Genomic DNA, 144,179 nt, shown 5'->3' on the forward strand with positions numbered 1-144,179 from the left:
TTGGAAAACTGCCTAGGTCGAGCTCTTCATCTCATCTGTGGTTAGTGCTTGTCTCTGCCATCTCAGCGGTCTCTCTCTCTACCAAGTTATCGATGAGATTGATTAGATTGGGTAGATCCACTCCTCTAGTGGTGTCTGTCCTTGTTGCATCTAGCTTCTTTGTTGTGTCTTCCGCTTGGTCCTATGCTTGGGGTTTCGATCACTCGACTATGTCTCAGGGTCTTCTCCTACTAGTGGGTTCATTCTATGGTTATGTCTGAGTATGTTCCTTGTTAATTACAAACAATCCTCGATTTACAATTACTGTGTGTGTGTGTGTGTGTGTGTGCTCTCTTTCATGAATGTGCGCAATCAGGCTTTCAGCTTTTCTTAGGTGTACTTCAAGTGCGAGAAAACAGTACGAGTGCAAAGGTAAAGGGACTCTACAACTCTCGCACTCTCGTTTATACAAATTTGACCTAATAGGTTGTACGTTCAGTTTCTAGCCCATTCTCACTGATCCTAAGGTCTATGCTGTGTCGTTCAGCTCAATAGAGATCTATTTGGGGATCTATGACTCAGTCTGGTGCTACTGGCGGCTTGGACTGCTAACTAGCCAGCCATAGTCGCTTCTAAGTCTGTCGTGTTTCACTGATTTTCATGTTTCTCATGCCAAAAATGTGTTTTAAGTGTTTATATAGCCTTCAGGGGTTCGCATAGTAGTGGTTTGGGTCAGTCAAGGTCTTTAGGTTAAAATTTTAGAAAAATCAAAATTTGGCCCAACAGGTCTTGAATTGCAGGGGCCAAATGTCTGATTCGGACCATTCGAATGAGAAAGGGCCAAATGCAATTGGTCCAAATGTCAAATTCGGATCATACAAATGTGGTTGTCCAAGGGCCAAATGGCCGAATGGCCAAACGGCCGAGGGCCGAGTCAAGTGGACCGAATGCCAAGTTGGTCCAAATGGTCCATTCGGTCATGTCAACTTGTCCAAGTGGGTTTGGGCCAAGTCGTGAATGTTAGTGGGCTGAATGGCTGATGAACACACGAGGACCGAGGACCGATTCTAGGGTTTGACCCAAAATCGCCAACACTCGGACGGTCTGAATGCAGTGCGATTTTAACAGATACAACGAAGAATCAATCCAATCGCACGATTTTGGTCACTACATCTAGCACGCACCTCCAGATCAAAACTATGGATAGAGAGGAAGAGTTGTATATACCTGCAATACGCAAAAAACTCATGGGTGAAGCGATCGATCCAATGCGAGCAATAGGTTTCTCTCTCTCTCTCTCTCTCTCTCTCTCTCTCTCTCTCTCTCTCTCTCTCTCTCTCTCTCTCTCTCTCTCTCTCTCTCTCTCTCTCTCTCTCTCTCTCTCTCTCTCTCTCTCTCTCTCTTTCAATGCTACAGTTGCAAATGGGCTCTCCCTTGGCCTCTTGGGTTATAAACCCTTCCCAGCTAAGGCTTGACCTCTCCAGTCACTCTCTTAGTGATATAAATCCATTCAAGCACTCTTTTTTCCCCTTTTTTCCTTGATTTGTGCCCTGTTTGGGCCTATTTTATAGCAGCAACCCTAAAGCTTTCCACTTTGATTCTCGATCCTACCTACTCTAAATGCAACAAAAATCAAAAGTAAAGTATTGAAATGATTTCTCCTACTTGCCTAATCATCAAAAATACAAAATACTTACTTGCTTCAAGGATTAAAAACCCAAAACCTCCTATAATCTATCTCAAGCTCTAGTTCGGGGATGAACCCTTACTTCGATGCTTGAGTGAAATGTGCAAACACTCAAGCTTGAATTCGTTGGTCCTAGAAATGGAACCAAAATGTAAAGGGAGGTCACCGCTCAACCACTAAGACCCATGGACTGCTTATTCTTTTAAGCATTTCAAGCAAGCACCTATGGCTCTCTCTCACCTAGCCAACGCACCTTCTATCCTACCGGAGTGTAATGAGCTTACCTCAATGCTCGAATGAGTTGCCTCCTCCCTCAAGCACACCGATAGCTCCATGATTTGTGATGCAAGCTCAAGCATCCTCAAACCTCCATCTCCAAGCTCCATCCTCCATAGTCGCATGTGAGACAAGAGAAGAGAAGAGAAGAGAAGAAGACAAGAGGAGAAGATGGAGAGATTCACCTCCAAGATTCCTTATCCTCACACACTCCCTCCCTCTCTCAAGGACACACAAGAAAGCAAAGAGAAGAGAAGAAGATGAGTCCACTTTTTCCACACACCAAAGAATGAGCTTCTCTATTCACTTTTTGGCTTTTATACATAACCCTAAATCCCTTTCTGGCAGGCATCCCTTGTTTACGTGACTGACCATTGTGGCAAGGTCCTCTTTTCCATTTCCTTCTATTTGCCTTATTTCTTTACCTATGCCCACCTACCTTTTACAATTTTGAACAAGAGGAAGCATCGCGCTCTTCTACAACAGTTTTAGGGGTGCATTGGATTTAAAAATGTGCTTTTGCCTTTAACTTGATTTTTGAGGCTGCCCTTGCACTTCCAACCATTTTCCTTCTTGCTTCTTCCGTTGTGTCTGATTTCCTTCTGGGTCACCTCTTTTAGGTCCCGACTTGCGCTTTTCCATTTTTTTCGCTTTCTTCTTGTGCCAAGGTTAACATCAGTGTGGCAAGAAGGCATTACCATGCAAGTAGATATACAAGCTAAAAAATATCTTGGATGCCCCAAGCCTGCCGCTTATAAGGCTAGATTGGTAGCTAAGGGTTTCAAGTAGGAATATGGTGTTGGCTTTGATGATTAGTTGGTATTAGCCGATCTTCCATGCAAAGACAAAACACATTAAGGTGTATTACCACTATATCATAAAGGTCATTGAGGCTAGGTCTTTTGACCTTGTCAAGATCTCAATTGACCAAAATCCTGCAAATGCTCACGAAAAGTCTCTCAATGGAGAGTTTTGCCTTCCTTAGGAAGTTGATGTGGGCGTTGGATGAGATGACATCTTCCCTCATCCTGTTGTACTTATGCACATTTATACTTTGTCACTTTTTTCTTATTCTCTCCTCACTAGGGGCACATTCACCTATAAGTGGGAGGTGGTTGGAGGTAAAGGCACATATGCCTAACCGCCCATATATTACTACATTGACAATAGCTGCACACATGTATACTACATGTGGTGGGCACCCATCATTATCACTTCATTATTTATTCTTTCAATGACATTTGAATAAAGGGAAGGCTGGTCACACATTGTGATTGTTGGATTTCCCACATCTTGTGTGTCTTTCTCTCTTGCTATTGCTCCTTCCACCATAGCTCTTGCTTTTGCTCGTGTGCTTCTACTCTAGGCTCACTCCCGTCACACAAGGATAAGAGGGAACCGCTCAATGTGTATCCTCCTAGACCCAAAGAAAACTTACCCAAGCTACTAGGAACAAATACTATAGCTTCTCAAGTTGCAAAAAAAAAAAAACATCCAAAAGGAAGAGGAGACTTAGGGTAAAGAGCATCAACAAAGAGGTGGCACCAAGTTAAGACGGGTTCCAAAGCATTGTTGCATGCTCAAGGGTTTTACATAGGAAATCCTTGGATTTGGTTGTCAAAACCGTTTGCATAGCCACCTTCCTTGACCATAGCCCAAGTCCCATAAACAACAAAGAGAAAGAGAAAGAGAAAGAGACCCAAACACAAATCTAGGTCAAGGACCAAGATATTTAAGGATACAAAAATAGGCAAGTCAATCAACAATAACTAAAAATCTAGTCCTTGTGATACTTGAGCCCAAGACTTTGGAAAAGCAACTGTCTGAGGTAGTTGCTCTATAGGAGGAACATATGGTGTTTACGAAGCCGTCAACCCAAGAGGAGGAAACAAAGTAGCCACATCCACGTGATATTGCTCAAGCCAAAAAGAAATTCTAAGGAAGGACATGATAGAGCCCTCAATTATTGACAAGCAATTGCCAAAGATAGTTGTTGATCCATTCAAACATTTTAAGTCTCCTACGAACAAAGAACCTTTATCACCTAAGGAGAAATTGAAAATCCAACAATAGCCTAGTACAACTACTCAATCCATGGAGAAGGATCCACAAGGGACAATCACGAAAGCATCATCTAGAAATTCCAAGACCAAGATTCCAATTAGTTTGAGGATCGAAGTATATAGTCATCTTTGACTATCATGATTGACCAATCCATTGAACCAAAAGTTATTGCTTCCAATTCTAAAATGCAGCCCACATAGTCATAACCTTTGGCTACCAAGATTGTCACTTCAGCTACTAAGACACAAGCTGCTCATGCTTCTACCTCACAAATGAACATGAGCTTTAGCAAAAAAAGCCCAATAAATTCAAAGATTCACAAGGCATGTCTTTCTCGACCTAAAACCTCGAGCACATTTGAAGCCTAGATGATGTCTCATGGAGAAGATGGGTAAGCCAATACAACAAGAAGATCAATTGGAGGTTGAGCATCAAAAGGAACTAGAGGATACAATGTTATCACTCGCTTGTGCATATGTTCATGATGACATTGGAATTCAAACTACTAACCATGAGAAGCCCTTAAAAAGGCCTTTGACATGGCCAAAGCAAGCACAAATCTATTGGAGTTGCCCAATTGTTGTGGTAGAATTCATGAAGCAAATTACCAAGGTTTAGGAGAAGCATTTCTTAATTCCTATATTCCACACTGGGCATCGCAAGGTAAGCAGGGAGGAGGTTGCATTATTAGCATGAAAAGGAGATGGACATAGTGCATTTGAACAAAAATGGTATTCTAATCGGGGTCTAGCTACAAGATATGGTACTTGTCTCATGGCTATTACTGAGCATAGAAATGATATTTGGACTTCAAAACATGACCGGCATATGTAGCACCCTACATCCTTGAGAGTGCTATGGTTATCCATGGTATTAACGTTTTTAAACTTACCCAACAAGATCCCTTGTGTGACAAAATCCTTTTGGAGGAAAATCTACATGTTGCGAGTCGATTGGGACAAGGTAGTATGATGCTTGATGTCATTAGATATATATTTTGCCGCACTCAAGACCCACAAATTCTTGATTCCTATGCTCCTCTTTAGTATAATCCCAACTTCTTTGACTAGTTCATTATGAGGCTAAGTGACATAGAACCTCATCTTTCCTCTGCTTCTATTATCATGTAAAATGAAACTTCATCGAATGACATAAAGTAGAGTGATGTACAAAAACCTTCAACTAACAAAGACACAATAGCAGAAAGTAGTGCATTTCAAATCATAGATCCTAAGCCCAAAGCTGTTGATGTCCCTATTAACTCAACCCAGTAAGCAGTTAGACCAAGTTGAGCTGACTCAATACCAAAACATTTCAAAGGAGGTTGCACACACTCACCTCCAAATCAGTGCCACACAATACTTGATCCACCTTGCTTGTGTGAAATATTTGCTAGTATGCCAATCTCTAAGCAACATGGTTGTTGATTTGACAATGAAATACGATTCCTCTCAACTAGAATGGCTACTCCAATTTGACTCTATGTGCACTAGTTATGCCAAGTTGTTTGCAAAGATTGATTTGGGCCTTACTGACAATGGGACAATTCACGTTGCTTCCAAATTGGCAATCCACTTGGGATGAGAGTGTTCAACACCTCTATCATAAAAGCCTCTCGGTTCAAGATGAGTATGCTAAGATCCTCCCTCAAAAGAAATTGCAATCATACTAAATTACATCTTCTTATGCTTTTGTAACCAAAATCAAAGACCAATCAATAATCAATCAACTTGAGTAGAATTGCCATTCCTCGAGCCCATCCTTACAAATGTGGCTTTCTCGTCGACTTGAGCTTGCTCATGATGGTAGTTGTCTCATGAAGATGAATGAGCAATGACATACAATTAGTACACTTTAATATGACCCGACTTACTATAACACCACTTTATTGTGGTCTATCATCCTGATTCAAAATTTGGGTGCACCATCACAATTGCAATATCACCCATGGTTTGATAAGATTTTGACTATTAAAGAGGAATTGTGTATAGCTAGTCACTTTGCAAGACCTCCCTTGCTTTTAGCAGTCTAATTACTTACCTTTGTGCATTGGTTACCTAACCAGTTGACTTGGATGCCTTTGTTGAATTGGAGTACAATCCAAATTACTACAATAGGTGGATTCCCAAAGTTGAATAACATTCTATTGTATATAACTAACCCTAATTAACTTATACATTCTTCATTCTTTTGCTCAATGTGTTGCATTAGCAAGAGCTGCAACCCCTTCAAAATTTGAAACGATGTTATATCTTACAAGAGGGAAAGATTAAAGGTAAGAGCTCTAAACTTTTTTTTAAAATGTATGATGGCGAAATACAACAAAATTGTCATCACTTATTTCTATCTTTTTCACTGTATGGTACTTGCAAATCTTCAACAAGTGAATGCAAGAACACGATAGATCCCATTGCAAAGCCTAGTAATGAACATCCAAAACTTGAAGATGACACTAGCACCAAAAACTTTCTCAAAAATCTCAAGTCCTAAAAGCATTAGATGGTAGATCATATGAACATCAAGGTACCAAAATCATTAGAGAGACTTCAACAAGAGACAAAGACATTAGAAAGCCATTGATAATGACATTCTAATTTCTTCAATCATGTTATATCTCAATGATAATATCCAATGGTCATCCACTTTTGGAGGAGAAGTTCAAATTATTCCATCTATGAGCACCCAAGTCTTCATCAATAGATCTTTTTTCTTCTTCAACAATAATTTCAACAACAACAAGGCATTGTACTTTTAATGTCTAGGCTTAGTATTCAATCTTCAATGTGCGCACTTCAATGCACAACTTCACTCTTTCAACCAAATTTACTATTTGTAGTTAGCCTTTAGATCTTTCATAGATCCACTTATTTTTGTAACATTGCATGCCTAGTTGTATGATAATGTGATTATTCACAATAAGATGAAAAGAAAAAGAGAAAGAAAAAAAAGAATGAAAATCAAAGGGAAATTTCAAAGGAAAACAATGATAGAAAAAATGGGAAAATTTATATAAAAACAAAAAAGAAACTAAAAATAATGATGCAATCACTACACCTAGAGATCCTCAAGTTAGATGTGTGGGCTGGCTTTGTCTCTAACCCCCTACTCCTCTCCTATTTCCCCCCACATTTACTTAGGGCACATCAAGTATAGGACATACCTAGGGAGTCTTGGCTTGCCTTAGTTAGGCTTGTCTCCTTGAGTCACTTGCACTCTTTTCCTTTTTCTCTTCATAACCTTATTTTCCCAATGCTAGCAAATCAAACCCACAACAAGACAGAAAAGTCATTGTGCCAAGAAGGGAAGAATTACCTCAACTGCCACATGTAGTTGATCTATAGGAGAACCATGCTCTTCACAAGTTACTTAGCTTAGACTTTAGCTTTCGTCCACCCTACCTTTTCGATTCTCCATAATCTTCTCCAACAACTCCTATCTTCATGAGTTCAAGGTTCCTTGCTACTTTATCAACCATAATCAATAGAAGAACCCATGGATTAGTCTTCTAAGTAAGTATCTGCCTATGTATGCACACACCCTCATGCATAAATCCATAAATACATGCACGAAGAAGGTGCTCCCTTGTGCATTGAGGGAGATCGTATCCATTCTTTTATCATACACTTTTGTCTCCATTTTCTCTCATGCTATATTTTTGTTCATTCAAAATTTTGTTAATAATTGTCTATTGTATGGTGAAGGGAATGCCATTATTTTTATATGTTTTACAAGAACCATGTTGACATTGGTTCAAATGTAAAACCTTGCTAATATGTATTTCCTTAGGTAATCTCCCTTATTGTCTAACATATATCAATTAGACCATGAAAACTATTGTATTTCCCCCATAGTTTTTAAAAAATACATTTTAGGACTTGTTCTTGATTTAGGTATCTATCATGATTGGTTTCTAACATATTAAAGTCTCCTACAGTCCATAACTTGTTTTTATCATGGATATTTCCTACCACATAAACAGAGAGTACATCAAACAAATACTTTTGTTGCCCTAGGGTGAGCCACAACCCATTTATTCATAGAGCCATGGAATATCTTTGAGATTAGGGGATCAATTCTATTACTAATCCCAATGGTAGCACCCCACTCCTATTGGTGTGGTTGGGAAGTGCCAAGACTGTGATTTAGATACAATATTTAGATTTTTGAGTAGTGATTCATTTGTCTTTTATATTCTTATACGCACATGATGTCTAGTAAAGGTAGTGAAGTATTCAACCATTCCTTGTTTTCCTAGCTCCATTGGGATCAGTTAGCCCCTTAATGTTGTAGGATAGTACCTTGAGTGATTTTGTCATGTATAATAGAGATTTTTATTTCTTCTCACTATCTTTGTAATGTTTGAAGGGGTTACTTTCATTTTCCCTAATTTGGAGAGTCACCTTTTGGAGATTTTGGAAAATATTTCATCTTTTTTTAGATAGGTTGTTGGTTGGGGGTCCATCAACTAGTTATTACCAACTAGAAGTTCCTCCTCTCTTTAGCCTTAGACAACTCTCTATAATATGCGTCATGGGCATTTAGGTCTAGATTTGGATTTCCCATTGGCATTGAGTTTCTTTGATAAGAATATCATCATCCTAAGATCTTGAGGCAACTTGTTCACTGTTAGGTTCATAACTACTTTCTCCTATTTCAATCATTATCAAGGAGGTTAGTAAAAGAGGTGCATATCTATCATTAGTCTTACATTTATTAACTTTGTTATTCGGTGATTGTTCTTGTCTTTTCTCTTGATTGTTTGAAAACCATATTCTTTAGGTTTGATAATCTCTTAAGGCAGATCAAGGGCCTTGAGATCCAAGTAGTCTCTAATGAGGTGCCCTACTTTCAAGCATTTATTGAGAATTCATAGCTTTCTAAATTTGATTGCATTCAGAGTTAGTGGTGTTTGAAATATCGGTAATTTTTTGTTCACATCCAACAACAAGCACCTAAGATGCCCCTTTGATTGATATTTGATACATGACTTTGACCTAGTAGTCTATCGAATGGGGAGGCTACTATTCTAAGAAAAGTGTATATATTCAAAGGCAAGTTTGAGAATTCTGCCTAAATTGGGATTTTGGAGGTTTGGTGTCCAATTGATAAGTAGAGTGGGGAGCTCTCCAGCATCCACTTACCATATCTAATGACATTTAACAACATTTGCTCACTTTCAAAGAGGAAAAGTTAGTTATTATAAGGTAAATATTGCACTACATGTATCTTATAGCTTGGTCCTTCCCAATTATTTCAGACACAACTCTTAAGATATTCCATAGGAGGATGAGCTCCATGATAGAGGCTGATGAGAGCCCTTTCTTGATAGGCTTTAGTCGATTCTTTCTTTCCTACTATTTGAATAGATATTGGAATGATAGTACCTAAGATGTCGGTGTTTTCTTAGTAGTTGTCAGACGCTCTATTTGTGGTAGTGAGGGGAGCTAGGTATCAACTTTCACATTTCCCTTTTTATTGGAAGGATAGTACCTAAGTCATCGGTGTTCTCTTAGTAGTTGTCAGACACTCTATTTGTGGTAGTGAGGGGAGCTAGGTATCAACTTTCACCTTTCCCTTTTCAATTGGCTATTTTTCTAATTTAGCAAGAGTCAATTGAGCTCCAACAAGCTACTTGGAGGGGTGAACCCCTTACAGAGTCATGGCAATTTTTGCTTTGCATGCCACCACTTCTTCCGTAGATGATGTTGGTCTCCAATGTTGTGGTAGCGTTGCTTTATTGTTACTGTTGAAGATCAACACATTCTCTCTCTCTCTCTCCCCCCCCCACCCCCCCTCCCCCACCCAACACACACACACACATGCCTCAATGCACATTCCCTGTTGAAGGTTTTTGCATTGGCTTGAAAACATGTTTTCTGGGAAGACGGTTGAACTTTACCTTTCAATAATCCGAAGCCTAGTAAAAATGGGCATAAGATTTCGAGATCAGGGGACTTGGGATTCGGGAGCGGTTAATACAGTTGAAAGGGCCAGTCTGGTGAGCTGGACAAGGCCGCGGGGTCCACTGATTTCAGGTGAGGTACGCCGAAAAATAACACTGCTACCTATGACTATGACAAACCTCTGCATAACAACTAATACCAGTAAATGTTTCTTTTTTCATCTGCGCAAAGGTAAATCTGGACACACTCTCTGATCTGGGGAGAAAGGCTCCTTTTCTCAGAGAGAGGGAGAAGAAAGGGACACGGGACCAGGGTCCCTCTTTTGAGAGAGAGAGAGAGAGAGAGAGAGAGAGGTGGGTGGTGAGTGAAACTTTAGTGTTTTTTTGGGGGGGGCGCGCGCGTCTGAGGCAATCATCAAGAGAGCAGAAGATGATGACAAAGAGAGCAAGGGATAAGACTCAAGAGATGATGGTGGAGAGAGAGGGGACGTGGGTGCCGGTGGGGCTATATGTTACATTGTCGTCCTCTTGGAGTAGGCGGCGCGGCCATCAAACTAGAAACAAAAGAGCTCAATTTTCTCTCTCTCTCTCTCTCTCTCTTACAGACAGTCCTTCGGAGTCCTAAAAGCTTTTGCCTGCACCACGCATGTGGATTTTGCCTTTACCTAGGAGACTATGGGCCACAAGAAATCGTCGTCATCAACAAATACTCACGGGCCACTCATACACCCACACTCACAGAAGAGTGACTAGTACTGCATAGAATTGAAGCCGCTAACCACCTCTTTTGTAGCTTACCTGACCTCTCTCTCTCTCTCTCTCTCTCTCTGTGTCTCGTCTGTCTCTCTCTGTCTCGCAGAGGTGTCCCAAGACAAGGTTCTGTCGCAATCACACTCAGCTCAGCCTGTCCACTCTGCAGCCACCACACTACACTCCCCTGCTCCATCATCTCTCCTATATCGATCTTGCAAATTGTGTGAATACCAATTGGTGGCCCTCGAAGGTCCATCAATATGTGTCCAGTCTAACGCAACCACTTGGATTTGACAACAACCTCGGGATGCCATGTCAAACACCCAAATTGGAGGCACCGACGCATTGAGTTCTTCACTATGTAAGCTCACCAATGTCCAACAGCAGGTCCGTCTGCTAACCAATATTGAGCCTCATCTAGCCCCAATATGCGTCCTGGTTTCCTTCCATTTATGGCTTCAGCACGTTGGCAGAGATGGTTCAGGTGGTCTTCTCTCATTCACCAGTCGTTTAGTGACGGCCTCATGCGCTGCTGGCACACCTGGATTAAAATTTGTGGTGTGGGGCCTTTCTGTCCAAACCGGCAGTTTCCATGCCATTTCCTCAGGTTTTCTACAGTAATGGACATGGATGTGCCCTCTGATCGCTGCCCAACGACATATGCTGACTGAAATTTGGTAAGCATGCCGAAGCTCAATGGTTCTTTCTTCTTTTTTCTACATTTAGACTTTGCCATCTTAATACGTCTTGTCTCCACTCTTGCTCGTAGATTGATTGCACAGGTGGATTCTGTTAGAGACTCGGTAGTAGAAATTAGTAGTTTTATGGTCCTGCAGCATAAATAATCACTATTGCAATATACACTCTTGTGCTCGAAACATCATCCAGTCTTTATTACTTCAGCTGACATTCGGACCTCAGGCCTTTATGGATATCCTTAAAAACATGTCTAGATGCAAATGATATGGTTCATGGATCCTCACCCTGTGTCTGGATGCCATCTCATTTATCACCTTGATCAGTGGCATAGACACCGTCCTGATTTGGGGTTGGACCTACCAGTTCGCCGCAAGATTATCTAGGATCAGATTCTAGATGCTTCCCTCAGTTGAGCATGTACCAACATTGAGCTTTTCATCACATCATTAGACAGATAGAGTATCTCGACCAGTGTATTGCACATAGCCTCCAGTATGCCCCTCTCTGACCTCCATGCATTTTCAAGGTATTGACCATTTGTTGACTCATAACAGCTTTAAAAATAAGTGGTTGCAAAGTATATTCCATAAGTGTCGACGCGGCCATCATCAAGGGAACTGCTGGTAGCAAGTTAAGAAGACATGCTCAGGTCATTAGAGTTTTTGGAGACTTTTAATCAGTGGATGAAAAAGTATTGAATGTTCTGCCTCATTAGGGATAAATTTTCCTTGACTCACTTGCAATGGCTTTTTTTTTGTTGGGTTGTGCTACAGTGGTGCAGTGTCATGTTGGACACAGGCCACCCAGGTGAACTCCCTTTGATGAAAGAGCTGATAGCTATTAAGAGAGCTCGATCCCTCCACGATCCAGCCACAGTACAGTCAACTGTTTCAGGGGCTCCTCATTCTTCACTGGCTTCGAGTAGGAAAGGGAGGCACTTTGCTGGCAGGAATTTAGAACATGAACAGCCTGGGGGGAGGGGTTGTTTGGTTGGTGGTCAAGCTGGGGTGGGTAAAGTGAGAGCCTGGAGGAAAGGATCTACTTCCAAATCCACTTTTCAGTCTGGATTTCTGGATGATAGTGATGGTCAAGGGAGCTGGGATCTTGGAATAGAAGAAAGAGTACATAAGGATGCGAGACAACAACAAGAAGTTTTTGGAGGATTGAGGAAGCAGGTTGCATACACAACATCTCACGGCAAGCTTGAGCTCCAAACAAGGCATGGACGAGAGTTGTACAATGATGGTGTTATGTTGCGACAGTGGAGGAGCTCTGGTAATGCACAAGATGAGACTAGACGGTGTGTTGAGAGGCCCAACCGTGGGGAAAGGCGGAAGAAATGGGCAGATGCCCTTACAAAAGGAAGAGTTTCAGCCCAAAACAAGGAGACCTTAAAAAATCAGTTACATCCCAGAAAAAAAGTTTCAGTAAAAACCCAAGGCAAGAGATCACAAAGCCCAAGTTTCTCTAAACAGAACCCTCAGGTTCTCTCACCACTGGTTTTGAATTCTCCTGAAGACTTCTATTATCAGAGTCATCATCTGCCTTTATTCACATTGGAAGGGCCCATGTCGAATCAGGAGCTCAATCAAGGTTTGAAATTGGGAACCCAAGGGACACTTGGATCACCAAGCATTGCAGTAAGAGCCCGGTCTTCACTGTCTATGAAACCAGGTGCTCCGAGAATCTGGAGATCCTATGATATACCCACTAGTTCTAGTAGTACGAGTCAGAGGTCTGCCTCACAAGGATCAATACCAGGCATTTGGTGGACCCCTTTGAACGATGAGCTAGATGTTTCCGAGCTGCCTACAAAAGGTTGCGGCATTCCTTGCGATTGGTCTACAAGTAAAAAGCAAGGAAAGACCTTGCTTGATTCTGCTGGAAAGAGTCATAGCTGCTCAGACTTGTTAACAAGAAAAGTATTAGCAAGGGATGTATCTAATGGCACTCCAAATAGACCTGCCCCATCATCAAAATTGGGTGAAACTGAAGCCTTACCTCTGCTGTCAGAGCTTTCAGCAGATGGAGGAGAATCATCTATTGAGGAGAGTGAAAGACCATCTAGTGATGCCAATGGCGAGCTTGGTATGGACAATGGGACTGCAAAGAAAGGGCCTAGCAGTGTGGCCTCTGATGTGCGAGACAATGCTGATATCAGTGTGAAAGGCAAAGAGCTGGCTGTGTTTGTTGAAAGACCACGGAATTTAAGCCAAAAATATAGGCCGAAATTCTTTGATGAGCTACGTGGCCAAAATCTTGTGGCTCACGCACTTTCGAATGCTGTCTCAAAAGGCAAGATAGCCCCTGTATATTTATTTCAAGGACCTCGTGGGACAGGGAAAACATCTGCTGCAAGAATATTTGCTGCAGCTTTAAACTGTGCCTCTACTGGTGAAAAGAAACCATGTGGGGTTTGTGGCAAATGTATTGCCCTTGCATCAGGAAAGTGTCCAGATGTTCGCGAAGTTGATGCAGCAAGTCACAATGGAATAGAAAAAGTGAAAGTCCTGTTGGAGAGCTTGTTATCAACAACTTTAGTTTCACGATACAATGTCTTTATTATTGATGAGTGCCACATGCTTACAGATGAGACATGGAATGGTCTTCTGAAACTACTAGAGGAACCACCTGCCAATGCTGTCCTTATTCTTATTACGACAGATCCTGGGAAATTGCCCCGTACTGCAGTCTCCAGATGCCAGAAATTCCATTTTCAGAAATTCAAACATTCTGATATTGTCAGCAGGCTTGAGACTGTAGTGAACTTGGAAAATCTGGATGTAGAACCAGGAGCTCTGGATTTGATAGCATCAAAATCAGATGGATCACTTCGAGATGCTGAGACTATTTTGGACCAACTTACACTTCTGGGACAAAATATCACTTTGAGTACAATTCATGAGCTGGTTTGTGTCCCTTCTTTTCAGTCTCTTGTGTCTTCAAACTACTTTCTGTGTAATGTTTTCTTCTGGTTTTGGAACTTTAACTTTAACTAGAGGTCATGCCTTTGCATATGGCTCCAATAATCACTCTAACCAGGGCAACAGGTTTAATGCTCATTTTCCTTTTCCTTTGTCTACCCTAGCTACTTCATTAAGCTTGAGTGTATAACTAATCTAGACACATGAATGGATCTTGAATTTCTAGTTTTGGCTCACTTCTGCCGTTGTTGAGCATTTTGTCTTAACTAACCATTGTTCCTAGTGGCTCATTTCTCTTTCACCTTGCATCCTGTTAACTTTTTTACCCTTTATGTAAGCCCCATTCAAATAATGGTTTATGAGAGGATGGGAGATAACATTCTCATAACATATTACTGATTATAATGACTTTAATGGCTTCATCCTTTCTGCTCTCCCAGCTCCCCTTTCCCTTGATCTCAAGCTTCCAAAGTCACCATATGTGCATGAGTTTTAGAGTTTGATATCATTCTAATGTTAAAAGCGATGGTCCCCCGAAGTGGAGAATTATCTCATAGGCCATGCAAATTCTCAATCCCCCTAAGTATGAGGAAAGGGACACATGGCTGGTCAATGCCCTAGCAAGGGAAAGATAAGAGAACCAATCTCAAAACACTTCAAGCCAATGTCGCATCTTAAGAATCCTCACAATGAGACAATACTCCACTAGAGAAAGGAAAGCTTCTAATGGTTGGGGGTAAGTTTGCTAATCATCATGTTCTCGTTCACTTCCTTAGTGGAGCTACATATCATTATATCCATCCTTGGATTGTCAAAGCTATGTCTTCCAAAGTAGAGGTTCAGAACACTAGAAATGCTAGGTGCTGCTTTTCAAGGGACAGAATCTCAGATTACTCATATCCTTGGGGAACTATGGATTGAGATAGGGACTATGTGGATCATGAGAACTTTGTCATGGGAGACCTGAGTCATCGTGATGTTGTATTGGGATTATCTTTGCATTGAAAAGTAGATCCAACCATTGATCGGAATCAAAATAAATTTAGGTTTCCTTTAGAAGGTAAAAATGTATCTTTGGGAGTTGAAGGAAACTCTATTCCCATACCATACAAGATTTTTGTATAGCGATGAAAAGCTCGATTTCCATGCACTTGATTTTTGTTCAAGATTTCAACAAAGAGTTTGGAGTTGAAGAGTCCATGAGAGGTATAAACAAGGAGAGAGTAAATTTCATAAAGGGGTATGAAAATTGTTTTGTTGATACTTTACCTAATGAGTTGCCACTAGAGAGACTAAAAGATCATCACATGGACTTCATTCTTGGGAGCTTTCCTCCTTAAAGGCCAAGGTGCCCAACACAACATAATGAGATTATGAAGCGGGTAAACGAGCTTTTAGAAAAGGGCCTGATAAGGCCTCGTTCCTCAACATTTGCACTCTAGTCCTCTTAGTATAAACAAATTATGCATCTTGGTGCGTGTGTTTGGATTACAGGGCCCTCAACAAAATGTACTACCTTATTTGGCCTAGCTGGTCATAAGTGCTATTATCATCGGCAACAACCAAAGAAGGAAAAGAAGTAGCAGCACTGTCTTTGACCAGCACACAATGGCATCTACTATTGACATGTTGAGATATGGCATCACCATTGAGAAGTTCTTTGGCATCGGATTCTCAATATGAGAGGCAAAAATCTAGGTCATCTTGATGCGAGAAGGTGTGTGGAAAGTCATCTCTATTGAAGAACCAAAGCATGTTTGAGGAAGGCCATAGCTCCATCAAGAGTAACCTGAAAAACGTGAGAGTGCTCTTGCCAATATCGGGCTTGTGCTTTTTGACAATCTCCTCTATCATCTGGACCTTACCAAAACAAAAAAAGAGGTATGGGAAAGTCTTCATACATCATTTGGGGGTGACATTTATAACTCAAAATTATTCCGTAAATTACAATTGTTTAGTACTTGTTATAATCTCTCTGAATCTCTCAAACAATATCTTGATCACCTTAGTCTTCTCTTCAATAATTTACTACACGCATTTGTCTAGATGACAATGATAAGAAGTTTCTCCTCAACAACTTGGTGAAAGAAGATAATGTTGGTGAGACTATGATAGCTTTTAAAGTTTCTACAATGGCTTAATGTCTTTTATCTTTGTGTTTTTGGTTGTGATGTTTATGTTTGTGTTCTAGTCATGAAGTGAAAGAATTTGGGTCCTAATGTCCAAAAATCAAATCATCATTAGCGACAACACTTCTTCCAAGGTCTACTATCTTTGGGTTCTACGGTTGCATTCTAGTTTCATCAGGTAGGAAGTGTCTTTTAAGGAGTTGCCTTCAAAGTGGGCTGTTCCCAAGCCATCTACTTCCTTATCTTGCTTGACAGGTGCCTTGTTTTTCGTAAGCAAGTCAGCTCCCCTACTTTGGATGGTCATTTGAGCAAACGATTGCCTTTTTCGACATCTCCCTATCTCCCTCCTTTGCTTGTTCCACATTATTATGTGGCTCCCTTGGTGCCACCCACTCCACCCATTCATCATACTCCATATGATCACCCATTCCACCATTTCCACTACATCTAATAGTTGTTCCACTTGCAGTTTGTAGATCATAGGGCCATTCCCTATTAGTATGAGAAAACCATTCAGGATTCAATCATCATTGAGTTTTTAGAGACATCAGCCAACCCTCATTGCTCGTATCATTTTGTGGGTGATATGATCATATGCCCTATTCTCTTGTGCATAGCTTTCTACGTCTCCTCCTCTTCAGTTTTTCAGAGGTCCTTAGTGTGCTTGAGTGGAGACATGCCATGGAGGAGGAGCTTAATTCCATTGATTGGAATCACCCTCAGGTCTTGGCTGATAGAACTCCACATTAGTAGATTATTGGCACATCATAGATCCTCAAGTTGAAGGTTTGTTGATGGCACATTTGATAGGTACAAAGCCCACTCGGTGGCAAAGGGCATGTCCTGCATCAAGTCCAAGCTTTATGATGGTTCAAAGTTCAAATATGCTACCTCTTACCGGCAGTTGGTCGTGTCCCTTCTGTACCTAGCCAACACTAGGAATAATATCGCTTTTTCTATCAAGATCCTAAGTCAAATTTTTGCTTCTCTTGAACAGGTTCATTAGCAGCTTGCCATGTGTTTGCTTTGATATCTTAGGTGTTCCACTTCTCTTGACATTTGATAGCACTAGGTTATGACTCTTCATGGCTACTCAAATATGGATTGAGCTTGTGATCTCAACTCAAAAGTATTCTAATGGAGCAGTAGTTCGTGGCAACGCTTGGTCATCGCCTCCATCACCTTTTGTCTGGCCGCTATGTCGATATGGATTGCCACACTGGTCTGTTCCTTTTTCGTTATGCTGACTTGAGTTGTTGCATCAACATCATCGACATGACGCTTTGGGCCTGACACATTTCCAGCCTTGTCAACACGATCGAGCCCGTGTCGCTTGGGATCCATCTGTTCGCGTTGACCAACTGTTTGAACACGTCTTCAGGTCGCCCCAATCTACCTTCTTTGCACACGAACAGATTGACCGCCACTCTGTCTCCTTTCCTTTTGCAAGCCCAATTTGATTTAAAAAGGTCCATTATTTATTTCTTGCACCAGCAAGCTTTTGTTCACATACTTTGGCCCTCCTAAGCACAAATTGGACCGAATTCGGGCATTTTGACAATATCCATCCACTTTGGTCTAGATTTCATAAAAGTTTGGGGATTTTCATCAATTTCCCCAAATTCAATACCAAATTGGAGAAATTGCTTGTCGGTCGTTGACAAATTTGGGTCTTTCCACCTAACAGGCCAAATTTTGCTCGAATTTCAGTGCCAAATTTGGGGCTTTCTTGAAAATTAGAAATTTTATCAACATTGTGGCTCAATTCATTGATAGCGCGACATTCAGCATCATTCGGGTAAACATTTCACAAAAATCATTTGAATTTCTATTCAATTTCTCAATAAAATTTGGGGCTTTTTGTCATTCGAGCTCAATTTCACCTAAATTTGCTAAAAAAATTTGGGCTTTTTTGAAATTCATAAGATTTCGTCAATATTGAGGCTTGGCTCAATTTAGCTTGAGGCATAACATTCGACACCAATTGGGTAATTTTACCCAATTTCTTCAAATTCTCTTTAATTTTTGAGTAAAATTTGAGGCTTTTGCCCAATTTCACCTCCAAGCACACTTGAAATTCGGGGATTTTGTATCAATCCTCTTTCGTTGTCTTCCATGTGTTTAAAAATCATATTATTTGGTTGCCAGTCCTATTTTTTTCTGACGCTGAAGATAATCTCTTATTCTCGCGCATTTATAGGGGGAATTTGTGAGAGTGCACAATGGAAAGGAAACATGAACATAGAGATGAAGAAGAGAGAGAGACTTCAAGTAAAGAAGAAAGAAATTTGCATTGAACAAGGAACACAAGAGGAATGCCAATGTCAATGAAGACTATTGATGAAGATTGCTGATGAAGAAGCTCCTCACAATCTTAAGAAACCCCCTCTAACACACTAGGGGCTAGGAAATTGACAATTGCATCACCAAGAGCATCCCTCTCTTAAAGAGATGGAGGATATGAGGGAACCACCGTAGGAGAGGGTGGGGGATGGGAAGGAACCTATGGAATAGATGGTGCACGAGCAGGAATGGGTTTAGCAATAGACAACTGCCTTGGAGGATCCTACATAAGAGAAGGGGAATGGAGCATGTAAAGCTCGCTCTCTTACCAACCTATCATGATAAAGCCCCTGTAGAAGATCCTCAATACTAATGGCCTGCTCAGTGAAGACAACCTGGATACCAAGCCTAGTAAGGCCATAAACTGAGAGTGGAAAGCCCAAGTCCAAAACATAAAGGGCATGTGAAAGGGAGCTTGATTCGTTGTTGGGAAACAAAGGCAAAGCGCCAACCACTAATAGGCATCGATACAATGTCAAGGGCAGAGATGCTGCAACAATTGACCTCGTGGAGTCATATGTCTAGAAGCTTTGGTATCAACTAGCCAAGGCCTCTTTGAAGACAAGGCAACCACTGACGAAGGCTCCTCCAATGCAACAATATGAAGGAACACGAGCTCATGGGTAACCGTTGGAGTAGAGGTAGAAGGCTTGGGTGCTTTAGCTCCATCCTTCCCTCTTAGACGAAGATGAGGGTACTTCTTTCAACATTTCTCCTTTGGATGTGTCCCCTACCCACAATATGGGCATTTAGGCTTCTTTGAGTGAGAATCAAAGCTCGAAGAACTCTCTTGTCGTTCAGTCTTTGACTTTCCTTTCTTCTTCTTTCCCCCTCTCGAACCTACAACAAAGCCTTTGGTGGAGATGGATCCGCTAGCTACCTCTTTGGCGGTGTGCTCATCATGCTCCAAAACAAGTAGGGCAAGCTCCTCCCATAGAAGCTTCTCATGGGTCCTTGATGTTAGAAGATTGGTGTAGAAGACATCAAACCGGGGAGATGGCAATTGAGTCAAAAGAATCATGACCATATCCTGCGAAAAGATCATCCTGCCAAGGGATGCAAGCTTATCTAGCTTATTCTCCAACCTATTGATATGATCCTTCACGGAAGGAGAACCATCAATAGCGAGCATCCGTAATTTCTTCTCAAGAGTAATCAGGTGGGCAAATGTCTTCCAATGGTACAAAGAAGCAAGCTTTGTCCAGACCTCCGCTGCTTTTCGTAAGTTGTGCACATGCACTAGGATAAAATCCTATAAGCTCATAAAGAGGAAAGATCGATGAGCTCTAGAGTTGAGTCGATCCCATAAGGCTGCACAATCCATTGATGGTCCAATGGTGGGATCCTTCATGGAAGGAGAATCATCAACAACGAACATCCCTAATTTCTTCTCAAGAGAGTAATCTGGTGGGCAAATGTCTTTTAACGGTATGAAATAGCAAGTTTTGTCCACATCGAGTCTAGAGTTGAGCCGATCTTATAAGGCCACATGATCCATTGATGATCCAATGGTGGGATCCTCCACTGGATGGGAAATAGTGTGGATAACAAACTCCCAAAGATCAAAGGTATCAAGGATACACTCCACTTTACATGACCAAAGCGAGTAGTTTGAACCATCAAGCAAGTCTTCTTTGGGCAAAGAAGGGAGCACGAGCACATGTGTAGAGAGTGCCATAGATGGCATGTTGAGGCTAGTAGAATGGGCCTTTTGTGAAACATAGAGAGAATGGGGAGGAGAGGGTTCCCAAACGAACAGGCTAGGTGACTTTCGTTCTTCACGATCTGGGTGCTAGTGTTTGCTATAATCTTGCAGCCGTTCGAAGGAGTGTTGGGGATATCCTTATTTGTACCATCAAAGCCATGAAAGTGGTTGTAAAAGGCATCTTCGATATCTTGCATGATATCCATAAAAAATCTGCGTTTTGGCTGTAGATAGCCCCGAAATAGGAGGAAACGGTTATAAGGTCACAAGGAAGTTGATGTAGAGGGTCGAGATGGGCAAAAAATACTTCCCTCTACACAAAGAATGGCATGTTGTTGAGGAGACCTATCTCTTGGCCAAGAAACACTGGTGTTGGCTGCAAAGAATTGTCACCCGATCGAGGAAGCTTGTCACCTCTAGTAGGAGAGGGAGTGGGTATCAAAACGGATACTTGGCACAAAAAAAGGTGATGCCTCCAAGTAAAAAGTTGCGCTTAAATATCAAAATAATGAGACTTTTAGAGAACCTACAATGGCATGTGTATATCCAACATAATATAATTAGAATAAAGAAATACTATACTATATGGATACATAAATTATTCCAGGGTGGAGAATCCATTGGTATTGAAGAATACCCAAAGAGGCCTGGAGCCCATGATGTTTCCAATTTATAAGTCAAATAATGTAAGCAATGTGAATACCTTAATAACATGTATTACACTCGTAACTATACTGTAGATATGCATTTTAAGAGCAACATGAAGCATTTACTCTAATGTCCAATGAACATGCCTTAAATATAGCACCAATATTCTACTCAAAATATAATATTGGGCTTTTTGCTCAAGTAGACTTTGATGGAACTCTTATTTATTCAAGAGTTTCAATTGTGTTGTCTATGCTATCTCCCATCTAGCCACAAACATTACTTCTTTTTTAGATCTACCACTCATTGAACCATCAAAATCACAAATGCAAGACTAGCTTGTTGGGATGTAAAGGTCCTTTATTCACCTCCGTGTATCGTACATGTGTATTATTATGTTGTACATGTGAATGCATCCTTACGTGCCCTAAGTATAAATACATTTTATTCTTTGTGTACCAACACATTTTGTTGGTACACCCAAATCAGATCGTACTCGCTCTGTCGCTCTCACTCACCTGCACACTTCTGTTGCAAATCATCACGCTTCCTCTATCCGTGCACTCACAACAGTTGGTATTAGGGATACAATGGTTCATGCAGGCCACAGGCATTAGTCGCCAGTTGCAAGCTTGACTGTCGAGAAGCTCTCAACCAGGCTGCAGACTGACAGGTGACACGCAGGCAGCCAACGAACAGGTTGTGCAGAGAACCAACGAGCAGAAGACAGGCAGGCAAAATGGGCAACAGGGGTCCAGCGGGGACCAGGTGACAGGAGACGCGGGCTGAAGGTGCACGTGGCGGACCAACGGGACGAGATGGGCGACAGAGGAGGCTGCGCGTGGCGAGGTGATGCGGGCTGCACGGACGTGACGTGACGGGCAGGTCAATGGCTCCCCATTTTTCAAATCAGAATTCCAGCTCATTTTTTACTTCTCCCTTTGGGCGTTCATAGGAGATGGGATGCTCCCTTCTAGACTTCACAGAGAAGGAGCTAGCTGATGCCTTCCATGCACAGGATGGGCAGAAATGCCCGGGAGAGGATGGTCTTTCTAAGGCCTTCTTCACTACCTTCTGGGAGGTGGTGAAGGCCCCCCTACTATTGGCCTTTTAGGAGATTTTCAGCTCAGGACGGATGCTAGGGAGTTTATCGGCAAGTCTTGTCAGTCTCCTCCCCAAAGGGGGAGACCGGTTGGAGTTGTGCTAGTGGAGACTGATCACCTTCCATGCGCAGGATGGGCAAAAATGCCCGGGAGAGGATGGTCTTTCTAAGGCCTTCTTCACTACCTTTTGGGAGGTGGTGAAGGCCCCCCTACTATTGGCCTTTCAGGATACTTTCAGCTTAGGACGGATGCCAGGGAGTTTATCGGCAAGTCTTGTCAGTCTCCTCCCCAAAGGGGGAGACCGGTTGGAGTTGTGCCAATGGAGACTGATCACCTTGTTGTCAGTTGCCTATAAGGCACTAGCCAAGATGATTGGTAGTCGACTCTGCCCTGTGCTTCCAAACATCATTCATGACACCTAGACAACTTTTTTTCATGATAGGAGAATCCTAGACAATGTCTTCACTTTCTTTGAGGGGACCGAGTGGGCTTAGCATAGTGGTCACGGATTGACAGTACTCTTGGATTTGAGAAGGCCTATGACAGGGTTGATTGGGACTTCTTAGAGGGCACCATAAATCAAGGGGAAGGAGGCAGCTACGAAAGTCGCAAGTCCCGCTTTTGTGAGAGGCTCAAAAGTGAGTAGGGAAGAGTAATCCCTACTAACCAGTGGGACATACTGGATAGGGGGAGGAGCGTAAGGCGCCATTCAGATGGTAAACACGCACACCACAACACAGACAGTCACAAAGAATGCATGGTAGGGGTGTGTATGCAATGGACTGAAGGCGCACGGAGTAGTCCCCCAAAAGCAATGAATCCAGTCAAACAAAAGCAAAGACCATTGACAGGAGGTGGTGGGTGGGGGAGGAAGGAGGAGGAGGAAGAGAGGTGGTGGGGGGAGGTGGCGAGGTTGAGCTTCCCCCAGGCATGGATCAGTGGGGTTTCTGCACTTTATAGATTGGCCACTAGCAGGGTTCTCATTGGTGGCAGGAGAGGGGAGGAGTTTTAGCTAGAGAGATTTGTCCGGCAAGGCTGCCCTCTTGCCCCGTATCTTTTCTTACTCTTTGTGGAAGCAATGTCCTACTTCCTTCGCTCACGTGTGAGCAGGCTACGTGGCCTTTAGCTTCCGGTGAGGGAGGAGACTGAGCTGCGAGACTCAGAGTACGCAGATGACACCGCTCTTTATGTAGAGGATGATGAGCTGATGTTAGAGAGAGTGAGACTAGCTTTGGAGGTATTTTACATTGCAAGTGGAGCGAAAATCAACTGGTGAAAATCAGTTGGTTTTCTTACAGATCCAGACTCTAGCACGGAGTGGGATGTCCACTTTGGGTTCAGATGGGTGAGCAGGGGACAGACCGTCCAGTATCTAGGATTCCAGGTGGGACTCGATATCACTCCTTTCCAACAATTTATTTTAGTCTTCGACTCTATTAGGCGGAAGCTGACCGACTGGAGCGCACAATCCGCCTTTCCTTAGCGGACCGAGCCCTGGTGGTCAACCAGGTCCTAGCGACGGCTTGGTACACTGCATCTTGTTGGTGCTTCTCGTCTTGTGTGGTTCAACTTCGCCGCCTAGTGCGGAATTTTCTCGGGGCTGACTCAGACGGTTCTAGGGATTCCTGGACCAAGGTGGCGTGGGCGAACATCATCCGGCATTGGTCTGAGGGAGGACTTGGGATCATTGATTCAAAATTCCAAAGCTTGGCCCTTTTAGGCAAGCTAGTGGTCCGTGGTCTCACACCAAGTGGGCAGACCTAGAAAGTCCTTCTGCAGGAGGGTATCCAAGAGTGCATACTGAGGCTTGGCGGTGGATGGAGACCATCCTTGAGATGGATCTTCACGACTGCCCAAATCACACCACTCGGATCTTCCTTTATCTGCAACTTACTTCGAGTGTGGCAAGGCCTTCGCGAGGCCCTAGTTCAAAGGCCCCTAGGATGTCAGGAAGAGATAGACCACCAACCGGTGGTCTGGAACCCCCAGGTCAGAGATCGGGACGGGATACAAATTGGTGAGCGCCCCCACATCTAGTAGATTGACTGGGAGGCTAGCCCCGCTCGTACTATCAGTGCATGGCGGGAGGTGTACAAGATGGCGGATTAGGAGGTGTTGTAGCGGGCATCAAGTTGTCAGTGAGGAGTTGAGGTGAGGAGGAGGGAGATTGACCTAACGATTCCTCAAGAGTGGCTAGACCCCCCGATTTGAGAGCCGGTGAAGCCTGGTGAGGTGTGGGCTGCTAGATTCTCACCGGCAAGTATCCCCTTACAGGTGGTAGGTAGAGTGGGTGGTGCCCCCTACGGGACTTTCTTCACCGTGCAGGATGGGGGGCGGTTGGTTCTTGACAAAGGGCAGCAAGATGAGGAGATTGTCCTTCCTTGGAGGAGGATTCGTGTGGTTGGACTCAAGGGGAAGACGTGGCGACTCGACCCTTATGTGCCCTGGGAGGAGTTTCGGGAGTGGCGCCTTTGGATATGGGAGAGCAGGCCACTTGATGAGCTAGAGTGGGACCTTGGAGAGTGGCTATGGCCGGCCATTGCGGTTGCCAAGAAGCCATGAGGTTCTTGGAGTACACAGCCAAGATTGGTAGACATGTACTGATGTAGGAGGACATGGATTGGGCGCATTCGCATAGCAGATATTGGGTAGAGCACAGCATTACGGATGCCTTCCATTGGACGTTCTGGCGTTGCATATGGGATAGCTGGAGGCCGAGGAGGGTGTTGTATTTCCTTTGGCTTTTGGCACATGGGGGTGTGGTTGTTGGGAGTTGGTTGGCTCAGATGCAGCAAGATGGAGGTTGCAAGCGCTGCCCACAGCACTTGGAAACTCCAAAGCACTACCTTTGGTCTTGCGAGGCGGCACAGCTCGTGTGGAGAGGAGCTTGCCATATTCTCTGCCGCATGGCACCAGCCTTGGATGTATCTCATGGGGGGCTTTTTGCTTGCAGGCAGTCAGCCAAGGCCGTCACCTTTTGTGTGAGGCCGGGATGGAGGATACGATTTTCCTCACCGAGGCTGGGTCTTCTGCAGTGGGCGGCTTAGAGGCTTTACCGAGCCGCCAAGTATTGGATCCCACAGCAGAGCACTTAGAGGTCTGGGAGATCATAGGGAGTCTTACAGGATGGCACATTGTCAGGTGGTTTTTGGTGGGGAGTGCCTTTCAGTATATGCGACTTTGGCAAAGCTTTGGACCTCCATCATCCACTCCCTCTGCGGCTGTTGGGACCAGGTGCAGGGCAAGTCTTGAGCTCGTTAGGAGCTCCGTCTTCACTTTCCGCTCACTTGGGGCTGCCATGACTTGTTCTTCACAATGCAGGTGGACAGTCCCAGATGGCGATATACCCCTCTTCCATGGCTTCTTGCCCCCATCCCCCTTAGACCCCCTTGAGAGGCTTGTATACATGATGGATTTGTGATTTGCATCAGCTTCAACTAGTCTGTTGAGCACGTACAATTCATTGTAATCAGCCTTCTGAGTAATATAAGTAGCCACATTTTACTTGCAAAAAAAAAAAGAACAACATGCTAAAAATGGCTTACAGGAGCCAATAAATGCTGAAAATAACATGCCTCGATATGTAGACTCGATTCTTGAGAATGTAGATCATTGGGTACGTAGGTCTACACGCTTAAGAAGGCAGCCACATAGGTATGACCCCTCTTTGCTCTATGTGATGCTTACAGATGAGGGTGAGCCTCTTACATATAGAGAGGTCAAGTCATGCAAATTCAGCAGTAAGTGGGAGCTAGCTATGCAGGAAGAGGTTAAATCTCTGTATGCTAATGACACTTGGAATCTTGTGTCGTTGCCCAAAGGAAGAAAGTCTCTTCCAAACAAATGGATTTACAAAGTAAAGGCAGCTGACGGGAAACCCTAGTACAAGGCAAGACTAGTTGCCAAAGGGTATGCATAGAAGGAAGGGATTGACTTCCAAGAGATCTTCTCACCTGTTGTGAAGATGACCACTCTACGTGTGCTTTTTGCTCTCACTGCTATATTGGATTTAGAGCTGTACCAAATGGATGTGAAAACAACTTTTCTACATGGTAAGATTGATGAAGAGATCTACATGAAACAGCGTGAGGGCTTTGTAGGTCTTGGAAAAGAGCAATTGGTGTGTAAACTAAAACGCAGCTTGTATAGGCTGAAGCAAGCACCACAGTAGTGGTACAAAAAGTTAGACACTTTTATGCTCTCTCATGGGTTTACATGCAGCCATGCAGATCATTGTTTGTACATGAAAAAGAATATAGATGGCAACCCCATCATACTTGCTTTGTATGTGGATGATGTGTTGCTAGCTGGGAAAAGAAAGACTAGCTTGGATGCTCTCAAAGATCAGCTGAAATCAGCTTTCTCCATGAAAGATTTGGGGAATGCAGAGCATATATTGGGCATGAGAATTCGCAGGGATAGAACACAGAAATTTCTGTTCTTATCTCAAGAGAAGTACATTGAAAAGGTATTGGACAGATTTAACATGGCTGAAGCTAAAGCCTCTTGGGGTGCCCTTACCTCCATATCTTAAGCTTAGTAAAGCCAATAGCCCACAAGATGGCATGGAAGCCAATGCTATGAAGGGAGTCCTATATGCATCAGCTTGTGGCTCTCTTATGTATACAATGACTGCTACTCGTCCAGACATTGCTCATGCAATGGGAGTTGTCAACACGTTTATGTCAAATCCTAGCAAACCACATTGGGAGGCTGTCAAGTGTATTCTTTGATATCTAAAGGGTACACAAAGAAAGTGTATTTGCTATGGGCAGGGTGCACTTAGTCTACAGGATTATTGTGATGCAAACATGGCAGGTGACTTGGACACTCGCAGGTCCACTAGCGGGTATGTCTTTACAGTTGTTGGTGGGACTGTTTCTTAGTGCTCCAGGTCGCAAAACATCGTAGCACTGAGTACTACTGAAGCTGAATACATATTAGCTACTGAAGTTTTTAAGGAAGCTATATGGTTGAGCAAACTTGCAGAGGATCTCAGCATGCCTATGAGTACTCCAACGTTGGGATGTGATAGCCAAAGTGCTATGTATCTGGCTAAGAATGCCATAAATCATTCACGCACAAAGGATATAGATGTGCGATATCACTTTATCAGATAGATTCTGGAAGATGGTCTAATCACATTGACCAAGATCAAAACACAGGACAACCTTGCAGATGTTCTCACTAAAAGTCATAGCATGACCATTGCATACGACTAGTGGGAGTTGGTTAAAGGTTCACTTCAGACCTTTAAGTAGAAGGTTGTTGGGAATCGGGATGTAAAGGTCCTTTATTCACCTCCGTGTATCGTACATGTGTATTATTATGTTGTACATGTGAATGCACCCTTACGTGCCCTAAGTATAAATATATTTTATTCTTTGTGTACCAACACATTTTCTTGGTACACCCAAATCAGATCGTACTCTCTCTGTCACTCTCAATCACTTGCACACTTCTGCTGCAAATCTTCACGCTTCCTCTATCCGTGCACTCATAATATAGATATGAGTTGTAGAGAGCTCACTCATTTCCCTATAATTATGTTGTAGTCCTAGTTGCTCAATAGGCTAGTTGCAACAAGTGGCTCCATGATTCAAGTGTTATGTGTTGAGATGGCAAGCTCAACACGTGTAGACATTGATGGTGGACTGCCTGGTTAGATAGGTCCACGCATCTACACGTACCATGTTGGTGGTCATTATAAATCTCACATGGCCACTAACTTACTAAATTTGGTTTGTTACACCTTCGTACATCTAGCATAGTTATAGTGCTATCAATTAGTATAGTCAGTTATACCGTGTTTGACTTAGTAGGTCGCTTTTCTTGACATTGTATCTTATCTATACTGTGTGTACATTACATTAAGAGAAGAAGAAAGAAAGAAAAATCCAACAAGAAAATGTTTTGGCCTCCATCTCTCTCTTATGTTCTTGAGTAAGCCTCCTTTCATGTGCATTGTGTGTTTAGCGCAGTAGCTCAAGTAAGCCTCCCTACCATGCAATACGCGATATAGTATCAGAGTGGCACCATTGAGAGAGGTTGGTTTAAAGGCTGAAGGGAAGGAGAAGGAGCAAGGATTCAAACAAGCAAGCAATCGGTAAGAAGCTCTCCCATTCTCTCTCTCATTCCCTTGGATAGTGCTTGTGTAGGTATCGGAAGCAGAGCAAAACAAAAATCTCAGATTGTTGTTAAGATTTGCTATGAGATCCCATCGTATTTTTGGCTATCTAAGACCATTTTGGGCCCTGTTTTAGCTTCATAAGATTGTAGACAATAGTTTCAAGGCATATTGTAATTTTGATTGTGTTGGTTGTTCTCTAGTACAAAGATTGTAGATTTCAAATTTATAAGTTCTGAGGTGTCTTTAAAGAAGAAAAACATAAGGTTTATCAACAAGGTTGTAGGTAGTATGTGTTATTGAGCAGTCACTGAAAAAGACTGTCTCATTTATTGTTGTACACATCTTGTGAAGGGTTATAGAAGTTTTGCTTGATGTTTGGTACTTAGTTGTATCATAATGGTTGAGAACAATGGAAATCCTATTATTGAGAAGCTAGACAAGAATAACTACCCATCATGGAAGTTTCATGTGACAAACTTTCTTATTGTAAAAGGCATTTTCAAGTTTTCTTCAAATTAAAAAAATGAACCAAAGCTAAGTAATCCTACGGCTGCAAAAGAATTAAAGGCATGGAACGAATGAAATGCAAAAGATAAAAATAAAATATATTGGCTATCTTTGATCATTAATAACACTATGTTGGGGTATATCAGAAATGCAAAAAGTTCACATGCAGCTTCAACAACCTTTAAGGATATATTTTCAGTAAATACACAGACACGGAAGATTTAACTGAAGCAAGGGTTGAATATTTTTAAGAAATGGAAGATATTTGTCAACATGTTTTGAAGATGAAAAGTATTGGAGATGCCTTAGCAATTATTGATGCAATGCTTGATATTAATGATTTGGTTTCATCTATTTTGGGTGGCCTTAATAATGAGAAGACCTATAAATCCTTTATTACTTTTGTGTTTGTATGGAAGTTGTTTTCAAAATTCGATAAGTTAGTCTCTCTCATGATTACTAAAGAGATCAATATGCAGGTGAATCATTTGAAAGAATTGGTGAATAGGTCTAAGTTTTTTACTCAACTCGAGGAAGAGGACGTGATAGATCCTCTTCAAGAGGTCGTGGTATAGGTTGTGTTGGTGGTAACAAGCAAAACAAGTTAAATCAACAACTTGGTGATATGTAGATTTTGAAATGCCATGGTAATTCTAAGGTAGAGAGAGCTCTAGAGGAAGAGGTGGATGGTAGAACAACAGAGGTTCTAGCAATTCTAGCATTGTCTACCATTATTGTAGAAGAACAGATCATGCTGCAGCCCATTTTTTGATAAGAAGGATGACATCCGTAGTAGCAAATTGCAACAAGCAAATTATGTGTTGTCTTTAAGATAGAATGATGAAAAAAATGAGCATTTATTTGTCACGTAGCATATGATGAATGCTGTTATGGAAAAGGGGACATGTGATAATACATGGTATATTGATTTGGGTGGATCTAATCATATGACTAGTCATGCTAGTGCTTTGGGTAAATGGCAAATTGACAAAGTCGAGTTTATGTAGAGACAAGTGATAAATCATGTCATCTAATTTTCTATATTGAAAAAGTTTATTTTTCCCTTGCATGATGGTCAGACGAAATGTTTGTCAAATGTTTTACATGTGCCATCCGTACTCAGGATGCAAGTGGTTGAGAGACCAAATAAACACATGGTGTATACATAGATGAACACCAAAAGATAAATGAATAGTTGAACCCCTTGCTTGCGCAAGCCTCTTTCTTATATAGCTTGCTACCAATAAAATAATGCAAGCCAGCCAGTAAAATGCTGGCTGACTGCAGCAAACAGTTCGACTATAGCAAAAATAATAAGATAATAATAAACTGCTGCAGTGAAAATGATGCCCTGCCACGTGGCACTCTACCTGACCTGCCTGCACTGCCTAGTATGACTAAAACTGCTGCGATAAGTTTAGGACCGCATAGATCTGTTCAACCTGATCCAAAAATGCATAAATGTGCCCTAAACTGAATGTGCACTGCCTGTGCTTGCCAGGGGATGACCAAATCTGTAACACACAAAGCCTTGCCACTTGGTCTTCTGTATCTAGTACTAGTGTATATTTCATCAAGGTTATGAAGTGAGAGTAGTATGCTTCTAAGGACAAGTTTTGTTGTTTTGGGTTGAAGATTGATTGACTTGTACATGCCAAGTAGATATCTTCTATGTATGGCTTTCTTATTCTCTTCTCATGTAATCATGGCTTCAAGTGTGCCACTACTTGTGCACTGATCAGCTTAAGCTTGGCAATCATTGCTTGGTTTGCAGTGCTTGTCCTTGCGGCAATAAAATAGTCCTCCATGGGCTGAATTGAAATCTCAACATCTAAGTCCATATCCTTGCCTTTTCTGTTGAACTTAGGAGGCTTAACAACTTTAAGAGAAACTTCTTTTCCTATAGCTCAATAGGGTTGGCAACTTGAGGAGTATCTTGTCAAAAGTGTGTAAAGAAAAATACCCTAACACACAAACATAAACGGAAACCGTACGACAAAGCACAGACTGATAAAAAGAACATAGTTAGGGTTAGAGTTAGAGTAACTCAGAGACAATGAACACAGTGAATAAATGAAATGATATGACTACTAATAATACGATGCTCATGTAGCAAACACACTATGTAGTAAATGAATACTGAACCTCGAACTCTTGTATCTCTAGGATCAGGGCAGGGGTAATGAGCTTGAGAGTGTGTCATACTCCGAACGGATCTCGAATCGCTAATGCAGACAGTAGTGAGGAGAGAGAAAGACTAAAAATAGAGCGTGTAGGAGAGAGAAAGACTAAAAACGCAAGCAAGACAGCCTGCAGGAGAGAGAAAGACTAAAAACTCAAGCAAGACAGCTTGCAGGAGAGAGAAAGACTAAAAACGGAGTCTGCAGGAGAAATATTGAAAACGCAGGCAGGACAGCCTGCAAGAGAGAGAAAGACTGAAAACGTAGGCAGGTGAGCCTGTAGGAGAGAGAAAGACTGTAGCGATTGCAGACAAGAGAGAGAAAACTATCAGGGCGGCAGCTGGAGCCTGCAAACGCAGCAGTTTGCTGGCGTGGCACGCTGTATGACAACAGTGTAGATGAACAGCAGTCAATCGCCAAGCAGAACAACAGCAATCAGCGTGTGGAGGGCTGGAAACAAGCGCCAGACTGTAGGGAACAGTGATGGACAGCAAGGGCTGAGATGTTCTCCGTGACCGGGGTGTGGGCAACAAGCTGGTAACACCTGAAACCTGCAAAAACGAGATTGTGAAAGAGTGAAGGGTTGGCTGCCAATATATAGAAAATTAGGGTTTTAGATCCTCTCCCACTTAACTTTCTCTATCGGCTCCCCGTTTTAGGGTTTTGGCTAAAATAAGCCTAAAATAAGCATGTTTTAGGGCTGTTTAAGTGGCTAAGTGCATTTCTTAGCACAACACCCCCTCTCAGGCCCAAAATAAGGCGAGAAAAGTAGGCCAGCCTAAATTTTGATTTACCCCAAGGCATTCCACCCCAAAATCAACCAGGGCATTGGACAAAAAGTGCACGTCGGCTGCCCAGTGGCCTACCAAGACTACAGAGGCGATGGATATCTTGCCAAGGGAGCCCAAGTGATCAGCCCAAAGAGGTCAGGGCATCGGACCAACGGTGCTCGTCGGCTGCCCAAGGGCGTACCAAGGCCTACAAAGGCAAATGGAATCAACAATGGACTTGTTTATTTATTTATTTTTTCTTTTTCTTTTTTTTTGAAAAGTGTTTTGAAAATACATAAGTAATATAAGGGCAGCGACAGATTAAGTGACAAATAGGAAAAGATAAAGAGAGTTTTAAACCCAAGTTATTCACAAAACTAGCAAGCCAATCCCTCGCACTGACGAGGATAAGTGCCTAAGGATGATAAAGTGAGTGTATGTGCCAATCATGTGTTGAATATGTGAGAGGCAAAAAAAAAACAGTGGGCTTAGCAAGACAAGCAAAGCAAACAAGGGTAGGGAAACTGCCTTTAGAAGAATTGCCATGTGTTATGCTACGAATATGGTGGATCTTAGAGTCGACCACTCCAAAAGACCGAAAAGGGATAAATACGCACATATGCATGCTGACATGAACAGAATGCCAATGCATAGGGTAATGCAAAGGGAGATGCAAGATGCCATGCTCATGTAATATGCTATGCAATGGTGCCACTGGGACAGTGCCCTCTTAGGGGAAGTGTTTACTTGTCTAAGTGCCCTTTTACAATCAGGTCATCTTGATAGTGCGGATGAAGTTACAAATGCCCATAATACAATACAAAAGAATAAGTGAGTATAATGTCTAAAAAACTGTAAGCATCATCACTGTCACGATCAAGAGTAGGAGCCGTCCCCTCTCAAATTGGAAGGTAAAGCAAGAGGGAAGCACCCTCTCCCCGTCAAGTTGAAGAAGTAGGGGAGGGTGTACCCAAGCCGATCCTGGGTAGCAGGTACTGAAGAACTGGCCGGTTGACCGCTGTGGTCAAGATATCAGCAAAATTATCTGATGAAGGCATAAACTCTAGGCAAATAGTGCCTAGCTCAACTTGCTCTCTGGAAAAGTGGAAGTGGACTCCCACATGTTGTGTTCGTGGTGTGATGATCAGATTGCCCGCAAGGGCAATTGCACTCTGGTTGTCGCAGTAGACAACTATGGCAGAGTCACATGGAAAATGGAGCACCGCCAGTAAACTCCTAAGATAGATGGCCTCGGTGGTGCAATTGAAGAGAGCTCGATACTCGGCCTCGGCCATGAAAGCCGCCACCGTCTCTTGCTTATAGCTGGACCAAGAAATGGGAGCTGTGCCCAAGGTAAAGAGGTAGCCGCCATGGGAACACCGGGTGTCAGGATCTCCTACCCAGTGAGAATCAGTGTACCCTTGCAAACATAAACCAGAACCATATGTCAAGCCATAAGAAAAAGTACACAGCAAATAACGTAACACACGAAGACATGCAATCCAATGTGACATCCTAGGTGCTGTGAAATACTGACTGAGTATGCTAACTTTAGCTAAAACTCGCCTAGTGTGAATTAACCAAAGAAGTTTTCCTACAACAGAACGATAGGTGTGTGCATCGAAGGGCTGTTCTAGGATATCCCTCTCTTCAAAACAACATTCCGCCTAACGATCACCTTGTTTGTTTGAGAATCGAACAAACGATAGGCTTTCGCTTCAGAGGAATATCCCACAAAAATAAGGAGATCAGCTTGGAGAGTATGCTTACCTATCTTGTCACCAGGCGTGTGTGTGTACGCACGACACCCGAAGACTCTGAAATGGGAAATAACATGTCGAGAGCCAAAAAATGCCTCATTCGAGGTCTTCTAAGGAAGAGCCGTAGTCGGACACCGGTTGAGGATGTATACCGAAGTGTTAGCAGCCTCGACCCAAAGGCGCTCAGGAAGCTTTGCTGCGAACAGCATAGAGCGTACCATTTCCATGACTGTGGGGTTCCTACGCTCTATGACTCCATTTTGAGAGCGGGAGTTGGTAGAGGTGAACTGGCAAGAAATGCCATGCTTCTATAGAAACTCGAAAAACTCGTGGGAGATAAACTCACCACTGCTATCACTCCTCATGCACCCAACACGACGACCAGTCTGGTTATGAGCCAACAGCATCCAAGCAGAAAAATATGTGAAAGCATCTGACTTATGCTTGAGGAAGTACATCCATATGTATTGAGAATGATCATCCACTATAAAAAAGAAGTACAGCGTGCCGTTTAAAGCAGCAGTGGATGTCGGCCCACAAAGATCAACATGAATCAATCTAAGAGGCTCCTCAGCTCTATGTGTAGACTACTGAGGAAAGGGGGTACGGTATTGCTTCTCGAGCTGACAGGCTTTACAGACATCTCGAGCTAGCTTCAGGCGTGGAAGGCCCTCAACCAGCTCACGGCGTGACAACTCATAAAGTGAGTCATAACCAAGATGCCCTTAGCGAAAATGCCAAAGACGCTCATTTTGCGTAGGCTCCCGAGATGTGGCTAAAGCCTGGAAGCTATGGAACATGGAGCCTTTGGTGGTCGGCTCGGTCAGAAAGTGTGTCATGTGGTATAGGCCATTAGGCTGTGCCTCACCGTGAGCAATCACTAAATCAGTCAGAGAGTCAAGGACCTCGACTGTGGTCGCTGTAAAGAAAACTACTCGCCCCAACCGGCAAAGCTACTGAACAGATAACAAGTTCACCCCAAGCTGAGGGACATGATATACATAGTCCAGCGAAGCCAGATCCGGACCCTTGTCAGTGGCAAAACTGACGCAACCTAGAGCTTGAATCTTGACTGAGGAGTTGTTTCCTACACGGACCCGCCCGGTTGCAGGGGCTCGGGTACGGAAAATGTCCTCTATAGGAGTCATGTGATGTGTAGCTCCACTATCCACAATCCAAATTGGAGCTGAAGTGCTCGGCTGTGACGAGTGGGCCTTTGCAGTAACCTCGTCGGGAGGCAACTCAGAGATGTGGATGAGACTTGTATCTTATGTCTCTATGGAGACAATATGGGCCTTTGCAGACCAGTCAGACAAGCCCTCTAGAGTTGAGAACGTTGTCGACTGAGATGACTGTGTGGTGGCAGTGTGAGTCTGACCTTTAAACTGCCCCTTGCTATCACCCTGCCTTCCCTGCTAGGGGTTGCCTGACTGAGGGGCGGGGGTCTGAGACTTAGGTTTTGGTGCTATGCCTCGTGCCTTTGATCGACACTCATTGTCAAAATGGCTAGCCTTTTGACAATGTTGACAATACCTATTCTTTTTAGGTACATTCTGCCACCCTGGTTTAAGTTGTGACTGGGAGTTTTCTTGAGAATCCCTAGATTGATTTAGTTTTTGAGTTTGATTTTGATTTTGAGTGGAGGTTTGGTTTGGTTTGCCCTTCCCTTGTTGCCCTTTCTGAGAATGAGCAAGAAGAGCCCTCTCTGAAGAGGAATTCATATGAAATTGATCGAACAACCGTGCGTAACACAACGGCTAACACTCAAATTTATAGAATGTAGGCATGGTAGACTTTGAAACTATTCCTTCCACAAAATTGAACTATTTCTTGGGGAGTTTATTTAGGAACAATGTGACCTGATCGTCAGAGGACTTGGGAGTTCCCGTAGTGGAGAATTCAGTGAGCAGACGTCGATACTGAGCCAACTTGATTTTCAGGTCATCCCGGTCAGTGATTTTGAAAAGCTGAAGCTCATGGTCAAGATTAATACGACGGGTCCTATCCCGAGCCGCATAGCGGTCAGTCAAGTGTGCCCATTGCTCAGACGCTAAGTCAAAATGCTGAAGCTGAGAATGAAACTTTGGCAATAAGCCCTGCATCAGCTCGACAATAGCAGAGGCATTCCTAGCTTTCCATGAGCGGATGACCTCGTATGGAACAAATGCGGGATCAGGTTGGGGTTTCAACCCCTGCACTAGATCCCATAGGTTCTGTGAATCAAGGACATGTCTCATCAAATTCGACCAAGTAGTAAAGTTTGACCCGTTAAAACGAGTCTTGTCATTAAATGCATTCTTGGCAGAAGATGAGCCAGAACCATGAGGTGTCGGGTGGGTGGAGTAAGATGATGGTGGGAAAGATGGTGGAGGTGAAAGTGTTTGATAAGAGTAAGAAGGAGGGGGAAGATGTGGGTAGGCAGAAGTAGGCTGTGAGTGTCCAATGAGTGCCGATTGATGCGAAGACACTGGAACATGAATGTTTCCATAAGGTGCCGGTGTAGGTGGAGGCACTGGGACACAGTAGCCTTGGCCAAAGTAAAGATTGGGACACAGCATTTTGATCAGAAGGTCCACTAGGCAATACCATGGAGGCAAACTGTGGAGGCAACTGATCCACACTCGGGAGAGACTGAGTGGAATACCCAGGCTGCAATGATCCCGAAAGTGTGTATGAGATAGGTGGAACATCACCCGGTTGAGAGAAGGATGAGGTCCTAAAGGATGTGTCTATGTTTTCATAACCCCCTGGTGTGATGTGCGCGGTGCGACATGAGGTGTCTGAAATGGAAATGGAAATGGTGTAAATGGAAGTGGTGAAGTAGCGGAAGAATGTGGTGGGATGGGTGGGTTTTGAAAGTGAGGTGTATGAGATGCAGATTCTTTTTGTTCATTTTGATCATTTAAAGACTGAAAATGAAACTGTGAAGATGATACACCATGTAATGAAGTGAAAGGAACACCAAATTCAATCTGATTAGGTGAAGTAGACGGAAAAGAAGGAAGGACAGAAGAAGAGTTACCTGGCTTTTTCTTATAATCCCCACGACGTGTGTTAACATACAAGAATTGGTCGTCTAGAGGACCTTTTCCGTAGTCAACAGACTGGACTCTTTTTTCCACATGATCTCTAGGAGTATATTGCAAAACAGAAGAGGTAAATGAAGAAGGCACAAAAGACGAATCAAAAGTGCCTTGCACCGGAGAGGACGGAAGAGTCTGAAAAAATGGAACATCTTGCTCTCCAAGAGGGGGCCCCATCCCTGATGGAGGTCTTGACAGCCCTGCAACATCATCAGACTTACACGCAACATCTGAAGAGTGAAATCCATGCATACCTTCATTTAGAAGCTTTTCTTGAAGGGCAATCCTTCAGTCGAGCTCCTCAATCTTCTTTTGTCAATAGGCTATGATCATTTTATATTCCTCAGAGGTCAGCTTGCCTATCTTTTCTTCCATGTACTGAGATGTTTCTCCCACCATGTGGGAACTTTGTGGAGCAAGCTGATTGGCCCACTCTCACTCAGTTCTCGGCATAGGCTGATCTGGAGATTGAATCGGTGTTGATGTGTTTGAAGTCATTTGAATCTACTGTTGTTCTTGCTTCTTGCGAAGAGCTTTCAGATCAAAGCCCTAGGTTTCTTAGAGAGTACCAGGCTCTGATACCATGTAAAGAAAAATACCCTAACACAGAAACATAAACAGAAACCGTATGACAAAGCACAGATTGATAAAAAGAACACATTTAGGGCTAGGGTTAGAGTAGCTTAGAGACAATGAACACACTGAATAAATGAAATGATATGACTACTAATAATACAATGCTCATGCAGCAAACACACTATGCAGTGAATGAATACTGAACCTCGAACTCCTGTATCTCTAGGATCAGGGTAGGGATAATGAGCTGGAGAGTGTGTCGTACTTTGAACGGATCCCGAATCGTAGCAAGGCAGCCTCCGGATGTCGAACACTAGCAAACACAGTAGTGAGAAGTTGGATCTGATGCAGACAGCAGTGAGGAGAGAGAAAGACTAAAAACGGAGCCTATAGGAGAGAGAAAGACTAAAAACGGAGCTTGCAGGAGAGAGAGACTGAAAACACAGGTAGGACAGCGTGCAGGAGAGAAAGACTGCAGCGACTGCAGATAGGAGAGAGAAAACTGTTAGGGCGGTAGCTGGAGCTTGCAAACACAACAGTTTGTTGGTGCGGCACGCTGTACGACAGCAGTGTAGATGAACAATAGTCAGTCGCCAGGCAGAAACAGCAGCAATCAGCGTGTGGAGGGCTGGAAACAGGCGCCAGACTTAGGGAACAGTGATGGACAGCAAGGGTTGAGATGTCCTCCGTGATTGGGGTGTGGGCAGCAAGCTGGTAACACCTGAAACCTGCAAAAACGAGATTGTGAAAGAGTGGATGGCTGGCTGCCAATTTATAGAAAATTAGGGTTCTAGATCCTCTCCCACTTAACTTTCTCAATCCGCTCCCCGTTTTAGGGTTTTGGCTAAAATAAGCCTAAAATAAGCATGTTTTGGGGCTGTTTAAGTAGCTAAGTGCATTTCTTAGCACAACAAAGTGGTGCAGTAATGAAAGCATAGAAAAGTGTTGAATTTAACTACTAAACATAAGACAAGAGAAAGAAAACAGAAAAATATTGTAAAAGAAGAGAACTCAAAGATGTGCTTCGGGAAATGGAATCCATGCATTTGTGAGAGTGCGTTGCGGAAGAGGGAATATGAACATAGAGGAAGAGAGAGAGAGAGAGAGAGAGCAGAAAATAAGGAAGAGAAATCTGCACTGGCTGAAATGAATGCTGAATACAAACGGGAAGGCGGAAGGAGACCGATCAGTCCTTGCACGCAGCCCACAGCGTCAGTGAGGGCACCATATCAGGCTGATCATGATGGCAGCACCACCACGGGGGAGAAGGAGTGTCGGAATCTGCAAGAAGACAAGTGATCAAGTGGGGAGGGGGGCTGCCTATAAATAGGCAAAAGGACAAACCCTAACCCTAAACCTAAAATGGGCGCAAACCCTAAAAATGCCCTAAAATGGGCGCCCCACATCAATGACCAAAAAAGTACCCGGGCAGCCAGTGGCTGTCCACTAAAAGAGGCCAAAAAGAAATACACATCCTAAGACAGCCAGTCAAGAGTGACTAGCCTCCCCCATCATAACATACGATAGACGTGTCAGAGCTCCTAATGTCCTCGTCTGACTCAGACTGAGGCTCCCAGGTAGGAGATGACAAGGCATGACAAACATGACTGCTAACACCTCCTCTCAGATCCTAGATGTGGCTGAAGGCCGAAGAAGAAATAGATCTTGGGGTGGCAAGAGGAATGCCAATGTCGATGAAGTCCATCGATGTAGACTGCCGCTGAAGGAGCTCCTCACGATCCTGGGAATGCCCCTCTAAAACACTAGGGGCCAGGGAATCCACAGCCGCATCACCGAGATCGTCCCCCTCTGAAAGGGATGGGGGGTACGAGGGAACCACCGGAGGAGAAGGTGGGGGATGGGAAGGAACCTATGGAATAGAAGGTGCACAAGCGGCAATGGGTGTAGCAATAGACTGTCTCGGAGGACCTTGCATTAAAGAAGGGGAATGGAGCCTGTAAAGCCCGCTCTCCTGCCAACCTATAGATAAGATAGCTCCTGTAAAAGAGTCCTCAATAACAACGGCATGCTTGGTGAAGATCACTTGTGTGCTAAGCCTCGTAAGGCCATAAACTGAGAGGAGGGGAAGGCCCAAATCCGGAACATGTAGGGCCTGTGAAAAGGAGCTCGAAGGTCGGTTGGTAAACAAAGGCAATGTGCCAACACCACTAATAGGCACTGATAAAATGTCACCAACAGTGACTGAATCCTCTGATGGACCTTCTGTAACAAATCACCTCGGGGAGTCATATGACTCCAAGCACCACTGTCCACTAACCAAGGCTGCGCAGAAGACACTGCAGCCACGGAAGAAGGATCCTCCTCTAAAGCATGGATATGAAGGAACACTGACTCATGGGTAACAGCTGGTGTAGAGGTAGAAGAAGGCTCTGATGTAGATCCACTCGTCGCTCCTGGACGAAGGTGAGGGTACTTCTTCCAGCATTTCTCCTCGGGATGTGTCCCTTTCCCACAGTGTGGGCACTTCGGTCTCTCTGAATCTGAGTCAGAGCTTGAAGAACTGTCCTTCTGCTTAGCCTTTGACTTCTTCTCCTTCTTTTGTCCTCCCGAACCTGCAACAAAGGCTCTAGTGGAGTCGGATCCACTAGCACTGACCTCTCTGAGTCGCTCGTCATGCTCCAAGACAAGCGGGGATAGCTCCTCCCATAGAAGCTTCTCACGGGTCCTCGATGTAAGAAGGCTGGTGTAGAAGACATCAAACCGAGGCGATGGCAGCTGAGTCAAAAGAATCATAGCCATGTCTTCAGAAGATATCGTCCGATCAAGGGATGCAAGCTCATCCCTCATATCCTGTAATGTGTTGATGTGGTTCTTCATGGAAGGACTATCATCAATAGCGAACATCGGCAACTTCTTTTCGAGAGATATCCAATGGGCAAACGTCTTCTGTTGATAGAGAGACACGAGCTTTCTCCACAGTCTGCTACAGTCTTCAACTTGTGAACATGAACAAGGACAGAATCCTGCAAACTCAGAAAGAGGAAAGATCTGGCTCTAGAATTGAGCCGATCCCATAAGGCTGCATGATCCATAGATGTCCCATCTGCTGGATCCACCTTAGGCCGGGGAATAGGAATAGAAACAAGCTCCCAAAGATCTGAGTCCAAGATACACTCCACCTTGTAGGACCATAGAGAAAAGTTGGAGCCATCCCACCGGTTCTCTTTGGGCAGTTGAGGAAGTACGGGTACCTGTACAGGGGGTACCAAAGGCTGCATCTTCGGCCCACTGGAAGGGGCTCGCCAAGATACATGAATAGAAGGGGGACCGGAAAGAGGAATAGACTCCGAACGACGGTCCTCGTGATAGAAATCACGTCTCCGTTCAGATGAGTGTCGAGACAAAAGCTCGTCATCTGAGTCATCAAAGCCCGTAAACTGATGAGAAGACATCTTCCAATCTGCAAAACACCGAAGAAAACTTTGCCAATGCTGAATAATGACCAGCAGTATGGTCACCAATCACCAAAACACAGGCTGGGGAGGCCTACAGACACTTGGAGCTGCAAAACGCAAGGTTGTCTGATGAATATCACCAAGACAGAAGCCTCCAGCACCAAAACACAGCCTGGGAATAGGTCGCCAGCAGGAAATGGTTTGTGATGATGTGGCAGTCTCTGGAGGGGGCGCCTGCAGCAAATGCAAGGATGGTGACACATGGCAGTCTCTGGAGGGGGCGCCTGCAGCAAACGCAAGGATGGTGACCTCCTGGAAGGGCCGCCTTGGCTGTTGGAGAAGAGACCAGCAGCAAACACAAAAATTGTGGGTGTTCTCCCATGTAAATCTCAGCTCCGTGTACTCTCCTTTGGCTCTGATACCATGTGAGAGTGCGTTGCGGAAGAGGGAATACGAACAGGGAGGGAGAGAGAGAGAGAGAAAGCAGAAAATAAGGAAGAGAAATCTGCACTGACTGAAATGAATGCTGAATACAAACGGGAAGGCGGAAGGAGACTGATCAGTCCCTGCACGCAGCCCACAGCGTCAGTGAGGGCACCAGAACAGGCTGATAATGATGGCAGCATCACCACGAGGGAGGAGTGTCGGAATCTGCAAGAAGACAAGTGATCAAGTGGGGAGGAAGGACAAACCCTAACCCTAAACCTAAAATGGGCGCAAACCCTAAAAATGCCCTAAAATGGACGCCCCACATCAGTGACCAAAAAAGTGACCGGGCAGCCAGTGGCTGCCCACTAAAAGAGGCCAAAAAGAAATACACATCCTAAGACAGCCAGTCAAGAGTGACTAGCCTTTCCCATCATAACATATGATAGACATGTCAGAGCTCTTAATGTCCTCGTCTGACTTAGATTGAGGCTCACAGGTAGGAGATGACAAGGCATGACAAACATGACTGCTAACAATATCAAACATGAGAATGGCGCTTACAACAATGAGTCACTGGGTGCATGGGCACTGGCATTTGCCTAAAATGGCAGCTGGTCGGCCAAATTTTAATGTTGGCCGACTAGTATAAAATGCCATAAATGTCACACAAAAGTTCACTAAAATAATGCATAATAAAAGGCAATGTGCCCAGCCCTAATAGACATGCATAGACTCACATATGAGCTGACAAACCTGCTAACATATCCTAGTAAGATTTAGATTTCTCACTAGGATTTCATTATGCAACTTAGTTGATCAATTCGAGGCAAGGATTGTGCAATGCTAGAGACAATGCAGAGAATAATAAAGAATCATTTTTATTATAATCCAAATTGGAAATACAAGGAAGACTCAGAGTGTTGTTTTATTCATATAGGAATGAAATATAAATAGTTTAATTGTAGAACTTGCTCATGTGATAGTGTTGAGCTAAAAATGCATTACAAATTGGTTAGCTCTATAAAACAGCCCCAAAACATGTGAATTCACAAAAGTTTCATTAAATGGTGCATGGTTCTAGAGATTTTTTATGTCCCATAAGAAGAACCCTAATTTGGGAGGATCAACATCTATGTTTCTATGGAGGTTTGTGCACGCATCAGCTTCTAGATGGAGGTTGTAGTAGGTCTCCTTGTGGTTGATTCTTGGATTATTGGAGATAACTTCAACAACCTAGACACCCTAAAGGATCAGCAGGGCCGCAGTAGAGAGTTCCAGGGCATGGCCATCATCTCAAACTCCTGCCACAAGATGTCATGAGTCCAATCAACATCATGTGAGTCACTCCTTGTGATAATCAAGTCATCCATATACAAGATGACTGAAACATACCTATCACCTACAACCTTGTAATAAAGTTTGGTGTCATGATCTGAATGATGGAAGCCACAATGTAAGAATAATTGATCAATCCTTTGGTACCAAGCCCTAGGAGCTTGCTTCAAGCCATAGAGGGCCTTCCACAATTTATAGACATGATCCTCCTTCCCGTGCACAAGAAAACCAGGAGGCTATGAAATAGAAATCTCCTCCTTAAGTATGCCATTCAAGAAGGTGGACTTCATGTCCATTAGAAAAACAGGTCAAAGGTGATGGGTTGTGAGAGCCAAAACAACTCCAATAATAGAGATATAAGTTGCAATTGCGTAAATCTTTGTATAATCCAAACCTATAGGCTATGCAAAACCCTGACAACAAACCTGGCTTTATACTTATCCAAGGAGCCATCAACTATATACTTGGTTCTAAAGACCCACTTCATACCAATCACCTTCTGGTTTTGTGGACATGAACCAACTCCCAAGTCTAATTCTGCTTGATTGCATTGAGCTTCTTCTGCATAGCACGGTGCCAAATATCATGTGCAAGAGCCTCCTCAACTATAGTAGGCTCATGATCTTGAAGAATTTGTGGCACAAGAGCGTAGTTCACATAAAGGGAACTATCCCGTTGGGCATGTATCTTTGCTGATCTATGTGGGCCTAAAGGGGTCACATCCTCCTTGAGTTGTCGATACCATTGATGAATGATGATAGGCTCATCTTGTTGTGAGGGAGACCAAGAGGCCTCCGGTACTTGTAATGCACCTGTTTGGAAAAGGAACTCCCCCTCAGTGGGTAAAGGTACATCCCCTCATTAGAAGAAGAGGGCTCTTCCTTAGATGGCTCAATTCCTCTAGAAGCACTAGAGGGGATGGGGAAGGAGTAGAAACACTCTATGAAGAAGGAATAGAAGGAGCCGTCAAGGATGGAAGAGTAGAGATGGGAGGAGGGGATGGAGGGGGAGGAGTCAAAGATAAAGAAGGAGTGCCAATAGATAACTGAGAAGAAAGGGATGGAGCTAATGGGTGGGGGAGGTAGGGGATTAGTCAATGAAGAAGAACCACTTGCATAAGAAGCACCATCAATGGGATCATTAGAGGTTAAATCCTCATCAATGATCACATCCCTACTCACATCAAACCTTCGTGTCAATAGGTTGTAGGGCCCATAGCCCTACGTGGTCATGCTATAATCCATGAAGATAAGCTTCTTTGACTTTGGGTGAAGTTTGTTGTCTTGTTTCTTCTTGTCCACATGGACATAAGCATCACACCCATAAATGCGAAAGTGGGATACAGAAAGGCTTCTTCCCAAAGAAAGCCGTACATGGAGTCATGTCATGTAGTGCGAAATTTGGAGACTTGTTGCGGATATGCACCGTTGTATACCACCTCACCCCAAAGGGAGCAAGATAGATTGTGATGATCCAACATGGATTGATGCCATCCCAAGCATAGTCCGATTGGCGCACTCTGTGAGCACTGAGTTCAAATGGGAATACTCCACCCGATTGTTGTGACCCCCTACAAAACTTACAAAAAACATTAGAGCAAAATTTGTTGCTATGGTCAACTCGTACACCTCAAACCTTGAAAGGCATTTGTGTTTCAACAAACACCTTCCATTCATAGAAGTTGGAGTATGCCTCACTCTTGTACTCCAAGAAGTACGGCCACACATATCTATCAATATCATCAACAATCAATATCAAATACTTGGACTTCCCAAGGGAGGCCATGCCGGGATGCCCATAGGTTCATATAAATTAGTGTGGACTAACTCTAGTGGTGTAGTAGCCCTCCGTGAAGCAACTTGTGGATAAGGTTGCCTATGTTGGTTGCCCTGTTAAGTAGATAGGGCACAAGGTATGAATAGGAGGAAATTTCGGGAGGCCCTCCACTAATTTCTTCCGAGAAGCCTATTGGATGGTGTCAAAGTTTAGGTGCCCATAATAAGCATGCCAAAGGAACCCAAGTTCACAAGGAGTCCGCACAGTAAGGGAAGTGAGCTTATAAAGCCCACCCTCCTAAGTACCTATCCAAAAGGATAGAATCTTTAGAAGAGTTCTCGACAGTCGTAACATCTTGGGTAAAGACCACATGGGTACCTAGGCATGTCAAACCATGGACAAAAAGAAGGTAAAAGCCCAAATCCGAAACCTAAAGGGATATTGGCTGTTGAGGCGTGACGATGTGAAAAAAGGGCAACGGTCACCACTCCATGCATTGGCGCATAAGAGAGTTCACTAATTGGACCCCTAAACCGGGGTGCTTGGTGCCTACCCATGCTCCATCATTTGGGTGGTAAGTGGAGTCTTCCAAGTAAAATGTTCTTGAAGGAAGTAGCGAAATCATAAGCTAGTGGCATAGGGTTCCACCTTTGAGCCTAATTAGGCACCTAGCTCAAAAAACAAAAACAAAAACAAAAGTTTTCACCAATAGTGTTCAAACCCCCTCTGGAATGAAGATCCTTAAGCCAATCCTGATGTAAGTCATATGGGAAGTGGCCCTATTGTCAGCAAGCCGTGGCTTCTCCTCAATGGAGGAAGCAAGAGTAGTATCCTCTACCTAAAATAGACGTATAAAAATAGACTTGATAATAGCGGGGGTAGCCTTCGAGTCCTTTGAACCACTTTTGGCTTCAAATAGGGGTACTTTTGCCAATCTCTCTCCTTTGGATGAGTGCTCTTTTCACAGTGTGGGCACTTGGGCTTAGACTTCTTCTCATCCTTTTTGTCATCTTGTTTCTTGTTGTTATTTTCCTTCTTGTTCCCCTTCTTGTTTCCCCTTCTGTACTTGCAGTAAAAGCTTTAGTGTTTCCCTTCTTGTTTCCCCCTCTTGTACCTATAGGAAAAGCTTTAGTAGAGCCGAATCCACTCACTCCTATCTCTTTAATATGCTCATCATGCTCCAAGATAAGTTTGGCTAGCTCCTCCCAAAGAAGAGTCTCATGTGCTCTCGATGTCAGAAGACCGGTGTAGAAGACATCGTACTTAGAAGATGGTAGTTGGGTTGTGGGTAAGAAGGACCATGGCCATATTCTTTGAAGATATCGTCTATCTGAGCAATGCAAGGTCATCCCTCATGTCCTCTATTTTGTCGATGTGGTCCTTCATGGAAGGAGAGTCATCAACCAAGAGCATGCAAAGTTTCTCTCCAAGGTAATCTGGTGGGAAAATATCTTTTCATGATAGAGAGAAGAAAGCTTTGTCTACACTTCTAAGCACCGCCTTTAACGTGCACACACGCACAAAGATAAGAGTCTTGAAGGCTCATAAAGAGAAAAGATTGGGTTTGAGAATCGAGCCTATCCCAAAGGGCTGCATGATCCATAGATGAGCCAATAGCAGGGTCCTCCATGGGCCAAGGAATAGGGTAGTGACAAAAGCCCAAATATCAAAGGTATCAAGAATGCACTCCACTTTTCAAGACCAAAGGGAGTAGTTTGATTCGTCCAAACGGTCTTCTTTAGGTAGAGAAGGAAGAACAAGCGCCTATACAGAAGGTGCCATCATAGGCATCCTAGGGCTAGAAGGATAGGCCCTATTGGAGACATGAATAGAGGGAGGAGGAGATGGTTGCTCCAATCTAACATCTATGTGATTAGTCAAGAGAGGGTTCCCATTTAGAACAAGGATACAACCTCTGATCTTTGTAATGATCACGCTGTCTCTTAGAGGGAGTGTGAATAGACTCCTCATTTGAGCCATCAAAGCCTTGGAGCTGGTAATATTCCATGTCTCTAGACCTGCAAACAGAGTAAATCTGCTGTGTTTGCTAGTAGAGGAGCCTAAATGGAGAGAATAATTAGCTATGCCTTCAAGAAAACCATTGTAGATGTCCCATCTTTGTCAAAAAGCACTTGTAATACACAAAAAATCTATGTTTTCTGCAGCAAACAGTAGGCTGAAAATTTGTGACTTTAACAGTAGAGTGGACTTCTCGGAAAAGGATTAGTGAGGGCACTGGATCAGGCTGAAAAATGATGACAGCACCAGAGACGAAGATGGAGTATGCAGCCAAAAATCCTCATGAATAACAGAGAAGAATGCTCCAATCCGGATGAACACCTGCAGAGACAGAAAGAGATGATCTACCCCACAAGTGGGCTGGCCAAAACCAGCAGCCAGGGGCCAAAATGTGCAGTCGGCCAGTTAAGAACCAGCTGGCCAACCCCAACAGATGCAAAAATGTTGGTGCTCTCAAAAAAATCGGGTTGCCTTGGGCAGATCACAAATAATTGGCTCCTCTTAACCATGGTTTGCATGGTATGAACACTCCCGACACTCTTTGAAAAAGAAATGCACACAAACTAAGTGCTCTAGAATAGTTAGAGCTCCAATGTCCTTGTCAGACTTTGGCATGGCTCACAATGAGGAGATGACAAACCGACAAAATGTGGCAGGCTAACATATCCCCATTATTATGGTCAATGCACTACTACTTTGCTATTATGGTAGGCATTATTGCTAATCAATTTTTGTAAACTTTGACCTTATTGGTGAGTGCGATCATCCTTAGTGTACCTTTGGTGGGAATATACTTCTTAACATAGTCATTCATGTTGCAACAAATGCTCGGCCACTGTATTGGTCAATGCCTTCTCGAAATGAGATACCTTGTTACTTCAAGTGTTGATGACAGAGGCTAAGGACAAGAACTACGTTATTTTTTGCAAGAATTTTGGGTTCATTACATGGTTTGTGGATGGCATCCGTAAGATACACTTTAGACTATACACATGACACAAAGTACACCCCTCCACTGAAGCATACTCTGAGCACTTTCATTTTGTATTTTATTTTGGGAAAAGTTTACCTGGAGCTAAACAACTTTATTGAAATTCCTTGTTGAGGGTGTTGAATGCAAATTTCACATCAGGATTATCCATGTCTGTGATAATTGGGTCCTCAATTTGTCTGCTCTTTGATATCACTGACCTATCGTGATACCTATAAGCTTTTGAAGTCAAGAATATGCAGTCACCAAAATCTGCAGGCTGAAACCAAGAGGCTAGCTGTACATGACCATGTCCAGAATTTGCAAGCTGATGGCACACAACCAACTTTTCTTAACTAAAAGGAGGATGACACTGCCAATGAGAAGGCTGAACGCAGCTGTTGCAGAAAAATAAAGTCACAGTAGTGGCAAGGAGAAGAAATAGCCAGGGGAAGAAAGGGAACACATGCAAGAGACAGAGGAACTGCATGAAGGTGAAGTCAGACTGTCATGTGAGGCTAAGAGCAAGTTGACTGTCATCCTAGAGCCAAAATGACACTGAAGCAGGCTGATACTAACTAAAAGGAGGATGACACTGCCAATGAGAAGGCTGAACGCAGCTGTTGCAGAAAAATAAAGTCACAGTAGTGGCAAGGAGAAGAAATAGCCAGGGGAAGAAAGGGAACACATGCAAGAGACAGAGGAACTGCATGAAGGTGAAGTCAGACTGTCATGTGAGGCTAAGAGCAAGTTGACTATCATCCTAGAGCCAAAATGACACTGAAGCAGGCTGATACATGGACGCACACGTGCACAGACACATGTGCTTGTGTATATGCCCATACAGATGCGTGTGCACACATCACTGCATTTTGAATCTAAAGTGGGAAGTTTTTCAGTCAGGATTGTTATGGTTCAGTGTTCTCATTATTTCTTTTACCTTGAATTGGTTTGTTTGTAATTCCAATCTGTGCTGTGATCTGTACATGTCTTGCTGTTACTGGATGTGAAGCATGGACATATGATATGTTCTGTGATTGTCTCTAAGTGTCTAATCAGGAACCAGGATAGACCTCTGGTGGTCATTTTGAGACTGTATTTTTTTTCTTCAGGTTGGTTCAGTCTCGGATGAGAAACTTTTAAGCTTATTGGATCTAGCGCTTTGTTCAGATACAGTCAGTACCGTCCGAAGAGCTAGGGAACTTATTGATTCTGGTGTAGATCCTTTGGATTTGATGTCCCAACTTGCCACTCTCATCACAGATATTCTTGCAGGAAGTTGTGAATACATGTCCAAGGGTGAGAAAGGAGGCTTTTTTAGTAGGCATGATCGTAAGTGTCTTTCTGGAAATGCCTTTCCAAAAATTAGCCTTCAAAAGTTGGCCTTAGTTTATGAGTTCTGAAATTTTTTTTCAGGCCATGTTTCTGCTATAAGAAAAGTGCAAATTGTCTTAAATCAATGCTGGTTGTTTAGAATCACATTGTGAGTTTTAGTTTAACATATCGCGGTTGATCCTTTTTCATATTTGTCACAATAGTTTCAGAGGAGGACTTGGAAAGACTGCGATCTGCCTTAAGGATCTTGTCTGAGGCAGAAAAACAGTTGAGGGCAGCTTCCAATGATAGAACGACATGGCTAACTGCTGCGTTACTTCAGTTTGGGCCTGTACGACCACTCAAAATTGTCCTCTCATCTAACAGCACAAGTGTGACTTCAAGCCCAGCTGCGCATATCAGTTTTGTGCAGAGGCAAAGTCGACCCAAAGGGCTGAAAACAAGAAAAGAATCTAGAAAAAGACCCACATGCAAAGGAGTGAATGCCAGTTTTGATAAGGGCTCTATGCCTATGGTGAAAGGGAATAGTAGATTGAAAAAGGCAACCTTTGAAGCGCGGGTATTCCCAGCATTTCCCCAAGATGCTTTCAAGGAGTCTTCTGTTGGCTCCTCTCTTACGGATTCACTTCCATCCAATGAAGGGATTGGAAAATTTGATAATTTTTTAAGTCCAGGCAACTTGGGAAGTATATGGAGTAATGTCTTACAAGCATGCAAGTCAATTCCAGTGAGACAGTTGTTGCGAAGTCATGCAAAACTTCTCTCTGTGTCTTTCTCGGCAGGTATTGGCTCAACCTCAGCATACATGTCCATTTGACTTGAACATAAGTTTTTCGTACGTTACACTTAAAGTGATTGGCTACGGTTGTAGCTATGATTGTGTGTGGTCTATAGTTGTGCATGGTTTCAAAAAGTTGCAAGAAGGATTCGATGAGCCATGGTTGCCTACATGTTTAGATATCTTAGGGTGCTGAATTTCCTTTTCTTTGCTACACAGAAATGATGTGGGCTTTTGATCTTTCAGTTGATGCTATGGTTCATGTGGAGTTTGGAAAGCCAGAGCATAAGTTCAGAGCTGAAAGGTACAGAAAGAGCATAGCGAGTGCTTTCAAAAAAGTGTTAGCCCTCTCTGTGGAAGTGAAGATAAGCCTTGCCTCTCTTCCTGCAGGCGAGGAGGGCATGGTTACTAGATTGTGCCCTTCATCTGATCAGACACCAACAGTGAAAACATTTCCTCAGTCTTCAGATTTTAGCAGAGCAGAGCACGAATTTCAATATGAAAAAGATGACATTGAAGTTGGATCTCTGAGATATTGGAGAAGCCAGAACACTGGAGTTGCTTTGCAAAATTTAGCAGAACTGACTAGCTCTCCTTATAGATATCCTGCAATTCCTATGAATACGGGTTTCTCTAGAACTCCAAACAACAGTTTTGCCGGTGGAGTACAGTCCAGTCTGAATGCCCCGTTTTCTGCTGAGGGAAAGCCAGTTGGTGGGTGGGTCTATGCAGGCAGAAGGGAATCTCCATTGCATGCCTTTGACTCTGAAATATTCAGAGCTTCTAGAGAATTTCAAGCTGCTGCGAGGCAACAAGAAATCATAGAAGACATGGATCTATCAGCTTCTAATTTTAAGCAAACAGCTGATGGGCTCCATGCGGGGAATTATGTGCATGGGAGCAGCCCTAAATCATACAGTGTTGAAGAAGATAATTTGTGAGTATCTAACAGTGTAACATGAAATTAAATCTGTCTGCAATTTGAAACTTTTGCTATTTCTTGCTGATTGGTGGGTGCACTGTTTGCAAACTTATGAACTACCTAGCGGAAACACTCAACATTGTTAGATTTGTAATAAGAAACTTAAAAACTGATTCTTAAAACTTGATGACTTTGGAAATTCTGGCCATTGTATTAAAGATGCATGCTTAGCAACATAGACTGGATGCATTGGTTTCTTTTCTTCAAAGATATCATCTTTTCACTAATAAAGTGAAATTCAAGTACGTAACTATGAGGCATATGAGAAGAAAATGTACAAGAGTACTGTATTTGGTGTGTTTGAATGACATGGTGATTAATACAATCTCTGTTTAAAGTCATTTCTGAAAAGATACAGAAGGAAACAAGAGAAATATGCCCCTGTCTGGCTGCTCTGTCAGGAGAGTCTCTTATACATCAGGAAATGGGGGGATTACAGGGGCTCCCAGTAATGTGACATATCTGGCAGTTGACTATGGTCCTCTATGAAAGAAAGGTGCCACACTCATTTCAAGCATGAGTTCCTAATGGAGAGGCAAAGCAAGCTTCGTGGCAAGACCCAAAAGGTCCCATCTGAAAGAGACCAAGGCATCAGACCAAGGGTGCCACTGACTGCTACTGAGGGCCTACCAAGTTCCAAGGTCAGAGGAAATCTCCTTTTGATTTGCCCAAGAGGTCCTTCCTAGTGAAACCAAACTATACTGAGTGTACCACAAAGGATTACCCGAGGGCTTGCAATGATTGCAAGGGAAATGGAGTGCATATGCATGTAGTCTCTTTTTTCTTTTTGATATTTGACATGGTTAATTAGTTCATATAAATGTGAAACCATAATGCAAGACCACTAGATGAAGATATGACAAGGTCAAGGGTAAATGCTGCAAGGAGTGGGGCAGCTATTTAGTATCCTGGTTTGATCAAGGAAGCTCATGATTCTCCACTTGCTGAGGTAAAAGGGGAACATGCTACATAAATGCATAGGTTTTTTCCTGGAAAGATGCCCATAGTCGTGGGCTTTTATATGTTCAGATGTCCAAATCATAAAAGACAATCCTATGCAAATGGAATGCCTTAAGGAGTGTGCTCATGTAGCAAGGCTTTACTTGGACACTATCCTTGCAAGCATTTGCCCAAGTGTGCTTCAAAAATGGAAGAGTAAATGCATCGGTCTAAAAGGAAAGGGGTATTGATGTTGAAGACAGGAAGACAAGCTGAAACTTGATGCTGAAGGAGGACCTGAAATTGGTGTGTCAAGGATTTGATTTAGAAGTTGAAGCCCATGAGCTAGGATAGCTATGAGGAGACAGAGCTGTAGTAGTAGTATGGAAGTATGCTCTTGGGAGAGGAAAGACAATCTGTTGTGCAGAACCTAGCACTTACCATAGCCTAAGATACACTTTACAAGAGCATGGGTTCTAATACCATGCAATGATACACTAGGGTTTGGAAAGAAAACACATAGTTTGTATGAACGCGAGTAATAGATGAACTCAGACAAGAAGGAAAATGAAGAAGAAAGAGAACAAATCATGAATTCTAAAGGAAAACTCAATGGACCTACAGAATATGTGAGGTGTGGTACAATTGATGCTCAAGGAGTGGAGAGCTGTCCAACTACTACTCTGTCTCATGAGAGTGGGCTGATGTATGGAGGAGAGTGACATACTTCGACGAATCCCAAGTGCACCAAACCACCAAGGATCAATGTCGAAGCAGGAGGAGAATATGTCAGGTGATCTGCAATGGCTGCAGGAGGTTCAAACCACAGTAGTTCCTGATGGGAAAGGATCACTGAAACATAGAAGATGCCAGATAGCAGCGAAACGTAGGTCAGCTATTTTGATGACTCCACATCCAGTTATAGCAGGGCAGTAGTCTGAAACACTGGCGGGAGGCTGTCGTGCATTCATCAAATGCTGTCACAGCAAGTCATAGCATAAAATGCAGCAGCTGTGACCGAAAATGCAAGGTTGGGATGTGCAAGCAGCAAAGAATATGTCACTTCAGCTGTATTGATAATGTTAGCAGAGCAACAAGAAGCTGCCGGGGCAACATTATGTGCTGCTGAGAGGGAAGCACTGGTGCTGATGAAGGCTGGTAGGAACCAGTGATGATGGCAATGATGTGATGAAGGCGAGTGCTAGATGGTAACTGATGAAGAAGTGAGATCATGGGGGATGAATATGGTGATGCTCATGATCTCTTTCAATAGAATCCACTGATCCAGTTGTCCTACCAAAGGTCCAGAAGCTTTTCAGAAGTTAATTTAATTGTGGAATTTATTTTGGGGTTATAAGAGAGCCAAAATAAATAAGTCTTTTACATTGTGTTTCTTGTTTGCAGTTTCTTCTATGTACTCTGATTGATCTGTGGACTGCTTCTGTTTTGTGTATTGAAATCATCATGTGTCTCTTGTTTTTATGTTTTCTTTCTTATAAGTGCCTGCGGTTAAACAGGAGCTTGGAATCACAATGGAAGTATGGAGGTCTTTTGTGCTGGAAGGCACCCAACTATGAAGCAAAAAAGGTAACTCAATAATTTTAACATCAAGAATTACATTGACATTGGTTTGATTTGTGCATTGATTCCAGCTTGCTTGAAACTGAATCTATTGACACGAAGGATCCATTGAGATTCCATTTGGTCCTTTGAGATCAGCATTTAAACAAACTCTCTTTGGTCTCTTTCTGCCAAATCACTATTTGTGAAAAAATGTTTGTGAGAGTACTAATGTACACAAATAGTCTCCCATATGAGTTTTCCAGTTTAGATGCAAGGTCCAATAGTTAGAAGTAACTACTAGCCTCTCTGCCATTTAAGGTAATCTTACCTTCTAGCTACAAGTGGAACAGTCTCCTTATTAGGTTTGGACATTAGTAATCCAATATTATTCTTGTCAATTAACTCCGTCCATATAAAAACAAATAATCCATACATCTAGTGAATAGACATGAAATCTACTCTAATGCATCACCTCACTAATAAAGCTTAAACTTTGAGATACTCCTACCCATAACTAGTAGTCTTATAAACAATATTTATGGCATATATCAAGGAATTATTTGTTGAGATATGCTTGTTTATTTGTCCAAGAGAAATTAGGGGACCTTATATTCTTGTGAGATGCCTAACTCCTTGAGGTTAGGCCCTCACATGGATTTTTCTGTCTTGTATCACAAACATGGCCACAACAATAATAATCCCTTAGGAATACCTCACCATCCTTCGAAAAACAAGCAAACTTACAGAAAAAGAGGATGTCGATTGAAACTTGAGCACATAGACTGATACTAACCATGATCATTATAAGAGTTTTTTTATTTCAGCAAGGAAACCTTGGGTTCACACAAGCCACCCTACCAGGCGGTCTACCGCTTGGAGCTCTTGACTCGAGTGCAAATTGTCTTTCAACAATCAGTCTTCAATTCCCCACAAGACCTTCAGGGTAGGGATAATCCCTTGGCTCATATTTTGCATCCTTAGCCCTCTGCAAGATATGTGTCTTGACATGGCCTTACTGGGGTGTATGCTTTGCCTTTCCAAGGGCTGGGGAGCCTCTTCTCTATGTTGTCCTTTTGGCATTCAACAACATGCATTTTGCAGTAAGAAATTAAGAATCCTAGAACACGTTTACAAACAATCATAAACACAATCCACATATGCTAATATTAAATGAAGCACAAAGGAGAACGCCAAGACAAATAGCTTCACCAGTTGTGATGCTTTCCCCATGTAAGGTTTCCCATCAAGATCCGAGGGTCAATAGTGAGTATTAAGTGCTAGCTTCTCCTCTTACTTCTTGATTTTGTTGTTGGGGGAAGGAGATTCTAAGTCTTACCTTCCAGTTACATCAAGTGCAAGGGTCTTTGCATGAAGTTTGGACCTTGTCTTATCTTCCATATATAGTATGGAGTTTCTTTCTGTTTAAATAGGAACCTTATTAATCAAGTGACTCTCTATCAATTTTATACATCTATTACAAAGATAAAACTTAGGACCTAGATGCACTTTCATGCAGCAAGGCACATCAAGCTAGCCAATCATATACTGACTCAATAATAAACCATAAGCTTTTACTTATTCTCATTAGCCCTTCATAATGAGTATTTTCAGAGATTATTTTCATGGCATATCAATGACTTCACGTGTTCCGAATATTTTATTAGGCTGGCTTAGAGAAATCAAAGGCCTTGTAATAGTCAATATCCTCTTGCTAGATAGAGCCCTTGACCATAACAAGGGCTTGTGCTGTGATTTACAGCTATGCCATCAAGCTTTTCCTTAGCCATCAATCAAGCTCCTTCACCATGGCTCCTCTTTGGCACGAAAAGAGCCTTGAATATTGTAGTAAAGAATGTTGGTGGTACAGTAAGCATGACTCAAAAAGGATGACAATTAATACTACATGTTAGGAACATGACATGAATAGTGAGGACCATTTGTGTAACCTTTGGAAGTTGAGAACTTGAAGTATGGTCTCAATCATAGTTTTTTTCATAGCTGTATGGTTTATGAATCCAATGTTTGCAAATGTTTAAAAATAGGATGTATGAAAAATAACATGCTTGGACCTTTTGGGGTATGATGTTTAACACATGGTCCTCTTTGTGAAACACCTATGTGTTGTCTCTATGTTGGCCAAGGAGTACCCAATCATGATGCAATTAGTTCCTTGACTCTATTGAGTCTTCTGCTTTCAAGATCAGTATGATGGTTTTGGTTGGTTGTCATAAAGCCTTCACAAACATGTATACCATTAAAGGTGCCAAAAACTCAGGTGCATGGGAAAAGTGCTTTCGTACTAGACCATTATGTTCCTATGGTCTCCCATTTTGCAGTTTGCTTATGGTATCTTGTACCACCTTTGCTATCAACAAGAAATCTGATGGGCGTGGCTCAGGGGGGGTGATGGAGGGGTCTCTATATAGGGGCGTGGTAGAGGTTTGATGCATGGGTGTGCTAGGCAACAAGTTTCTAGTGAGGTAATCTGCTTGGAAGAGTCTCCATGTCTCCTTATAGTCGTTCCCCTAGTTTTTTAAGGTATGCTTGTTTTTTGTGTCGTCGTGCCCATGGAAGATAACCTATGCTTTCTTATGGCGTATACACTGCCAAAGTCACCTCTTTTTGAAGGCAACAAGCTTAGGTATCATGACAGTGTAGAAATTACATGGCACAGCAGATAGATTCTGAGCAAGGAGTAGAGAACCCACAACAAATATGAGAAGAACAAAGATTTCTTTAATTTTAAATGAACTGATACAAAGGTGGCTCTATCCATCTGTACACTTTCACTCTGAAGCTTAGATGGCGATCCAGACAGATGATAGGTAAAGAGCTTAAGGGTAGATGGAAGAACTTTGACTGAATGAAAGATAGATTAGTGGTGGCTTTATAGAGGTCTTCCTTTTAGCTCAGGAAGGTAGTTTGGTCCGCATATCCAACCATATGATGAATCTTTCCTAGTCGGCAACTTCACCACCCGCAACTTGATGCATTGTGCCTCAAGTTGCTATCAGCAATAACTATATCTAACCCAAAGGCTAGATGCACAAAGGGCACCTTTTGGCCATTTGATCACATAGATCTCATCTGGCATACAAGTCAAGCCCCGCCCAATGTCCATGCTCACACATGGCTTCTCCTCATACTGGGGGCCTTACAACTTAGAGCACCATGGATCATTGGTGGTACTTACGGGGGTGGAGCATCGAGCATATCTAAGAGACACTTATTGTTGTATCACCGATTTTGTTGTAGACCATTATGTTCCTATGCTCTACCATTTTGCAATTTTTCTATGGTGTCTTGCATAATCTTTGCTATCAACGAGAAATTTGATGGGCATGGCTTAGGGGGGTGACAGAGGGGTCTCTATGCAAGGGCATGGTAGAGGTTTGATGCATGAGTGCACTAGGCGACAAGTTTCTAGTGAGATAATTTGCTTCGAAGAGTCTCTATGTCTCCTTATAGTCGTTTTCCTAGTTTTTCTATATATGCTTGTTTTTTGTGTCATCATGCCCATGGAAGATAACCTATGCTTTCTTATGGCATATACACTGCCAAAGTCACCTTTTTTTAAAGGCAGCAAGCTTAGGTATCATGACAGTGTAAAAATTTACACGACACAACAGATAGATTTTGAGCAAGGAGTAGAGAACACACAACAAATATGAGAAGAACAAAGATTGCTTTTATTTCAAACGAACTAATACAAAGATGGCTTTGTCCACCCATGCGCTTTCACTGTGGAGCTTAGATGGCGATCCATATAGATGATAGCCTTAGAGCTTAAGGGTAGCTGGAAGAACTCTGATTGGGTAAAAGATAGATTAACGATGGCTTTAGAGAGATCTTTCTTTATAGCCCGGGAAGGTAGTTTGGTTTGCATATCCAACCATATTATGAATCTTCCCCAGTCAGCAACTTCCATGCCCTACAACTCGATGCATTGTGCCTTGAGTTGCTACTAGCAATAACTATATGTAACCCAAAGGCTAGATCCACAAAGGTCACCTTTTGGCCATCTGATCACATAGATCTCATTTGTACAAATTAAGACCAACCCAATGTCCATGCTCACATATGGCTTCTCCCCATAATGGGGGCCTTACAACTTAGAGCACCATGGATTATTGGTGGCACCTTACAAGGGTGGGGCATTGAGCATATCTAAGAGATACTTATTGTTGTATCACCGATTTTGGTAGATAGTCCCACTTAGTGGTTTGGTAGTGGCTCTTATGTATGGGAAAGTAGTGGCCCTAACTTATGTAGGGAAGTGGCTAGTAGCTAGTTGTCCTATAAGGACCTCTAGATTGATATATAAGGGTCAAGACCAAGGAGAGTGCAGTAGATATGGCTGGAGCTTGGAACATACAGTTGTCACCAAACTTTTTGGAATCGACTTAATAATACCCTCTTTCCAAGAGGCATACATATTTCTTGTTATCCAAACTTCTTGACACACGATGGTTAAGGGTGGTGCCAACTGATTTGCATATCTCAAAAAAACTAATTGTTAAGGCCATCCCAACTAGGGCTTCTATCTTTTGGGTAAATGCAACAAAACTTCCATTTCCTTGTCCTTAGATATGTCCACATCTAACTTCTCCACTATATCAGGGCCTCATCCTTGATCAAATCATAAAACATAGAATGGGCTGCTGTCCTTCTATCCAAAGCAAGTGACTACAACCCAAGTAAATCCATAAAATAATCCCTACACGCATAGTTGTTAGGTACAAAAGGTACGATACGGTACGGTACGATAAAATACGGTACTAAATGGTACCTTAAGATTTTATAAGGTATGGTACGATATTAGTACAACAAAAAAAATAACTTGATTATTTTGGGCAAAAGATAATAGAATAGATATTTCAAGTCTAAATAGCAATGCTATTAGAGTATATAAGATGAGTACTTGAGGGTAACATGCCAAGGCCCAAAACCTAATGCAGAATGCGCAACATGCGCTACTGCTACCTACAACTTATAACTACATAGATGGGAGTGGATACATCATACATGCATGATCATATAAATATGAGAAGTGTGCGCTTGAGAGAGAGAAGGTTGAGAGAAATTGTTTGAATCTCAAATAACCTAATCTCTTGGGAGAATCATATTAATATAAGGAGCATTTAGCTTGTCCCAAAGTGCAGTTCGAATGGGAAAGATGTATCCATTAAGTTGGTACCTTATGGTACTAATACGTAAGGTACGGTACCTAAAGTATGGTATAGTATCAAACCTTTCGTACGTGGTACTAGTGCAACTAGAGAGAGAAAGAGGCTAGAGAGAGAGAGAGAGAGAGAGAGAGAGAGAGAAGAAGAAAAAAAAAAGAAAGGAGAAAGAAAAAAAGTTGTAGACTTAAAGTAGAGTGGCCAAAAAGTGCCCATTTTTTCGTACTAAATCGTACGGATGCATACTGTACTGTATGGATCAGTTTGTACTACGTACAGAGACAACCTTGTCTACACATGTACAATAGCATTGGGATCCGTAACCATTTGACAAGTAGAGTTTTGCACCCTCAATACATTCTCCCTTGCAAACGAGGCATGTAAACCATGACAAAATTTGAGAGTTTGGCAGTCATTATCTTGCAAGCCCTCCAATAATGCACAGTTATATTAGTAGGCTGATAAGATTGCAATTGAAAATCATTAATGAGCCTGGGCAATCACATAGAAGTAGATCTTAGCAGTCTAGTCAGCTCATGAGTGAGTCTGGGCATGTGGTCTAGTGGGTTGGGTATTATAGATATTTTAGGCATTTTTTATTTATCATTATTGTGGTGATTTTGGCATTTATGGCTGGCCAACTTGATGCATTGATGGCATTATTTATTGCCTATATGTTCAGCTCCCTCTTCCTTAGTCTGCATCATTATCACTTGTAGATTCCAATGTAGGTCAGAGAGAGGGAGCTGGTGAGAATACCAGTGCCCACATAGCGAGTGATTCTTGTGTTTGGTATATGGATTCCATTTCTCAAGCATATCTTTGAGTTCTCCTTTTGTAGTGTTCTTTTGTTCTTTTGTTCTCTCTTTTCTAGTGTTGTGTAGTCTATTACAATGGTCTTCTATGCTTCCATCACTGCACCCACTTTTGACATGGTATTAGACACCCATGTTTGGGCTCTGGGTGCTGTTTTATGCTGTGGACAGTCTGCCATCACAGTTTTCTGGTGTTGATCTGCCCTCATCTATCTACTGCAGTTTGGATGGCCAGCTTCTGGGTATTTTCTGCCTCCAATCTCCTGCATTTTCATGCTGCAGTCTGCATTTTGATTTTCTACCATATTTTAATGCTGTACAAATGCATTTATTGCTCCTATTGCGTGTGTTTTTTGGACTCTGCCTTTGGGTTTTCAGCATTTAGTGCCCTTGCAGGCTGGGTGACTGTGTTTCTAGCTTCAAATAATGTTTGTTGGTTGTTGTCACTTTGATTCTCTTGGATTTTGTAGACACTTTGTGATTGGTCCTTGACATTGGGTGTGAACTTGTATTTCCTGCAGTCTATGATGTGCTTGGTTGTACTCTCTCTCTCTATTCTTTATCTTCTCTTCCTATGCTTTTAGGTGGCTTCTTCTTAATGTTCTATTGATGACAAACTTCTTGAAGCATGGTTTGTGTAGAAGTGATTGTGATACATGGTTTATGGAGCTATTGAGCATCCTTAACTTCCCACTCCTTTTCGAGATGACAACAAGCAAAACAACCATGAGGAAACTATGGTTACATGGTATTCCGATGATGCTCGTGCGTATTCTGCACTTCTTCGGTATATCTTGGATGAGGTCCTACTAATGGTCACCTCCTACAGGACATCTTCAATGGTATGGGAGAAGCTTCAGGTGTTGAATGAGGCTCTCTCCACCACCATGCATGCAATGACCCTCTATAGATAGCTCTAGTAGATGAAGTTTGAGCCTAAGGATACTATTCAATCATTCTTACTTCATGTCACACATGTACAAGATCAACTTCTGTACATGCAATCTATTCTTTTAGAGGCTCATCTTGTGGGGATTGTGCTCGACAAGCTCCCTTTGATTCGGTGCCAATGAGCTTTACCCATATGTCTTTGATGTTGGTTGAGCATGAAGCATCTTTGTGGTTACAGGGGAGGCTTCTATCTCAATATGGTGGCTCCAATGAGGCATTTGTAGCTTCCAAGGGGAGTCATAGAAAGAAGTCATTGAAGGCCTAATGTTATAATTGTTGTAAGAAGGGACATTTGCACAAGGATTGTAAGGAGTTTATGGCTTCAAGGAAGAAGAAGAAGCAAGATATAGGCTCCTTTGCCGACTCATCCTTTTGCTCCGACTCCGATTCAGATTCTCCAGCCAAGGCAAAGGCTGAGACATGGAAGGTGTCATTTTTTTTCAAATTGAGGAATGGGCTTTGTTGAAACCAGTCTTCCTCCTCAGATAGGGTGGTAAATAACCTGATTTAGCACTAATTACAGCAAGCATAAAATTGATATAAACTGAAAATGCCCGCTTTACCACTTTAATCTTGGACATTGGACACCCTGTTGGCCCCAAAATTGGCGCCCCTTGCGGTATTTCTTCATCTTATATTGCAAATGGAAAGAGTACAACTAAGATCCTCTGATCTCGTCTCCTAATCCAAGTGTCTCTTGCTGTCAAAATTGTCTAGCAAGCCTCCAAATTAATTTGCTCTTTGGTTTGCTTGGGGATTGGCCTTCACCTTGCTCCTTAAAAGATAAATTCAGTCCCAAATCTGTTGTTGACTGGCTGCCCTTTTGAATTTCCCTAAAATTCCTCAATTTCAGCTTCTGGAATTTAAGTCCTAGACCCTCAAATTTGATCACGCATCTCGAGGCAGCTGTCAAAACCCTAATTTATATTGTAAATTAGGGTTTACAGCAAAGATTGACTGAAATCTCTTCCTTTGATGGCTCAAAATTACTGAAAAATGCTGGGATAACTTAAAAGAAGGCTAGTGATTGAGAGAAAATGCTATAGAGAGAGAAATTTCAGTGTTTCATCACGAGAAATGTTGAAAAATTGCTACTGCCCTACTTAAATAGCCATGGAAGTTGTCACGTACAACTTAGGACCACTAGAATGATTGTTGCCTCCTCTTGTATATTGTCATTTGCATCAGAAGGACCTTGCGTGCTATCACCTGCTCCTGGAGGGCTCCAAACTACTGTCACATGCTGTAGGACTGATCCATGGTGGCTGCAAACCACATTACCAACCTCTCCTTACTCTCTAACAGACTTTTCTCTCACAATTGCTAGAATAGACTTCTACCATCCCCTAAAAACGTTTTTCCCACTTGCATGGGCAAGTTTCGCTAAGTGGCAATCTTCTAATCCCATTTTCCAACATTATCCAACTTATTAAATTAATTTTTAGAATATTAATTTTAAAAATTAATTTAATAATTATTATAGTGCTAAGAAAATTAATTCCACTAGCCAATAAATAAATTGGCTACACCAATTTGTCTTCCAAGTATTTATGAGTGGTTACTAGTCCTTAGACTAGCATTAATTAATTAATTAATACCTAGTCTCTAATGTCACCACTCTCATTAGTGGCTAATAAATTAGTATAAGCCCAAATTTGACATCGGGTACCACCTTGTACTTATTAGACATAACTTATTACGACTTTTGTCTTTGGTATCCATTGCATTCTCAGGGTCCTTGGCCTGTAACTATGAAATAACTGCCACGTGCATTAGATGTGCTAACAACTTTGCACATTTTATTAATAACTCAATTAAATATTATCAACAAGATTAAGCATCTCAAAATTTCATGTCCCCATGACAGGCATGGTAGCCCCTCCTTATGCTGAGTTCTAGTATAGGTGGTATAGTCATCTCTCATGACTTTTTAGTCCTAGAGAGGGAGTGTGAGAGAATGGTGAGGTGGGGCAAGGGAGTCTCATCTATACAGGTATACAAGTGCATAGGATCTAAAGAGAAACTTCCCTAATGCATTGACTGATATTTGGCAAGTTTTGAAATCTTGGAATTGGGAATGACATCGAGGTCCATGATGGGTTGTTACGTGACAGAGAGGAGGATTGGCTCCTAGTTGGAGCTCACAAGAGGACACTTTGATAGTCTGGCCAAAGGTGGGAAATTCATGGTCATGTATGCTCAGAGGTATTTTTAATAAAATGGTTGCATGCACTATTGCAAGTCAATGTTGATAGACAAAGTGTTGCTATAATTCTTCTCTATTTTCAATTTTTGGCATGATTGACATTGACATCAAGTTGTCTTCGAGGTACCTTGGTAGTTGCTTGATCACCCACTACTTGGGTATTGATGGTCCTATTCTGGTGGTCTCTATTGTATGGATGATGATGAGTCATTATCATTGGATCATTATATTATCAATTCACTTATGATCTAAGAGAGTGTTAGTAGTCTGGTCAACTCATGAGCGAGTCTAGGCATGTGGTTTAGTGGGCTGGGTATTACATATATTTTAGGCATTTTTTATTTGTCATTATTATGATGATTTTGGCATTATGGCTAGCCGATTTGATGCATTGATGCATTATTTATTGCCTATATATTTGGCTCCCCCCTCCTTGGTCTATATCACTCATCACTTGCAGATTCCAGTGTAGGTCTTGTTGGAGAGAGAGCTGGTGCTAGTGTGCATACGCAGCTAGTTACTCATTGATGTAGACGATAGTATGTCATTTGTTACATGGATTCCATTTCCCAACATGTATCTGAGTTCTCATATGATGAATCCACCCAAAGAGAACGCACCAATGTTAGAAGCTTTTTAGCAACCTGCAATCTTTGCCTATGAAGTGTAGCATGATGAATTCCATATTGTTGGGCAAGTCTTTGCACATTAGAGATTAATAAATCAAAAGAGACAGCCCCTTGAGATTGAAGATCCAGTGTAAATTGTTGCAACAACCATCTCATGTAGCCATCAAATGTTTCATGTTGAAGGAAGAAAGAATTAAAATGCAATGGCAATCTACTCATAAATAGGTTGCTTAAGCATCTCGAATACTAATGGAAAATGATCAGAAAGCACATAGCATTGCAAAACCTTAATTTCCAAATCCTCCGACAAGAATGAATCATTGTGTATAACATATTTGCGATCCAAACGACTAAGGTGTTCAGATAAAATGTGTTACATGCTGAATTGGCCTCTTGAATAGCCCCGAAAATGCTTAATTAATGAAAAACCTTAAAATGGGGAGCGGTTTGAGAGAGTTTAAAATGGATAGCAGTTCGAGAGAGTTTAAAATGGAGAGAGCTTCAAGGTTCCAAAACTTTCTATAAATAGGTAGGCTGCCCTCCATTTAGCCCAATCTCATCACACCCCGTTCGTGGAGGACATCTCACCGGAGGCTGCCCGACATTGTCTACATCCTTCCGGGACCTATTTCCAGTCTTCATTGCACAATCCACACCTACGACAGCTGCTGTCCAGCTCCAACTGCTGCTTTCGATTACTTTCCTGCTACTACCAGCTGCCATGTGGCATCTACAACTGCGTTTACATGTGCTTGCTGCCGCCCTACCCCAGTCGACTACAAATTTTGCTTGCCGCCGTACAGGCTGGCATGTCATCATCTCCAGCTGTGTTTTCACTATAGGCTGCTGCACAAGCTGCCAGGTCATTAGCTATTGCTGCGTTCCTCTGTGCATCTGACACTAATCTAGCAAAGTATCCATTGTGTTTGCTGCTGTCTAACATCTTGGAGGTTGCCTCACTATGATTTGGGATTTGGCTGGAGTACAACACACTCTTCAGCTCATTACCTTTGCCTCAATTCTTGAGACACGAGAGTTCTGGGTACAGTTTTTATTCCTTGCATGATTTGTTTGCTGCATAAGCATTGTATATTCAGTATTCATTCATTTATTTAGATCTTTAGTGTATTGATTGTCTTTGAGTTACTCTAACCCTAACCGCGTTTTATTGAGTTTATACTTTGTCATACGCTTTCATTTATGTTTCTGCATTAGGGTGTTTCTGTGAGAGTGCACTGCGGAAGAGGAAATACGAACACGGAGGGAGAGAGAGAGAGAAAGCAGAAAATAAGGAAGAGAAATCTGAACTGACTGAAATGAATGCTGAATACACTGAAATGGACTGATCAGTCCCTGCACGCAGCCCACAGCGTCAGTGAGGGCACCAGATTAGGCTGATGATGATGGCAGCACCACCACGGGGGAGAAGGAGTGTCGGAATCTACAAGAAGACAAGTGACAAAGTGGGGAGGGGGGCTGCCAATAAATAGGCAACGGACAAACCCTAACCCTAACCCTAAAATGGGCGCAAACCCTAAAAGTGCCCTAAAATGGGCGCCCCACCACAGTGACCAAAAAGTGGCCGGGCAGCCAGTGGCTGCCCACTAAAAGAGGCCAAAAAGAAATACACAATCTAAGACAGCCAGTCGAGAGTGACTAGCCTCCCCCATCATAACACATGACAGACATGTCAGAGCTCCTAATGTCTTCGTCTGACTCAGACTGAGGCTCACAGGCAAGAGATGACAAGGCATGACAAACATGACTGCTAACACCCCCTCTCAGATCCTGGATGTGGCTGAAGGCCAAGGGAGAAACGGATCCTGGGGTGGCAAGAGGAATGCCAAGGTCGATGAAGTCCGTCGGTGTAGACTGCCGCTGAAGGAGCTCCTCATGATCCTGGGAATCCCCCTCTAAAACACTAGGGGCCAGGGAATCCACAGCCGCATCACTGAGATCGTCCCCCTCTGAAAGGGATGGGAGGTACGAGGGAACCACCGGAGGAGAGGGTGGGGGATGGGAAGGAACCTGTGGAATAGAAGGTGCACAAGCGGGAACGGGTGTAGCGATAGACTGCCTCGGAGGACCCTACATCAAAGAAGGGGAATGGAGCCTGTAAAGCCCGCTCTCCTGCCAACCTGTAGATAAGATAGCTCCTGTAGAAGAATCCTCAATAACAACGGCATGCTCGGTGAAGATCACTCGTGTGCCAAGCCTCGTAAGACCATAAACTGAGAGGAGGGGAAGGCCCAAATCCGCAACATGTAGGGCCTATGAAAAGGAGCTCGAAGGTCGGTCGGTAAACAAAGGCAATGTGCCAACACCACTAACAGGCACTGATAAAATGTCACCAACAGTGACTGAACCCTCTGATGGACGGAGATTCTGTAACAAATCACCTCGGGGAGTCATATGACTCGAAGCACCACTGTCCACTAACCAAGGCTGCGCAGAAGACACTGCAGCCACGGAAGAAGGATCCTCCTCCAAAGCATGGATATGAAGGAACACTGACTCATGGGTAACAGCTGGTGTAGAGGTGGAAGAAGGCTCCGATGTAGATCCACCCGTCGCTCCTGGACGAAGGTGAGGGTACTTCTTCCAGCATTTCTCCTCGGGATGTGTCCCTTTCCCACAGTGTGGGCACTTCGGTCTCTCTGAATCTGAGTCAGAGCTTGAAGAACTGTCCTTCTGCTTAGCCTTTGACTTCTTCTTCTTCTTTTGTCCTCCCGAACCTGCAACAATGGCTCTAGTGGAGTCGGATCCACTAGCACTGACCTCTCTGAGTCGCTTGTCATGCTCCAAGACAAGCGGGGATAGCTCCTCCCATAGAAGCTTCTCACGGGTCCTCGATGTAAGAAGGCTGGTGTAGAAGACATCAAACCGAGGCGATGGCAGCTGAGTCAAAAGAATCATAGCCATGTCTTCAGAAGATATCGTCCGACCGAGGGATGCAAGCTCATCCCTCATATCCTGTAATCTGTTGATGTGGTTCTTCATGGAAGGACTATCATCAATAGCGAGCATCCGCAACTTCTTTTCAAGAGATATCCGGTGGGCAAACGTCTTCTGTGGATAGAGAGACGCGAGCTTTCTCCACACATCTGCTGCAGTCTTCAACCTGTGAACATGAACAAGGACAGAATCTTGCAAACTCAGAAAGAGGAAAGATCGGGCTCTAGAATTGAGCCGATTCCATAAGGCTGCATGTTCCAGGGATGTCCCATCTGCGGGATCCACCTGAGGTCGGGGAATAGGAACAGAAACAAGCTCCCAAAGATCGAAGGAGTCCAAGATACATTCCACCTTGCAAGACCAGAGAGAAAAGTTGGAGCCATCCAACCAGTCCTCTTTGGGCAGCTGAGGAAGTACGGGTACTTGTACAGGGGGTACCAAAGGCTGCATCTTCGGCCCATTGGAAAGGGCGTGCCGAGATACATGAATAGAAGGGGGACGGGAAAGAGGAATAGACTCCGGACGACGGTCCTCGTGATAGAAATCACGCCTCCGTTCAGATGAATGTCGAGACAAAAGCTCATCATCTGAGTCATCAAATCCTGTAAACTGATGAGAAGACATCTTCGATATCTGCAAACACCAAAACACAACAAGGGAAGGTTGCCGGTGCCGAAACACAAACACCAGAAGCTCCTGAGCTGGCCGCCTTGCACAGAACGCAAGGATGATGTCAAACGCAAATGCTGACGATGCAATCACCACAGAAAAACAGCCGCCTGGCTGAAAACGCAGCCTGGGAATAAGTCGCCAGCAGGAAAAGAGCCACCGGACGATGGAACAACAGCCAGAACAGCAAGGGGCAGGCTGGAAGGGTGTCGCCCAGCTGGAGGAGGGCCGCCCAGGCTGAAAACGCAAGCAGGAAGAGGTTGGTGATGACGTGGCAGCCACTGAAGAAGGTGCCAGCAGCAAACGCAAATATGTTGACAGCAAAACAGGCTGCCTTGATCAAGGAGATGGTGCAGAAGGTGACGCCTCAGCTGTTGGAGACGTCTTGACCAGCAAACGCAAGGTTGTGGGTGTTCTCCCGCGTAAAACTCAGCTCCGTGTACTCTCCTTCGGTTCTGATACCATGTGAGAGTGCGCTGCGGAAGAGGAAATACGAACACGGAGGGAGAGAGAGAGAAAGCAAAAAATAAGGAAGAGAAATCTGCACTGACTGAAATGAATGCTGAATACACTGAAATGGACTGATCAGTCCCTGCACGTAGCCCACAGCGTCAGTGAGGGCACCAGATCAGGCTGATGATGATGGCAGCACCACCACGGGGGAGAAGGAGTGTCGGAATCTGCAAGAAGACAAGTGACGAAGTGGGGAGGGGGGCTGCCAATAAATAGGCAACGGACAAACCCTAACCCTAACCCTAACCCTAAAATGGGCGCAAACCCTAAAAGTGCCCTAAAATGGGCGCCCCACCACAGTGACCAAAAAGTGGCCGGGCAGCCAATGGCTGCCCACTAAAAGAGGCCAAAAAGAAATACACAACCTAAGACAGCCAGTCGAGAGTGACTAGCCTCCCCCATCATAACACATGACAGACATGTCAGAGCTCCTAATGTCCTCGTCTGACTCAGACTGAGGCTCACAGGCAGGAGATGACAAGGCATGACAAACATGACTGCTAACAGTTTCTTCACATGGTATCAGAGCAGGATTCTCTTTGACGAAACCTTGGTCTTTGATTTGAAAGCCCTTCACAAGAAGCAGGAACAACCAGAAGGGCAAGACTACTTGGAACTCATCTTCACCACATCATGATGATGCTTCTGAGCCTAGTGCATTGAGACATAAGATGGAGTGGGCCTCAGAGCTTGCTCCTTCAACTTTTGACATGGTCGGAGAGTCTTCAGACTACCATGGAATCCATAGACCATATGAGATCTCGCAAGCCGAATAAGATATTTTTCTCATGTATCAATATCAACATTAAATTGAAGGAAATTTTGAGTTTTCCACTTTAGATTTGATACACCGGTCTAATGATTTTGTAGGAAGGACGGAAGCTCCAAAAAGAACTAACCATCCTGACCTGGAAACTAGCGTGGAGTACAAACCTCTCTAGCACCATCATCTCCATCTCTACTCTTTCATCTTTTCCATATACATCTCTACCTTCATTGACTCTATGTTATGTACGCAAATCAATACTTCTCAATCTTTTGAATTTACTCTCTCTTTTCCACAAGATATTGGTGATGCTTTGGATAAAGGAACTCTGCATACCAAGTATTGTTTCATAAGTCGTGAAGAGGATAGATTTTTTCATTTGAACTCAGAAAAGGTAAGTAAATGTTGCAAGGTTCATTGGTGAGTGCTTCTTCTTCATCTTTTCCTTTAGCTTGTACATCTCATGGCCAATTTGATTTTGGTGAATTATCTTTTTCATCATTTATATTTATTAGACAAAAAGAACCTAACTCATTTTCCACTATGACACAAATGACAAATCCATTTAATCTCCCACCCACTAGTTGCGTTTTTCTTTCAGCCTCCATTAAGTGTATCTTTTATGACTTCACACATTGCACTAGGGATCCTTCACCATTAGGCACGTCCTTTAGGACCTCATATTTTCTTTAGCGAGGTGGTGTCTCCATGATGGAGGTTCATCCTTTTGTATATGCACTTTCGGGTTTTTTACAGCTTGGTAATGTGTCTCCTAGCTATCATCGAGTGTGGATGAGTTGGTATCATAGTTTGCCTCCATGGCATTATCGAATGGGCATTCGAATCATTCTGTTTACCCCAGTTGTTAGTTGGGCAAGGCTTACACGTCCTGATACCTCTATCTCTACCAACACTTTATGAAAACATTCATGTTCCATGCCTTTGCATCAATCGACACCCATCGGACATTTTCAGCCTATTCTTGCCTACCCACCTTCTCCACCTCTTACTTATCCCCCTTCACCACCTCCTTTTCACCCATCTTATCCTTATTTGACACCTCATGATTATTCCTCTTCATCAACCAAACATGCCTTTAAAGGCGAGACTCATTTTAACAAGTTGAACTTCACTACTTAGTCAAATTTATTGAGACACAGAACCTATGGGATCTTGTCCAGGGGTTGGAATGTCAACCTAATCCTGCACTTGTTCCATATGAGATTCTCCGCTAATCGAAGGCTAGGAAAACCTCCGCTACTGTCAAGTTGATGCAAGGTCTATTAGTTGAATTTCTTTACAACTTCAACATTTGCCATTTTGACTTAGCATTTGAGTATTGAGCACACTTGATTGATCGCTATGCAACTTGGGATAGGACTTGCAATTTGGATCGTGAGCTCCAAAACTTTAAAATCATTGACTAGGATGACTTGAAAGTCAAGTTGGCTAAGTATTAGCGCCTTGTTGTCGAGTTCTCCACCACAGGGGATCCTTGGTCCTTGGATGATCAGGTCACATTATTTCTTAACAAGCCATTGAGGAAATACTTTCAGTTTGTGCAGCAGGTAATCTCACAGCTCATATGGCCACCTTCTATGAATTTGAGTGTTAGCTATTGTGTTACGCTCAAATTTTTTGACCAATTTCATAGTTTGACCTTTATAGAGGAGGCTCTTGTTGCTCCTCTTTAGAAAGGGTAGCAAGGGAAGGGTAAATTTCAATCAAAATGAAAATAAAAACCAAAATCAAAATCAAAATCAAGCTAGTGAGAGCTAAGAAAACTTCTAGTTTTCTCCAAAACCCGGTGGGAGAATGTACCAAAGAAACATTGGTATTGTCAAGATTGTCAAAAGACTAGCTCACAACACCAAAAGCTAAGACTTGGACCCTCGTCCCTCAGTTGAGCAATCCCTAGTAGGGGAGGCAAGGTGGTGGCAATCCTCAGTAAGGGCTAGTGGCGAGGCCAAAGCCACACTACCACTGGTTAGCCATCATAGTCGATAATGTTCTTAATGCCAGAGGGCTTGTCCGACTGGTTTGTAGAGACCCAAATCATCTTTGTAGAGACATTAGAGGATGCAAGTCTCATCCATATCTGCGAGTTGCCTTTTTACAAGGTGATTGCAAAGGCCCACTCATCACAGTTGAGTACCTCAACTACTCGTTTGATTGTAGACTATAGAGCTACTCATCATATGACCCCTATCGAGGACATTTTCATTTGTCGAGCCCCTGTAGCTAGGAGAGTCCGAATTGGGAACAACCCCTCAATCAAGATTCTGGCTCACAGTCACATCAATTTTGTTGTTGACCAGGGCCCGGATGGTGCTATGCTAGATAATGTACACTTTGTTCCCCAGCTTGGGGTGAACTTATTATGCAATCAGCAGTTTTGCTAGTTTGGTCGAGTAGTCTTCTTCAAAGTGACCATAGTCCAGGTCATTGACTCTCAGACTGGTTTAGCAATTGCTCACGGTGAGACACAGCCTAGTGGTCTGTACCACATGACATAGTTTCTTTTTCAGCAAACTATTGAGGGTTTTGAGTTCATCTAGGCATTTTCCATTACACGAGAGCCTATGAGCACTAAGCATCTTTAGTATTTTTGCTTAGGACATGTCAAATACGACTCTCTTTATGTGTTGTCGTCACAGATACTTAATGGCCTTCCATGCCTAAAGCTATCATGGGATATCTGTAAAGCTTGTCAACTCAGGAAGCAACACCATATCCCATTCCCTTAGCAGGCTTCACATAGAGTTGAGACGTCTCTTAGATTGACCCATGTTGATCTTTATTTGCGGACATCCACCATGGCCTTGAACAGTTACAATACTTTTTTATTGTAGATGATCATTCTAGATACATGTGGGTGTACATTCTCAAGCATAAGTCCAATACCTTTTTATATTTTTCTACTTGGGTGTTGTTGGTGCATAACCAGACTGGTCATCATGTAGGATACACGAGGAGTAATAGTGGGGATAAGTTCACCTCTTGTGAATTTTTTGGAGTTTGGATAGGAGCATGATATTTCACGGTAGCTTACCTATACCAACTCCCCTTCACAGAATGAAATCGTAGAGCATAGGAACCGAACCATCATAAATATGGCATGCTCTATTTTGTCTACAGCAAAGCTCCAATGCCCAATTTCAGCTATTTCTCAGAGGACTCCGTATGAGGGATTTTTTGGCTCTCGGTCTATAATTTCTCATTGTTGGGAGTTGAACTTACATGCACACCCTTTATGATAAGATAGGAAAACTCACTTCTCGAGCTGATCTCGTGATCTTTGTAGGATACTTGCTAATGGTATTTTGAGAAGACTGCAAAAGTGAAAGCGCCAGCTACTATTTTTTGGTGGATGTATTATTTTTGGGAGCTTCAATGCCTTATTTTTGGGCACTTGGATTATATTTGTACTTCATGAATATCGTCAAATTATCATGGATGTATTATTTTGTGAGAGTTGGGCTCACTCCTGTGGAGATTGTATCTATCACTGGCAATTGTGTTTGTCACAACCGCAACTGTTGTGTGGGTTGCACACACATATTTGTGATTAGAATATCTTAGGCTTGGTCTAATTAGGCTAAGGTTGAAGCATGCAATGATGATTAATCGGCCTAGAGTCCACAAAGTGGATAGGATGCCCAAGAGAGGATGCAAACCCTAAACGCAAAATGCAAAAGGGGTGCAAACCCGAACCGTAACCCTAATTCTTAGTCTATATTAGAGTGGGAGGTCTCAGTTGTATTGATCCTTTTGGCACATCCATGCATCGGAAGCTTTATCAATGTGACTACTCAAGCTTTCTATTCAATCTTTCTAGTCTATCATCTTGCTTCCATTGTGTTGAGAGTGACTGAGAGGGAGAGAGTAAGAGGTGTGTTGAGCGAGGGACTCAAGAAAGATGAAGCTCTTCGCCATCGTCCTACTTTTCTGGTCTTCTCTACTAGCTCTTTGACTCGTTGGTGTGCTTGGTAGTGGATGCGAAGGAGTGACAACATTGGATCATGTTGATTGTGATCATGGAACCATCTTCGAGCCTTTGAGTCATCAAACACAAGAAGGTAAGTTAGGTAAGTTGACTATAACTCGAGCTAGTCTTGTGTTCTTACTGGGTTGGAGAGGAGGATGCTTGGTTAGTTAGAGTGGAGTGTTGAGAGACAAGGTGAGAGATTGTTGCCGAAGTAAGTTGCAGCTTTTGAAACAATAGAAGTCTGTCCAAAGTCCCAATTGTTGGTGCGTGCCAGGACCAAAAATGTTGAGCCTAACGCACTAACAATCGGGACTTTAGACATATTTGTTCCATTTCCAGGACCAAAACATTAAGCCTACCTCACCAACAATCAAGACTTTGGACGGACTTCTAATGTTTCAGAAGTTGCAACTCACTTCGGTGACAATCTCTCACCTTGTCTCTCAACACTCCACTCTAACTAACCAAGCATCCTCCTCTCCAACCCAAGAAACAAAAAACAGTGAACTCATCTAACTTACCTTCTTGTGTTTGATGACTCAAAAGCTCAAAGATGGTTCCACGAGCAACACGATCCAATGCCGTCACTCCTTCACATCCACAACCAACCACACCAATGAGTTGAAGAGCTAGTAGAGAAGACGAGAAAAGCAAGACAATGGCGAATAGCTTCATCTTCCCTCAGTCCCTCGCTCAACACACCTCTCACACTCGTTGAAGACCCCATTGCTGAAGAGCCTCTTGAGGATATGATTTCTTCTTTTGATTACATGGATCCTTAGGATCTTGTTGAACAGGAAAAGGAAGTCACGGAGGAAACTCAGGAGCCACCACCAATACATGCCATGGCATCTAAGGTCCACGAGCGCTTTGATAGGATGGTTCAGGTCCTTCAGGCTACCCCTCAGGATGTGCCAAAGTATCCCTTTGCCATGCAAGGTATTGAGGCACAAAGAGAGGATCTGGATGTGCCCATTAAGACCTATCATGAGAAGCAGAAGAAGGAGACCATCATTCTTGATCTCAATGTCTATGAAGATGCCAAATTCAGAACACCCTTGCCAATTAGTACAGTGCAAAGGCTCATCCAAGTGGGAGAGAAAATTGCCACGAAGTGGTTGAAGAACCAAGATAGATCAGTTTTGAAAGTAGCTTGTAAGATTCCCAAGGAGAAGAACAAGAGGGAGCATCTCTTAGAGAAGCCATGAGAGGTGTGGAAGCTTCAATGAGAATGGAGATATCCTATCCTCAAAGCTGATGAAATGGTCCATTTTGCCTTTTGCTACTCAAATGGAAAGACAGATGTGCTCCATTGCCCTTACCCAAGAAGGTATGGAAGAGTCTATGATGTTGAGAAGCATGGCAAATATAACTTTCCTAAAATCCCCAATATCAATGCTCCGCATGAGAGTAAAATCTATTACTTGAAGTTTCATGATCTACTATCCTCTTTCAATAGTTTCCTTAAACTGTACTCAAATTGCCCAGGTCTTACATTCATAGTTACTTATAATTATCTCAGTCTCATAGTCAAGATTTTACAACATCCACCGACTTCCCATGAGGATATCCTACCACCCTTATTCTTTGACATCAACACAGGGATTGACCCCATTGCCATGGCAAGACTTCTTCTTTGGACGGATTTCTATTGCTTCAGAAGTTGCAACTCACTTTGTGACAATCTCTCACCTCGTTTCTCAACACTCCACTCTAACTAACCAAGCATCCTCTTCTCCAACCCAAGAAAGTAAGAACACAATACTAGCTCGAGCTGTAGTGAACTCACCTAACTTATCTTCTTGTGTTTGATGACTTGAAGGCTTGAAGATGATTCCGTGACCACGGTCAACACGATCAAATGCCGTCACTCCTTCACATCCACTACCAAGCACACCAACAAGTCGAAGATCCAGTAGAGAAGACGAGAAAAGCAAGATGATGGCAAAGCGCTTCACCTTCCCTAAGTTCCTTGCTTAATAAACCTCTCACTCTCTCCCTCTCAGTAACTCTCAACACAACGAAAACAAGATGATAGACTAGAAAGATTGAATAGAAAGCTTGAGTAGTCACATTGATAGAGCTTTCGCCGCATGGATATGCCAAAAGGATCAATACAATTGAAACCTCCCACCCTTATATAGACCAAGAATTAGGATTAGGGTTAGGGTTTGCACCCCCTTTTGCGTTTAGGGTTTGCATCTTCTCTTGGGCATCGTATCCACTTTGTGGGCTCTAGGCCGATCAATCATCATTGCATACTTCAACCTTAGTCTAATTAGACCAAGCCTAAGATATTCTAATCACAAATACATGTGTGCAACCCATGCAATAGTTGCGGGTGTGACAAACACAATTGTGAGTGATAGATACAATCTGCACGGCAGTGAGCCTGGCTGTCACAAGATAATGCATCCATCATAATCAGATGATATCCATGAAGTACAAATATAATCCAAGTGCCCAAAAATAAGGCACTAAAGCTTCACAAAAATAATATCTACCAAAAAATAGTAGCCGACACTTCCGCTTTTGCAGTCTTCTCAAAATACCGTTAACAATACTCCTCCAAAGTGAAAGCCTATCATTTGTTGGATCCTTAGACAAACAAGGTGATTGTTAGGAGAGATGCAGTATTTGATGAGAGGGACATTGTGCAGTTTTCTGCACTTGATTTTAGGCCCTTTTCTCGCAGTATTCCCTTGGAGATAGTGCCTTCTAAGGTGGGTCTACTCCCAAGCTCCTTTGCAAGACGCATTACCTTGCTGGCACTAGTAGACCATGTAAGATACAGGGATCCTTCCATCTAGGATTGGAAAGGGTACACTCTCCCCTACTTCAGATTGATGGGGAGTGGGTGATTCCCCCCAGCTTTCCCTTCCACTTTGACAAGGGGCGGCTTTCTTCTCTTGGTGGTGACGGAATGTTATTTATAGTTTCTTTTTCAGGCACTATGTGTATTGTACTTTGTATCTTCATCTGAATCAATCGGATGACATGATTGCAAAAGGGTGCTTGGACAAGTAAACCATTCCCCTACGAGGGTGTTGAGAAACCCTTCACCCTTCACCCTTCACCTGCAGTTTGCGTTTTTGCATTTTTGCGTTTTGCGTTTAGGGTTTGCAGCCCCAAAAAGGGGCGCCATCCTAGACTAACTGTGCCTATCTATAGGCCACTCTCTCATTCATTCCTCACAGCTGATTCATTCAATCTGTTACCTCTTCTCTCCAGTCTCTCCACTACCCTCACACCCCTTTAGGAAGATATTACGGTTCATGGTTCGTGGTTGTCTTTATCATCTTCCTTGTGTTACGGCACCCTTGTTCCCTTGTATCACATTCACTCCATGATTCAAAACTGCATCATTCCATTCATCAGAGTTTCTTCTCTCTTCTCTTCTCTTCTCCATGTTTGCTGAGTTCACTCCATGTTCCTCTTCGCAAACCTTACTGTCTCGCTGGTATGTCATCTTTTGACATGGTATTAGAGCTGGATTTGCCCAAACAGCAGCAAAGATCCTCCACTCTAGTGAAGACAAAGACCGGTGGCGGGTTCAACATCCACTTCTCTTCTTCTTCTTCTGCATCAAAATCTCGTTTTTGTAGGTTTCAGGCATTTTCAACTTGTTGCCCACACCCCTTTTGTGGAGAACATCACAGTCTCAACTGTCCCTTGCTGTCATCTACAATTTGGTGCCTATTTCCAGCCTTCCACCTGCAGCTTACAGGTGTTTACAGCAAAGTGACTATTGCTGATCACTCTCCATTCAGAAAATAATCTCGTTTTTGCAGATTTCGGGTATTTCAGCTTGCTGCCCATACCCCGGACGCGGAGGACATCGCGGTCCAAGCTGGCCAGTCTACAACAGTCTAGTGTCTATTTCCAGCCTATCATACACTGTTCGGAGCTGATTTCAGCATATTGACTACTACTACTACTGTTTTTTCCTGCGTTTTTAGTCTTTCCCTCTCCTCACCTGCGTTTTTCTATTGGTTGCAACCTCTTATTGCGGGTAGCATCCTCCTACCATTGGCAGCTCACTTTCAGCCCTTCCACTGCCCTCTCACCCCTTGCGGTGAACATTGCGGTTCGTGCTTCACACTACCCTCACACCCCTTGAGGTGGACATTGCGGTTCTTGATTCGTGGTTGACCTCTTCCAACTCTTCCTTCTTCAGCGAGGCACACTGGTATCCATGGCTTCTTTACCAACATATGACCAAACTATTGGGTGCTCCTATTGTAGCACGAACGGTCATCCCACCGAAGATTGCCGACTTCGACCTTTGTTCCCCACCCCCCCGAAGTATATGCATCTTCCACCAGGCACTGCTTGTGCCACCTCTCCTTTCTGGGCCACAGAGATCGTTCTGTATCGGCTATTAGAGTACTATGCTCAAGGCAATAAGAGGCATATGATGCACACTAAGTCCTTTCAAGCACATGGAGGATCGATTGGCACTACGACCTCCTAGAGATTATCGCAATGCCAACAGCAGTCTTCTCCCACTTATTTTTAGGTACAGTGGCTTCCACAACCTATGGATCTGTAGTCCGCTCCATCGAGAGAAAGTGATTATTTGATACCGTCTCCTTATCAGTCTGCTCTTTTGAGAGACAGTGGCTGCTCGACTCCTTCCTCTTCTTCGGCTACCCAATCTGCTCCACTGAGAGACAATGACTGTTTTCCATCTCTTGCTCATTTTGAGCCCCACTCTTCCCCACCCTCGACTACTTAGGTTCGAGAGGCTACCTCTGGGAGCTCTTTGGCATTCCAGATACCTTATTCGGCACGACTGGCGGCACTTCCTTCGTCATCAGACATTTCGGAGTTCATGATCCATGAGCTTTTGGATTCCCTATCTTCTTCAGAGGGGGATTCAGAGGGGGATGTTATTTCTTTGCCCTCAGAGAGAACATCTACTTCTTTGACTTCAGCAGCTCCTCCACCTCCCACCTCAGAGGGGGAACCTACTCCACATGAAGTTGTTCACCCATCCTCTACTTTCTTGGGGTGGCTATCTTCGACCAGTCATCTCTTCTACCGATACCCAGGATTTTCAAGTATCACCTAGATCGGGACCTAAAAGGTTCAGCCGCGACTTAGTGACGAGGCCTTCGTATTCCTTCCAACATGGATGCATGGAGCTAGTGGCTTCTCTCCCGAGGTTGAGTTTCAGGTTCTCCAATTCACTCTGTCTACTGTTCTTTGGTGCAGGTTACCTTTCCAGTGGAAATCTTGGATCTTAGGGATTCCCTACATCTTCTTCCTCCTCTTCTTCTTGCCTTGGTTACTTGGTCAACATGGAGCCAACTCCCGAGATCAAGTACGGGCATATCCTTATGGTTCTCGGCACTACACAAAGTCCTACATTCCTCCTATGCATTGCATGTTTTCATCATCTTTGTACCAGGACGCCTGGGCAAGTGAACAATTTCCCCCCAAGGGACTCCTCTTGTTCCCCTTTTTGGGCTCGAGAGGGGATGTTGAGAAACCTTTCACCCTTCACCTGCAGTTTGCGTTTTTGTGTTTTGCGTTTAGGGTTTGTGTTTAGGGTTTGCAGCCCCAAAAAGAGGCGTCATCCTAGACTACTTGTGTCTATTTATAGGCCACTCTCTCATTCATTCCTCACGGCTGATTCATTCAGTCCGTCATCTCTTCTCTCTAGTCTCTCCACTACCATCACACCCCTTTAGGAGAACATTGCGGTTCGTGGTTTGTGGCTATCTTTCTGATCTTCCTTGTGCTATGGCACCCTTGTTCCCTTGTATCACATTCACTCCATGATTCAGAACTTCATCATTCCATTCATCAGAATTTCTTCTCTCTTCTCTTCTCTTCTCCATGTTTGCTGAGTTCACTCCGTGTTCCTCCCCGCAAACCCTACTGTCTCGCTAGTACATCATCTTTTGATAGAGGGTATTGTCCAAGTGGCATCGTTGCTCTACTACAACTGTTTTTTTTATTAGATGGATGTCAAGATATCCTTCTTCAATGGTGTCCTTGAGGAGGAGATATATGTTTTCTAAGCTCCGGGTTTTCTTGTGCAAGGGAAGGAGAATCATGTCTATATATTGTGGAAGTCCCTCTATGGCATGAAGTAGGGTCCTAGAGCTTGGTACTAGAGGATTGATTGATTCTTTCTACAGAGTAGCTTCTATCGATCAGCTCATGATCTCAACCTATACCTTAAGGTTGCAAGTTACTAGTGTGTCTTGATCATACTATATGTGGATAATCTTATAATCACAGGGAGCTATGTTCATGAGGTTGATTAGACTCCAGAGATTTAGAGATAGGAGTTTGAGATGACGGATCTTGGGATCCTATACTTCTTCCTTGGAGTGGATATCTATCAAATGACACAATGCATTTTTATTTCCCACCACACATATAGCTCGGAGCTTCTTTCAAGGTTTGGTATGGCTGATTATCAGCCTATTTCATGCCCCATAGACCCAAAGTCCAAGCTATTGGCAGCAGGAGATCCCCTTACAGATGCCATTTGTTACAAGTGTCTTCTGGCTCCCTCATCTAGATGATTTACACTCGGCCAGATATTTCTTTTGTTGTGGCTTTATTATCCCTTTTCATGAAAACTCCCATTCAAGAGCATTGCAAAACAGCCTTGGGTGGTCTTCATTATTTATAGGGGATTCTATCCCACAGGATCATGTATGGAGAGGGGGTTACTCTCTATGGTTATAGTTACTCTGATTGGGTAGGTGATGTGGACTTGAGAAGGTCCATATAAGTTATGCCTTCTCCCTTCGATTGGGAGCTATCTCGTGGAGCAATAAGAAGCAGCCTATTGTGGCGCTTTCTTCTACAGAGGCAAAGTATCATGCATTATGTTCTATAGCTATGGAGGCAGTTTGGCTTTGCCGCATGTTGGTGGAGATTGATTTTCCCCAACTTGGACCTATGGAGCTATGTGTGGACAACCAAAGTGCTCTAGCTATAGCAAAGAACCATGTGTTTGCTCTATCCCTTCTTAGACCCTTGTAGTACCTACAAACCCATAAGTCTTTGAAGTAAATCTTGGTGAGGTAAGAGGAGACAGAGTCTGGAAAAACAAGGAAGTATCTAGGCTAGGAGAAAAGGATAATCCAAATATTCTCTCTCTCTCACACTATCTTTCTCTCTATTCCACTCTCTTCTCACTCTCTTCTCTTTTCTCTCTATATCTCTCTACTTCCTCGTCTTCCAACTACATTCCTTTCTCTCTCTCTCTAGTTCCTCGTCTTCCAACTACATTCCTCTCTCTCTCTCTCTAGTCCCTTTGGATTTGTAATGGTTCAATGAGACTCGACGCAGGTTATTTTGAGGACATCTTTCGTGGAATAGATATGGCTATGTATATAGAGACACATCAGTGTACAAATTCTAGATTACCGGATGTTGTGGGATACAAGTGGGAGAGCGCATACAAACCTCAACCCCGTAGACCATGGGGAACTAGGGGGTCAGGAGGGGTGGCTATTCTTTATCATGAGAGCCTCCAAGACATGATTCACGTGGTGTCACGAGATGTGCATGCTAGATACATGTGGTTAAGGCTAAGGATAGGGCACCCAAGGGATCTATATGTTGCGGTATGCTACTTCCCACCTGCCTCTTCAACATTTGCTATTGGGGAGGAATCACCATTTGAAGTACTACATGAAGATATTACAAGATATGCAAGTATTGCGGACATACTACTAGTGGGAGACTTTAATGCTCGAACAGGAAATGAGCAATCTGCCTTTTATGATACTGAACATGAAATGTTTAAGGAATTGGCTTTGGATGAACTAGTGCTTGCCAGGACATCTCAAGATAAGGCGTTGACAGCACATGGATCCCATCTGCTAGCTTTGGGAAGTGCTCATGGATTGGCTATTATATTCAATGGCCTATTAAGATGGCTGGGAGGGGATACTTTCACTTGTTGGAACAGCAAAAAAGGGGCAGTGTGGTGGACTATGTAATGGGCTCGCCAGTGTTAATTCTAGAAATTAAGGATTTCAAGATATCTGATAAGCCAATCAGTATAGCGGATGACCATGCGATCTTAAAATTTACTCTAGCACGTAGTCAGAGACAAGAAACATGCACACAATCACATGCATTCCCGCATTATGAATTTCTAGAGCAATCATCACACATCTATTGTGATGCAGTACGAGATGGTTTAAGTCAGCTAGACCAACATGAACCATTGGAAGATGCCACTAGATCTCTAGCAAAGGTTTTACATGCTGCAGCTTAAGAGGCATTCCCATATAAGATGGGCCCTACTGCAATACGCAATGGTACTACCCCTCAAAATGCTTGGTATGATGATGAGTGCAGACCCGCCTACAGAGAGATATTAGGGACATGCACACATAAGCAGGCACGGAATGTCTTCCGTCGTCTTGTGCGAAAAAAGAAGAGAGATTATTTAGCCAAACTAGAGTCAGAGATGTATCAGCTCTTTCTGAGCAAGGACAGCAAGAGAGCATGGAGGAAATTTCACGGGAGACAACCCCCCATCCAGTTGACATCACTTATGGTTTGGCATGAACATGCTAAGGCACTATACGATGTTCCATCACAAGAGCAAATACCCTGTCCATCAAACTCTAGGCCAACGCAGTGCGGTTTCTTTACCGAAAAGATGGTGAGATATGCCATTTGGAGGTTGAAGAATGGGAGGGCACATGATCAAGATGGCCTTGTGGCAGAGCATTTTGCACATGCATGTTATGCACTAGCCCCTATCTTGGCGAATCTCTTCAATAGAGCTGTATGTGACCACACAATAGTGCCAATTTTTAAGAGTGGAGATCCATTGGTCGCTAACAACTACCGCACTATTATGATTGGCCATATGGTAGCAAAGATATACGCCTCTATTGTGGAGCATGAGTTGAGGTGGCGGGCTGAAACAAAGAGAATGTGGTCTACAAGACAAGCTAGTTTCTGCCAGGGATACAATACGCTAGACCATATATTCATGCTAAGGGCCTTGATTGAGGAGGGATGGTCACGGAGGCAAAGAATCTACTGTTGTTTTGTGGACCTCCGCAAAGCCTTTGATACAGAGTTTGTAGGGACCGATTACGCACGACGATCGAGATAGACTGTCCTATGCGCAGTGAGAGACAGAGAGAGTGCGAGAGAGCAGAGTAGAGAGTGAGCACGTTTGTAGGTACAATGACGAGTATACCTTTAGGTTTTAAGATAGATATATATGTAAGTACAAGTGCTAGTGCTAAGGGTGCGTTCACACCCGAGCACATTTAAAAGGCATGAGGCCTTTATTCCCAACAATCTCTCGCCTAAAGGCAATGCACCTTAAGAGAAGAAAAGAATCAGCTAAGTCTAGGTATGTACAAAGCTGAAATACATATATCTATCCAACTCCTATTATCTGTCGGCAATGAGCAAATCGCTCTACTGGAAGACCCTTCGTGAGAAGGTCTGCAGGGTTATCATCTATATACACTTTGATAAGCTCAATGCTTTTGCTATCAAGTACATCTCTAATAAATTGGTACTTCACCTGTATGTGCTTTGTCTTTGTATGAAAGACAAGATTCCGTGCTACATGATAGCACTCTGACTATCACAATGGAGAACAGATAACTCTGTGATGCCAAGCTCTTCCACCAGACGTGAAAGACATAAAGCCTCCTTGCATGCCTCAGTGGCAGCCACATACTTTGCCTGTGTAGTAGACAATGCAACACACTTTTGTAGCCTGGAGATCCAAGAGATTGCTCCTCCTGTGAAAATAAACACATACCCAGAAGTGGACTTCCTGCAGTCCGCATGACGAGCATTCTGCATCTATAAAGCCAACAACAGATGCCTTCTGCTTTCCAAAGCAGATACACAACTCCTTTGTGCCTTTGAGGTATCTCATAATACCTGTCACTGCATCCCAATGCTTCTTGCCAGGGGTTGCCGTATATCTGCTAATCACTCCCACTGCAAAGGCAATGTCAAGATGTGTAGCAACCATAGCATACATCAAACTGCCAATAGCTGAAGCATATGGTATCTTGGCCATTTCAGCCTTCTCATCATCAGATGTAGGGCTGTCCTCTGCACTAAGTTTCACATATGAAGGCAATGGAACCCCAATTTCCACCCCCCCCCCCCCCCCCCCATATTGAAACGCTGCAAAACTTTGGAGATAGTATTCGCATGCCAAGAATGTGATTTGCATCACCAAGATCCTTCATGTCAAAGGTGCCATGAAGACTTTGCTTCAGTGAGTCCAAGGCATGAGTATCCCTGCCAGCAATCAACATGTCATCAACATACAAAACCAAGATAATCAGGCTGCCATATGCTACCTTCTTGGTGTTTAAGCAGTGATCCACTTGACTTCTATGAAAGCCTCGGGACTGCATGAATGTATTAAACTTATGATACCATTCTCTTGGTGCTTGTTTCAGCCCATACAAACTCCTTTTGAGTTTACATACCATTTTTTCCTTCCCTTGTTCAACAAACCCTTCAGGCTACTGCATGTATATGTCTTCATGTAGATCACCATGCAAAAACGCAATCTTTACATCCATCTGTATGAGCTCCATATCCTCAATTGCAACCAAGTCCAAAATGGTTCTCAATGTAGTCATCTTGACTACAGGAGAGAAAATCTCATCAAAGTCAATTCCATGCTCCTGCTTGTACCCTTTTGCAACCAATCTTGCTTTGTACTTTGGTGAGGAATCAGAAGTGACCTTCATTTTGTAAACCCATTTGCATAGAAGGGTTTTCTGCCCTTTAGGCAACTGCACCAAGTCCCAAGTGTAAATTTTTTCAAGAGATTTCATCTCTGACAGCATGACTTTATACCATTTCTTGTTGTCTTGTCTGTCCATTGCTTCCTTGAAGCAAGACGGTTCACCACAGTCTGTCAACATGACATAATCAGCCACATTAATTGCACCAGGAACAAACGTGTCAGGTTGTCTAGTAGCCCTAGATGATCTCCTAACCCAATGGTCATTGTTTGCTGGCTGTTCTTGCAAATTTCCATTTTCAGTATACTGTCCTGGCATTTCAGCTTGCAAATCAGCATTAACAGCTTGCTGTCCTAGCTGTTCCTGCACATGTAATGGCTCATTTTCATGGGTAATAGCTGGCTGATCATTTCCAGCATCATTTCTTGCATTTACAGGTTCATTTACAGCAGGTATTTGCTGTTGTACAACGAGCACATTTTGCTGTCCAAAAGGTATTTCTTCCCGGAATACAACCCTACTGACCTCCTCAGTCTTTTCGGGCTGTTTGTGCATGTGATCTTCTTGGAAGATAACGTGATTGCTGCGTACTACTTTCCTTTTCTCGGGATCCCGCAATTTATACCCATTTCACCCTCGTCGCCATATCCTAGGAAAATGCATTTACAGGACTTTGGCTCAAGTTTGCTGTGTTTTTCTTTACGAATGTGGACAAAAGCCTCGCAGCCAAACACTTTCAGATGAGCATATGAAGGTGGCTTGCCCAACCATACTTCTTGGGGAACTCCCCCTCCAAAGACCTGTTTGGTGACCGATTTATTAAGTGAACGGCTGTCATAACAGCCTCTGCCCAAAAACCATGGGGTAATGCAGAATGAGACAGCATTGTACGGACATTATCCTGTATGGCCTGATTCATACGCTCTGCAACCCCATTTTGGGGCGGATTATGAGGGGCAGTGAGCTCCCTCTTTATCCCTTTTCTGTCTCAAAATGCCTGAAAGGCCTTGGACACATATTCCCCACCATTGTCAGAGCAAAGACACTTAAGTGTCTTATCTATCTAATTTTCAGCCAATGCCAAGAATTTTTTAAACTTATCAAGCACTTCATCTTTGCTATGAATGGGATAATCCCGTACCTTCCGTATAGCATCATCGACAAAGGTGACAAAATATTTCTTTCCCCCTAAAGATAATCTTAGCATTTGACATACATCCGAATGTACTAACTCTAGAGGGGAAGATTTCAAAGAAAGAGACTTTTTATGTGACATTTGTGCATGTTTGCCATAAATGCAATGATCACAATACTCAAAATCAGCATAACGAAGACAAGGCAAGTAACCCAAACGAGAAAGGACTTTCATTCATGTTTGACTCATATGTCCCAACTGGCCATGCCACAAAGAAATGCTTGGTTGCTCGGTCATGGCAACAACATGGTCACGCACACTAGATACATGAAGTGGATACAAAGTATCACTCTTGCAACCTCTGGCAATAACCCTAGAACCCTTACAGATCTTCCATTTTCCATCACCAAAGGTGGTATGAAAACCATCATCATCTAGTTGCCTTGTGCTAATCAAGCTCTTCTTTAGCTGAGGTATATGCTATACATGCTGAAGTGTGAAGAGAGAGCCATGCTGAAACCGTAACTTCACACTGCCAATATCTACAATCTCACATGCATAGTTGTCCCTAAGATGGACAACGCCATGTCGACCCCCTGTATAGGCGGAAAACCACTCACGATGAGAGGTGACACGAAAGGAAGCACCTGAATCAAGAATCCAGGTATGCATGTCATCATTTGTATCTGCAAGTAAAGCATGTGCACCAAAGTGTGAAGAGACAAAGAGTACATCACTCCCACTGTCACTGTCATGAGTGACTACATTCACCTCTTCAATTTTTACACTGCTCTTCTTAGGCTAACTGTCCTTATTCTCTTCCTTGCTATCATCTATCTTCTTGCCTTTTTCTTTCTTCCATTTGTAGCAGTCACGTTTAAAGTGACCCTTCTTGCCACAATGATGGCATTCAACATCTTTGCCACGTGATTTACTGCGTCCCTTGCTATCATATTTGCCCTTTTGCTATGACCTTCCTCTAGTATGCAGAGCACTGGAAGACTTACTGGATGCATTGTTCTGCCGATTCATCTCTTCCATAAGTAGAGCACTCTCTACAACAGCATACAAAAGGATCACATTAGAATTGCTCATAGTAGTCCTGAATGTATCCCAACTCTTTGGTAGAGTGCAAAGCAAGAAAGTAGCCTTAAATTCCTCATCAATCATGAACTTCAAGGCAACCAGCTAGCTGAAAATGGAGTTAAACTCACTCAACTGAGTAGACATTGCTGTATCCTCTTTCATACGCAAATCCATAAGCTTTTTCAGCCAATACACTTTGCTTGCAACACTCTTCTGTGCATACAATTCTTCCAATCTAGTCCATCTAGCATATGTAGAATCCAAACCTTCAACATTGAAGAGCAAGGCATCAGAAATCGATAGATCTATGGTTGAGTTTGCAAGCTCATTCAACTCATCCCAATCATCTTGATCCATGTCCGCGGGCTTTGCCCCTTTGGTTTTGATCGGCTTTGCCTGCTTCTTTTGTAACAGGATATTGTAGCATTGCTTTTGCCAAACTGCAAAATTATGTGCACCTTCAAGCTTCTTTATGTGTATCAGATTACTGCTGTCATTGCTGCCAGCCATGATTTTCAACCCAAATGTGACCAAAAGACCAACAAATGCAGACCCAAACTATCACCCAAGTGACCAAGGTACAAAGAAGTACCAATCAGCAATAAATGACCACGCAGAAGTCGAGATTTCAGATCTATAATTAAATTTTCAGGAGCATCAAACCATGTGCTACAGCATTATCCAACTGATTACAGCTGTTCCAAGGGCATGTGCATCACATTACATGAGAAATCCCAAAATTTCAGCTGCAATTTCTGTTGTATATGTACCCACGAGCAGAAAATTTGACACGAACGGTCAAAAGCCCCAAAAGTTTGTGCTCAAAGTATCAAACACACATCTGCATTTTCTCTGTCATGCATAGGGCAGGCCAGTTTTGCCAAAATATAGCAATTTCAGCAAAAACCCCAAATTTTACCAAGTGTTGATGTCCAAATTGCGCGGAATTCAATGTACATGTACATAAAATGACCAAATGCTGCACAAATTTGCCCAAACTGCAAAAGCCCCAAATTGCACAGGGTCCAATGTGCATCAATGTTAAGAAATTGGGTAAATTTCAGCCCAATTTGCGCATGTACATTAAAAGCCCCAAATGTCGGAGGCAAGATTTCACAAATTCCTGTAAATTCTGAGACAAATTTGCTTGTCCTGCATCACATTTTCCAAATCTGGCAAAAGCCCCAAATTTTATGGGTCCAATGTTGAGAAATTTCACTCGGATGAGCAAAATTTCAACAATTTTGGCGAAATCCCCAATTCAAATGCGCACAATGTCTGCAATTCCGACACAGATGCCTCAATTTTGCATGAACAGTACTCAGTCTAAAGAAGCCCCAAATCTCTAGGCCAAAATTGCACAAATCTGACCTTTTGTGCTTGCACGCGCGAACCCCCCATTAGGCCAAGGGAAAATTCAAGAAGAATTTTGAAGGAAAAAAAAAAATTGTGACCCCGTTGACTTGTGGGGCGGGTTGTGTGACCTGGGAGCGTCACGGCGCCTGCTCGACCGCCGTCCTGTGACGCCACGCACTAGCGCCTAGTCGCTGGCGTGGCGTGTTTAGTGCCCGCGTGCCCTCGCGACTGCTACCCGACACACTAGCGCCTGGTTGTTGCTCCCTGCAGATGTCACGCCCACTGGTCCACACTAGACTTGCTGTCCCCTATTGGACCACGCTGGTCAATCGTCAGCTGCAATTGCTGTTAGCTGTTGCACTAGTCGACTGCCTCAGGCCTACACTTGTCGACTGTCTCTCCAGCACACGAGCCTACCTGCAACTTTCCTGCTCGCCTTTGAGCTATCTATTGCCAGCTTTGGTCTTCAGCCTCAGCCTCACGATCGTCTGCAGCACCTTACGCTCTGATACCAGTTTGTAGGGACCAATTAGGCACGACAATCGAGACAGACCGTCCTACGTGTAATGAGAGACAGAGAGAGTGCGAGAGAGCAGAGTAGAGAGTGAGCATGTTTGTAGATACAATGACGAGTGTACTTTTAGGTTTTAAGATAGATATATATGTAAGTACAAGTGCTAAGGGTGGGTTCACACCCGAGAACATTTAAAAGGCACGAGGCCTTTATTCCCAACAACTGTGCCATGTGCAAGACTCATGCAAAGGTTGCAAGCCATTGGGGTCCCAGAGGTTATGCAGTGGTGTATTTATGCATTGTATGAAACTGTGACAAGGAGAGTATGAGTGCCTGGAGGCACAACAAACTCAGTCTCTAGTACGGTGGGCGTAAAGCAAGGCTGTCCCCTCTCTCCTTTGCTATTTGGACTGTACATTGACGAGATCTCCAATTATATGCAGAGATGGGGTGGTACGGGAGCCAGCTTGGCTGGGGTATTGATACCAATTTTGTTATATGCTGATGATATGGTGCTTATCTCCAATTCACCAGAGGGACTACAACGGCATCTGGATGCATTGCATGTGTTCTGTGAAGAGAAAGGTCTCAAGGTTAATCTCGGAAAGACTAAAGTCATGGTCTTTAACACCTCAGCAGCTTGGGTGACACGCTCAGAGCATTACTTTATGTATGACGGCCAGCCTGTGGAAATGGTTAGACAATATGTATACCTCGGGGTCACTTTCAAGGGACCACAGTTTTCATGGAAAGAGACTTCAGAGGCTAGGATTGCATGGGCATATGCAGCTTTGGGTACTCTAGAGCAGCAGTATGCACACATACAATTTCAAGATCCTCGCACCAAATTGTGGCTTTTTGACACTTTAGTTAAGCCCACACTGCTCTATGGGGCAGCCATTTGGGGCCCAAGCCTTTATCATACTATACAGATGCCACTTATGGACTGTGATGGACCGGAAGCACAACATTATGATGGCTGGGAACACATGGAAAGACCGCTAGTCATTATGATAGCACGTATGATAAGGGCAAAAGCCTGAGTACCATAGGAGATCATTTGGGTAGAATTAGGCACTGCACCCATGGTAGTTGAGGCATTATTCCAAGCAATTATTTTCCTTCAAAGGATATGGCAGCTCCCTAAAGACCGATATCCTACACTAGCACTGGAGTTTTCAAGACAGCTTGCAGCAGAGGGAGATAGACAGTGTTGGTATGCACACATGAGCACGTGGCTGAATTTGCATGGCATGAGTACATATAGACTACCACCGTTGGATTACAGCCTCGACTGCCCTACTTTGAGCCTTAGTCGTGCAGAGCTGAATAGTGTGATCAGGGTAGACATCACTAAAGTGGAGATAGAAAGGACTTGGTCCAAGCCCCCTTTCCCATTAGGCACGAAAACGGCACAATACCAAAGTCACTTCTTGCAGCTTTCTCATGATGGTTTCATAGTGAGGCCTAGATACATGGATACTCAACTGTCCCACGGACTCCGAGTTGCTATTGGTTAGATCCGCACCTCATCTCATCAGCTGATGATTGAGACAGGTCAATGGAGCCATATTGCAGCCGATGAGAGGATGTGCCAGCTTTGTGGATGGGAGCCAAAGACGGAAGAGCACTACAATTGTAGATGTACTGTATACTATGATATCCGAGGCCACTATCATTGCCTCTTTAAGGAGGGGTTTAGACCACTAAGACGGGTGATGGATTATGAGGACCAAAGATGTTTGGGCCGTTTCTTGCTAGAGCTCCAACGACGCAAAGCATTACTATTACAGGATAGGAGGCGACCCCAGCATCCTCCACCCCTCCAGAGAGCAGTTACAGACTACTTCAGCGTAGCTAAACCCCCAGCCGCGACCACCCCAGACACTACATCTCCTACTAATAGGTGTTACCGAGATACAATATCAGGAGGCATCACAGTTGATAGAGACAACGCTACGTAGAGCACGACGCCCTAGAGTACCTACACGGCAACATAGGCGTGCCCATATGCGCCACATTCGCATCACGCTAGCTCGGTACAGAGGCAGATTGGCGCAATGACTCAGTCGGAGGTAGCTTGCAGAGTCTTGGTGGATTCCATAGACTGAGGGGAGATACTCTACACTCTTGATCTTTTTAAACTTAGGTCTTTTTTCAAACTTTTTCAGTTTGTTTAGTTTCCATACATCTCATTCCAATATACCATGTAAACTTAAACATAAATTTTATCTCTTCTTATCTGGCGAGAGATGATGATACCAGTTGTATTGGTTATGGTCTCATAGGCCACTCTAGCCTTTTAGAGACATTAATAGATCTTTCTTTCTTTCTTTCTTTCTTTCTCTAGTTCTCCTTGTCCAGTTCTTTGTATACATTAGTATCCAAAAAGTAGGAAAGTTGTGTATATCTATGCTGTTGAAATCATTTGGTCCTCATTAAATATTTATTGTAGAAGTTCATACAAGACATTCTATTGACTTGGGAGGTAGAGTTGGCTAACATAATCTTCATCAACTTACAAGGAATGTTGAGATCATTGATCCTCATAAAATATTTATTGTAGAAGCTCATTGAGGGATTTTTACAATAGTGTCACACTGTCATCAATGATCATAATATCGTATACAATGTACATGTGTCATGTATCATGAAACTCATGATAATTAAACTAAATCAAAGATCATCATCATGATCTGAGGCTGCTCTAGCTACTCTTGAAGTGCCAGCCTCATCATCATGTGTACGATGAATTGCTACATCTCCCTCAACATTAGCATGTGTCTCCTCTTCTTGCTGCATCTCCCACTCTGTGAATGGATCGGGACAAAAGTTGCAGGGTTAATTGCAACACGTTGTTGTCTAGATGCAAGATAAGCTTGTTGACCTACTACACGGTCACGAAGCTCCCTTTGCTTCTCCAAGGTCGCATTCGGGCAAAACTGTACCTCTGAATTTGGCTCATGTAGGAGATGAGATCGGACCTGATTATGCATAAAATAGAATAAGTGGCAATTGGTATTCCATATTCTAATATTTAAGTAACATTGAAAAATTAAAATCAACAAAAACTCAAAATACAAATGCTCGGCTCAATGGATTACCTTGTTTGCTCCACTAGTTCACTTGTATGGGCAAAGCTTGCAAGCCCATGGTCGAGATCCTTCAACACTCGATGGGCTGGCCATTGATGGAGGAATAGGGAACGGGCAGATTGGTCATTGGGGGCGAGAACGTGCAGACGATTAAGCGGGAGCAACAGGCACCGGGCGGGCAGAAGGTAAGTGGGTGCCACCTGGCGTTCCCTGTCTATAACGGGATAGGGAATGTTCCACAAATTTGCAACGCGTTGCATGACGGCTTCGAGTCGGGGATGGCGATTCCACATGCCAGGGGGCCATTCGGGCCATTTTCTGTTTCTATGACTCTCCAGTTTTCATTCTATCATATGCAAGTGCGCACTCCAACACTCCATGCTTGGTCTTCCTATCGTCATTAGCCTGATTTGGAGCCCTCATTGATGTTATGGGTTGCGTGCATGGACTGCTCAGTCCATTGCCTTTGTATTAGCATTCTTCTTTAGTCAGTGCAATATTCTTCCTTCATCTTCTACTCACATGCTTTCCACATAAGCATGCATCTAGAGGCTCGGGAGGAGGCAGCATAGTGACTACCTATTAGGGCCGCTCGCCCTGATCTCGGATATACAGGCCTTCAACATTTCACCATGCCGACTGGTGGTAGCCGCAGACCACGCATACCTCCAATTTAGCACCACATGTAATTACCTTAGGACCCCCCCAATGAGCAGCCCTCAAAGATTCCCCAGATACCACTTTACCAGGATGACGGCGAGTGTCTACTCAAATCATCTGTACTGGAGCCTACAGGAGATGGTCCCACACATACCCTTGGAGGAATTCACAACACAACTGGCTAGGACCCTTCACGCATTAGTTGCCACATACTTCCCTCACACATGCCCCCACTCCACCTCTCCTAGAAAGAATGCCCCGCGGAATAGCTGGTACGACGAGGAATGTAAGGAAGCCCACCTCCTCCTTCAACAAGGGGAAGCCGAAGGGACATACACACACCGCCAAGTTCACACAATCTTTCGTCGCCTAGTGCGAAGGAAGAAGTGGGCATACCTATCTAGGCTAGAGCACGAGTTTTATCAGCTATTCCTAGGGCAGAACAACAAGGAGGCGTGGAAAGCGTTCCAAGCACCCTAAGTAGAGACACCCATTACCTCCCCACAGACGTGGCATAGCTACGCCACCTCACTGTACCATGTGCCCAGACAACGCCCCCTACCTCGGCTACCAGAGGATAGACCAACTGCCTCCACCTTCTTCAGGAACGATATCATGAGGACATGTATTTTTGAAACCTCACTTAACATGTGGATTAATTTTTAATCACATGGTTGAGTAAATGTTGCACATGTGAGGTGTAATTAGGGTTAGAGTAAATTTATGAGCCTGGGACCCTAGGAAATCACGGGATGTCAAAGGCAAAAGTTGTTGTAAGTTATGCCGCACAGGTACTTGGTGGTATCTGGTGCCAGTTTTTGGCCAAGGTCATCCATTTGGCCATAAGTGTCAATTGGTGACATTGGAGAAGTGGCATTTAATGGTACCTAGCACCAATCTGATGGTCAAAGATATTGCAGAGACACTCCGGAATGGAAGCTGTCTAATTATTGGCCAGTCATATTCTTTTTCAAGGCATCGAAATAATTATTAGATTAATTTTCAGTATTTAAAGGCTGAAAAGTAATATTTAATTATGGAAAATGCTAGAAAAACCATTTGGGAAGGTTGTCACTTGTTAATAATGCCCACGCAAGACTGAAAAACGTCTTTAGAGGCTGGAGAAAGGCATTTTTATAAATTCAGCCTACGAGAGAGAGGGAGGAGAGGTTGCTGGTCTGATTTGCAGCCATTGGAGGACCTTCTAAGGTTGCCAAGGGCAGAAGAAGACCAATCAACAGTAGGAGACAGCATCTATAGGCTGTTGAGACAGGGCAACAACAGTAAATGACTGATTTTCTTCAGTTCTTTGCATCTACAAGTTGTGGCAAGGCAACAACCACATTTGACTGATTATCAGTCATTCTTTGCAACAAAACTCTGAATTTTCTCTCTCCAGCTTTCCCTCTCATCTCCTAGCCATTTCTCAGTCCTACTCCGAAGATCTCAGCATTTGGACCCTTGGAGGCTGAGAAATTTCAGATTTCTCTGCTGTAAACCCTAATCTGCAGCAAAAATTAGGGTTTAGCAGCAACCTCCGAAAGCGTGCCAGAACCTCGAAGCTCCAAGACTTGGATTCAATAGGACTGAAGTTGTTTTTAGCCTATTCAAGTGGAGGGACTAGCAAATAATTGAATTTGGGGCATTTTCCATCTCCATCAAAGCGGGTGAAGGCCAATTGATTGCCCGAATCAAGGGGCAAATCAGATTAAAGACTTGCTGGTGATTTTTAACAGCAAGGGAAGTTGGAATACCGAAAGGGATTGGGAGAATCCCATTGTAAATCAACTTCTTTTTCAATAAAGCTAAAGAAATACCGAAAGGGGCGCCAATTTTGGGGCGAGTCGGGGTGTGCATTGTTCAAGATCAGTAGGTAAATTTGTATTTTCAGATTTGCATTAACTGATTGTTGCTATAATTAAGTTGTAATCAGGGATTTACCACCATCCACGGGAGGAAGGCTGGTTTCATTGTTCCGTTGCCAGGACACCACTCAATCCCTTGATTTGGTGGGCCCGAGACACCTGATTGCAAGCCAAAGCTTTGTGTTAGTGCTGATTTTTACTCAGAGCTGAGAAATTACAACAATATGTCTTCATACAGTGAGATGGACTCAAGCAATGACGATGGCTCTCAATATGAACTTTCACATGGGAACGAAAGAAATGCTACGCTTGATCTTGGACAAGGCTCAGATTATGAATAGCAAGCTGAAAATGTTGTTGTTGGGCAAGATGCACGGCCTTCAAGGCATAAGGAGACTGATAACTAGCAAAGTGAAGAGGAATTTGATGACCAGTTCAAGAATTGGACGAGGACAACAGCAAATCTCTTTGCTGAATTGGCAAAGGATCCTCAATTTACCCGATTTTTAAATGCTCCAAAGAAGGACAGCAAAGGCAAGAAGAAGAAGATGTCTTCTACACCTTCCGAACAGCAAGATGCACCGAAGATAATGCCAAACCCTTCAAATGAAATAAAACAGTTGGTACCTACGGGGCAAGAAATGCAAATGCAAGGCCATCACAGAAGTGCCAATCCAATGGATTTTGGACAGCTAGACGTGCATGCTATGATGGGGCAGCTAGGATATTTTGGTGAAAGCACGATTTTTCATGCTATGGTTGGACAAGGACCGCATTTGAGAATGCATGGCACAATTTCCTATGGTATGCAGCAACCAATGCACGGAGTGCAAGGCCTAATGTATTCGGTTATGGCTAGAAATATGCAAAACCCTATGTATGGCAGCATTTGCTTGATGCCTTGAGCACAAAGTATCGTGTTTGGTATTGCATCTGCACCCCCGAATGCTTATCGGGCTCAAGGAATGAATGTTGGTCATGTAAATGCTCCGTTTGGCATTGGTTTTGATGTAAATTCAGCAAATGCACCCTTTTTACAACAACCAGTGTATGACAACTTGACACCCAAAGGGGCAGCAAAAGACTATGATGAGGGTGGAAAAGGAGTGAAGTTTGAGTTCTTCAGCGGAGTACAAGATAGGTTGAAAGCTTTGACTTTCATTCAGCAGTTTGATGTAGCCTATTCAAAGGGGAACTTCTTGGAGTCCTCAAAGATTCGAAAGGCAGCCACTTTCAAGAAAGAGCGCATTACAGTGGTGGTCCACTCTTTTGATGCAAGGTAGAGCACCGTCAACGTGGGTATAATTCAAGCAAATATTTGCATCGAATTGGTTGAGAAGTACCTTTGAGGTGTACATCATAACAGCTTGGAATAAGTTGGATGCTAAGGAATATAAGAATTTTGAGTAATATAATAAGAAGTTTTGGAATGCATTGCTGCCTATTACTTCTAATCGCCCCGTACCCCTTCATGAGCAAGTGGAAAAATATGTTTGTGGGCTGCCCAAAGGAATCAGGGATTTTTGGATTAAATCCACTGTGTCTAGCATGTCTCAACTTATAGAGACTGCTACTACAGCCGATGCTTTGCTGCGTGGGAAGGATTCGGGCTTCCTAGAGAGTGGGGAGAAGCTGAATAAAAAGTTGTTTAAGCTTGAGAAAAGGAGCAGATCTGAAAATCAGCTTGAAAAGAGGCCAAAACAACAAAGAAAGGGCTTGAAAACATTGGCACAATGTAGGGAATTGATGGCTGCAAATAAATGTTTTATTTGTGAACAGGAGGGTCACATTGCAAGGGACTGTCCCAATAGGCAGCAAGCTGGAAAATCAGAAAATCGGGGAGATTCTAAAGGAAAGAAGCCCCAAACATCAGTGGAGGCTGTCATGAGGACATGTATTTTCGAAACCTCACTTAACATGTGGATTAATTTTTAATCACGTTGCACATGTGAGGTGTAATTGGGGTTAGAGTAAATTTACGAGCCCAAGATCAGAGAAAATCACAAGATGTCAAAGGCAAAAGTTGCTATAAGTTATGCCACAGAGGTACTTGGTGGTATCTGGTGCCAGTTGTTGGCCTAGGTCATCCATTTGTGTAATATTTCCACACAATAAAAGTTAGTTGGTTAGTTCAAAAGCTAGTTAGTTAATTAATAAATTAGTAAGATTACTAACTAAAGACTAACTAAGGTAAAAACTAACTAACATTAATTATTAATAATTTTTATTTAATTTAAAATATTTTATTTAGAAAAATCAAGAGTCGTAAATTCGATATTTTTTTCGAATTGGCAAGGACCGTGACCATCCTTCACGTAAATTACAACGTGAACGAAACTTATGAGTTATATTAATCACTAGTATAATGTGTATAGTTTGGATGGTCTAAAAATATTAGACTTTTAGACAAGACTAGAATATTTTAGATATTTTAGAGATTATCTTAATTTATTAAAAAAAAAGAGAGATGGAGATTTCTAGAACTAGATGTCATTTAAAAGAAAAAACAAGTGATGTGTTAGTTAGTTTGAAGATTTTATAAAAAGAAAAATAAAGAAAAGTGACTGGCGAAATCGCGCGTGCCGCGATCGCAGTTTACAGGCAGTAGACAACACTTCGAACAGAGAAAAGGAGTGAACTGAGAGCTTTCTAATGAAGGGTCTTGGAGTTTTACCCCCCTTTCAGAGCCAATGGAACCATCAGATTTATGATCTGAGCATCAGATCACTGATCTTTCCAAGATTCCCCTCCACAAAGAGCTCCACTTCTCAACCACAAGCCCTCTTCCCCAATTCACTATAAATATGAGGCATGGGAGAGGCATAAGGGACATAAGGAGACCCCGAGAGGCTGCGAGAGAGAAGAAGAGAGAAGGAAGAATACTCCTTCAAGAGGCTGCAAGAAGCTAGAGAGAGAGAGAGAGAGAGAGAGAGAGAGAGAGAGAGAGAGAGAGAGAGAAAGAGGAAGAGAGTTAGCTCAAATCCCTTGTCTCGATCTTTAACTAAGCCATATTCTCTACCCTCTCTCATCTAAAATCTATCCCACCTTCCCTATCTCTCAAACTCCTCGTGGACGATGGCTCCAAAGCGACGAAATGGAAAAACCATGGAAATCAACGCAACCGGTCAAGTAACGGGTATTGCCAATGATACGGGAGTGCCCGAGGTTGCGGGAATTGCCACCACAATTGGAACATCGGGCGTGGCTAATGCGAGCGCGAGTAAAGATGAAGTTCCTAATGTCATCATGCCGCCAAACCAGGTTATTCATTACTAGATTATCAATTGATAGAATTGATTGCCAAAGGTTATTGTACATATGTCTTTATGCGCCTTCAATATAGTTATGATCAAATGGGACAAGGTTAAGAATTGATTAGTGAAGGTTATAGAAACTGGTTATCTATTTAGGAATCCTAAAGATCATCTCATTGAGTTTATTGACACAATATATTTCCTTAAGGGATTTTGCTTATGTTAGATAAGTGAATCCAAATGGAAAACTCATGCCCTGCTTAATATGTTTTAAGAGGTGTACTCAACACTTCTTTATGGGGAGAAGAATCTTCATTAGAATGAAAGGTTACCTTAGGATAAGGTCTACCTTGGCTATGTGAAACTGTGATTTACATGTTGGGATGATTGTCATTGCACTATTTGATACATATTTGAAAGAACTGTTTGTGTTTGCTAGAATCTAGATTTTGATTGAAATTATTGCCAACAGAATAAAAGGAAGGATCGCGCTAGGCTACCCCCAAGCTAGCGGCAAGACCCTACTCCAAGGGGGTCATGATTATCGCTACGAGAGGCTTGGACCGGCTCCGTAGGCGAAAGGTCTGTCAGTAGGGATAGTCTCGGGTAGTAGGAATTGTAGGTGCTAGAGGGGGCTCTGGCTGTAAATCCTGCATTGTTCCAAGAATCTAACGAGCCCCTTCGTAACCCGATCTTGGAATCCTAAATACTAGTTATGAGGGTGGAATCTTGGTGGACAGAATGTCCTTATGGAATTCTGTGTATCTTCCGCAGGGACGGAATTATGGAAATTGTAATAGACTTCCAATATAATAAAGAAGTTTGCTTTACTGTTCGAATTGTATGAGTGTTAGTGAGATAAATTATGTGAAGGAACGTGTGACTAAATGGACTAATTAAGGAAGCTGGTTGTATATGTTCCAATAAATGTGTTGTAGGTAATTAAAAAACTAAAGATGACCCATCATCAAAGGAAAGCGGGTGGGCGTAACCCCCGATGGGTCCGTCCAATGGTAGGGTGGTCCCGGTTAGTTGGGAGCTTTTCTACATCGGATATAGAAATAGGAAGACGATAAATTGACCAAGTAGTCATTAGGTAGAACCGACTTGCATTGTTTTAGGGGACCAGAATGGGATTTTGCCTTATGGGCAGGAGGGTTGACGTACCACACTCCCCTCCGTCTCCCATTCTCTTTGAACCAAGTGCAATGGCAAGTCCGCTTCAGATTGAGTAATCCTCTAAAAAGTGGAACTCCAAATTACTGACGCTAGCTGGCTGCTAGGAGACCTATCCAATTTTAGGAACCCAAGTCTTCAGGTCGATCCTAGTGGGTTCGGCCAGAACTCTCCCGTTGCGAAGTAGACTCGGTAGGGCCTAAGTGACAATCCCGTGATGTTCCAAGGGAGCACCGGGCGGCATCATTTATGGAAAAACCTACTGATGGACTACTAAAAGGTGTGCCGTGGATTGGGACTAGTGGACACCTCACAGTTGGTATCAGAGCACACGTTAGTATAGATTACAACGTAAACTCAAGAAAAATATTATTTTTTTCTAAGCATAGCCTAGGACATGTTTTCTTCTCTTTATTAACGTATGTTTTTTGAATTATGGCAGAGTAATGAATCTTGGAAGCGATTCTTGACCTTTCAAGTAATGTTTATGTCAGCTATGTATTCATCCAGTTTTTCTTGGAGAATTCAGATGATGCGAGTACTAGATCAGTTGTACATCCCGTCTCCTCTATATCGTGAAAGACGGTGGATGATTACTGGAGGATATTGCTATATTGATGCAAGCCGTCTAGCTTATCTTCAAAATAATCTGAAAAGGGTAAAATGGATGGAAGATCTTAAAGTTGTTAAGATCTATCTATTTCATGAGGCCACTGTAAACTCAACCCTGTATACTAGAGGCAAGAAGATCAAACTAAACCAATATATCTATGGGGAAGTTACGAAGATCCTTCCGGCTGACAGAATAAAAGTCATAGGTCGCTCTAGCCGCCGCAACTACAAAAAAGACGGATTTCCTGAACTCCCTAAAAAATATAGATTCCTAGATATTTACTCTCCGAATCCAAGTTACTTCATAAAGGATGTATCAGAGTGTCATACTTAGATTGTGGTAGGGAATCCTTTCCTGAGAGAAAATAAGATGAGCCTGCGAGCCATCTGAATAATGTATTTCCTTCCATCTGATTACCTTGTACATCCATTGTAATAAAAGATTGATTGATACTTTATCAATCAAAGAAATAATGCAATCCTATTTTATTATTTTTGTCTTGAAACCTCTGAAATTGCAATTTAATTTTATGGGAAGAAAGTTGATTTGAGAGTTGTTTCAGTAAACTAAGCGAGAGATATTTTGAATACTGAACTCTATTATTAACGCTACATAGAGTTGTAAAATTTAACTTACGAATTGCTAAAAATTTCCCAAAATCTCGCACCCACAACAATTTCCAACGAAGCTCAAGAGAAAAGGAATCTTTTGAAGCAAGTCAAACCTCCAGAGTTTAATGGGAAAGGCGAAAATGTGGAAGCTGATGCAAAAATTTGGATTGAATCGATGGAAGATTATTTTACTGCTGCTGGAACTATCCCAGCCAACCAAGCCATGATAGCTAAGCTAAAATTAATTGGCGAAGCTCGACTTTGGTGGAAGCAGTGGTGCCGAGATCAAGGTGTCCCTGAAAATACCATTACTTGGGACTTGCTGAAAGAAGCTGTAAGATGAAGGTATTTACCTCCAGCTTATCGCACCCAAAAGATGAACGAGTTTTTCAATTTGAAGCAAATGGGATTGACCTTGGAAGCATACTACTCCAAGTTTGTTTCTCTTCTTAAATATGCACCCCCCATGGATACTGTTCAACAAGTGTCCAAGTTTTGCAATGGGCTAAATTATCCTCTAAACACTCGTTTAGAATCAATGCGCCCCATAGACCTCCAGGATGCTTTGATTCGAGCTGCTCCTATTGTGCGAGAAGTACAATCAAAGCCTAATAACAATAAGTTCTGGAGCTACAATAACCAGAACAAAGGAGGATTCAAAGGTCAAGCAAAAAGAACCCAAGGACAATTTTCCCAAGGACAAAAGAAGAAGGCAAAATCCAATGCTGTTGGAAATTTTATTCCTACCCAAGGAAACAGGGATGGTCTTAGGTGCTTCCACTGTAATGAGACAGGACATTTCAGGAGAGATTGTCCAAAGCTTGGTAGAAACCATCACCAAGGCCAATTTCGAGGTCAAGGCAGAGCTGCCCAAGGTCGTGGTCATGTAGCTATGGCAAGAGGAAGAACGTCAAATATTACCCTAAAAGAGACTAATAAGGAGGAAGGCCCTACTATGGAAGAAGATATTGAAAGAGCAACTGTTCATGCTGCATTCCACAGGAAGGGACCAAATCGTCAATATTCGGTAATACAGACACCGGCTAGTCACCAAGGTAAATCATTTAAAGTTTTGATTGACTGTGGAAGTACACACTCATTTATTTCACCCAAGTGTGCTGAGAAGATAGGTATAGATACTGTAAATGCATCAAAGCTGCTTGTGGAATTAGCAAATGGAAAGGAAGCACTTTCTACACAGCAAACTGCCGAGGTAGAGTTTAACCTAGGGGAAAACCTTTCAAGTATGAGGTTCAGGGTAATGAACCTAGGAGCCTATGAATGTTTACTAGGAATGGATTGGCTGATTCCCAATGAATGCTCATATCCATTGTGGAAAATGTCAAGTCATATTTCAGGATTTGAATGGTGAAATAGCAACTACACAAGGTGAAACAAGGAAACCTAAAGTTCAATTGGCAAAAGCTTCTCGAATTGTGAAAGGCTTGAAGAAAGGATTACCCGTTTACTTGATCAAGCTTAACAAGGTAAATCAAGATGATCATGCAAAAGAAGAACCATCCTGGTTAAAAGAGTATGCTGACATATTTCCTGAAGAGCTAACTGAGTTACCTCCGGAAAGAGAAGTTGATCATGAGATCAAACTTGTTCCAGGAGCCACTCCAGTGGCAAAAAAACCTTACAAAATGTCTATTCCTGAAGCCATCGAACTAAAAGAGCAACTCAAGTAACTGCTAGAACAAGGGTATATCCGGCCAAGTAATTCACCATGGGGAGTCCCAGTATTATTCCAAAAGAAGAAAGATGGAACTCTCCGTCTTTGTATCGACTACCGAGGGCTAAACCAGGTGACAATAAAGAATAAGTACCCCATCCCAAGGATTGATGAGCTTCTTGATCGTCTACAAGGAGCAAAGATCTTTTCTAAGATTGATCTTCGGTCAGGATATTACCAGATTAGAGTCAAGAATGAAGATATTCCAAAGACCGCCTTCAACACAAGATACGGCCATTTCGAATTCATCGTGATGTCATTTGGATTGACAAATGCTCCAGCTACCTTCAACGGGTTAATGCAGGACATTTTTAGACCCCACCTTGATGACTTTGTCCTTGTATTCTTCGATGACGTCCTAACTTATTCTAAGGAGGAAGAGGATCATGAACCACATTTTCGCATTGTCCTAGAGACAATGAGAACACACAAGTTGTATGCCAAGAAGAAGAAGTGTGCATTCTTCAAAAGAAAGATTGAATACTTGGGATTCATAGTGTCTATTGAGGGTATATCAGTAGATCCTGCCAAGGTCAAGGATGTTCAAGATTGGCCACCCCTAACCACTATCAAGGAAGTGAGAAGTTTCCTTGGCCTAACAGGATGGTATAGGGTATTCATCAGAAACTATGCTCAAATTGCAGCACCTCTTACAAATTTACTTAAGAAGCAAGTTGCCATTAATTGGACGCCAATCGAACAATCTAGCTTTGAGCAACTAAAGCATAGTCTGGTAACTGCTCCTATCTTGAGGCTACCTGACTTAAGCAAGGAATTTGAAGTTGTCACAGATGCCAGCTCTCTTGCATTGGGATGTGTACTAATGCAGAAAGGACATCCTATAGCTTACTCTTCAAGAAAATTGAAAATCCATGAGCAGAAATATGCTACTCATGACCTGGAGTTATTAGCTGTGATTCATGCTCTCAAATTATGGAGACATTACTTGCTTGGAAATAAGTTTTCCTTAGTCACAGATCATAAAAGTCTTAAGTGGATTTTTACTCAACCTGATCTTAATATGAGGCAACGACGTTGGATCGAGGTTCTACAGGAATATGACTTTGAAATTAAGTTCAGACCCGGTAAATAAAATGTAGTAGCAGATGCCCTTAGCCGTAAAGCCTTCCTTAATGCTCTTATCACTGAAGAACCATCTAGGTCAGAAACTCTGGCTACAATGGTATCGATGCCGACTAATCCTATCATCGAGTTGACCAAGGATGAAGCAAATAAGGACCCAGACTATCAACAATTGTTTTGGGAAGTTCAAAATAAGGAACAAGATCCCAAACTCAAGACTAAGTATCAGGAATTCTCTATAGATGAAGATGAAGGACTTGTTTATTTCAGAATGAGACTATGCATTCCTTCAAGTCAGACTCTCAAGAAAATGATACTTTGGGAAGCACATGATTCTCCTTTTTCAGGACACCCAGGATATACAAAAACTCTTAATGCTGTCAGGAAAAGTTATTACTGGCAAAAACTCAAGGGTGATGTACTTAAGTATGTCACTAAATGTCTAAATTGCCAAAGGGTAAAATTTGAACGTGTCAAGTTACCAGGAAAACTCCAGCCACTTGACATTCCCCCAGATGAAATGGGAATTTCTTAGCATGGACTTTGTAGTTGGGTTACCTTTTGTACAAGGAGGATATAACTCAATAATGGTAATAGTAGACATGCTAACAAAGGTCGCTCATCTTCTCCCAACAAAAACCAATTACAAGGCTTCATATATTGCTAGAATTTTTGTAAAAGAGATTTTTAGGTTACATGGGTTACCTAAAAGGATCATTAGTGATCGTGATTCTCTTTTCACATCACACTTCTGGAAGAGTTTATTTGAAGCCATTGGAACCCAACTTTGTTTCAGTACTGCTTATCATCCACAAACTGATGGGCAGACAGAACGAGTTAATCAAGTAATTGAGGATATTTAGCGTGCATATTGCAGCAAGGAACCTAAGAGGCGGATTCAGTATCTATCCTTAGTGGAATTTGCCTATAATGCCTCCTATCATCGAAGTATTCAGATGACTTCATTTCAGGCACTATATGGTCAAGATTGTCGTATGCCACTTAATTTTTCCGATCCTACTCTAAGGGTAGAAGCCTCGAGAAAAATGTTAGAAGAAATGGATGATCAAATCAAGATCATCAGACAGGATATTCAAGCTGCCAAGGATCGACAAAAGGCGTATGCTGATCTAAAAAGGCAAGAAAGAATCTTCAAAGACGGAGACATGGTCTTCATCCGTGTCCATCCAAAGAAGAGTTCTTTGTCTTTAGGTGAGTTTAAGAAGCTAAGTCCAAGATATTGTGGACCCTATAAGATTGTCAAGTGCCTAGGACCAAGCTTTTACAAGATACAACTCCCTGAGAATATAAAAATCCACAATGTATTTCATGTTAGCTTATTGAAAGCATATGTAGCTAACCCTAACCATATCCTTGATGATGAACAAGTTGTAATACCTAGCCAAGGAGTCCTTGAGCTACAACCTGACAGAGTAATTGATGTAAGGGAGAGAAAATTGAGAAGTAGAACCCTTAGAGAATACCTTGTCCAATGGAAGGATTACCCTGAAGAAGATGCTTCATGGATAGATGAGGATGCTCTTCATCAACAATACCCACAGTTTCTCTCGAGATGAGGACATCTCGATTTCTCTAAGGGGAGAAGGATGTAATATTTCCACACAATAAAAGTTAGTTGGTTAGTTCAAAAGTTAGTTAGTTAATTAATAAATTAGTAAGATTACTAACTAAAGACTAACTAAGGTAAAAACTAACTAACATTAATTATTAATGATTTTTATTTATTTTAAAATATTTTATTTAGAAAAATCAAGAGTCATAAATTCGATATTTTTTTCGAATTGGCAAGGACCGTGACCATCCTTCACGTAAATTACAATGTGAACGAAACTTATGAGTTATATTAATCACTAGGATAATGTGTATAGTTTGGATGGTCTAAAAATATTAGACTTTTAGACAAGACTAGAATATTTTAGATATTTTAGAGATTATCTTAATTTATTAAAAAAAAAAGAGAGATGGAGATTTCTAGAACTAGATGTCATTTAAAAGAAAAAACAAGTGATGTGTTAGTTAGTTTGAAGATTTTATAAAAAGAAAAATAAAGAAAAGTGACTGGCGAAATCGCGCGTGCCGCGATCGCAGTTTACAGGCAGTAGACAACACTTCGAACAGAGAAAAGGAGTGAACTGAGAGCTTTCTAATGAAGGGTCTTGGAGTTTTACCCCCCTTTCGGAGCCAATGGAACCATCAGATTTATGATCTGAGCATCAGATCACTGATCTTTCCAAGATCCCCCTCCACAAAGAGCTCCACTTCTCAACCACAAGCCCTCTTCCCCAATTCACTATAAATATGAGGCATGGGAGAGGCATAAGGAACATAAGGAGACCCCGAGAGGCTGCGAGAGAGAAGAAGAGAGAAGGAAGAATACTCCTTCAAGAGGCTTCAAGAGGCTGCAAGAAGCTAGAGAGAGAGAGAGAGAGAGAGAGAGAGAGAGAGAGAGAGAGAGAGTTAGCTCAAATCCCTTGTCTCGATCTTTAACTAAGCCATATTCTCTACCCTCTCTCATCTAAAATCTATCCCACCTTCCCTATCTCTCAAACTCCTCGTGGACGATGGCTCCAAAGCGACGAAATGGAAAACCATGGAAATCAACGCAACTGGTCAAGCAACGGGTATTACCAATGATACGGGAGTGCCCGAGGTTGCGGGAATTGCCACCACAATTGGAACATCGGGCGTGGCTAATGCGAGCGCAAGTAAAGATGAAGTTCCTAATGTCGTCATGCCGCCAAACCGGGTTATTCATTACTAGATTATCAATTTTACAATATAAGATAAATTACATAGGATATTAGCTTTCATATTCTCCACTTACACATTAAACCGATAACTCATCTAGAAAGACATATTAGTTCAAGCATAAAACGATTAGTCACTATGATTTCTAGCTAGAATAGTTGGGATACTAAGGCATAGAATCATGATAGAATTGATTGCCAAAGGTTATTGTACATATGTCTTTATGCGCCTTCAATATAGTTATGATCAAATGGGACAAGGTTAAGAATTGATTAGTGAAGGTTATAGAAACTGGTTATCTATTTAGGAATCCTAAAGATCATCTCGTTGAGTTTATTGACACAATATATTTCCTTAAGGGATTTTGCTTATGTTAGATAAGTGAATCCAAATGGAAAACTCATGCCCTGCTTAACATGTTTTAAGAGGTGTACTCAACACTTCTTTATGGGGAGAAGAATCCTCATTAGAATGAAAGGTTACCTTAGAATAAGGTCTACCTTGGCTATGTGAAACTGTGATTTACATGTTGGGATGATTGTCATTGCACTATTTGATACATATTTGAAAGAACTGTTTGTGTTTGCTAGAATCTAGATTTTGATTGAAATTATTGCCAACAGAATAAAAGGAAGGATCACGCTAGGCTACCCCCAAGCTAGCGGCGAGACCCTACTCCAAGGGGGTCATGATTATCGCTACGAGAGGCTTGGACCGGCTCCGTAGGAAAAGGTCTGTCAGTAGGGATAGTCTCGGGCAGTAGGAATTGTAGGTGCTAGAGGGGGCTCTGGCTGTAAATCCTGCATTGTTCCAAGAATGTGACGAGCCCCTTCGTGACCTAGGATGGGATCCTGGAACCTTAAATACTAGTTATGAGGGTGGAATCTTGGTGGACAGAATGTCCTTATGGAATTCTGTGTATCTTCCGCTGGGACGGAATGATGGAAATTGTAATAGACTTCCAATATAATAAAGAAGTTTGCTTTACTGTTCGAATTGTATGAGTGTTAGTGAGATAAATTATGTGAAGGAACGTGTGACTAAATGGACTAATTAAGGAAGCTGGTTGTATATGTTCCAATAAATGTGTTGTAGGTAATTAAAAAACTAAAGATGACCCATCATCAAAGGAAAGCGGGTGGGCGTAACCCCCGACGGGTCCGTCCAATGGTAGGGTGGTCCCGGTTAGCTGGGAGCTTTTCTACATCGGATATAGAAATAGGAAGACGATAAATTGACCTAGTCATTAGATAGAACCGACTTGCATTGTTTTAGGGGACCAGAATGGGATTTTGCCTTATGGGCAGGAGGGTTGACGTACCACACTCCCCTCCGTCTCCCATTCTCTTTGAACCAAGTGCAATGGCAAGTCCGCTTCAAATTGAGTAATCCTCTAAAAAGTGGAACTCCAAATTACTGACGCTAGCTGGCTGCTAGGAGACCTATCCAATTTTAGGAACCCAAGTCTTCAGGTCGATCCTAGTGGGTTCGGCCAGAACTCTCCCGTTGCGAAGTAGACTCGGTAGGGCCTAAGTGACAATCCCGTGATGTTCCAAGGGAGCACCGGGCGGCATCATTTATGGAAAAACCTACTGATGGACTACTAAAAGGTGTGCCGTGGATTGGGACTAGCGGACACCTCACAATTTGGCCATAAGTGTCAATTGGTGACACTAGAGAAGTGTCGTTTAATGGTACCTAACACCAATCTAAGGGTCAAAGATGGCGCAGAGACACTCGGGAATGAAAGTTGCCTAGCCAATTTAATCATTGGCCAGTCAGATTATTTTTCAGGGCACCGAAATAATTATTCGAGTCATTTTTAGTATTTAAAGGCTGAAAATTAATATTAGTTTATGGAAAATGGTGGAAAACCATTTGAAAAGGCTGCCACTTGTCAAAAATGCCCATTCAAGACTGAAAAACGTCTTCAGAGATTGGAGAGAGGCATTTTTATAAATTCAACTTGCAAGAGAGAGGGAAGAGAGGCTGTTGGTCTTATTTGCAGCCATTGGAGGACCTTCTGAGGCTGCCAAGGGTAGGAGAAGGCCAATCAACAGCAGGAGATAGGATCTACAGGCTGTTGAGACAGGGCAACAACAGTAAATGACTGATTTTTTTTAGTTCTTTGCATCTATAAGCTGTTGTGGCAGGGGAGCAGCTGCATTTGACTGATTTTCAGTCATTCTTCGCGACAAAACTCTGAATGTTCTCTCTCTTTAGCTTTCCCTCTCATCTCCCAGCCATTTCTCAGCCTTGCTCCGAAGATCTCAGCATTTGGACCCTTTGAGGCTGAGAAATTTCTGATTTCTTTGTCATAAACCCTAATCTGCAGCAGCAGAAATTAGGGTTTAGCAATAGCCTCCGGTTGTGTGCCAGAAATTGGAAGCTCCAAGACTTGGATTCAATAGGGCTTTAGCTGTTTTTAGCCTATTCAAGTGGAGGGATCAGCAAATAATTGAATTTGGGGCATTTTCGATCTCCATCAAAGTGGGTGAAGGCCAATTGATTGCTTGAATGAAAGGGTAAATCAGATTAAAGACTTGCTGGTGATTTTGAATAGCAAGGGGAGTTGGAATACCGAAAGGGATTGGGAGAATCCCATTGTAAATCAACTTCTTTTTCAATAAAGCTAAAGAAATACCGAAAGGGGTGCCAATTTTGGGGCCAGTCGGGTGTGCATTGTCCAAGATCAGTAGGTAAATTTGTATTTTCAGGTTTGCATTAAATGTTTGCTGGTGTAATTAAGTTGTAATCAAGGATTTATCACCATCCATGGAAGGAGGGTTGGTTTCAACCAAAACGGTCCGTGATGCCATTGACGGACTCCAGGATGGTCAGGCCCAGGACCACGCGGGACTAGTAGCAAAACACCTCTCATTCGCTAGAGATACAATCACCCCCCTCTTAGCCCACCTATTTGACAAGGCACTACGTGAAGGCTTCCTAGCCAGTTGATCAGCTAATACAATAGTACCAATGCTAAAGGCCGGAGACCCCATGGTCCCCACAAACTACCGGATGGCTATGGTTGGCCATGTGTTGGCTAAGCTCTACGGATCCATCCTGGAGCATGAGTTAAGCAAATAGGTGGAGACACACCAACACCGGCGGGCACAGGGGCAAGCCGGCTTTAGGAGAGGCTACTTTACACTTGACCACATCCTCACACTCCGAGCCATCATTGAAGAAAGTAGGGCATAGGGAAAGCAGATGTACTACTGCTTTGTGGACTTCCACAAGGCCTTTGATATAGTTCACAAGCCAGACTCATGCAAAGACTGCAGGCACTCGAAGTCCCGGCAGAGATGAGATGGGGAATCTTGGCTCTATACGAGTCTGTTTTCACTAGACGGGTCCAAGCACCGGAAGGGCTATCAAAGAAGATTATTAGCACTATTGGGGTAAAGCAGGGATGTCCCCTCTCCCCCACCCTATTCGGGCTCTACACTGACAAGATATCAAATTATGTTGGCAAACTTGGAGGGGAGAGGTTTGCCTGGGGAGGACACTGATACCCATACTACTATATGCAAATGATATAGTTTTCCTCTCTAGCACATCGGAGGGACTACAGCACCACCTAAACGCATTACGGACCTTCTGCCAAGATAGAGACCTCACAGTGAACCTGGGGAAAACCAAGATCATGGTATTCAACACATCCACCCAATGGATCTGCCGGTCAGTGCCCCACTCCAAATATGGAGAGGGTATAGTCGGGGTGGTCCAAAAATATGTTTATCTGGGGATCACATTCTCAGGGCCGAGATTCACCCGGAGGAAGGCCGCGGCGGATATTGACACACGGATACGCTGCCCTAGGATCCATGGAAAGCCAATGTGCACGTCTACAATTTCAGGAACCTCAGACGAAGCTTTGGCTCTTTGATACCTTGGTCACACCAGCACTTCTGTATGGGGTCCCAATATGGGGGTCTAGTCTCTCCCATACACAGCGAACCACACAAGATCAACCATTGCCCAAAGGGGAGAAGAGATACGAAGGATGGGAGTAGATGGAACGCCTCGTGGTGATGATGATCTCTCGGCTGATCAGGAGTGAACCATCAGTACCACACGAGATCATGAGGGTAGAATTGGGAGCACCACCTATAGTGGCAAAGGCCCTATCTCAGACAGTGACTTTCCTGCACAGGCTTTGGAGCCTACCGCGACACAGATACTCTTGCCTTGCACTAGAATCATCCAAACAACTCGCATCGCAAGGGGACATTGAATGCTAGTATGCCCATACTCAAGCTTGGCTGCAGATACATAGGCTACACATGAACCACCTTCCGCCCCTACAATATAGTCTAGACTGCTCCCACTTGAAGATTAGCTGGGAGGAGCTAAATTGCGTCATCATGGCGGATATTACTCAGCTACACACAGCTAGGACATGGGTCCTACCAACCGAGGATTTGGGGAAGAAGATGGCCTTCTACCGAGAGCACTTCCTACGCCTCACACCTGACGGATTCATTATATACCCGAGATACATGGATGTACACCTGTCCCATGGGGTCCGAAGTGTCATCGGGCAACTCCGTACATCATCACACCAGCTAAAGATTGAGACAAGTAGATACGGAGCGGACTCTCTCCCCCCAGAGGACAGGATCTGCCAACTCTGTCAGTTGGAGCCACAGACAGAAGAACATTACATATGTAGATGCCCAATGTACTACGAGATCAAAGGCCGCTTCCACTGTCTCTTCAAGGAGGGATTCGAGCCACTCTCCCAAACACTAGACTTCCCTAACCAGAAATGCCTCGGGCTTTTCCTCCCGGAGCTGTGCCAACATAGAGACCACCTTCTACGGGTCCGGGACGAAACACCCGGGAACACATAGCAACGCACCCTCTAAGAGTTCTACAGACCCTCGGCCACCCCCTCTACAACAAGAATTGCAGCCAACCGACCAATGGCTCCACCCCGAGGAGTCACCTTGGATAGAGCTACAAAGAGAGGTGAAGCTCGCCGCCCACACCCAACAGGCCCACGCCTCCGCAGGAGACATCACCTATAGACACAACGAATACTACAACGCCACCGGGGAGCCATACCCTGCCGCTTCAGCCTCTCCATGCTAGATAGGCCCATGCGGAACATCTTAAGATGATCACGCTCCATGAGCAGTTCCACACTGCACTTGAAGTGCGTCTAGATTGTATTGAGTCTGTATACCATTTTGTACCTACTCACCTAGTTCACCATAACACTAGATAATAGCTTTATTGGGACTTGGAAAACTTCCCAAACATTTTTTATGTAACCTTTTGGTCTCATAGGCCAACTTGGCCTTTTGTAGACGTTAATATAACTCTGTGTGTGTGTGTTCAAGTTTCTCATCCGGTGTGCACTCTTGTCCTTCTGCATCTATCTAGTCCTAGGGTGCCTTTTGCACTCATCCTTTTATACTTGCTGAATCCGTTCTATTTGGTTACATGATGGCCTAGAGCCAACCTGCACTTCATAAACTTGTTATCTTGTACTCTTTTTTTTCATAATTAATATAATTACACTTTATGAGAGAGAGAGAGAGAGAGAGAGAGAGAGAGAGAGAGAGAGAGTGTGTGTGTGTGTGTGCATGTATAACAATACAAGGTTGAATGCGAACAACTCAATGCAATATGCATTAGATATTGTGTAAGTACAACAGGATGCCTTTGAATACATAGGCACATGGATGAAGGCTGTAGACCGAAACACTGGTGCCAAAGTGCAAGGGGCACTATTTTAAAAGTTCCTCCGAGCCTAGTAAAGGGCGAGGGCACTCATCTATTTTACTCTATAATGAGTTCTGGTCATAAGTTTGTTGTCGGCTTAGCCATTTAATTATGGCACTAAATGTAAGCTAGTATTCTAGTAGCTCAACAGTGCAAATACTGTATATAAACTTACACTCCTTATATTTGCCTTCTCATTTGCACTCCATGTCCTGTGGTTCATGCCTTTAGATTTCTATTTGAGAAAAATGGCATCTCCTCTTGGATAAGGGCTGTGAAACAGGAACTTGTGGCTGGTTGCTGTTTTCATTGCATAATGAAAGCAAAGATTCAAGAGGAGTCTTATTTTGGTTCTTCTTGTCTGTATAAGATATGGTTGCTGATCTTGCAAAACGTGAAAGATGCTGCTGCAACTGTGTAAAAAGGTCCTCTTGTACATAATGTATATGTTTATGTTTACTTCCGTTTGATTTCCTCAGTGTGGTGGAAAAACATGTTGAGGTGTGTTGAAGTGAGTTGAGGGATGCTAGCATGTGCTTGGATGTTAATTAATGGAAACATAGATAACTTTATTAACTTATGCTTAAGTTAATTCTTTCTATTTTCTTTTTGCTGTGTGATGAAAAGGCTTCAAAACAGCAACGTCGTAGGAGGTTCTGCGTCCCCATTAGACTTCTGCCTTGTCGGAGAACCAAGAGGCATTAATTGGTGCTGCAGAAAGAACAATTCACGTCTTTCGTCTTTTGTCCACAGGACACCTGATGTTTCAAATTGCCATGTCTACAACTGATTTTCCATAAAGGCTCTATCTCAGCTTGGAATTGTCTGCCATGCAAGACGATGCATTGGATGGTATAATCAAATTCCTCATAGCCATTCTAGCACAGGGAAAGCAACTTTCGCTGTGCTAGAAGTACAGGCGATGCAGTGCACAGGGAAAGTAACTTTCCCTGAGGTAGAATGTAGTGCCAAGTACATGACATGGTGTTGCAACTCCATTGATCACGAGCTTGTACATCCACCCGCATTTTGCCATATTGTCATGCTTGAACCTGCAACTCTTTTCCTTCAAGTGCTTATGTACATAATCATTCATGGAGGCATGAGTTCTGATATAAGCCTATGTCATCCTTTATCGGAAAAACAAAGCAAAACCACATGTGTCCTATTTTCGCATTTCTATTGTGGATTCTTGCTTTCTTATTGAATTGAATGAGCCTGAAACTAGCAGAAAGAAGCTGCAATGGTGGCACTCCCGGATATGTCGAACACTTGATTATCTTGGTCGAGCGAGAAGCCCAATTGCCTCATCACTTATGCAGAATCATCTGAGCGACACAATCTCAGGCTGTTCAGGTAAATCATCGAAGGTGCACAACATGACAACATGAATGTAAAGAACTGCCGTACGGAGGGAAGAGAAGGAGAAGAATAAGAAGGAAGAAGAGAACTTTTGGGTGGGAGGAACAATCCCAAGGTGAGGTTTTAGGTCGATGTCCCTATCAAGTATATGGTTGTTCAATGCTCATGCACACACGGAGGTCCCCCCCAAACCCCTGATGATGTTCCAATTAAGTGTCTACAAAACCTTATCCATGGAAATCAACACCTTCAATGCCCTTGGGCATGCTTCTAGTGCCCTTTCAAATTATTGGTACCTTATTGATTTGTTTTGAGTGGAAAAGTTGTCCTCTCTCTCTCTCTCTCTCTCTCTCTCTCTCTCTCTCTCTCTCATATCGAGTAAAATGGTTGTGTTACCGTCTCTTCTAACTTATGTTTTTGCAACTTGTTTGCCCATGATGTTCCAATTGAGTGTCGACAAAACCTTGTCCATGTAAGTCAACACCTACAAATGCCCTTGGGCATGGTTCTAATGTCCCTTCAAATGATTGGTGCATCATCGACTTCTTATGAGTGGAAAAGGTATACAAGAAAATGACATGTATAGAGTATTGTGGTGCTCTTTCTAATGGTAGCTTTATCAAAACTTGTTTCAATTATTCTAATCAAACACGTACTCAACCCAAGCAACTTTGTCAACCACAACTCTAGCAATCTGTATCCAATTAACACAATATTCCAAAGAGAAACTATTCACATTGCAACCATCAACCTTATGAAATGTTGACTTGGAGTTGAATTCCTTTACGAGGATAGTAGTGATCACTTCATTGAAGCACTCCTTGAGATGCAAGGAAGGGTGAAGGTGAGGGGTTTCATTGAGTAACTAGGCCCAAGTAGCTTGTAGTGGTATGAGTAGGCCATTGCATTGTGTTCGTCAATATGTGCTTATTAAGTGGTGAAGAATGAGATATGCCTTGAATATGTGGCTTCCTGGTGGTGAGATTGCACCTAAGTCCATGGTTCTCAAGGTGTAAAATAGACCTGTTCGTGAATATTGTTCAGCACCTTATATTGATATGGATGTTTCCTAGGCCTAGTTTATCACATTTATGGTACTATCGACTAGTTTTTAAAATATCAACATGTAATGCGAGATTCCACTTGCATGATCTTTAAAACTATGGAAGGTTAGATAGATAACTTGGCTATTGCTATTGGGTGAGATTTTTAATAGGCTACAATGTTTGATGATCCAAAATGTTACAATTGTAATGAGCAATGAAAAAAGGTAATTACAATGTAGGAAGATATAGTAGTAGATCACATAAATTTGATATAATTAAGTTTTTACAATGTGGAATTATGTGCTCCCTCCCTACATTAGTAGCACATGACTCAAAAAGATTTTGAGCCACATTGAACCTCAATGGGGTTGTTGCCTCAATTGTTTTTTCCAATAGTGACATTACCTTTGGGCATTAAATATTTGCTTGAGATGCCACAAGTGTACACTTTTCCTATGCATTAATATTGGCATTTGAACATCTAGATGGAGAAAATAGATCTCAAGTTCCTTTGGAAAAAATGGGAAGATATTGAGGGGCAAAAAGTGGGGGTAATGCATGTTTGGAAAAGAATTCGGAAGCTTTTGTTGATCCAAACCTTTTTCCTTCGCTTTCTTAAAGGGAAAGTTTGGTTGTAGGTTGAGTTCAAAGACTTGAAGTTTACTTGAAAGACAGCTTAAGGAAATTTTGGGTTGGCTAATCATGGCATACCATTGATTAGCAAGCACAAATCTAATTATGAGATTTGTAGAAGGTTACGAAATTCATTTGGCCATTCATGATGGAGAGGCACTAGATCCAAGCTTAAAACTACTAAAAAGTGATCAACAATGACCAAAGAAAGAGCACAAAATGTTTTGCACTTGACCAATCAGAAGGCATTATTTTCTTTGCAAGCCAATTATGGATGAAGAAATCTGCCACTCTATTGGGGGTTCACATGTCACTCTATGGAGGTTCTCTACCTTCATAACCCCCTTACCCGAATTAACCTTCGAACTAATATGCATGGATGTGCAAAACTAGTCAAGGATAAAGTGTAGTAGTTAAGGTAGTCATATGTTCTAGCAAAAACAAGTATATGGTAAGAATACAAATAATCAAGATAATGTATGAGAAACACACACACAACGCTAAAGCTCTAATTATCTTCCATATCCATTGAGCCTTCACATCTTGAACTCATCTTTGAAATTTATATTACAATCATAAGCTTTTGGCACCTCTTAATATACACATCTTAAGCTTTCTACTTTTTAGCATTGGCTTCATCCTTATCCTTGATCTCTAGATTGAACATTTTATTGAATATGTATACCCTTGACACTAGTAAATTGCAAACCAGGTGTCATGTGATGGACACCAAATAATGCAATAACTTCTAGAAGATTCTAGAAGTTCTTGCAAGATGTTGAAACATCCTAAAAGATTCATTGGGCAGTCCTAGAAGAGTGCTTGCATTTGTGTTGACATCAACAATCGTTGCGCCATCATCATACACTTATGTCATCTAATATCTAGAAGCTTCCCTTGATCTCCTCAACTCTTTAGTATAAATAAGTGTCTTGGACTACAAGCCCTTCACTCTTGCCAACAAGATAAATCTCCTCTAGTTCTAATTCAAGTCTTATATCTTCAATTCTCAACTTTATCTTGTATCAATATCTTTCTTGTATAATGAATCTAGCCATGTGAACATCATTGTATCAATCTCATAGCAAGGAATAAGTTATTAATAAATAATCAAGTTCTTCTCCAAGTTATTATCTTGTAAGTTGTGAGGTGATGATCTTATATCAATCTCATAGCAAGAGATATATTGTACTCCATCTTCTTGCAATAAAAGATCAAGTTATTTTCCAAGTTATTCTCTTGTAAGTTATGAAGTAATAATCATTGACCTTGCCAAGTTCTCATTGTCTTCATAACATCAAGTTCATCAAATCAAAATCTAGACATCTGCTCTCTATGGAATTTAACATCAAAATCATTCAAAAAACCATTATTCCCTCCTCAAAAATTGTAACATTTACATCTCATTAGCAATGCTATGCACAAAGGTCTTTGTTATTTGCAAGGTGGCTCCAATGCTTAACATGAATATAAACTTTCTAATCATCTCTACCGTGCCATTCATCACAAAGGCATACCTAATATAACCCAAATCTAAAATGACTCCTTGTAGCTCAAACCACTCCTCACAGTTTTTATATGCTTGCAAACATAGAGAAGGGAAATCAAATCTTTTCCCTTTGCATGTGAGAGAGGGGTACTTTTATTAATAAGTCATATCTTTAGTACATGTCGCATTGAACATTCTCCTATTGCCCATCCTCCCAAATGATGACTCTTAACATCACGTCCACAATTGACCATCCTCCATGTACATCTGCATCATTACATTTAACAAGCAAACATTTACTCCTAACCATTAGCTTCTATGAACACCAATGAACCGACCATGTTCTCATGAAAGTACAAAGAACTCCATGGTGTCTCTTTAAGAGCAAGTGCAACTGCTCAAGGTAAGCTTCACAGTCTAGGAGCATCAAGACAGAAAATCCCAACCGTTTATGTAGTCACAAGCTCTTTGCCTTACCTTTAACTTCAATAAGCATCTAGAAGCCCTTCAATATCAAGACACATATTGTATAATCAGAACAAAGGAAAGGGGAATCTACTGCAATTCAGATTTCCTGGTCTGTGCATGCGTAGAAATCATATGATAGTACTGACAAGATGCACTTTTTAATCCCATGTCGCAAAAGGTAGCAGTACAAATATTAGTGCACATATGAAACATTGTTGAACTACATGAGCATTGCCCCAATGTTGGAGGGGAAAACATGTTATATAGAAAAGGCCAATCTCATTTTTGGGGAGACTCCAACAACTTTGCACTTCCATCACTTAATCATGAGCAACATAGACATACTTATTGCAAAAGAAAAGCAGACCTTGAACTTTCAGATTTGCAGACAGCTTTACATCCGCAATATCTGTAAAATCCAGCAAAAATATGCTAGAAGCATCCCAACAGCACCATACATATCGACAAATGTGGTCCAAAAACTGGCAACTACATGAACTTGCTGCAGCTTTACATAAATGACAACTCCTAATACCAGATAATAGCTCCAAGTCCCCTCATGCTAGAGGAAAGCACTTGTGCACACGCACACACCCACACGCACAAAGTCCAAGAATCATTGTTGATTTATACAATGCACTTACATAAACGTGATGACCCTCCAAACACCAGGATGCATTCCACCAGATCTACATGTCTTCCGTAGTCTGTAGATGCCACAATATATACACATTAGCTGTTCTACCATTTCCTCCAGCAAAGGGTAGACAGCTGCAGCACATGCTTGCTTAGTAACACTGCCTCCAAGATAGGTCTGTGTGCAACAGGGTAGCAGCAGTTCACGGTGTACCTTACTGTATCACATCAACAAGGAAATGCGAGGCATAATAGCCTTACGGACAGGCCTCGAGATACATCAAGAAGAATCATTGATTCCATTTTGCACCATAAGCAGAACCTTACTTAAGGCAAAGTGCAGACACTGCATCAAAGAGATCCAACAAGCAACTTGATACATCAGGTTGAATGCAGCATCAGATGCCTCTTCCCACCACCAGCTATCATCACTCCATCGGTCACCCCAGTAATGTCCACCTCCACTACCACCACTCCAACCACCATCTCCATCCCAACCACCACTACCACCAAATCCACCTTCGTCCCATCCAGGACCATCATCATCTGCTCCTCCTCCATGATACCGCCTCTTAGCTCGCCTGGCTTTGTAAGCAAGAGACCTAGGAGCAATACGATGGCAATTGATCTTCACCGAGGGTGGAGCGCTGGCATCAAGCACAGAAGCCTGGCAAGATAAGTTGACTTGTATGGTCCCAATCCCACAAATAACAGACATTGCCCATTTCCTCCCTTGCTGGAGAGGTAGGTTGCTCACCCATTTGCTGCAGCGCTTCTGCATTTCAGGACCACAATACCGAGCAACGTTCGAAACCACAGAGCATGTTGCATCGCCAAGAACCTGTGGCATCTTTCCGATGGTTGCTGAAGGGAAACAAGTGTGAAATTAAGATACGATCCGCCTTCTAGTCTGCGGATTGTTCAACACTTGACCTGATGAACGGATTAAGTGAATATTACTTTGCTTCTGGCAGCAGACTTTAGGTTAAAAGTCACCGTTACTCTGTGGTCATCCAGATTGGGTACTCGATAGACGCATCAAGGTTCACGCAGCTCACTGCTTTCCGGTCGCTGGTATGGAACCAGCACAAGTCTGAGTGGAGAGGAAAACTCAGTTCCCACAGACTCTCTGAACAGGCATCCGATTGCGAGACTCAGTAGCCGCATCATCCCGTACTGAAGAAACCACGCAGAGACAAGGAAGCAAGGGTTCGATTGTCAATGTGGTAGGAACGGATCCTGCTGGGAAAAAAACCCTAGGCAGGACCTTGAAGGTTGAAAGACATGTATATCGAAAAATTCGTGAGAGGTTGAGGCATACCTGATGGCGAGAGATGATGGCCGCGAAGAAGATGGGACTGCGGCCTCTGGCCGTAATCGAAGAAGAAGAAGAAAACGATGCTGAGAAAGGAGAGAATTCAATGATACGTACACCTGATATTTCGCTAGTATGGGCAACTACCAATAAATTCGTGATGGAGGCCGGCACCTTCAGAACCTCTTTTATGTTTGGTGTTTGAAGCTTTGACTCACAAAGCCAGGAGGGCCGAGGCTCGCTGCCACGTTAATTCTTAAATTTCGGAAAAGAAAAATATCTTGAAAACTCTTAGCGCGATGATTTTTACTTGTAAATTTTATCACGCTGGCCAACGAGTTGTAGCCCAAGAGCTTTGAGTGTGTGGGTGTGTGAGTTCAAACTCTCGCAATGTGGACACAAGAGTCTCTTCGTACACAGAAGCAAAACAATGCCTCTTCTCAAAAACTTTTCTGTTCACCTGACAAACAATGCCAAGTTTGGGGTATCGTTTGTTGGCCATGGAAGCTCTATTATGAAATTTGTGGTAAACAAATTTCAAATTTTGAGCCTTCTCAAAAAAAAAAAGGTATATATATGTTTATATATATATATATATATATTTGTAAAAGGGCAAAAAACTTGCAAAATTTAAGAAAAAACTTGTAAATCGCCAGTCTCAAAGGTTTGTTTGCATTGGCTTTGAAATATATTTGTCACAAACATTTGTTTTGAGACATTCCATTGCACGAGTGTCGTACATTTGACCCTTTTGTATCGACTTCGAAATATGTTTTTCATAAACATTGATTTTGAGACATTCCAATGCACAAGTACTGCTAATTTGACCTTTTGGTCACAACCAAGCAAACTCAATTCCTCCATAAACTCAACAAAGCTAGCTCAATGAGTCCATTGGGAGATTCTAAGAAGTGATGTAATTCTATTGGGAAGTTTTACATTTAGCTAATGTAAATATATTTTCCTTACTAATGTTATTTCCTTCACATTTAAAAGAAAAACTCCAATCCACCCCCCCGTCTATAGACTCAACAAAGCTAACTTAAATGTGGCAACATCATAAGCCAATCCCCTCACCCAATGGGCTTGTCACACTTGGTATCAGCCTTTTAATCTATGTATCTCTCTCGTGTGGGCATTTAATAGGTTGCGGTCAAAACTTACGTGTGAACTACACAATTGCAAGCCAAATTTCCCTCCACAACAAGTCAATGGGTTTGTTGATGGACTATTATAGCCCTAATTTTTTGCTCTACACTATAAGAGCTTAGACCATCTTCAAATTGGGCATTTGGAACCCGCCCTAAGACCTACAAGATTGTCCACTTTCAAATGGGTTTTCATCCATCCATTCAATTGTTTTCTCGCATGATGTCCCATCCACTCTTCTTCCATTTCCCAAATTGGCTCGAGAGCCATCACCTTTAAAAGCAATGGATCCCAAATTGCACAAGTGGAAGTATCGAACTTTTGCAAAATTGAGCAAAAGTTCTCAAACAAGAAGGGAAAATGCACTTGATATCTCACAATTTTGGGCAACTACATGTCATAACAAATTCAAGATGGAGATGACTTTCAAAACTTTTCTTGTGAATACCACTCATTTTCTTAAATGTCACTCTATTGGCCCCTTAATACCCTAGGTATAGCAATAATACAAACGGAGTAGATTGATTACAAGTTAAAGACAAGAGAGCAAACTAGTTAGATGGTAGGGTTGGTGTGGAATGTTGATGACAACTAGATTGGGCCTCATAATCTCATCCCAATATTTCATTGTTGTGACCCATGGTGATTAATTTGATGCCATAATTACCATTAGCCATGATAATTTTGGAGCTTGGACCACCATCCTTCTTTTATTTTATGAGTCTATATCCCATGCAATCAACCCATGCTCTAGACAATGTTATTGATTGAAGGATCCGAATTAGGCAACTCCACTTGCATATTATAACACATTATTTCTTCAATGAATCTTACTCTTGTAAAGGAGGCAACAACATCAATATGAATAGAGTTTGAATTAAGGTCAATTAGAATTTCCTCCCCATGATCACTAGTTTTAGAATGCCCAAAATAAAATCAACACACTATCTAAAGAACTATCTCTACTGATTAGACTCACATAAAGTGCTCTAATATCTAGGATATGTTATGCCTTTAGCTAGATGCAAATTTTTTGAGGTGATAGCAATATACACTTGGTTCATGAATGTAGGGAATGCTCTCACTATTTCTTGAATTGCTATCACCATTGGACCACCATTCCCCTAAAATACAACCACACAGTTTCATTTAGTTCAATCATATAAACTTTACATACTTTAATACATATATCGAACATTAAAAAGCTACTTAAGTAAATGAAGCCATGAATCCACAATAAGCTACCACGGGAACAACCGACCACTCTATGTTTCTTAAAGGATATTCACTACAAGGATACGGAGGCATAGCAACAGCGCTTTCCGATGCAAAATAGTGGCGCCACTATTTGCGTCGCTATTAGCATCACATTTGCGACGCTAATAGCGATGGTGCTTAGACGAAAAAACACGGGCCGAAACCCAAGCGCGTTATTTTGCGCGAACAAACGAAAGAGAAAGTGAACTCCATCTTGCATTTGAGAGGGAGAGGGAGAGAAAGAGAGGAGGAGGGAGAAGAAAAGCTTCTCACTGCCGCCACCGCCATTCGCGAAGAAAAGGAGGAAGTGTACGGAGGGCGAAGAGGAGCCGCCGAATCCATCCTCGGGCCTTTACGGTGAGCGCATTGTTCCTTCTTGCTTTGTTTTTGTTTTTTCTCTTTTTCTTTTACTCGTTTTTGTTAAAAATCATGAGTATTGAGAGGGAGAGGAAGAGAGAAAAGGAAAGAAGAAACGAGAGAGAGAGAGAGAGAGAGAGAGAGAGAGAGAGAGAGAGAGGGAGAAAACATTAAACATAATAGGGAAAGAGAGGGAGAGTTAGAGAGAGGGAGGGAGAGGTTATTGTTTTATTTTTTCTTTTCTTTTTTTATTGTTTATTGTTGTTGTGATAGTCGCAGTAGTGGTAGTGGTAGTGGTAGTGGTAGCAGAAGTTGTTGTTTAATTTCTTATTTTCTTGTTTGTTGTTTTTATGGTAGTGGTAGTTGTTGTTTAATTTCTTATTTTCTTGTTTGTTGTTATTGTGGTAGTCGTAGTAGTAGTAGTGGTAGTGGTAGTGATAGTAGTAGTTGTTCTTTAATTTCTTCTCTTTTAGTTTGTTGTTGTTGTGATAGTCGTAGTCATGGTCGTAGTCGTGATTGTAGTAGTAGTACTAGTAGTAGTAATAGTAGTTTTTTTGTTTGTTGTAGTAGTAGTAGTTTTTTTTTTTCTTTTCTTGTTTATTGTTGTTTAGTTTTCTTGTTTGTTGTTGTTATTGTTGTAGTAGTAGTGGTTTTTTCTTATTTTCTTGTTTGTTGTTATTGTAGTAGTAGTAGTTGTTGTTTTTTTTTTTTTCCTTCTTTTCTTGTTTATTGTAGTGATAGTGGTTTGTTGTTGTGATAGTCGTAGTCATAGTCGTAGTAGTAGTAGTGGCGGTGGTGGTTTTCTTGTTTGTTATTGTTGTTGTTTTTTCTTTTTTTCTTTTCTTTTCTTGTTTATTGTTATTTAGTTTTCTTGTTTGTTGTTGTTGTAGTAGTGGTAGTGGTAGTAGTTTTTTATTTTTTTCTTGTTTGTTGTTGTTGTTGTTGTAGCAATTGTTATTGTTGTTTATTTTTCTTCTATTCTTGTTTATTGTAGTGGTAGTGGTAGTGGTAGTAGTAGAGAGAGAGAGTTGTTGTGGTAGTTGTAGTCGTGGTCATAATCATTGTAGTCGTGATTGTAGTAGTAGTACTAGTAGTTTTCTTGTTTGTTGTTATTGTAGTAGTAGTAGTTTTTTTTCTTTTCTTGTTTATTGTTGTTTAGTTTTCTTGTTTTGTGTTATTGTAGTAGTAGTAGTAGTAGTCGTAGTAGTAGTTTTTTCTTTTCTTATTGTTTGTTGTTATTATAGTAGTAGTAGTTGTTGTTGTTTCTTATTTTCTTGTTTATTATAGTGGTAGTGGTAGTGGTAGTGGTAGTGGTAGTGGTAGTGGTAGTGGTAGTGGTAGTAGTAGTAGTCACCGTGGTTGTAGTATTAGTAGTAGTGGTTTTCTTATTTGTTGTTGTTGTTGTGGTAGTAATAGTTTTTTTTGTTTTCTTGTTTATTGTTGTTTAGTTTTCTTGTTTGTTTGTTGTTGTTGTTGTTGTTGTAGTAGTTTTTTCTTCTTTAGTAGTAGTAGTAGTAGTTGTTGTTTTTCCTTCTTTCTTGTTTATTATAGTGGTAGTGGTAGAGAGAGAGAGATGTTTTGTTAAAGGAAATGAGAGAGGAAGAGGAAAAGAAAAAGGAAGAAGGAATGAGAGAGAGGGAATAAACATACAGCATAATAAAGAAAGAGAAAAAGAGAGAGAGATGGAAGGAGAGGAGAGAATGAATGGATAAAAAACAAAGAGAGAGTGGTGGCGAGGTCCGGTGCAATACCACGAGACAGAAAGCACTTCGACATACGTTAATTTGTGGGTGGGTGGAGACTTTACATACGTTAATTTTTGCTGAGTTACAAGAGAAGAAATCCATTCTCAAACAATTTAAGAAAGAAAAAATAAATGATAACAAAAACAAATTGTTTGATGTAACGCAGACATAATGGAAAACGATGAAGGTCGTGATGTTCAAGATCGCGAGGCGTATCTTAATCAGTGTGTCTCATGTCCTTGCTCTCAATATAAGCTGGCAATTAGACGAAAACGTAGATTGTCTATAGAACACGTACAATGCTTTGGCGAGTTTCAATTTGAGATCATTGATCAGACGATCTTAGATTTTAAGCAAATGGTAAGAAAAGTTTATATCAATCATGCATTGTATTCGTAAGCTAATTGAATACCATATACAAAAAGATTGGGTGTGGCTGGTAAATTTTCTATCCAAGGAGGTGACGTCTCATCCCAAGGAGGAGTACACCCTTTGCGGCCAGTTAGAAGAGTTCGTGGGTGTGCGATGGATGGAGTGCCTGAGCCAATCCACCACTTGGAAGGTACTACCCAATCTATACCGTCAATACCAGAGGAGACAAGCAGCCTCTGAGACTTACCTACAATCTTGGAGTCTAAGATGGAGGCAATGATCGATGCATTGATGCCCATGGATGTCAAGACTTCTGATCCGCTTAGAGAAGAAGTATCCATACCATTATATGATGGGTGCTGAGTATCTCGCCTAAAGGCATTTCTTGCACTCTTAAGTGTGCAAGCAAAATATGGGTGGAGCAATGCGAGTGTGACCGAGTTGTTTAGGTACCTTGTACATACACTTCGTTGATTTCTTTTCGGCACTATCATTAAAAACATTTATGCTTTTTCAAGGTATTTTATGATTTTTTTTAAAGTTACTGAAGTATCATATATTACCACTTGCAAATACCATGCATGAGTCTCGTGATGATGCATGATATGTTTTACGAAAGCTTGGCATGGACTACAACAACATCCATGCATGTATCAACGATCGCATATTGTTTCGAGGAGAATACGAGACTATGGAGACATGTCCAAAGTGGTTCTCACAGGTATCGACATGACTTACAAGAGCAAACCATCCCTCAAAAATTTCTTAGACACTTTCCACTTATCCCCCGCATAAACCACATGTTTTGTACGTCTGGCATGGCGAGCTTGACAACGTGGCATGCACATAATAGATCCATAGATGGAGTTCAACGAATATCAGCGGATTCACGCACATGGAGCCGCATTTACTCTACCTTCCAGGCTTTCCTCGAGAGTCAAGGAATCTTCGGCTCGATCTTGCAATGGATGGCGTGAACCCATTCGGTCTGTGCTCAACTTCTTACAGTGTGTGGCCTATAGTCCTTGTCAACTAGAATATCCCTCCATGGCTTTCTACGAAGAAAGGACATCTCATCCTTAGACTACCCATTTTCAGCCGCTACAAAGTAAAAAAATATAGATCTGTATCTTCATCCATTAGTCGATGAGCATAAGATTTTGTGGGAGGAGAGGGTCACCGTGCAAGATATAAGCAAGCGCAATGGTCGACGGTACGCCAATATTCAAGCCATTCTCATGTGGACGATGCATGAATTTCTAGGATTCAAAGAGTGCTCAAGTAAGTAGGCTTTCGTTCTCGCTAGTAATATCTATCATAGCTCGTTCAAGTTTATATTCATTGGATAGAGGTGTTGGGACAGGTCTGGTTACCTCAGATTATCATGCATGTCCATTGTGCGGGCCACAGTTAGACTCCCGAAGGTCACGAACCATGAAGAAGATGGTATATCAAGGACACGCCACTTTCTTACCAGAGGGTCATGAGATTAGGAATGGTTTTCTTGGATGACCTCCAGCACGTATGAATGCCCAAAGCTTGTACGAGCTGAAAATGGTCCACACGGAGTCACATCCAAATGGAATGTGACAGTTCTCAATTTTCTACGAATTTCCATATTGGACTTACTTACAGATCAACCACTTATTGGATCCCATGCATATTTTCAAGAACGTGGGCATTGTGCTATGGGACCACATCATAGGAAAGAGAGACACTATAGGGGCACGAATGGATTGGAAGGAGGTAGGCAAGATGGAGGTGCTTGAGTGCTGATGGTCGCTTACAGCTAACTCGTGCTTCTTGGGTTTTGTCCACTAAAGAAGAGCGCATTGTGAAGCAAATAGTCAAGTCTATCCGCACTCCAATGGGTATGATGTGTTCTCTTAGGTCTGGGTTTTCTAAAGACGACCAATTATCAGGGCTAAAATCCCATGATTGGCATAAGATATTCAGGTTTGTACTACAAATGGATTGTAAGTGGCCTGCGTATTTTGCTATTTGGAGTATAGTCATTGTTCATAATGCTTTCTCGTTTGTAGCAGTTTGTACTACAGATCGTGATCATTAAGACATCCTCTATTGAATCCGCGAGGTGGGGAGCAATGGAGATAGTCTGTCTCTTTGAGAAATATCTGCCTATCAGTATGCTCATGATACAAATCCACCTTGTTGTGCATCTTGTAGCCTTTTAGATAAAGTGGATATTGCTGGACCTGTCCATATGCGATGGATGTTCTTCTTGAAGCACTTCATGAAAACCCTAAAAGGATTTGTGTGACAACGAGCTCGGCCAGAAGGTAGCATGGCTGAAGGTTGGTTGGTGTTTGAGGCACTAGTGCATATTTCATAATGGCTACCAACAGTTGATTCAGATAATAGTATGATATGATCGCGGAAGGACGATGATAGATCAAACGGAGATGTGGTGGTTGAAAAAAGAATGGATGTTGCAATGGAGGAGAAAGTGAATCGCTTTTGTATGTTGCACCATGCCTCAATGGAGACGTGGCTCGCTAGGTACTAGCAAGCTAGGAAAGATCGAGAGGAAGCACGATCTAAATTTCAACATAGTACATGCCATCAACCGATTCCATATCTGAAGGCATGTGTTAATCCTCAAACGAACGAAGGTGGAAAATCTAGAAAAGCTAAAGCAGAAGAAAAAGACAAAGGCCAATGCAAAGAGAAACGAAAGACAAGGACGCACAAGGAGAAGAGTCCTAAATAAGGGAGAAATGCACACAAGGAAAAGCGCAAGTCAACTTTTGTAAAAGAGCGCAAGTGCATCATGGTTTAATTCAAGGAGCGCCGGGCTCTCACCCGCGCAATTTGTAAATATAGATAGGTGGTGGAAAGGAATCTAGGAAGATAGAAGGACAATGGGAAAGAGGGCCTAGGCTACGGCTGGCCATGTAAAAAAGGGGAAAAGGGGATGACCGCCCAAAATGGATTTAGGGTTTTGTATATAAAGTTGAAAAGTGAATGAGAAGCTCATTCTTGTGTGTGGCCAAAAGTAGCTCTTCTCTTCTTCTTCTTCTTCTTCTTCTTCTTGCTTACTTGAGCTTGTGCTTGAGCTTGAGCTTGAGCTTGTGCTTGAGAGAGGGAGTGTGAGAGTGTGAGGGAGTGAGTGTGTGAGGGTGAGAGACCGAGGAGGAGAAGCTCTCCATCTTCTCCTCTCTTCTTCTCTTCTCTTCTCTTCTCTTGTCTTGCTCGCGGACATGGAGCTTGGAGTGTGGAGCTCGAGGATGGAGCTTGCACTTGGATCGTGGAGCTACCGGAGTGCACGGGAGAGGAGGTAACTCGAACGGCATCAAGGTAAGCTCACTACACCCGTAAGGTAGGCATTGCGCGTCGGCTATGTGAGAGGTAGCCACTAGTGCTCGGCTTGGAACGCTTGAAACAATAAGCGGTCCGAGGATCTCGGCGGTTGAGTGAAAGCTCCCACATTTTGGTTCCGTTGGCCGAGACCAACGGATTCAAGGCTTGAGCGCTTACGCACTTCAAATCGAGCATTGGAGTAGGGTTTTCCCAGAACTGGTGCTTGAGGTAGATAGGTAGGAAGCGAGGGGGTTGAAGAGGGTATTCAATCTCCTTGGCAAGTAGGTTTTTTGCTTTCTTGAGATTTATGCTGTGGAATGAAGTAGTGTAGGTATTTACTTTGTAATTTGTATGCATTTAAGGTAGGAAAAAAACAAAGAAAAAGAAGCAAACATTAGGGTTTTCTGTTGCTATATAACAGGCTGAACAGGGAAATAGGGGCGAAGATCCTTGGAGTGCCGCTCGATTCGAGCACCATAGTGATTCTAGGCATGTCTGGCACTTCCTGGTAGTGTTTTGTGCCTATCTGGAAGGCGCTGGCCGATTCGGTGTAGTAGACATCAGTCTAGAGACATCGCATGCAACTCGCGTGCCGTCGTCCGCGCCATCGAACCAGATTGTCCGAGTCCCAGAATCGGACCAGTCCATAATTGGACCACTCAGAATCGGACCAGTCCATAATCGGACCACTCAGAATCGGACCAGGCCGTCCGAGTCCCAGAATCGGACTAGTTCAGAATCGGGCCAGTCCTAGAATCGGACCACCCTGTACGATCTGATTCCCAGAACCGGACCACTTGAAAATCGGACCACTTTTTGATCCGACTTCTAGAATCGGACGTGACCAAAATCGGACACTGGTTCGATCGGACCCACCCAAAATCGGACGTCCGATTCTGATAATCGGACTCCTGAAAATCGGACATCTAAGAATCGGGTAGAAAACTGTCAAAATCGGATAGGTATCTAGAACACGAATTCTGACGCATCTAAACCCCAAGATTGACCCCAAAGACCACATAGAGCTAAATGCACATCACAGATCCTCACTGGACGAAAATTTAGAGCACGTAGTTCAAAATTTGGCTATAAACGGTCCTCCAAATTGCATAAGGCGTCTATCGTAACGGCCCTGCGGCCGGGGAGGACTGCCCTCCTGGACCCCCCACAGAGGGGGTCTGCCCCCTCCGCACCTCCCCCAAGTAGGTTGGAGAGAAAATGCGCGCCGTGATAACTCCTCCAAAGTGGACCCTAGTGTAGTAAGGGCTCTATACGAGCATGGATTCTCACTTGCAAAAGAGCAACCAAAAGCCCATACCCAAACAGAGAGAAACAGAGACCCTAGAACATCAATGGGCCAATCTAGCCATCAAGGGAAAAATGGCCACACCACAAGAACACAAAGACACTGTATTCATACCATGTCTAGTCAGAGCGAAATGCAACATCAGCAAGCTACAAATGCCAAGATGACTAGACATGACACTCTTGACGAGAGATGTACCCTGAGCAACACTGCAGAGACAACCCAAGACATTAGTGGAGAATCCATGTCTGGTCATACAAGTGGAGACTCAAGGGCATCTGTCAGAAGGCTTAAATTTACAAGCCATGACCCGGAAGATGAAGACATAGTACCACCTACTTATCTTAGGGTCAAACTCACCGTGAAAAGAGAGCATACTATTGATGCTCTGATTGATGAAGGAGCAGATTTTAACATCTTGACCTATGAGTCATGGACCCTACTAGGCCAACCAGAGCTCACACCGACTAGTGTAACTCTTAGCCCTTATGGGGAACACCCACAAGCACTCATAGGGAAGTGCAAAATCCTTGCGACAATTGAAACGGAAAGCTTGCCTATCCTATTTCATGTTCCTCCAAATAGTGCTTGCTGCAGGAAAGAAACCCTTCTAGGTAGACCCTTCAAAAGGGCGACCAAGTGTGAGGCTGACTATGTAGCACAGAGGATACACCTGACACTACCGGGTGTGAGGATAGTCACAACCTTTAGCAAGGGTGACCTCATCAAACCTCGAGGGAAAGGCAAGCAAGGTGCTGATGTAATAGTCAAGCCTACTAACGAGAGCAAGGACTTGTTGGAAAAACTGATACAAGCACAGGTCGAACAACAAGAACCAGTGAGTGAGGCCAGACCTGAAAAGAGGTCAAGAGACAATGCCAAAGACGGGCTCTAGACTTACAAATATCGTAGAAGACCCCAAAAGAAGCCCAAGCCTTATAGACGCAGGCATCGATGGAAAGGCCAATACAACACCACGATGGATATCCAAGGCGTTGCTTCGTGCTCAAGGGTATTATGCAGGCAATCATTGGATTTGGGTACCCAAACTCCCTGCTAAGCCACCCCTATCAGAAGCCCAAATTATGTCCAAAGCAAAGAGGCGTAGGAGGAAAACTAAACGAAAGGCCAAGTTTCAAACAAAAAATATTGGAGTGATCAAGCCCCTCACTACTGAAATCAAGAAACCAAACATGGCCTATCAAAAAGTAGATCCTTAGCCTAGTGTGCTTGACAAGCGAACATCAGATGTAGCCATTGAGCATGCACAAAAATCATTAGTGCCCAAGGAGCTGTTGATTTCCCAAGGGGAGAGCAAGCATCATAGGCACAACATTGCTCAAGGCAAGGTTGATCGCTCAACAAAGCAAGTGGCACAATCATCTAATAGCCTCGATCAAATCATTCAGCTAGTGCCAAGTCCACCTAAGAGTCCTAGATCTCCTACATCCTCTTTTTCCAAAAGGACACAGGAAGCACAACTACGGTTGTAAAGGGAAACGGCTCAATTCCAATCTCTATCTCCATCTAATTTTCCAAATGTCCAAGAGGTGGGACATGACGCCATCTGTAGCTCTCGACCCAAGGATACGCCTGAGCCACTTAATGTGACGAGATCAACTCATGTTCGATCTACACAGATGAATGCTCAAAGGGCAACAAAAGACACGACCACTTCTGATCTGCCTAAGGACTTGACACCGCAGTCCACCAAGGGTAGCCAGCCCACTAAACCAACTACTACTACTTCCAATCAGGGATCATAGTAGTCATAGCCCTTGGCCGTGACAATGCCCCTTGTGGAACATGTCCTTAGTAGTTTACATGTGGAGGAGGTGTCACAACCAACTTCATTGACAACTCCAGCACTTCCAAAGTGCCTAAAGCCTAGGCTGGAGGAGTTACACTCAAGGGAGTTGGCTGAAGATCTAGACTCTCTGAAAAGGGAGGTAGTTGTGCTCTCACAACCTAGAGAGGCTATTCAATAGGCCACGGCCATGTCCCATAAGGACACACTAGAGAAAGAGAATGCTGAGGCTCGACCAAGCACATCAACGGTGGCCGATGTAGCCCAGGGTCCTGAGACGTTAGATGCACCTGCATTGACCAAGAAAAAGAGGAGGAAACAACGAAAATAGCAATAGTTGCAGGTGGTTGTGGACCCCAAGAACATTGGGACCAAGAGCCTCGGAGAGCCGATTAATAAAGCATCGAGTCCATCCACCAATGAGCCCACTAATGCCTCTCCTAATAGCGGTGAAACCTCAGACACATCCATGTGCTCTGAAAAACCAAAGCAGTCGTTGCCATCAACAATTGCTTTCAAAACTCAATCCACCGACAATAGAACTCGCATCAACCAATTAAGAGTGGATACAACGCTGTCACAACAAGGTGACAAACCTATACCAGCCACATCCAAGGAGAACCATGACAAAATAGCAGCAAAACCTCAGGAAAAACGTAGAAACCCCAAGGGCATGAGCAATTCCAACGTTGACCAATCTTGCTCATCAAGGCCTGGGCCCCCAGCAATGCTAAAGCCTAGGCAAACTCCTAGAACTTTGCATGAGATAGCAACCGAGCAAGCCCTCGCTGAACATAGAAGTGTCACGGAATGCTTAACTGAGTTGGATGCTAAGCTCAAAGTGTTCGCACGTATCTACGTCCTTGCGGACATGGGCGCATGCCCTAAGGAGCAGCTTGAAGAATACTTGTTATTCCCCTTATCTTGGGAAGAGCAAGAACATCTTGACAAGCACTATAACAAGCTCTTACATGAACTCATGCAACTCATCTCTGACGAGGAGGCTAACAAACTGCGCTTAATTGTCACGTTCAATGAAGTGCTCTGCCGACCGAATCTCATAGACATAGAGCAACTAAAGTGACTAACAGAGGGCCGGAGTCAATTTGAACAGCGTTGGTGTGAACGCCACATTGCAATGGCCGAACTAGGGGCTCAGATCATAACAGTCTCTGAGGAGCGATTGGCCAAATGGCGGTCTCAAAGAGACCCAACCTATGTGGCACCAACTTCCGTATGAGTGCTGACTACCATTCGGGGTAGGGACTTGGCTGAACCACCTAGCCAAGAAAACCCTCTGTTTGATAAGGTTCTCATAGAGGAGGAGTTACATGTTGCTAGTAGACTCGGACAAGGGTCCATGCTGCTCGATGTGGCAAAATATCTATTGGTACTAAGTAAGCTACCACGAGTGCTGGATGCGTGTGCCACGCTCCAGTACAACCCCGAGTTCTACAATTGGTTCTTATCCTCGTGAAGCGACATTATGTATATAAATAAACACTGATTCTTGTGTCTTCTTGTAAAAACAATATCAACACACACAAGCAATGACAGTCAAGCGCAGGGAGAAGAGTTGGGTCTAACAGGCTAAGCCCCTCAAGTCCTCTTCTCATCACACATTTAAAAGTCGTGTGACCATTCCCACCTCCAAATGAAGGGCATGCAACCCACATTACCACCATAGGAGGCCTTGACCAACAACACTGATGATGTAGACAGGGTGCAGTCCCTTTCTATACACCTTCTTCCCGTTTTGGTCTATCCTTCCGAGGATGTGCCCTATCCAACCCCATGACAACCAGTCCACACAACTTAGCATAAGCCAATATTGGCTAATGGCTGGAGGCAAAATGAACATCCTCATAGGGGCCATCCCTTTATGACAAACACTGCATGCCTCACCCCTCCCCTTCTTGTCATATGCGCTTGATAAACCACACTAAAATCCCTTCCATGCGACCAGTTGTATCCTGTATCAAGGTCTAACCCTCGGATTGCATCTTGCAGGCTTTCAGACAGAACACATGGAGAACCATGGACATCTGGCATGCAAAGACGCTCTTCACAGACGACGGGAGCATGTGGCATGCGCCCCTCCACCGGAGCGCTATGTGCCCACCCTCAAAAGGTACGCCAAGAAATGCGGCCCCAAGCGACACCGCCCCGGATGAAGGCCAAAGAATCCGCGGGCCAGGGGAGCGGAAGCTCAGAGAGGCACACAAAATGTAGCAACGCCAGTGGCACAAACCCCCAACGTGCGCTTTGGCACCAGATGCTCAAGGGCAGAAAAGGCAGCCCGGGACATGGAAGAATTTAATGAACTGTTTAAGGACATTTTGGAAATAGTCGCGGCCCAGGACTACACCATTCATGTCCCGACCGACATGTTCCCTGCCCAGACTCTGGGAGCCCCGTACTAGCACCGCCCGAGTCGCCTAGCCAACCGGACTCACCCCACCTCATACCTATCGACTAAATCCCTATGATGTACAAGTAGCTCGACAAGTCATCATGCCAGATCATTTTGTTTTTTGATGAGTAAAGGGGCAAGATCCCCACTTGTACACATTCCTGTTACTTCTTGTTAATGTATGCAACCTTAACAAGCAATGAAATAGGCATCCCAATAAACATCATAGAATTCTAAAAAATTATGTCTTATCATGATTACATTGGTTTGATGCACTTAACACAAGCAAGCATATACTCTCACGAAGTGACAAGTGGATGCAGAATGACACAGGTCAAGGTTTAGAAGCGTTTAATATCCAAGTCACCACAAGACCACCAACCCCACAAAGAATCATTATGGAGGAAGTGACAAACATATCAAGAAATCAAAACCATGACGGAAATGCCACTGGATGAGAACCCAAGGACACCTCTGCAGAAAAGCACATATTGCAACTGAGCATGGCCAAAGCATAATCATCGATTACCTCCTCCTTATTGGCCAAACTCTATGTTTGGGCAGGCGCCATGCTCTCAACAAGGCAAACGTCTCTTCATCATCCAGGATTCAATTCGCAAGATGCTCTGCCCTTGTCCATGCACAGCTCACTCCAAGTGCTGCCTCAATTGTTCGATGTCTCACATGTTACAAAGAGGTTTGCAAAATCTCAAGTGTATCTCTTCATCTCAACAACAGTTCCTCTAGCATCAAGGCTAGTGACACAATCATCTCTGTAATATCCATTCTTCATAGCCTTTGGATCCCAACATTTCTCAAATCCAAATGAAAGGCTAACAGCCTCAAAGTATGGCATTGATTGTATTCATTTTTTCCACCACAAAAAAAAAGAAGGGAAAAAGAAAAAGAAAAAGAAAAAAAACAAACAAAGAAAAAATAGAAAAGAAAAAGAAAGAAAGAAAAAAAAAGAAAAAAGAAAGAAAGAAAGAAACAAAGAAAGAAAAAAAAAAACACACACACACACAATCACAGCACCGCACCTAGGGGTCCTCAAATTAGGTACGTCCAGTGACCTTGGTCGGCTGGCTCTATCCCTAATCCCCTAGCCCTTTGTACATCCCCTACAATTGTTCAGGGCACATTAAGGGCATGACATACCTAGGGAGCTCACCTCGCCTATGGTTAGACCTGTCACCCTGAACCACTTGCATAATTCTTTTGCACTCATCTCAATGCCATTACAATCCACAGTGGTAAGCAAGGCATGAAAGACAATGGAAAGTACACCATACTTTTCAAGCACTATAGGTAGTCACTAGCTACCAAAAGCGAGACATCAAGGACCTCAATTATGCTACATGGCCTTGACAAGACCATAATGATGTCTCAAGTAATCTTCAAGTGTACTTTTTTCATCTTCATCGACAAAATTTTCCATCAACTTACCCCCTTGCTACACTAACCCATTGCTATACAAGGAACCAGGTCGACCGTCTTCTAACTAAGTAATACCTAAATATTCACAAGCACTCACATACTATTTGCACCGAAGTATATACACGGTTTGGGTCCTCAAGTGCAGGACAATACTCCAAGATTACTTAGAGTTCGACCTGTCTCCCAAACTAATCAAAATATGTCTTGTGCACGATAAGAAGACTAGCACTACCCCTTAGGAAGAGACCACAGGAGAGGTTTTCAATTGGAGGTGTTGAAGACTCCAACGAAAGTGTCATTTGCTCTTCATCAACACCCAACTCTGAATGCTTATCCCTCACCATCCAACAAGCCCACAAAGAATCGTCATGTGCAGAATCGCCAACAAACCAACACTTGTGCTAGCTCTCAATGCAATCCCCAATACAACATAGCCCTACCACCAACTCCAACAACCTTCCGCCAGCCACCTTGGCCATCAACAGGCCCCCAGGACCTTCTTCCACATTACCACCAACACTCCTCCACGAAAACCACAGGCGTCCTTGTCACCTATATCTTTGGTGCATGCTACAGCCTACTACCTACGACGGTGAGTGCCATGGGACTGGCACTCGTCTAGGAGGGGATAATGTTAACCCTCAAACGAACGAAGGTGGAAAATATGGAAAAGCTAAAGCAGAAGACAAAGACAAAGGCCAAGGCAAAGAGAAATGGAAGACAAGGACGCACAAGGAGAAGAGTCCTAAATAAGGGAGAAAGGCGTACAAGGAAAAGCGCAAGTCAACTTTTGTAAAAGAGCGCAAGCGCATCATGGTTTAATTCAAGGAGCGCCGCGGGCTCTCACCCGTCTAATTTGTAAATATAGACAGGTGGTGGAAAGGAATCTAGGAAGATAGAAGAACAATGGGAAAGAGGGCCTAGGCTACGGCCGGCCATGTAAAAAAGGGGAAAAGGGGATGACCACCCAAAAGGGATTTAGGGTTTTGTATATAAAGTTGAAAAGTGAATGAGAAGCTCATTCTTGTGTGTGGCCAAAAGTAACTCTCCTCTTCTTCCTCTTCTTCTTGTTCTTGCTTGCTTGAGCTTGTGCTTGAGAGAGGGAGTGTGAGTGTGAGGGAGTGAGTGTGTGAGGGTGAGGGACCAAGGAGGAGAAGCTCTCCATCTTCTCCTCTCTTCTTCTCTTCTCTTCTCTTCTCTTGTCTTGCTCGCGGACATGGAGCTTGGAGTGTGGAGCTTGAGGATGGAGCTTGCTTGAAGCTTGCACTTGGATCGTGGAGCTACCGGAGTGCACGGGAGAGGAGGTAACTCGAACAGCATCAAGGTAAGCTCACTACACCCGTAAGGTAGGCATTGCGCATCGGCTATGTGAGAGGTAGCCACTAGTGCTCGGCTTGGAATGCTTGAAACAATAAGTGGTCCGAGGGTCTCGGCGGTTGAGTGAAAGCTCCCACAACATGGAGGAGATGCTGTGGTTTATGTTGACGCGATGATTGCATGGAGCTTTGACCGCAGCGTCTCGCGAAGGGGCGGAGGTCTCAATCGAGGAGTGGGATTTCTCGAGGGGATGTAGTCCAAAGGTGATGACGTATTTAGGGTTTGTCGTATCTATATTTTATATGCGACAACTAATTGAGTGTTTCAATGTATGGTATAAAATATATAGTGCAGCGTGGTTGCGCGAATGGTATTTCCATGTGGAGCGTATTGACAAAATGAGCTCCACAACAGATTGTGGTATCATGGCAAGGTTCAAGCAAGAGAGCCAACGACGAGCAACGGATTCAAACACGGTTATAGATGAGATGGAGTATTTTGGGAGCTTGCAAAGTATTGTCACGATGGATTACCGCAGCTTCTCCATGATTCTATTTGATGTGCAGTTGTTCAAAGTGGTACTTGAAGGAGCTGGAGCAATAGCTTGACAAGGTCCATCTGGATTTCTCGAAATAGATTCCGAAAAAAATGGACAGATTTGCACGACACGTTTGTGTTGCTGGCCCAATTGTGAAGATGTGCATGAACTCATGTATTTTTTAATTGTATTACAACATGGTACATGTCACAATAGTTAAATCTCTCTTATATGTGATTGTGAATATGTAATTTTATGTCCAAACTCCCGACAACCTTGATGGTAGTATGTTATACATTCAGCTCCTTGAAGTGCGAGAGTATATGATCAAAGCGGTGTTTCGAGCATAGTTCGGATACAGTGAGCTCACGGTCAGCTCAGGATACAGGTGCTACTCCTTGCTCTCATGGCGGTTCGAGAGAGCATGGCTCAGGTGGTTGCTGTGGAGGTACGAACGCAGTGTCTTCGTCTCGTCGTTCTACTGGAGTTGCGTCACCTCTAGGATTTGTCACACATGTGGGGACGTCTACTCCACTCACTCCGACTTTTGCTCAGTCATCCATAGATGGCACCCCTATGGGTACTACTCCGATAGATACTAACTCGGTAGGTACATGAGATGTACATGGGTCTCCTGGATATGCCCAAGAGTGTGGTCGCAGGTGGAAGAGGACCCATCTTAGGCATACCCTAGAGGGGTATGCCTACCTTGTAGATGATAGGTCAAGAGCCATCATCATGAATGATAAGGGGAGGAGGGTGATGGCTCGCATGAGAGAGCTGTGCCAGCAAGTTTTTCGACACAAGGTCTTGGATCATTGGAAGAACATAACGAAGGGGAGCAATGACTACATAGTAGCATCCTTGCATGAGGAGTTTCCGGTACCAACCGCAACAAATAGTTTTTCTACGGGTTGGATGATGGAGTACATGTATGCATATATGTTACACAGACGATCGTATGCATGCAAGGCACTCAAGAGTAGCGCTTCAAAGCTAGAGTGGCTAGACGCGGACGACTGGCGCTGACTCAGAGAGGAAGTTACAGATTCTTCAAGACATTGGAGACAGCAGCGCGAGGCGGCGAGGGCACGACTAGAGACTGGAGTGGTCCATCATCTTGGGAGTGGCGGCCACATGATATATCTGGAGGACTTTGCAAATTTTTCTTTTGTTTTGCTTGCTTATTTTTTTGCAATATCCTTTGTACTGACAATCGTGTTTCTAACAGTTGTATTTTATTTTCTTTGCAACACTCCATTATAAATCGCGATCCCACCGGCCTTGAGACTCAATACGTAGAGAGGCACAGTCTTAGTGCATTGATCGACCGATTGTATGGACGCGGCGGCTCTGTAAGTCACTCATCTTTCTTGTTTGTAGTTACCATGTTTAATTAGAATGCATTATTGTATGGTGGACTGATATGTATTTGTTTTTTTTTTTGCAGAGTCCGTTCGATGCTCCTTTGCGGTGTGGGACAAGGATTCGAATGGCGATGTTCTATAGCTCACCCTTGGATCCTTGGAGCTCATTGTTGAGATATCGAGCTCCACTCGTGATATGCTAGGGTGAACGTTGTGTATTTATGTCACCGACTTGTTAGTTGCAGATGCGGTTGGTACACCGCCCATGAATAATAACTAGATGACAGCTATCCTTATCTACTCTAGTTAGTGGTTCAGTCAGTATGCCACCTTAGTTATTTGAGTTTGGTTTGAGACCCATATATAGGGTTTTTCTATTTCTTTGTATGAGAGTTATTTTTGGCTTACACAACTAAGAAGAGGAAAACTGTTTTCAGCCTCCACTTGTGTGTGTATTCCCCCATTGTGCAAGCAAGAAAGCTACAAGTGAGACTCCTTCCTTCTCTCCCACAATCTTGACATGGTATCAGAGCCTTGTTCGTGGTAAGGAGCTCAAGAAAGCAAACCAAGTTTGTGGTGTTCTAGTAAGAGGACCAGTGTTGCTTTCATTTTTTTGTTTTGGGAGTAAGTCTTTGCAGGTAGCATAGCCGAAAAGTGCAAGAGTGCATTGTCTCAGATTGAGACGCCCTTCGCAGTGTAGCAAGAGGGCAGTATATGCTGCGGGAAAGGGCCTTAGCCCTTGGATGCTCTGTTTTTTTTATTTGAGGCCATTTTGGGGCCTGTTTTGGGGGCAGAAGTTTCTGCATGCACTCAAGAAAAGGCCCTGTTTTATGCTGTGCGACCACTGTTCTACAGGTCGGTGAAAAGTTACCATAGAAATTGCATTGTATGCCTATGCGTAGAGACATTGGGAGGTACAGAATCATCCTCGTTGCCTATTGATGCAAAATCGTTACTAGGAAGTGACTGTGTGGTTAAATACCACTTTTGTTAGTTTTGCAGATTTGCCCTTGTGAGGCTGAAGCATTGTTTTTTGCAGTGGCATCTTTGTAGTGTTCTATAATGGCGTATGATTCTCTTTCACATATTGTCACTGAAAAGCTTGACAAGAATAACTTCCAAGCATGGAAGTTTAGAATGACGAATTTCCTTATGGGAAAAGGATATTGGGAATTCATTGCAGGAAATGAAGAAGAACCCGTTCTTTCTAATGTTCCCAATCAACAGCAAATGCAGGCATTTAAAGCATGGCATGAGAGAGCCAGAAAAGTTATGTACTGGCTGTCCATCAGCATTTCAGACTCTATGATTGTGCATATTCAGGATGCAAGTATGCCAAAGGAGGCATAGGATACTTTGTCAAAAATGTATAGCATAAATACGCAAGCCAGGAAAATGCAGCTCAAGCAAGAGTTGCACAATGTGCAAAGAGAAAGTATGAGCATCAATGACTACCACATGAAGGTGAAGAAGATTGCAGATGCACTTGCTTCCATTGGGTCGCCAGTGAAAGATGATGATTTAGTTTCCGGGACCTTGAATGGTCTAGGAAAGGATTATGCACAGTTCTGAACATCCATTTCCGTCCGTGAAAGATTTTCTGATTTTGAGGAGTTGATTGCTCTTCTAATTTCTGAGGAGCAGAGAAATGGTGGTGTATCTTTTTCAGGAGAAACTTCAAAAGAAACTGTCTTCTACTCAAATGCTGGAAGAGGTAGAGGCAGAGGTAGAGGAGGCCGATCTGGAGGCCGTGGTAGAAATCAGAATATGCAACAAACTCAAGAAAACCAGTCCTATGGAGGAGAACGTGGTAACTCTAGAGGCAGGGGGAGCCAAAGAGGTCGTGGTGGATGGCAAAGAGGCCAAAATGCAAACAACAATGTTGAATGCTACTACTGTGGTAAAATAGGTCATATGGCTAAAGATTGCTATAAAAAGCAGAATGACATCATGAATGAAAAATTGCAACAAGGGAATTATGCATCTTCTAGTAGATAGGGTGATGACAGAAATGAGCATTTGTTTATGGTGCAGCACATGAACAATTCTATGACAAGTGCAGAAGAAAGCAACGAAGTGTGGTATGTTGACTTAGGTGCGTCAAACCACATGACAGGTCATGCAGAATGGATGCAGGATGCAAGGAAAGTGGAAAAACTAGGATTTGTGGAGACTGGTAATGATACTGCACATCCTATTGTGCAGATTGGAAAAATTCCTTTGTCTATGCAGGATGGGAAAAAGAAATACCTATCGGATGCATTTCATGTCCCGAATATCACCAAGAACCTGGTTTCTGTTGGTCAAATGGTTGAGCAGGGATTGCAGGTCAGATTTAATCCTCATGGATGCTTTATTGAGGATATGAAAAATAAAGGTCCCTTGATAGCAAAAGGAAAGAAGAAGGGCAGAATGTTTACATTGGATGCAGACATGCCTGAATTGAGTGCAGCAATGTTTGCACATGGTACCGGTGTAGTTGTAGATATTGATATCTGGCATAAACGCATTGGTCATGTTAATGTACAGCGACTTAAATCAATGCAGGCCCAAAATATTGTTGGAGGATTGCCTAAATTCAAGGTTGTAGAAATGCATAATGCATGTGAAGCCTGTCAATTTGGAAAACACGCAAGGAAACCATTTCTTAGACATGTTCAAGAGAGTAAGAAACCATTGGAATTAATCCACTCTGATGTGTGGACTACTAAAGCTGCATCTATTGGAGGCTATCATTATTTTGTCACTTTTATTTATGACTATAGTAGCAGAAAAGTTTGGGTGTATTTTATGAAAAAGAAAAGTGAAGTGTTTGGGCATTTCAAAACTCTTAAAGCTATGGTTGAAAAAGAAACAGGCCTGCAAATAAAATGCCTAAGGTTAGATGGAGGGGGAGAGTACCTCTCAAATGAGTTTGCAAGGTTCCTACAAGAGCATGGCATAAAGCATCAATATTCATGCAGTCATACCCCACAACAAAATGGAATTGCAAAAAGGAAAAACAGGCATATTGGAGAGATATCTTGTGCCATGCTCAACGAAAAAGACCTGCCAGATTTTTATTGGGCTGAAGCAGTTGCTACAGCAGTCTACATAATGAACATGACTCCCACTGCAGTAATACATGGTATGACTCCAGAGGAGAGGTATACTGGTAGGAAACTAGATATTTCTCATTTGAAAATTTTTTGTTGCATTGCCTATGTTCATGTGCCAGATGAGTTGAGATCCAAGTTGGATCCAAAAGCTGAGAAGTGCTTCTTTATTGGTTACTCTCTGCGTAGAAAGGGTATAGATGCTATAACCCTTCTACTCGTAAGTTTACAGTGAGCAAAGATGTTGTTTTTGATGAGATGAGTAGCTGGTATAGACCAGTAAATGTGATTGATAATGTAGATGCACAAAATGGTAATGCTGCATAGAATTCACAGCAGCAGTCACAAGATATTAGTGGACCTGGAGTGTCCTCTAGCAGTGGTTCACATTCTTCGCCATGGATAGTCAGATTGAGATCAGGAGAATCTTCTCAAAGCAATGCAGATAGTGGTATGCAGGTATCACGAAAAGGAAAAGAGAAGGTATATCAGCCCATGTTTGATGTGAATGCAGGTCACTCTTATGTGGATGGTGAATCCAGTGGCTCAGAACAGAGCATTGATGATGAGTTGGGTATTCCTTCTGTTGTTACACCTGGAGTAAGGAAGACCAGGGATGTTTTGAGAGCATCTGGAAGTGAGCCTACTTTGCGCAGGTCTACCAGAGCTAGGTATCCTGTGGATATGCTGAAATATGATGGATTTACAGCCATTCACTATGCCTATATAGTCAAAGTGATACAGGAACCAGAACCCACTTCTTTTGAGCAAGCCATGGAAAAAGAAAAATGGGAGAAAGCCATGGGTGAAGAAATGGATGCTTTGGAAGCAAATGCTACATGGGAATTGGTGCCTTTGCCTAAAGATAAGAATGTAATTGGTTGTAAGTGGGTTTATAAGGTGAAGCACAATGCAGATGGTTCTGTGAACAGATACAAGGCACGATTAGTAGTCAAGGGGTATGCACAAACATATGGCATTGATTATGAAGAAACATTCAGTCCAGTTGCAAGGATGGCAATCGTAAGAGCAGTCATTGCTATGGTTGCATCAAAGGGATGGTCTTTACATTAGATGGATGTAAAGAATGCCTTCTTGCATGGTGATTTGCAAGAAGAGGTCTATATGGAGCAGCCACCAGGTTATGTGCATGCTGTTCATCCTGAGTTTGTTTGTAGGTTGAAGAAGCAAGCACCTAAAGCATGGTCTGACAAGATAGGACAGTATCTTGTCACTATTGGCTTTCAGATTTCCAAGGCAGATTTCACACTTTATGTAAGAAAAACAGAGAAATGTATTATGCTGCTTGTCATTTATGTTGATGATTTGATTATCACAGGTGATAGTGATGAAGATATCCTTCATGTGAAAATGCTATTGAAGGAGAAGTTTGAGATGAAGGATTTGGGAGAGATGCGTTATTTCTTGGGCATTGAAGTGATTAGGTCACCAAGTGGGATATGGCTCTTGCAGAGGCAGTATGGATTGGACATGTTGTCCAAATATGGGATGATAGGCTGTAAGCCTATTTCAGTTCCTTTGGAGCAAAATGTGAAATTGAGCGCAGATATAGGTGAGCTTCTTGAAGACCCTACTATGTACAAACACATAGTAGGAAGTTTGATTTATATGACTATTACCATGCCAGATTTGAGCTATGCTGTTGGATTGGTAAGTCAGTTTATGCAGGCTCCAAGGAAACCATATTTGGATGCGGCTAGACGCATACTCAAGTATGTGAAGTCCACATTGCAGTATGGACTATTTTATGAGACTGGGATTCAGATACAGTTGCATGGATACACTGATGCTGATTGGGTTGGTAGTATTTCTGATAGACAATCTACCAGTGGATATGTGTTCTCTTTTGGAAGTGCTGCAGTGACTTAGAGTAGTAAGAAACAGCCTACAGTTGCCTTGTCGAGCACAGAGGCTGAGTACAGGGATGCAGCAATGGTTGCATGTGAGGTAGCTTGGTTGCATAAGCTACTTTATGATATGCATCAGCCTACAGATGGGCCAGTTGTCATTTATTGTGACAACATGAGTAGTATACACTTGGCAAATAACCCAGTATATCATGCTAGAACAAAGCACATTGAGGTGCATTATCACTATGTGCAAGAGAGGGTTTTACTAGGTCTTATTGATCTAGTTTATGTCAGCACAGAGGATCAGGTAGCTGACATATTCACGAAGGCGTTGGGTGCAGAGAAGCTACGCAAGTTCAGAGACCTGCTTGGTGTACAGGAATTGGGATTGAGCTCGAGGGGGAGTGTTGAGATATCGAGCTCCACTCGTGATATGCCAAGGTGACCGTTGTGCATTTATGTCACCGACTTGTTAGTTGTAATTGCGGTTGGTACACCACCCATGAATAATAGCTAGATGATAGCTATCCTTATCTACTCTAGTTCGTGGTTCAGTCAGTATGCCACCTTAGTTATTTGAGTTTGGTTTGAGACCCATATACAGGGTTCTTCTATTTCTTTGTATGAGAGTTCTTTTTGGCTTACACAACTAAGAAGAGGAAAACTGTTTTCAGCCTCCACCTGTGTGTGTATTCCCCCATTGTGCAAGCAAGAAAGCTACAAGTGAGACTCCTTCCTTCTCTCCCACAATCTTGACACTCATATACCCTTTTTTTTGGTCATGTGATCTGTGTAGACATTTTCTATGTAATAGTAGTATCTTGCCATGATTGTACCGGTCGTTTTCATTATGCAATCATGTATTTATTTCATATATCAGTTGTTGAGATATCGAGCTCCACTCGTGATACACCAGGGTGACCGTTGTGTATTTATGTCATCGACTTGTTAGTTGTTACGGACGCAGTTGGTACACCGCCCATGAATAATAGCTAGATGACAGCTATCCTTATCTACTCTAGTTCGTGGCTCAGTTAGTATGCCACCTTAGTTAGTTGAGTTTGGTTTGAGACCCATATATAGGGTTTTTCTATTTCTTTGTATGAGAGTTCTTTTGGCTTACACAACTAAGAAGAGGAAAACTATTTTCAGCCTCCACCCTTGTGTGTATTCCTCCATTGTGCAAGCAAGAAAGCTACAAGAGAGACTCCTTTCTTCTCTCCCATAATCTTGACATGGTATCAGAGTCTTGTTCATGGTAAGGAGCTCAAGAAAGCAAGCCAAGCTCACGGTGTTCTGGTAGGAGGAGCAATGTTGCTTTCATTCTCTGTTTTGGGAGCAGATCTCTGCAGGCAGCACAGCTGAAAATTGCAAGAGTGCATTGTCTCGGGTTGAGACGGCCTTCGCGCTGAAGAAAGAGGGCAGTCGACGACCCTATTTTTTTTATTTGAGGCCATTTCGAGGCCTGTTTTGGAGGTGGAAGTTTTCTGCACGCACTTAGGAAAAAGCCCTGTTTTATGCTGTGCAACCACTGTTCTACAGGTCCGTGAAAAGTTACCACAGATATTGCATCGTATGCTCATGTGCAGAGACATTGGGAGTTACAGAATCATCCTTGGTTCCTGTATATGCAAAATCGTCACTAGGAAGTGACTGTGTGGTCAAATACCACTTTCGCCAGTTTTGCAGTTCTGCCCTTGTGAGGCTGAAGCTGTGTTCTTTGCAGTGACAGAATTTTTTGCAGTGTTCTGTAATGGCGTCTGATTCTCTTTCACAGATTGTCACTGAAAAGCTTGACAAGAACAACTTCCAAGCATGGAAGTTTAGAATGACGAATTTCCTTATGGGAAAAGGATATTGGGAATTTGTTGCAGGAAATGAAGAAGAACCAGTTCTTCCTGATGTTCCCAATCAACAGCAAATGCAGGCATTTAAAGCATGGCATGAGAGAGCCAGGAAAGTTATGTACTGGCTGTCTATCAGCATTTCAGACTCTATGATTGTGCATATTCAAGATGCAAGTATGCCAAAGGAGACATGGGACACTTTGTCAAAAATGTATAGCACAAATACGCAAGCTAGGAAAATGCAGCTCAAGTAAGAGTTGCACAATGTGCAAAGAGAAAATATGAGCATCAACGACTACCACATGAAGGTGAAGAAGATTGTAGATGCACTTGCTTCCATTGGGTCGCCAGTGGAAGATGATGATTTAGTTTCTGTGACCTTGAATGGTCTAGAAAAGGATTATGCATAGTTCTGAACATCCATTTCCGTCCGTGAAAGATTTTCTAATTTTGAGGAGTTGATTGCTCTTCTAATTTCTGAGGAGTAGAGAAATGGTGGTGCATCTTCTTCAGGAGGAACTTCAAAAGAAACTGTCTTCTACTCAAATGCTGGAAGAGGTAGAGACAGAGGTAGAGGAGGCCGATTTGGAGGCCATGGTAGAAATCAAAATATGCAGCAAACTCAAGAAAACTAGTCCTATGGAGGAGGACGTGGTAACTCTAGAGGCAGGGGGAGCCAAAGAGGTCGTTGTGGATGGCAAAGAGGCCAAAATGCAAACAGCAACATTGAATGCTACTACTGTGGTAAAATGGGTCATATGGCTAAAGACTGCTATAAAAAGCAGAATGACATCATGAATGGGAAATTGCAACAAGGAAATTATGCATCTTCTAGTAGACAGGGTGATGTCAAAAATGAGCATTTGTTTATGGTGCAGCACATGAACAATTCTGTGACAAGTACAGAAGAAAGCATCGATGTATGGTATGTTGACTCAGGTGCATCAAACCACATGACAGGTCATGCAGAATGGATGGAGGATGTAAGGAAAATGGAAAAACCAGGATTTGTGGAGATTGGTGATGATACTGCACATTCTATTGTGCAGATTGGAAAAATTCATTTGTCTATGCAGGATGGGAAAAAGAAATACTTGTCTGATGTATTTCATGTCCCGAATATCACCAAGAATCTGGATTTTGTTGGTCAAATGGTTGAGCAGGGATTGCAGGTCAGATTTAATCCTCATGGATGCTTTGTTGAGGATATGAAAAATAAAGGTCGCTTGATAGCAAAAGAAAAGAAGAAGGGCAGAATGTTTATGTTGGATGCAGACATGCCTGAATTGAGTGCATCAATGTTTGCACATGGGATCGGTGTAGTTGCAGATATTGATATCTGGCATAAACGCATTGGTCATGTTAATGTACAGCGACTTAAATCAATGCAGGCCCAAAATACTATTGCAGGATTGCCTAAATTCAAGGTTGCAGAAATGCATAAGGTATGTGCAGCCTGTCAATTTGGAAAATAGGCAAGGAAACCATTTCCTAGACATGTTCAAGAGAGTAAGAAGCCATTGGAATTAATCTACTCTGATGTGTGGACTACTAAAGCTACATCTCTTGGAGGCTGTCATTATTTTGTCACTTTTATTGATGACTATAGTAGCAGAAAAGTTTGGGTGTATTTTATGAAAAAGAAAAGTGAAGTTTTTGGGCATTTCAAAACTCTTAAAGCTATGGCTGAAAAAGAAACAGGTCTACAAATAAAATGCCTAAGGTCAAATAGAGGGGGAGAGTACCTCTCAAATGAGTTTACAAGGTTCCCGCAGGAGCATGGCATAAAGCAGCAATATTCATGCAGTCATATCCCACAACAAAATGGAATTGCAGAAAGAAAAAACAGGCATATTGGAGAGGTATCTCGTGCCATGCTCAATGAAAAAGACCTGTCGGATTTTTATTGGGCTGAAGCAGTTGCTACATCAATCTACATAATGAACACGACTCCCACTGCAGCAATACATGGGATGAATCCAGAGGAGAGGTATACTGGTAGGAAACCAGATATTTCTCATTTGAAATTTTTTGGTTGCATTGCTTATATACATGTGCCAGATGAGTTGAGATTCAAGTTGGATCCAAAAGCTGAGAAGTGCATCTTTATTGGTTACTCTCTGCAGCAAAAAGGGTATAGATGCTATAACCCTTCTACTCGTAAGTTTAAAGTGAGCATAGATGTTGTTTTTGATGAGATGAGTAGCTGGTATAAACCAGTAAATGTGATTGATGATGCAGATGCACAAAATGGTAATGCTGCACAAAATTCACAGCAGTCGTCACAAAATATTAGTGGACCTGGAGCGTCCTCTAGAAGTGGTTCACATTCTTTACCATGGACAGGCAGATTGAGATTAGGAGAATCTTCTCAAAGCAATGCAGATAGTGGTATGCAGGTATTACGAAAAGGAAAAGAGAAGGTTGATCAGCCCATGTTTGATGTGAATGCAGGTCACTCTTATGTGGATGGTGAATCCAGTGGCTCAGAACAGAGCATTGATGATGAGTTGGGTATTCCTTCTATTGTTACACCTGGAGTAAGGAAGACCAGGGATGTTTTGAGAGCACCTGGGAGTGAACCTATTTTGCGCAGGTCTACGAGAGCTAGGTATCCTGTGGATAGGCTGAAATATGATGGGTTTACAGCCATTCACTATGCATATATGGTCAAAGTGATACAGGAACCAGAACCCACTTCTTTTGAGCAATCCATGGGAAAAGAAAAATGGGAGAAAGGCATGGATGAAGAAATGGATGCCTTGGAAGCAAATGCTACATGGGAATTTGTACATTTGCCTAAAGGTAAGAATGCAATTGGTTGTAAGTGGGTTTATAAGGTGAAGCACAATGCAGATGGTTCTGTGAACAGATACAAGGCAAGATTAGTAGTCAAGGGGTATGCACAAACATATGGCATTGACTATGAAGAAACATTCAGTCTGGTTGCAAGGATGGAAGCTGTAAGAGCAGTCATTGCTATGGCTGCATCAAAGGGATGGTCTTTACATTAGATGGATGTAAAGAATGCCTTCTTGCATGGTGATTTGCAAGAAGAGGTCTATATGGAGCAGCCACCAGGTTATGTGCATGCTGTTCATCCTGAGTTTGTTTGTAGGTTGAAGAAAGCCTTGTATGGCTTGAAGCAAGCACCTAGAGCATGGTCTGACAAGATAGGACA

At 42.8% G+C, this 144,179-nt stretch overlaps 2 protein-coding genes across 8 annotated transcripts; one reads left to right on the forward strand and one right to left on the reverse strand.

Moving 5' to 3' along the window:
- Positions 1-10,324: 10,324 nt before the first annotated feature.
- Positions 10,325-110,661, forward strand: LOC148030836 (protein STICHEL-like 1). 6 transcript variants are annotated; one of them, XR_015691816.1, is made up of 7 exons: positions 10,325-11,338; positions 12,134-14,269; positions 48,276-48,495; positions 48,702-49,280; positions 49,496-50,213; positions 52,698-52,784; positions 109,478-109,515. XR_015691816.1 is itself a non-coding variant. In XM_087684368.1 (7 exons), the coding sequence occupies exons 2-7, from the start codon at positions 12,146-12,148 to the stop codon at positions 109,553-109,555; spliced, it is 3,756 nt and encodes a 1,251-aa protein (XP_087540494.1). In that variant the 5' UTR covers positions 10,325-11,338; positions 12,134-12,145; the 3' UTR covers positions 109,556-110,661. The 6 variants fall into 6 exon arrangements, 5 of the variants coding, with proteins under 5 accessions (XP_087540494.1, XP_087540496.1, XP_087540495.1 ...); XM_087684368.1 differs by having other exon boundaries at positions 48,276-48,462; positions 52,715-52,784; positions 109,478-110,661; XM_087684370.1 differs by lacking the exon at positions 109,478-109,515 and adding an exon at positions 108,803-109,415 and having other exon boundaries at positions 52,715-52,784.
- Positions 110,662-113,937: 3,276 nt separating this feature from the next.
- Positions 113,938-115,974, reverse strand: LOC148030837 (uncharacterized). Of its 2 annotated transcripts, XM_087684373.1 has the most exons (3): positions 115,806-115,974; positions 115,445-115,660; positions 113,938-115,348 (listed from the first exon to the last, which is right to left on the reverse strand). In XM_087684373.1, exon 3 carries the CDS (start codon positions 115,332-115,334, stop codon positions 114,765-114,767), a length of 570 nt encoding a protein of 189 aa, XP_087540499.1. In that variant the 5' UTR covers positions 115,335-115,348; positions 115,445-115,660; positions 115,806-115,974; the 3' UTR covers positions 113,938-114,764. The 2 variants fall into 2 exon arrangements, with proteins under 2 accessions (XP_087540499.1, XP_087540498.1); XM_087684372.1 differs by having other exon boundaries at positions 113,982-115,660; positions 115,806-115,971.
- Positions 115,975-144,179: the final 28,205 nt, after the last annotated feature.

This window comes from Lygodium microphyllum, chromosome 9, assembly GCF_053477565.2.
Source record: "Lygodium microphyllum isolate KBCC chromosome 9, Lygodium_microphyllum_v1.1.10, whole genome shotgun sequence".
NCBI lineage: Eukaryota > Viridiplantae > Streptophyta > Polypodiopsida > Schizaeales > Lygodiaceae > Lygodium > Lygodium microphyllum.

Coding starts and splice junctions, on each gene's coding strand:
- LOC148030836 (XM_087684366.1), top strand. CDS start 12,146: ATGTTGGACACAGGCCACCCAGGTGAACTCCCTTTGATGAAAGAGCTG. Junction 48,496..48,701: donor CTTTTTTAGTAGGCATGATC/GTAAGTGTCTTT, acceptor TTGTCACAATAG/TTTCAGAGGAGGACTTGGAA. Junction 49,281..49,495: donor CTCTGTGTCTTTCTCGGCAG/GTATTGGCTCAA, acceptor TTTGCTACACAG/AAATGATGTGGGCTTTTGAT.
- LOC148030837 (XM_087684373.1), bottom strand. CDS start 115,334: ATGCCACAGGTTCTTGGCGATGCAACATGCTCTGTGGTTTCGAACGTT.